General features: G+C 41.9%; 2 protein-coding genes and 1 long non-coding RNA gene across 7 annotated transcripts; all 3 read right to left on the reverse strand.

Moving 5' to 3' along the window:
* Window positions 1–270: 270 nt before the first annotated feature.
* Window positions 271–62,263, reverse strand: il16 (interleukin 16). 2 transcript variants are annotated; one of them, XM_074624525.1, is made up of 26 exons: window positions 62,070–62,263; window positions 52,787–53,033; window positions 50,613–50,892; window positions 44,090–44,229; window positions 42,347–42,464; window positions 35,421–35,564; window positions 35,227–35,332; window positions 32,678–32,826; window positions 30,231–30,341; window positions 28,323–28,437; window positions 27,962–28,035; window positions 24,985–25,234; window positions 23,740–23,857; window positions 21,669–21,801; window positions 17,548–17,635; window positions 15,450–15,679; window positions 15,190–15,327; window positions 13,861–14,013; window positions 10,373–10,457; window positions 7,160–8,304; window positions 4,848–4,996; window positions 4,386–4,551; window positions 3,288–3,389; window positions 2,927–3,158; window positions 2,579–2,707; window positions 271–778 (listed from the first exon to the last, which is right to left on the reverse strand). In XM_074624525.1, exons 1-26 carry the CDS (start codon window positions 62,080–62,082, stop codon window positions 612–614), a joined length of 4,782 nt encoding a protein of 1,593 aa, XP_074480626.1. In that variant the 5' UTR covers window positions 62,083–62,263; the 3' UTR covers window positions 271–611. The 2 variants fall into 2 exon arrangements, with proteins under 2 accessions (XP_074480626.1, XP_074480620.1); XM_074624519.1 differs by having other exon boundaries at window positions 10,373–10,460.
* LOC141761502 (uncharacterized) lies at window positions 18,213–19,202 on the reverse strand. The gene is made up of 2 exons (XR_012592586.1): window positions 18,781–19,202; window positions 18,213–18,676 (listed from the first exon to the last, which is right to left on the reverse strand). It is a non-coding gene; the product is annotated as an uncharacterized LOC141761502 (long non-coding RNA).
* A 12,864-nt stretch (window positions 62,264–75,127) lies between the features above and the next one.
* On the reverse strand, window positions 75,128–83,615 carry LOC141760767 (uncharacterized). Of its 4 annotated transcripts, XM_074623848.1 has the most exons (15): window positions 83,478–83,615; window positions 83,118–83,344; window positions 82,382–82,480; window positions 82,016–82,249; window positions 80,897–81,052; window positions 80,538–80,771; window positions 78,948–79,094; window positions 78,150–78,244; window positions 78,005–78,052; window positions 77,669–77,887; window positions 77,258–77,438; window positions 76,968–77,141; window positions 76,641–76,856; window positions 75,614–75,746; window positions 75,128–75,577 (listed from the first exon to the last, which is right to left on the reverse strand). In XM_074623848.1, the coding sequence occupies exons 2-13, from the start codon at window positions 83,329–83,331 to the stop codon at window positions 76,765–76,767; spliced, it is 1,893 nt and encodes a 630-aa protein (XP_074479949.1). In that variant the 5' UTR covers window positions 83,332–83,344; window positions 83,478–83,615; the 3' UTR covers window positions 75,128–75,577; window positions 75,614–75,746; window positions 76,641–76,764. The 4 variants fall into 4 exon arrangements, with proteins under 4 accessions (XP_074479949.1, XP_074479933.1, XP_074479941.1 ...); XM_074623832.1 differs by having other exon boundaries at window positions 75,128–75,746; XM_074623840.1 differs by lacking the exon at window positions 75,614–75,746 and having other exon boundaries at window positions 76,262–76,856.
* Between the last annotated feature and the right edge of the window lie 25,203 nt (window positions 83,616–108,818).

Raw genomic sequence — 108,818 nt, forward strand, 5'->3', positions numbered from 1 at the left:
AATGATGAAACAAGTTTGTGATTTGTCTCACTGCTTCTTTATACAGACTTAAACCAGTTGAAGTGACTTTGCCCTGCCTTGTGAAGACCAAAACCCAATCACTGCTGCTTGCGGCTTTGATTCTTGCGATTCAGCTGCTTCCTTCTGTTGAGCAAAAAAACCTTGCCCGTTGAACACCATTGTGTTATCTTTCAAATGTTTTAATCCGAAATCACAAATTCAGTAATTCGAGGACAACAATTAGTACTTTGTGCACCATTTCCCCCCCCCCCCCCACCAATGACACTAACTGGACTCTGTATTCAACAACTCAGATCCCATTTCACTGTAAACAAGAGATCAGTATGCAGGATAATCCTGGACAGACCTGGAGCTAACAATGAGACTAATCTGGACTCTGGTATGAGTAAGTATGTTTTGGGGGGATTTGGGTGAACTGACCCTTTAATAAAATTTCATATCTGATCAGAAATGTGCTATAAAAATAATAGTAATGTATTCATTCAGACTGTTAATAAATGGCCAACATCTGCGTGCCTCCAGTGCTATTGTTTCTTTTCTTTTTTCTTTGGCCTCTTCATTTGTAAGCCGCTCCCAGCAGCTGTGTCTCGTCATTCGACCCCCCCCTGCCTCCTCCTGAAGACCACTGTGATGGGCCCTTCAGGTAAAGCCTTGATCATGTTCCAGGCCTCAAAGCGAGTCATGTCCTGCAGACTGATTCCCTGGACCTGCAGCAGTTCATCGCCATGCTGCAGACCGTTCTGCTCTGCTACTCCACCTGCAACACACAAAGACAGCGGACACTGTTCACAATATTATGATAACTGGTGACATGGGTTTAAGTACAGATAACAAAGAACTGACTGACTTTATTACAGTATTTTTCTTTCCAGAAGTAAAATGTATGGAAGCCCTGAGAGGCAAGTGAGTTATTTTCTCTCCTGTGTTTATTAACAGGTTAAAAAAAAGGTTTTGCCAGGATAATCTTTCTAAATTGCTTCATTTTTTTCCATCTGTGAAAACAGGTGGGAAAAAAAAAGTTTTCCCAGGTGAATATTTTTTTTTTGTTGCCAGGATAATTTTTTTTAAGCCAGGTACATTTATTTTGTGTAAGCAAGTTATGTAACATTGCTGTCGTATCTTTCTTTTGGCTAGAAATGTATTTTAATCAGCACTAATCTGCCGTTAGGGGAAACAATGGGGTAATATCTCACCGACAGACAACAATATGTACAACTGAGCAACCACAGGTCAGCAAGGTGTTCTACTGTTTCACGGGGTGTCCCCCAGGGGTCAGTATTGGGTCCACTTCTATTTATCGTTTACATCCTTCCCCTAGGCACTATCCTCCGTCATCACGATGTCCTCTTTCACTGCTATGCCGACGACACACAGGTCTACATCTCAACAAAACCCACCGCTGCCCTGCCACCCACCTCCCTCGCCACCTGCCTTCAAGAACCGCCCCAAAGCTCTTCATTGATGGCTTCTCCATCCCATTCTCCACCCATATCAAGAGCCTTGGGGTCAACCTAGCCAGCACCCTCTCCTTTGCACCCCACATAAAAAACGTCAACCAGACTGCTTTCTTCCACCTCCGCAACATCTCCAGACTCCGCCCGTTCCCGTCTCATGCCAGCACAGAAATCTTGGTCCACACATTTGTTACATCCCGAATCGACTACTGCAACGCTGTTCTCTCAGGCCTTCCCACCAAACTGCTGAACAGACTTCAGAACTCTGCCGCCCGGATCATCACCCGCACCAGATCCTCCGACCACATCACCCCCATTCTCATCCAACTACACTGGCTCCCTGTTCAATACCGGATTGACTTCAAAAACCTTCTGCTAACGTACAGAGCCCTTCAAAACCGTGCCCCCACCTACCTCACTGACCTCCTTCAGGAGTACACACCCTCCCGTTCCCTCCGCTCATCTTCAGCTGGTCTTCTGACCACCCCCACCTCACGCCTCAGCACCATGGGTGCTAGGGCGTTCAGCTGCACTGCTTCAAGGCTCTGGAACTCCCTCTCTCCTCACATTCGGCAGTCTGACACTGTTACTACATTCAAATCCCACCTCAAAACCCACTTGTTCAAACTGGCATATTCTCTGTAGTTTCCATCTGTTTGAGTTTAATTATATCTTTGTAAGGTGTCCTTGGGTGTCTTGAAAGGTGCCACCAACTAAAATGTATTATTGTTATTATCATTATTATTAGTGGTGCTTCAGCCTCTTGTGGCTGAAATGAGTATTACAACAACGAATGCTCAGAAAAATGATCTGACAAATCCTAGCAAAACTTTATATATATATATATATATATAAATATAAGACTGTGACCAAACATTTATTTCAATAGTTTAGAGTTGTACATAGTTGCTGCTACAGACATGAGTACTACAGTACTACAGTACTACTCATGTCACAGTACTCAGAAATCAACTTTCTGTCCATTTCAATAAATAAACAGAAGCACTTTTCACGTTGATTAGTGCTGGTTACTTTTGAATTCATTAGGAATGGTTTCATTGTAAATATAATGAAATCATATGATATCAGCATCATGAGCGTACCTGTAAAGACCCTGTTGATGACTAAAGGTTTATCTCCATGGATTGAGCCTTTTCCTCCCTCGAGAGTAATCCCAACTCCTCCGGCTCCTATCTCCAGCTCCACAGTCACCGGAGCTCCCTGCTCCGCCACTGCAACGCAAAACACAACTCACATAACGGAGCAAATGTAGCCTGCATACTTTTAATTTAAGGAAAAATCCAATGTGAAGGTATTAATAGGTTTAATTTATCTCCGTACATAATGTGAAACCTTTCCAGGCCTACGTGAACCACAGGGCTTATTTTCTGCATACATTAAAAAGCATGTCATTGGGACTCCACCCTTGTGTCTGTTGTTGTATGACTCACCTGCAGGGTTGGGCTCTTCGCTCCTGCAGCCGCCTCCCTCTCTTCCTTCCTCCTCTGCTCTCTTGCAGATGACCACCACAGCCTGCTTCAGATTGCGGGCCTGACGCACAGTGGCGGTGGCGTCGGCATGCGTGAGGCCGCGCAGCGTCTGTCCGTTTATTGACAACACCTCATCTCCTTTCTGAATGGTGCCCTCCTGAGCCGCCAGGCCGCTGGGGAACACCCTGTGGACCTGGACAGAAGACAGTCAGTGTGTCTCTCTCACACACACACACACACACACACACACACACACACACACACACACACACACACACACACACACTTGTTCTAATGGGATCAGTCTGTAGTGGCTGCTTACTGTAGGAGCCTTGCTCTCCAGGTCAGACCCTCCAGCGATGCTGAAGCCCAGCCCAGCTCCCTCCTCTTTATGCAGAATCACAACGTGGATGTCCACCAGTTGCTGTGGAAAAAGAGGCACAATTATTACTGCAGTTAATTTGTTCTTTATGTGATGTCTTATTACCCCCATCACTGTTCACATCCACATGGCCAAGGCCATATTGGGTTTGAATATTTTTACTCCATCTAAATGTTAAAGGTAAAGGGTGATGGTTAAGAGTTTATTATGTGAGATCATGAAGGGTTGCTGCTCTACATAGAACACAGTGCACTGATCTTTAAACTTTAAAAATATATTATTTTTAGGCCATATCGCCCAGCTTACTTACAGCCTAATAACATCGGAGGGTGTACTATGTAGGCTAAACGCATCCCAATACATTAGACCTCACTGCGTCGTACACATTACATTCCCTCTAGATGTTCTTTTGTGAACCCCCAACCTTAAAGTTTAAACTGCGCCTATGCCAACACCTCTAAAGCTCTCCCACTAACACCATGTAACCTGTTTCTTTACTTTATACACAGAGATGTAAAAAACAACAATTTGTGATTTTACGGAGTGTTACGTGACGGAACAATTTTTTTTTGACAAACAACAGTGTATCCATCCGCCCTGTACTTTTGTGCCGTGTCCTTAGCCACGCTGTGGGTTGCCAGGTAGAGGTTGAGGTTTTGGTATTTGTACAGACTCAAAGGTACCAAACCTGGCAATCTCGCTGTGATGACAAAACTATGGGAAGCTGCTCACAGTCACATCACATACTTTTAGTTTTTAACAGAGCCAGTATATTTAGCAACGTGGGCGAGTTACATTCTACAATTAATTAACACATTTTATATTTTATAAGTCAATTTTAGTATATTTTGGGCTTAATATATTTAATGTGATGGATGTTGGTGGTATTGTATGTTCAAAAGTTTTTTCTATGCATGTAAGGGATTTGTAATTTGTTTGCAATAAATATTTTTTTTATAGTTTTTACAGTTTTATAACCTGGTGAATCTGGGTTATACCAAGTGAAAGTCGGGAAAGTTTTTTTTTTTTTTTCTTTACCTTCAGCGTCTCTTCGTCCAAATCTTTGACTTCCTGGATCATCTTCTGTATTTCCTGTGAGGGGATGGCTGAGATGACAGAGTGAGCGCAAGCAGAAGTGACTGCTGCCTCGTCGTGAGGTCCCCCCTCCCCTCGCTCAATGGTACACTCCCTCAGCGTGGCCAAGCTGTGTTTGAAATGACGGAAACACATCAAACATGAGGATGTAATGTCAGTTACACACTGCTGGTATGCACAATGCTCAGCAGTGTGCAACTGTGCTCTATTTTAACATCTGTTCTGACAATTAAAGTTCGTCACTGCTTCTCTGCTAAAACAGGAAGTGATTTTTTTTTTTAACCTGAACCACTTCCTTTTGAATATAAAACAGGCCCAGAGTATGACTTCTGGGGGGCGAGTCCCTGTTCAAATAATAAAATACTACCGGTCATGTTGGCCCAGACCTTTCAGTGGAAGTCTTACCTGACAGAGAATCCTCTGTCGGAGCTGTCCGAGGCGTGCTCGGACTCCTGAGGGTTACTAGGATCCACTGCAGAGAGGTCCTGCAGGTTTGGAGTGTGAGGGTTACCATGGCAGGGGAAGGGCAGAGAGCGCATCAACGCTTGTGAAACCTGGAACAAAAATCAACATATTAAAATAGAATTAGAATTAAAATCTGGTTATTCTTTTGCCAAACAGTATGAAGACACTGCAAAGACAATTAGGACAGATTGAGCTTTTAAACACATAATACTTCTAATTTCTATGTTTTAAGTGTATGTCTAAGTAGAACATGTAGAAAATAAAGAAAGATAAAATAATAATATATGGACAATAACAGCAAAACATATTAGGAGAAAGACAAATTGTATAATAATGGTATACTATAATATGAAGGAAAATTCAATTTAAATCATTCATGCCTACAAGCATAATGTGACAAATATGTGTTGTATTGACGTTACTTGCTACATGGGAGAAAGCATCAAGGCAGATAGAGCGTGTGTTGAGAAAATGATTCACCATAATTCTGGTTTATTATAACTTTGAGTCTTATTTTAGTAGTTTTGGTTATTGTGTTGACCAAGTTAATTGAAATGAAGGTAATTGTTAAACTATTACCCAAACTGTCCGCTGTAAACAGTTTACAGACCGACCTGCTGTACTTAAAGGTCCCATATTGTAAAAAGTACGATTTTCATGTCTTTTATATTATAAAATGGGTTTAAGTGCTTTATAAATACCGTGAAAGTATCGGAGCGCTCAATATACAGAGAAATACACACAGCCCGTATTCAGAAATTGTGTGTTCGAAACAAGCCGTTAGGATTTCTGTCCATTTGTGATGTCACAATTATACAATATTTAGACCATTACACGGTTTTAAACTTAAACATTCTAAATATGTCCCAGTTTATTTCCTGTTGCAGTGTATGTGAATGACATCAGCTGACAGGAAGTAAACATGGACCCAAACTGTTGCCTACCAACGCAATTCTGTTGCAATTTCGCTGCAATTCTGTTGAAATGTACTAAAACGGAGCGTTTCAGACAGAGGGTAAATACAGGTATATTCAAGCAGACAGTGTGAGGAAAATAAAGTTTTTTTTAACGTTACAGCATGTAAACATGATCTAGTAGAAACACAAAACACAAGTATGAACCTGAAAATGAGCATGATATGGGACCTTTAAAGGCCCCTCTACACTGTGTGATAACAGTGATCTTGCAGGTTCATTGCAGGTCAAACTGTGTGAGATGGGTCTATTAAAGTTCAGATCAAAATCTGTCAGAGACAATATCAACATTGAGACGTGTCAAATAGTGAATCAAATCGCTATGAGGGAAATAGAAAAAAAATGACATGTCATCCATCAGCTTGCATCTTTCTGCTGCTCTCATATTCAAAATATCGGCGCTCGTATCATCACGTTGGCCAGTGTATTCTGCGTCACCTCATGTCATATGGCAATTGGTTGGTTTGTACATGTGGGTCTTAACAGCAGTCACATTGTTAGAAATTGGTCCTAGATTTGTGTCAGAATTTTGACGCAGCCCGATTACTGTAAAACGGCCGTCAGTGAATATGTCTCACGGCCAGATCTAGGACAACCAAACATCTCTCACAATTTTCGTCTGGGACAGCTCAAAATGACATTGCGCATAAGGACTGTTGTGGTGCGCGCACAGTTTCCCTGTAGCCTATACTGTCAATAAGAAGTGGACTGCCGTTTTGAAGCCTCGAGTTCTGCAGTTTGGCCGTCGCCATCTTGGTTTTTTAGAACCAAAAGTGACGTGAAACCAAAAGTAAACGTTGACTTTACACTTTTCATGTAGTGTTGTTATGATTGTTTCATGACGTTACCTAATGTTATGTAAGAAAGTCCATTAAGGGCGGTTGTTATTTTTTTGCGCTAGCTGCGCTGTTACGTCACGCTGTTACGTCACGCTAATACGTTATTATTTTAACACAAACCATGATCGTTTTTCTAACCTTTACCAAGTAGTTTTATTGCCTAAACCTAACCAATCGTTTTACAACGTTAACCGCATGGTATTTCGCATTTCTCTAAGCGTAATACGAGGCTGATATGAAACACATTTATTAAGCATATTTTTGATTCAGATATGTCGACAACGTATCCTGTGGTTTGCAAGGAACGTACAATGCCGACATTTCATCTGATTACTGGGTTGGAATAAGACCACTAAAAAAAACATTAAAATAAGTCAAATAAATAAATAAATTGTCCTTTCAATAATGTTCACATGACACATAAAGAACGACAGATTACCTGGTTACTGAAGGCGAGGATTTTCCCCAAACTCTCGCCCTCCAGGCCTCTCGGGGGGTTAATGTCTGTGGGTGGAGTAGCACTCAGCTTTCCTTGGCTCTGTGCTCCATCTTCCTCCGTCCCTTCTGGAGGACTTTCCTCTTCGGCTTGATTGGAGCTCATAGATGTCTCGGTTGGCAGGGATTTGTACTCTGTGGACCCGGTAAGATCCACTCTTTCCAGCTCAGACTCCCTGTGTGATGAAAAGTCATTCCTGTCATCGTGGACTGGAGCAGAATGAGAATCCTCCATCCCTGAGTCCAGATCAGTGTTGACGGTGTCAGGAAGTGGGAGATCTGTGGGGGATTGGATAGAGGATGGTTCATCTTCTGTTGCTGTTGTTGGACTACAAGCTTCAGAAGCGAAGGAGGTGACAGCAGAGACGCTTCTGTTGTCCGTCTCCCTAATAGATGAAGACGGGTTGGCCGGGATCTCTTCTGGGATTTCATGTGTGCCCTTCCCATAATCTCCATGTGAGGCAGGTTGACTCCTGGACTCCTTCTCCAGAGGGAGAGAGGTGGAAGGGGCCACAGGCTTCATGTTGCCCCCCTTCTCTGGACCCTCTGCACTGGAAAAAGTCTCAAATGAGTGGATCTTTTGTCTGATTGACAGGTTGGCTCCAGATGAGGCCGATCTTATTCCGAAGTTTCTGTTGAAGCCCACGGCAGGCCTCTGCTCTGCGGGTTTGGCCGGCTTCTTCTGGTCCTGCTCATCCCGAATTTTCCTCAGACTTTTGCGAAACCAGACAGGCTTGGGTGCCACCGGGGGCGCCGTCTTTGCTTCCAGAGGAGATTCAGATGTGTTTTCGGGAGTCAAGTCGGACGGAGGATCTGACGTCACGTCTGTGGCCGTGCCGTTGAGCTCGGACACGTTCTCTTCGTCACTCATGGCGGCGGGCTTGCTGTGGACGTTGACTGGCTGAGTTCTGTCTGCGGCGTGGTGGTGGTGGCGGTGGCGGTGATGGATCTCGGGCAGCTGTTCAGGGGAGCTGTCTGAAAGGCGAACCCAGGGGTCCTGGAGCTGTACTTGGGTATGTTGGTCGATACGAGCCTGTCTCCTCAGAGCTCCTCTCTTTGGCTGTGAGCAGAGCCCAGCTGATGAATCCCCTGTCCACACAACACAGTTGAAAGTAGAAAAGTCTGAGAGGTGTGTTTCAAACATGTTCATGTCACAAACTCTTGAATAGATATTATTGTGTATTCACACTGTCAACCACAGGATGGTTGCAATAGTGATCAACCAGACCTCTGCCAGTATTAATAGTCTAGTAATAGTAATCATGAAGGACTTATGAGGTTCTTCAATCCCCCTAAAAGTGTTATTCCATGCATTCAAAGGGCTGTCAAAGTTAATGCGATAATAACATCCTTCCATTATCCGTAACGGCTTATCCCATTCAGGGTTGCGGGGGGGGCTGGAGCTGATCCCAGCTGACATTGGGTGAAGGCGGGGTTCACCCTGGACAGGTCTCCAGACTATCACAGGGCTGACACATAGAGACAGACAACCATTCAAACACTCACATTCACACCTACGGGACATTTAGAGTCAACAATGAACCTAACCTGCATGTCTTTGGACTGTGGGAGGAAACCTGAGCACCCGGAGACAACCCACGCTAACACGGGGGAGAACATGTAAACTCCACACAGAAAGGCCCCAAGTCGGGTTTGAACCTGTGACCCTCTTGCTGGGTGACAGGGCTAACCACTGCACCATCGTGCCGCCCGCGATGATAACAGGTTAATGCAAATTTGTTTTAATGCCACTAATTTCTTTAACCCATTAATGCAACTTGCGATTTTTAGGTTGTAGCGTGCTCAGTTTTAAAGCATGAAGATATTGGCATCATAGGAAACTAAAAAAAGTAAGGAATCCATTGATACAAACCATGTAAATTGTACATTTTTATTCTTATTTTATCTAACGTTTTATCTATTCTTTTGTTATTATACTGTTTGTCTTGCACCAACAAAGCCAAAGAAAATTCCTAGTGTATACCTCTTACACCTGGCAATAAACACCTTTCTGATTCTGATTCTGATTCTGATGTTGGTACTTAAGATATCTTTAAAGATATTGGTAGGCTATCATGAGGAACTTAAGGAATCCATCGGTACCAACCACGTCATGCTAGCTAATCGGGAAGGAGGCTAAATAACGCTCCAAAGTTAGGCTACATTTAGGAAAAATTGTCATTGCCATTTTCAAAACGGTCCCTTGACCTCTGACCCCAAGATATGTGAATGAAAACGGGTTCTATGGGTACCAACGAGTCTCCCCTTTACAGACATGCCCACTTTATGATAATACTGACACACTGACACAATGACAGCTGTTGTTGCCTGTTGGGCTGCAGTTTGCCATTTTATGATTGGAGCATATTGTTTTATGCTGAATGCAGTACCTGTGAGGGTTTCTGGACAATATCTGTCATTGTTTTATGTTGTTAATTGATTTCCAATAATAAATATACTGTATACATACATTTGCATGAAGCAGCATATTTGACCACTCCCATGTTGATAAGAGTATTAAATACTTGACAAATCTCCCTTTAAGGTACATTTTTAACAGTGTGATTAATTTGCAATTAATCATGATTAATTATGAGCAATCATTTGATTAATTGCGACTCACAAGACAAAACAAGACTAGGAGTCTACTGCTATGCTAGCGGCTCTGTTAGGCTGTACTTAGGCTGTGCTTTGAGCTGAATAGCCCTAGAATGCATGCTCATTGTTGATCTCTTGTTGGGTGTACTGTCTAGACCTGCTCTATATGAAAAGTGTCTTGAAATAACTTCTGTTATGATTTGACGCCATGTAAAAATGAATTGAATATAATTAAATATTGATATCAGCATGCATATGTTCACAATGACAGCACTAATGCTGCTGTTTAGCAGGTATAATGTTTAATCCCTGACTACCTTGGTGTAACTATAGCAGGTGATCATCAACATTGCTGCAGCCCCATCTGAGTGATTTCTATTAACTGACACATAAAAACCCTGACTTAAAACAGGAAATGGAACCTCAGTTACTTTCCACTGTATTACTGATGAACCACAGCGCCAGGATCAGCTCGCTGTCACGTTTTATCTAATTAATCAGAAAGTTCAGAAGTTGCATTCGGGTGCTTAAATGTCAGACAATAGTACTTGTCCCCTACCTGTGTGCAGTCTGTCGGTGGTGCAGGCTGAAGTGTCTGGATGAGTGAAGTCTTCTTTGGACTCTTCTCTTATTCGTTCTCCTTCCTGCTACACAAACAGGAAGTATTGTGTCACGCCAGCTTCTCTCGTATCGACCACAGAGAGAGGTGCAATAATGCACCCTGCTTCCGCTCAGGCGTTCATCCACATCATCGCTACTGCTTTCACACCATTTGACTGTCTGAGTCAGTAACAGGCCCATAACCTCAGCAACAAGCATGATGCATGCAGGCAGCGGTTAAACTGGGTTTTGTGAGGAGCGGGAGCCCTTGTCCAGTGAGACTGGGGGCTTCAGTAGAAAGTGAAAACTGTAGCCACTGTGTTCTGCGGGTGTGGATCGTCCAGCACTGTTTCTGGAAAGAGATGTTGCTGGTGTTTTTTTTTTTAATGCTGTACCACAAACTGAATTCCATTCACCTCCATTGTATCAGCGACATTTAGGAGACAGCTATCTCAAATTGAATCTAACTATCTAAATGGGCAGATACAACTAGGGTGAAGCAAGAACGTTTTCATTTTTAATTGCGATAACGCAAATTCGTTTTAATGCCATTAATTTCTTTAAAGGTCCCATATTATAAAAAAGTGAGATTTTCATGTTTTTTTATTATAAAGCAGGTTTAAGTGCTTTATAAATACTGTGAAAGCATCAAAACACTCAATCCACAGGGAAATACACACAGCCCGTATTCAGAAACTCTGCATTTGAAACAGGAAGTGACAGGAAGTACACATGGATCCGAGCTGTTGCCTAGCAACGCAATTCTGTCGTAATTTCGTCGTAATGCGCTAAAACAGAGTTTGAGCATATTTTTTATGCTAAATGCAGTACCTGTGAGGGTTTCTGGACAATATTTGTCATTGTTTTGTGTTGTTAAATGATTTCCATTAATAAATATATACATGTGTTTGCATAAAGCAGCATATTTACCCACTCCCATGTTGATAAGTGTATTAAATTCTTGACAAATCTCCCTTTAAGGTACATTTCGAACAGATAAAAAATGCGCAATTAATCGCAAATAACTATGGACAATCATGCGATTAATCGCGATTAAATATTTTAATTGAATGACAGCCCTATTTAAGCAGTAAAACTGAAATCTCCCTGTAATAATCTACTCGAAGCGGCAGAAAAAATCCCAAGGTGTGAGAGTTGGCAACGCCGTGACGCTGAAGGAAAGGAAGCTGAGCTCCTATTGGCTGTGATTTGGATGTCAGGAGGCAGAGCTCTGCTCCAGAGACTCCGACCCAATTTAGCCCCTGCATACGGGCACATGACATGCACTGCTTTCATGCTGACATGCACACAAACGCACACAGATATATCTAAAAGCATGCATAGTAAGCAGGATTGGAACATAAGATGGGTATTGTAAGCACCATATTATATTCTAACATCGAAGTTTTCAAAGCCATTTACACACACAGAGAAGCACAAAAACACTTACAGTACACTACATGGCCAAAAGTATGTGTACACCAGAACATTACACTCCAGCCCAGCATCCCCCCAAAATTACATTCATATTGAACGATTTGGCAGTGCATAATATACGCCCAGTGCCAATGCAGGAAGTAGTTTGCCTCTAAGAAGACCTGAGTTTGGGTTCTGTCACCAACCCAGTCGCCAGAAATTGTTTTTGGCATTGCACGTTTCTGCAAACCACGGATATGTTGAATGTGGATGTTTCTGAACCAAAAATATGGTTAATAAATACGTTTCATATCAGCCTCGTATCACGCTTGCAGAAACGCACAATGACACGTGGTTAACGTTGTAAAACGACTGGTTAGGTTTAGACAGCAAAACTACTGTTAGAAAAAAGGTCACGGTTTGTGTTAAAAATAATAATGTAACAACGCAACGTAACAACCGTGACCACGTAATTAGTGTGAATAAATAACAACCTCTCTTAGCGGACTTTCTTACGTAACATTACGTAAGATGTAGGGATGTTAATAATTAACAAAAAAAAATTCCTGGCAACTGGACTGCTGTCACAGATCTACAATTAATGTTTGCCTTTTTTTTTAAATAGTCTTTCCTTAACGGTATTGATACCGTAGTTGTCAAGCACAGATTGTAGAAAGAAGGAATTGTAAAAACCTTTGTACTGAATATTAAAAAACACCACTGAGCATAATCCAGCGTTTTGCAGAATAGTCCAATTGTCCAGTCGACAATGTTCTTGTCCGGTGACAGGGTGGTACACAACCATGTATAACTGTTGAACATTTCATACCTAAACCATGGGCATTAATCTGCTGCAATAACAGCTTCCACAAGATAGTAAGTAATTCATAATAAATTGTCCAAATGGCTTATAACTGATTTATGAAGCATTAACCCTTAATAAAGCCATTAGTTACAATTGATAAACCATTAAAAGGCCAATTAAACAATTGCCCTGTTCTCTGTAATGTCTGTAATATGACTAGGCTGACAGCTTTATGTTTCAATACATTATAAAAAGCCAAAGGTGATGCTGTTGCATGCTTTCACACTGGAAGCCACATCACGTCACATACATTCCTTAAGAGTAACCTCAGGATCTTTCGCAAGGCCTTGTACATACTGCTGAAGAACTGCCGGCAGTGGAGGGAGAGGAGCATGTTAAATGTTACTCTTTTCAGAAGAAGAAGCAGGATTAGTACACAGAGGGAGACATGAAAAAACACTGTTGTGATGCAGATGGTCTCAGACTTACTCTAACATCCTTATATGGGCACTGAACTGTTTGATAAGCCAAGTTAGCTATCTGAGCAGCATCTCTCAGATGAGTGCAAAGTTGTTACGGCTGCAGCCTGCGTCTCAGGCTCTGTTTCGGTTATTTTTAGGGGCTGTCAAAGTTACCGCTATAATAAAGCATCAAAGCAAATTCATTTTAAAACCAGGCTCTTAATTTCTTGATAAGAGCATTAAATACTTGACAAATCTCCCTTTACTGTACATTTTGAACAGATATTTAATGTGCGATTAATTTGCGATTACATATTTTAATCAATTGACAGCCCTAGTTATTTTCAAATCCAATATTTAACTTCTCTTTTTCTGTCCATAACTTGTCTGGTGTCTGATGTGTTGCAATGCCCACTGATCAACAGTCTGTGGCAGAAACGCACCAAGAAGACATGTAGCAATACACCAGCAAACGGCTAGTTGCTAGTTAGCAAACACGGATGAAAACAAGGCAGATGAAGATGTTTTGTCAAATTACCACCCTCAAAGTCAATGCCTGTGTAGTCAAAGGACAATTAAAAAAATGCCCTCCTGTCTTGTGTGACATAGTAGATTAAGTGTATAATTATAGTAAAATGAAAGCTTTTTTAAAAAATATGTTCATCAAGAGCAAATACTAGCGAATGTGCAAAGAGTGCACCAAGTCCACAGAAGTGGACTCCTTTAAATACAGCCATTCCATTGGCTGTCTTCAGAGCGGTGTACCTGGCAGCTGGTGTGTGAAGAGGACTCCAGTCCTCCATCTCTAACTGGGGATCCTCTACTGGAGCCGCTGGAGTCTCCGTTATAACCCTCCTCACTGGTCACATCCTGAGGCCAGCAGTACCGACGTGGAGTAGCACGCACCCTGCAGGTGGACTACACGCACACACACGCACGCACGCACGCGCGCGCACACACACACACACACACACACACACACACACACACACACACACACACAGCTGTATTACAGGCATTAACAGTGTTGAGCAAGAAGACAGTGTCTCAAACTGGATTCACTGTTTGACCAATTAATAGTAGACAAACTGAAGTGACTCTGAACACGGTGTGATTGTTTCCCGCCAGATGCTGACCGATTCACCCGTCATGTCAAGTTTTATCACTACAGTTTACAGAGAATGCTAAACAGGGCTGCTGCAAGCCATTTGGGTGCCCTAGGTATGATTGCTCAGTGAACAGAGGATGTGTAGTCAGAGACAGGACCAGTGGATGATGATTTACTGCACGTAACTAATGAAACTTTCATCTGCAAATAACATTCTACAACAACTCTTGGTACTGACCTTATTTGATTAAAAACCTTTCGTATTAAATTATTCTGCTGTTGCTATGTATAACTTTCTTTTACTCTTATCCTCCCAGGACCCAGTATTTCCTTCCTGTAGGAGACCTGTGATAGACTGGCAACTGGTCCCTGCTGCACCCTGTCTCTTGTCCAATGGACAATGTGATAGGGTCCAGCCCCACAGGACTCTGAACAGGATACATGGCTGTGGAGAATAGATGGATGGACTAACTTTACTTCATCTCAAAGACTTTGAATATGTCAGAAAAAAAATAATAATTAAAGTACAGAGCCTGGAAATGGCAAAAAAAAAACTAAAATAACACATTCAATTCAAAATGGCCGATTTCCTGTTGGGTTTACGGTATACCTCCAAGAGGCTTTTTTGTATGTCTCAACATGTTACGTATACCTGCCAAATTTCATACTTCTAGGTGAAACCACAATGAAGGGCTTAATTTTAGCAATTCTTTAGGGGGCGCTATCGAGCCATTTTGTCACACCCGAGCAAGAGCAGTTTCCGAGCACCCTTAGCCCCTCAAAAATGCGATTCATTTGCGTAAATTATAATAATAAGAATAAATGGACCAATTACAATAGGGCCTTCGCCGACCTCCAGTCAGTGCTCAGGCCCTAATTAAAAAAAATAATTGTACATGTCCAACCACACTACCAACACCAGGTTTACAGAGGAAAGAAGGAAGGAAGGAAGGATGGATGGATGGATGAATGGATAGATGTGGTACCTTGTTGCCCCTGAAGGCCAGATCCAGGGCCTGCTGACTGGACAGGTTGGCAGCAGCAGAGTTGTACGGGACGTTATAGTCTTCATCAGGATACACGGGCACTGACAGCCTGTTGTCAGACCATGTCTCTCTCAAAGACTACAGGATGGGACAACATAACATAAGATGGGACACACTACTACTACACGTCAAAAGAGGAGATCCCTTGGACTCCCGTCTGATCGCAGAAACTTTATTCGACCTGCTGCACGTTTGGTTACCTTGGGTGCGTCTAGGCTGTGGACGCGGGCCGACGGGTTATGGTGTGCGTTGTTGTGGAGGTTGTGTATGGCGAGGCAGTGGTTGTGGTGGTGGTGGCCGTTGGTGTTGTCGCTGCAGGAGCGGCTCATGGTCTTCTGTGCTCGTCGAACCGTCAGCTGACTGAAACTCCTCTCCAGACAATGTTCACATCTCTGCCGGCTGTGGGAGCAGGACTCCAGTCTACGCAGCCCTGAGACCGAAAAGAAAAGAAAAAATATATATAATAATAAATAAATACAATAACATCATAATATAATGAATAATGATAAACACTAGAGACACATTCCCTCAGGAAAATGTGTGTGATTGCTGTACGCATTGATGCTGATTAACGTGATTTTTTTGATGACTTTATAATCACATGAAAACTCACTGACCATAATACTGCAGGAGGCAGAATGTTTTTGGCATCATTGGCCAAAAATTCCATAATAACCTTTCAGCATATTGTAATTCAAGTGTTGAGAGAAAACTAGACTTCTGCACCTCCTCATGGCTCTGTTTTCAGCCCGTGACTTTGGCCAATCACAGGTAATTTCAGAGAGAGCGTTCCTATTGGCTGTTCATTCAACGGAGTCAGCTGTCAATCACTCGTGAATACCATTTAAGCAGTCAAACTAGGCAGCGCTGATCAAATATGAATCAATATTCTGTTACTGTAATGCCTATTTCTCTCCTCAAATGTTCTTAGAATCATCTTGTAGTGTTCTGTTTAGCTGTAGAATGAGAAAGTTTGTGACCCGGCAGCCATGTTGAGATCAGTTGAGGAAATACCAAGCACCGCCCACTAGCCAGAGCAAACTTTATCAAGATGTTTCTGAAAACATTTGAGGAGAGAAATAGGCATTACAGTAACAGAATATCGATTCATATTTGATCAGCGCTGCCTAGTTTGACCGTTTGATTGGAGTTCGCGAGTGATTGACAGCTGCTCATAGACGGCAGACTCCAGATCAGCTCTGACTGCTTGTTTTCCTCCGGTCTGTGAAATCTTGCAGATGCCGTTAGGAGCACCGGAGGACACAGAGGAACATGATTTTTTTTCAGATTACCTGTCTCATGTACTACTGTCAGGATATAGTGACGTTTTATAAAAATAACTTTTTTAATTCATATTTGCTCCATTTCTACCCACCGCTGCTTTAATGCATAGGCTGAATTAGAGATGTAATGGGAGTGAATGCAACACTTCTGCATGATGTATCTCATACACTGTACATGTCATAATAAGCTTATTCACACTTAATCAATGTGCAACAGTGAGCATTTGAAATGTGAATGTTTTTTCTACTGAATACTGATGCCTATAAATACATACAGTTATTAATACATCAGACTCCATAGACTCATAATAACTTAAAATAAAAATAAAATAAAATTGTTTTTACCATTCATTTTGTAATACAAATGTAATGGATGCTTCGGGAACAAAAGTGTAACATGCGAACAGACGGACGGAAGGGGGGTATAACAAGGAATGATCTGATATGAAAGACACAACTGAGTTGCATTATGGGAAGTGTAGGATCCAGTGTTTTTGGAGCGTAAAACCCCACAAGGAACTCAAATTCACCTCCTCGGTTGCTGGATCATTTTTGACCATTCTTTATTTATTTTTCATTCTATTGTTACTGCCCCAACTTTACAAAAGTGCGCCTTTCATAACTCAAAAAGCATGAGTTATTGCTAAGAAAAGCACCCATCTACAAAGAAGTGCGCAATTTGACATATGAATCATCTTGGTAACATTTGAGCTGTCCGAGATACATTATCAAAACTGTCTTCAAAAAGAGTGATTTTTGTGAGTCTCTTAAAATATGCAAATGTATGCACATTTTATGAAAATGCCAAAAAAAAATCATAAAATTCAGCAAACATTGGTATAAGAACGGTAAATGTAGTGTAAATATTTTTTTAAATTACAACTGAGCAAAAAAGGACAAGAAGTGTGCAAGACAACTGGAGTCAAGACAAACAACTGAAGTCCCAGCCCAATCATGATCCTGAACAGGAATATGTGACTGTGGAAAATGAATAATGAAGAAATAAATATTTCACCATCAATGCTCCACTGGCTCTTATCCTTTCTCAGTTTGCTGTTTTCCACTGCCTGAGCGATAGCATCATTCAGCTGCTGCTCTGATACCTGTGACACACAGAAGATGGGAAAGTATAAGTCAGGATGATGAAAACTACTGGTGATCAAGGCAACTAACAAACATCTTAAAGGTCACCTATTATGCAAAATGCACTTTTCCATGTCTTTTAAACATCAATATCTGTCCCCAGTGTGTCTACAGGCCACCATAGTATCATAAAAGACCATCCTCTCTCTTTTTCTCCTCCTCCGTTTGTCCGGAAATGGGTGCAGAAAAAAAATTCGCTTTTTTCCTTGTATTCTGACGTCATTAGAGAATGCAAGCCACGTGAGGGTTTCCTGGTCGAACCAGAGCAGAACCTTCAGTAGCTGACCCCGCCCCACAGCGCGTCACTGTCTCTCCTCCTCAACCGAACTTGAGCAAAGTAGCTCCTACAGTTAGTCTGCAAGAACCAGCAGAACAGGCTTCATGTACTCCCATCATCTAAATATAACATGTTCTTTCACAAAGGCTTTATGTAATTACACTGTTTAAACAGATGATATTTATATATTATATATATTTGATGTCATGCATGTAGCAGATTACAGGTAGTAAATAGTGACTTGTAAGCAACACAACACATTTCTGTTTCACAGTCAAACTTTATTTGAGTAGACAGATGACAATATTAATTATTCACAGCATTTGTAATCATCTCACCTGTTAGTTAGTTATGTTGACATGGTACAGGAGAAAGTCTTCAGCTCTGGTAAACTACAGTAAGCTAAGCTCCGGTGGTCTGTAGTCATGGTAACACAGAGACAGCTCCTACTGTAAATAATATACCATTACTCTGATCTTCCATACATTTATCTTTTAGCAGAAATAATGAACTGACTACTGTTTCACATCTTCTATTTTCCACCCTGATGGTCGCTGTGTTTACACACCGTGTCATAGCGGTAGCATGTAGCTAACCCGTTAGCATGTAGATACATGCTAACGGGTTAGCTACATGCTAACGGGTTAGCTCTGTATCTCCCATCTGCTCTCAGCTGTCTGCTCTCCTCTGGGATGATTCTGTCGGTCATTTCTCACAGATGGATCTGTAAAGACAGACGTAAAACAGAGTGTATGTTTACGGTTTACAGAGTTGATGCATGAGGTAAACACTGAGCTAACTAACAGAGATATAAACAGCATTATTTACCTGAGAGAAACCGTCAGGAAAACCTGGAATCTGGACCGCAGATGTTCATCATGTGTCGCCGATTTCTGATCAGATTCCTCCGGTAACGTGCGCTGGGTGAAGTTTCTGGTTTATAAACTTTAAAGTGGTTTATAAACTCTATTCTAGCTCCTCTCTCTCCCTGCTCTCAGGCCGCGAGGGGGGCGGGGAGGGTGACGCTGTGTTGTTGAGGACGTTTGATTGACAGAAAACGCTGACCAATCAGAGCAGAGTGGGAGGAGACAGAGGCTACAGACACAGAAATCAGCACTTTTGGAAATGGGCTGAAACAGAGGTTATAGAGACATGCTGGAATGCATGATCTGATTGTTTTTTTGAAAAAAAAACTTCAGAGACATGGTTTGGAGGTGTCTGAGACCTATAATAACTAGTTTAAATGGAGTATAATATGTGTCCTTTAAAGAGGGTTTTTAAGGTTAAGAAAGGATGAAGGATTAAGCGCGCAATAACAACGCCTTTCTTGCTTTTGGCGTGTCATTTGACGTCATGTAGGACTGACTGCTACGTAAACACATCTGTGTAAATATGCTGTGCTCAGAGTTGGTGACGTAGAATAAAAAGCGAGAAAGAAGGGTTATAGGACGGGTGAGGAGGTGGATGGGTCCAACAAAAACACAACGTTTAACCAGGAGACCGGTGTTCGTGACCAATGTTGATTTGTAAGTTATGTTAGTGACGCTGGTCACGTGTTTCTTAGTGTTGTTAGTGACATGTTTTCCGTACGTTGTTTCTGTACAGATTTTACATACTTATTTTAAGCCCAACCATGATATTTTTTATAAACCTAACTAAGTGGTTTTGTTGCCTAAACATAACTTCTGACATTACAGTAGTTTTGTTGTGTGGCGTACAAATGAGATGCGAAAAGCTGAAAAATGTGTCCCCATGACACGATGAATGTCCTTGCTAATGCTATTTATGCGCCTTCCTGTGAGACCGGGTTGGACTAATACATTGTTGGTTTTGGTCTTTTCATGGGATTTTACAATGTTGCTTTAAAAAATATGGCTGAGTAGCATATGAACAGAATAAATTAGGGCCTAAAATGTAACCATGTGGTACTTCAAATGCAACCCTATCTCCTACAAAAGTATACTCCCATATAACTAAACTGCATTCTCAATTACGTTTCAAGGAGAACATATTTTCTCCGGGATTGCGGTAAAAGTTTTAAACCGTTTTAAACAGTTTTAAACACCTGGTTAACGTTTTAAATTGAAACAAAACAACACAAAAATGCAACAAAAGTACTTGGTTAGGTTTAGACGACAAAACTACTTAGCTAGGTTTAACCAACAAAACAACTTGGGTTAGGTTTAGGCAACAAACCTACTTGGTTAGGTTCAAGAAACAAAACTACTTGCTTAGGTTTAGGCAACAAACCTACTTGGGTTGGGTTTAACCAAGAAAACTACTTGGTCAGGTTTAAGCAACAAAACCACTTGTTAGGTTCAAGCAACCAAATTAGTTGGTTAGGTTTAGGCAACAAAACTACTTGGTTAGGTTCAAGAAACAAAACTACTTGCTTAGGTTTAGGCAACAAACCTACTTGGTTAGGTTTAAGCAACAAAACTACTTGGTTAGGTTCAAGCAACAAAACAACTTGTTTATGTTTAGGCAACAAAACTACTTGGTTAGGTTCAGGCAGGAAAACTAGTTGGTTAGGTTTAGTAAAAAACATTATGGTTTGGCTTAAAATGACTATGTTTGTCACATTATTAAGCTATGGACATACATTAAAAAAAGTAAACATTGAATTTTAGTGTCAGTATGGGACACAAACAGCGGTCTCCTGAGTGAGACCACCCACCACCACGTCCTCCTCCCTACGTTGACTTCCGCGGACTATCATGACAAACATTGTGATACATCAAAAACAAACATAATCTGTGACAAAATCCGTTTCCCTCGAAATATAATTCACAATGTAGTTTTGTTGTTTGGTAAAGGCAAACCACCACAAAACAACAACGTGCTAGAGAGGCACTTTTAGGAACTAGAAAGTAGAAACAGTGTTAAAGGCACCAGAGAGCTAATATGGAACTTCCTCTCCCCTGAGCATTTCTTCTCAGGCAAAAGATAGCACATGAACTTTTACCATTTCATTTACCAAAATAAATCTATTTGTATTACACTTTTTAAAGATGACTGCTACTATTATAGGAAACACCTCAGGGTCATAGGTACCATTGAAGACACAGAGGTCATGTTGTTAGTATTGTTTCAGGGGATTCTTGATCTAATTTCAGACAACCCACAATTTGGCATGCTAACACGCTAAACTAAGGATTGAACAAGGTAAACATTATACCTGCTAAACAACAGCACAGTCATTGTGAGCATATGAGTGTGCTAATGTTAGCAATAAGCTTAAATCACCGCTGTGCCTCAGTACAGCTTCACAGCAGGACTTGTTAGCGGTGAAGCTAGTTTGACCTTTAGCCTGGAAAATAGTTCAAATCATAAACCTCCATGTATGGCCACTGTACAGCTCCACAAGTATGAACGGGTGTTACATAACTTGCTCAAGGGCCTCATCAGCCAATGACTGGCCAATGTTGGGATTCATTCATCATTAATTTTTCATCCTGCTTATTCCCTCTCAGCTTCACAAGGAGCATATACTGGGAGGAAGTCCCAGAAACATTTTGAGGAAAACAAGTCACCAGTTTGGACTGAGGGAGGGAGCCAGAACACCACGTAGAAAGCCAGGGGGAGTCCATTGCTAACAACACAAAGGCACACAGTTGAACTCATGAGGCAACAGTAACACTGAGCCAGCAGGCTTTGCCCTTGTAAGCCCATAAATCTGCACTGGTTAATGTAAATGAGGGGGAGGCGTTGCATACTTTGGGGTCGGGGTGTCGACTGATGATGATGTGGACCGGACCTGGCGAGCACTGACTCAGTACCGTGTAGACGTCATTCAGCGCCATGTTGTAAACCACAGTGTCGTTGATCTCCATGATCTCATCCCCGCAGCTGAAGGTAGGGAGGGAAAGTTCAGGAAAAGGTGTTGGAAAAAGAAAAAAAAGAACACTGAGGAGAGAGACATAAGTACACGGTATGCACAGTATTAGCCCAAGCACCAAGGATCCATTAGACCAGGGGTTCTCAAACTTTTTGGGGCCAGGGAACCCCTTATAGGGGAGGCAATTTTCCAAGGACCCCCTCATAATCGTAACACAGATTAAGTTTAGGTACTACCATTTGCACTCCTATAGCCATTGGAACTATTTGTAACGTAAAACTTCTTAACATAAATACTTCTGACCTGTTTCATGTTAATACTATATGCTTTTAAACAGAGGATTTTATGACCTCCTTCCAAGGCCAACGGTTATGTTTTCACCGGCGGTGGTTTGTTTGTTTGTTTGTTTGTTTGTCTGTGACCAGGATTACTCCAAAAGTTCGCAATGTATTTGAATGAAATTTTTTGGAGGGGTGGGGTGTGGCACAATGAACATTAGATTTTGGTGGCGATCTGGATCATGATCCGGATTCAGGAATTTTTTTAAGGATTCCGATCAGCCTGAGCATTAAGACCACAGGGTATAACACATGCACAGTGTAACTGACGGCGTGTTGATTACGTGTGGATGTGTGGCGAGACATCGAGATGTGGGAGCCGCTGGCTGTCCGCGGTGAGAAAGAACAAAGCGGTAGATGACGGGATGAGAGACAACGTAGTGTAACGTTATACAGACATAACAAGGCTGCTGAATGAGAGAGGCATCCGTCGATATGTTACACGGAAACACACCGTGTTAACAATAAGCCGACCACCTCACGGTACCGCCAGCTGTGAGCTGTGAGCTGTTTTTAAAGTCACGCACCTTGGTGGAGGTCTGCGCTCTCCGAGTGCCATTCTAGTTTTAAATTGCTTTAAAGCTTTCAGGAAATGAACAGTAGCAAGACTGGCATGGTCCCAATAAATCCAGACATTTAAAATAACCAGACCAGAGCTGACTTTCAGTAAGCACTTCAACCTGAAAATGATAAATGTATTGCTCTATATTCAAATCCCCGGACTCCACTTTGAGAATCACAGTGCTAGACAAATTATATATACAGTACATTATATACAATGTACTCAGAATTATATCAAATCAATAGTGCAACTCAGCCGTCTGTTCTCATACACAGTTCGTAGCTATACATACGAAAAGTACTACACTATAATTTGTATATAACCCACATAATCAATTGGTATGTAATCCACGTAAACGTGAACCAGGAAGTATAAGAAGCGACAAGGACGCTTGGCGAGCCGGTTGGGGTGGGCAGGTGGGTCTAAAAACACCAGACTCTAACCTGTTTGTGTCCCGTGTGGAACCAGAAGTTAGTGGTGATTTATTTCTCACGCAAGTTCCGTACTTAAGTAACGCCACTCCTGCAGTTATTATAACCCAAACCACGATCTTTTCTTAAACCTAACCATGTAGTTTTGTTGCCTAAACTTAACCAAGGTGTTCAAACATAGTTATTTTCACCCAAACCTTAACCGAACCAAGTAGTTTTGTTGCCTAAACACTGCAGAGGGTTGCACAGGCGCACTGATCGTTGGTATTGCTGGACATTTGTAGGACAACGCACGGAAAAACCCAAATAACTTTTCACAAGATAAACAAACCATTCTATGAGGATATGTTGAAGTCAGTGAATTCAAGCAAAATCAAAAAGTTGACAATGCCATTAAGATGGATGTCAGTTTTCAAAATCACTCTTATAAATAAGAAGACAGGCTGTGTGTGGGAAATACTTTGATTACTGAACTTAACATTGATCGTCACATATGGTTATCATGTTACACGATGTACCTAACAGCATCTGTTTTTTTAAGTAGTAACTGACTATTACAGTAGGCATTTTAATACCCTTTCCAACCCCGTATAGACCCCTGTAGTAATGTATCCTTACCGCAGTCTACCATCCATGTGTGCTACCGATCCAGGAGAGAGGGTGTGGATGTAGATCCCAGGGCACCCGTCACCAGATGGAACACAGCACAGTCCAATACCCAGACCGACACCGGCCTCTGGGAACATGCATAAACGTATATTTATTATGATACTGGTTGTCTTTACAGGTTTAATTTCAAAAGAGATTTAGCATTTACAAACCACAGCAGAGCCACATAAATCAGTCTTTTAGAGCTGCAACGAACACATGCTTTCATTATTGATTGATCAATCAATCATTTAGTCTATAAAGTGTAAAAATAATGACAAATGGCCATCATAAGTTACTTTACTTTACTTGAAGTGATGTCTTAAAAGGGAACACAATCGATTTTACATATACATGTCAGTTTACTAGTGGTGGGGAGTGCGAGGCCCCATGACTACCTTTGTGAAGACTGACTTATTATGGCTCGGAAACTAAAGAGATAGGCTGCATTACAAACTGTCAGTGTGGAGTTCGAAAGATACGAGTGTTTACCTGGCCGGGAGGGTATAACCAAAAGACGCTATTGGTTGCATTATGGGAAATGTAGGATCCTTCTTTTGACCATTTTTTTTAAATCTCTTTTGTATAAATTGCTTATTTTGTAAAAATAAAAATAAAAACCTTTGATAAACCTACTGAATATTCTATTTATAATCAAATGCATCTTCCCATCAGATAAACTGTTCCAAAAGTGGAAACTTCTGATATTTAAAGGGGACATATATATTGAACTTTTTCAGTGCTTGTGCACATCTATCTGGGTATCTGGAGTTCCTACCAACCCACAAACTGTGACATAAGACAACCCAGTCAGTTTTTTGTGGGCTGTCTAGATCAGAAAACATGTGATTCAACAAGCCAGTCAGATCTGGCTCCCCTTCCTATGTAACATGCAGGCTCATTAGAATATACAGCACACAGCCTGAGTCTTTGCAAAGATGCACCATATTTTTCTCACAAGCCAATCAGAGCAGACTGGGATTTTTCAAGAGGGGGGGGGGGCTTGTTTAAAGAGACAGGCGCTAGCTAAAACGGAGCGTTTCAGACAGAGGGTGAATACAGGTATATTCAGACAGACAACAAATAATGTTTTTGGAGAATTACATGTTCTAGTAGAAACCCAAAAATACTAGTAGGAACCTGAACATGAGCATGATATGTCCCCTTTAAATGATAAAACACCAAAAAGATTTAAATGATTAATCAACAACTGACCTTTGTGCAGGATGATGTCCATCATGATGCGGTCTCTGGGCTTAGCAGGCTGACCCGAGACACTCAGTGTGTTGCTGCAGGCGTTGTTCAGGTAGTTGTAGTCTCCCATGTCGGCACTGACCCTGGCCATGCCTGTGGTGGAGCTGAGGGAGCGTGACCTGCACAGCTGGGCCACCTGCGCCTGACCACACAGGGCCCCCACACGCAGGCTGGTCCTCACCACCAGAGTCAGCAGGCCCTTTTTGATTTGCTGCACAAAGAAATTTCATATTTCATATCAATGCTGAATGCTTGTGGAAATGTTGGTTGGCTGGTGTTTTTTGTTGTAAATTGGTTTGTTTGTTGAAGATGGGATGCAAAATGAGCTCTGGGCCCCTGTTAACTCCCACCCCCAGTTGCAATCTGTGAGAATATGTTTTACCAATAAACAGTTATATTAGTATTTAAGCTGAAATACATGTTAAACTAAAGTCATGTTTACAGTTATAGTTCAGTTATCCAACACTTTTCCTGGAAGGTACTAAAATCAATATCCAGAGCATTGATATAGCAGCAGACAACTTTAGCGATATAGAGGAGTAAAGTCTACCTGAGCAGAGAATGAAGTCTCTCTCTCTCTGCGTGTTGTAATCAGAGCTTCTCCTCACTTTGCTGATATACATCAGACCGGCACATACGGGTACTTCACAAAATATCAAGGCCGTGCCCCCTTTTGGGGGAAAGAAAACCGAAGATCCCATAGACGGCAATGCAATTTGACGTATGTATGGATTGCAATTTTGACTAGTTTGTATGCATTCATCTCTTGTTAAACAAATGTTTGTTTTATACACAAGGCTAATAATTATTTTGCGATCTTGCCTGAACCTGAGCGTTAATGATGCCTTAATAAATTCAGGTTGATCGCCACCATGTCCCTTCAGTCTTCCCCCGTCCAACACAGTGGCCGGTTATTACTTATCCAGACATCTCTACTTATCTGATTGAATCCCGTTAGGCGAAGTGTTGTCTGTAAATAACCAACGTGTTAATAACCAACTGTTTGATCTATAGGCAGAGATTTAGTTGGAGACGATAGTCTGATGCTGCTATAACGTTAATGTATAACTGTATTACTGCAGCAGCCTCACACTCAAGCTAACGTTAGCTAGCCATGCTAGTCACTGTCACCAGCATCATTTAGCCATTTAGCACACTGACAGTGAATATTCACGTATCGTATGTGCCTCAAATGTCAGTGTGAAAGCCTCGTTAACCCGCTACACAACAGCTTTTCATCATTTTCTCTCCTGTGACAGCGAGTTTCTTTCCCCCAAAAGGGAGCGCAGCCTTGGTAATGACACCATGCTGGTCTGGTCTATAGCTTGGAGTCATAAAGACCCTCTATTAGATCTCTTTTAGGACATGGCAGGGGAACAAATCGGAGATCAGCGTTTTTTGATTTATTGTTGGTGCAACCAACTACACAGCAACTCTTCAGCATAGCATTATCACTATTAGCGTTTTGTTTGAAGTGGAAGTTTGGAAACATGTTTCAACGTCTTCTCTTTACTCTGTTACCATCTATGAGCGACACGGGATTGGTTCCCCTTAAAAGAGGGCGTGGTCATGCGAGCCTACTCTGGATGACGTATTGCCGGTCTTATGTATATAGCCATAGCTGGGCCGGGCATGTGGCTTTTAGTGCATGTGAGCGTGCCCCACTGGCTAGCTCACGGCCACGGCTGCACTGCTGCTCATACGGCAGTTACAGCTAATAACGCCGACCCGACCTACGGCGTCGTTGCGGAAGCGCAGGACCCACCCTCCGGTTCCCCCTCAGGTAACCACCGTTAGCTCTGCCAGCACTTTTGCCATTGTTTCCACTGTTAGCGCTGTTAGCGCTGTTAGCACCGTTAGCTGTGAGTCGCTGTCCCATGGATGTATAAAGAGAACTGGATACAGCGTTGGAGGCTCCCATTCATTCCCATGAGAGTTGCTCAGTGGTGCATGAAGCTAAAATGGCTCGACTTCCGGCGCACTAGCATTTCCTTTAACTCTGTCTCATTCAAATGTACGGAGGAAGGTAAATAATTCTCGATTCAGCTATTAGTGGATTTTACAACTTTTAGGACCTAATGATTTAAATAAGGACTATTAGAGTGTTCGTACTGGGAAGTTGATTTACCGCTGAAAAAATTATCCGCTGATTGACGGACGTGTCTTTCCCAGTGTAAGTCTATGGGAAAAAGCCTTTTTGGGCCCAATGGCATCACCTGACGGACACGGAAGTTTTAGTACCACCATTTGGCCACCACGAAAATTTGCTTCAAAGCCCGGTGCCCTTCCTATGGCTTGCGCCGGCTCAGCCGTCTCCATGTTGAGAGCCATGCGAAGGCAATAGAAATGCTCCCAATCTCGCATATAGCACCTTTAAAGGTCCCATGTTGTGCTAATTTTCAGGTTCATATTTGTATTTTGTGTTTCTACTAGAACATGTTTACATGCTGCAATGTTAACAAAAAAACGTTGTTTTCCTCATACTGTCTGCTTAAATATACCTGTATTTACCCTCTATCTGAAATGCTCCGTTTTAGTGCATTTCAACGGAATTGCAACAGAATTGCGTTGCCTATATTGAGCGCTTCGATACTTCCGCAGTATTTATATAGCACTTAAACCTGCTTTATAATATAAAAGACATGAAAATCTTACCTTTTACAATATGGGACCTTTACGTAAAAGTAGTAATACCTCAGTGCAAAAATACAATGTTACAAGTAAAAGTCCTGCGTTCAAAATACTACTTAAGTAAAAGTACGTAAGCATAATCAGAAAAAATGTGCTTAAATTAGGTTAAATTATTCATTAGGCAGGGAGGACCTCATCAGTGTTATTATATGACATATTACTGATTTATTACTGCTCGTGCATTTATTTATAAGAAGCATTTTAATGTTGTAGCTGGTCGAGTTAGATCATAATGTAGCTGCCTTACTTTGAACTTGTGCAGGGCTTCATCATGAGTCAGACCATGTAGTGACTCTCCATTCAGCTCCAGGATCTCATCACCTTTTACAGACACAGAAACAAGATCTGAGTCTACTCTGTATTATTATAATATGGATATGGATAAGACTGATGAAAAAGAGTTCCCATCATTTCTAACACATTAACACTCTGTAAGACTTCATTACAACATCATTTTTACTATTTATAAAAAAACAAAATTTCAACTTCTTTCATTTCTCACCTACAGCAGGATGACAACTATGGGAAAATACTGTCTCAAATGACTCAAACATTTGTCCTGAAGTGTGTGTATCAGCTTCATACATGGACAGAATGTTGTCCCTCACCCTCCTGCAGCCTCCCATCAGCAGCTGCTGCCCCTCCAGGGAATATAGTCTTGACGTAGATCCCCATTGGTCCGTACATGCTGTCCCTTCCGCCCACTATACTGAAGCCCAGACCCTGGAAAAAAGCAGCAGAATCGTTATTAATAGCATTAGCACTTAATAACATCAACAACAGTATAATCACAATCATAATTATAATCATAATTAAAGGAACAGTTTCACATTTTGGATAATACTGGTATGTAATTTATAAAGATAAGAGAGGTGAATTAAGACTATAGAACATTAGTTGAGTGTCAAAGTTCATTCTCGACCTGGAAATGAATAGTTTATGTAAAGAGTAGAAGCTGATGGAGATTGATCAAACTCACGCTAAGCTATGTGAAGATATCTAAGTTGTGCAGACTGACTCCGAGCAAACTCCATTTGCTGATGAACTTGCAGCACGTTCTCATTCCCAGGTTGTTAAATACTAACGCTTGGTCACGCCCCTCAGCATCTGATAACGTACAAGGCACCTTTAGCGTCTGTAGGAGACGCACTGGGCTTTCAACTAACTCCAATGTAAACTCATCCGCGGTAATATTAGACGGTCAGAGCAACTGCTCCGGCCGTCCACTCACTCCGTCCACGTAGGGAGGAGGTCGGGCTGGATGGATGGGTCCAACAAACCCAGGACCTTCACCAAGGTGACCACCATTCATGTCCTTACTAACTTATTCTAAGTCCCGAAACACACGTTAACTTACGTAATGTATTTAACTTACATCAAGTATGTAGAAACTTAAATTACATCACGTACGTAACTTACGTTACATAACAAACATGCTTATTCAACACGTTCTCATCCCAACTCGTCACATACCGCCACTTTGTCATTTTCAGCATCAAAACCACTCTAGTTACCCTTTGCATCACTTTAGGATTAGGCAACAAAACCCTCTATTGTTAGGTTTAGGAAAGAACTATATGGTTGGACTTAAAACTACAACATTTGTACAGTGAAAATGACGCTGAACGTTGTGAACACGGGAAACAAACGAACAGCTGATTGTAACGTGACTCCCGGGACACAAAAAGCGGCCTCCTGGATGAAAGCCCTGTGTTTGTTGGACCCCATCCACCTCCCGTCCCGCCTGCTCGGTGTGTCTCTTTTGCTCTTTAAACTACATCACCACACTCCCCCGGCGCACTTTTCTCGAAGCGTTGGCAAGGATGTGTTTAGATTATAGTTAATGGAACGCCCGGTGCATTTCATACCGGCGCTAAAGGGTGCGTTGTGCGGTGGTACCGAACGTCAACGGCTGTGACAAAGCCTCAGTATTTACCGCTCTGGGAATGAGAATGGGTTGACTTATTTTAACCCAAACCACTTTTACGAAACCTTACCAAGACGTTTTGTTGCCTGAACATAAACGACACCGAGGGGTACCCACTGTGCTAAAAAGTTATGCCAAGGGGTCCTGACCAAGCGTTCGTATGTGACGAGTTTGGAATGAGAACTGGTTGGAACTGGTTGGAACTTGCGATGCAGTTGAAAGCTCTTGAACAAGCTGGCAAGGTGACCTTGCTAGATTATTTTTCAAATTAGAATGTTATGTGTTATGAGCACGTACTATATGAACTATAAAACACGAAAATAGACTAGAGACACTATTTACACCCCATTTAAAATAATTACAAATGGAAGTGACCCAGTTGATGAACCAAGTGAAATGAATAAGTTTCAATCAATAAATGAATGTAAAATTGCACTGAGTGGGATGGTGTGGTGGGTGAAGGGTCTGCAGATATTACACTTGAAGAGCAGCAGGGATAGAAGACATGGTGTCATTTGCTCACAATGTGATACGAGAGAAAATTCAAAGACTTAAAGAAATAGTTTTGGTGGCGGTGTATGGCTCCTACCTTGCCGTGGCCCTTCATCAGCACAACATTACAGATTATGAAGGCTTGCACGTTGCTGCAGGAGTGTACCAGCTGGGCGGAGCTGAGAGAACGGGATGGACGGTGAACAGGCTGGAGAGGAGCAGCACGTAACACACACACACACACACACACACACACACACACACACACACAGGGCAAGGAATTATGTCATGATTTAATTGTTTCCTTTGCTACCAGTAAGTAGACTTTTGTTTTACCACCTAAACCAGGGGTCAGCAACCTTTACTATCAAAAGAGCCATTTTCTGCAAAAAAAAAAAAATGTCTGGAGCCGCAAAACATTTGATCATTGTGATGAAGGTAACATAGTTTATAGTCTAAGTATATAGTATATAAGTCTAATGCAGTGAGGGCCAAAGTGCAAATGTATTACGGAGTATTAGGGCCACGTTGAGGGAAAAAACATCTGAGATTTCCAGAATAAAGTCATAATATTACGAGAAAAAAAGTCGTAATCTTACGAGAATAAAGTCATAACTTTACGTGAAAAAAATCGTAATATTACGAGAATAAAGTCATAACTTTACGAGAAAAAAAGCATGTCAAATTAATACTTTATAATATTATGACTTTATTATTATAATACTACAACTTTTTTTTCTTAAATTTATCACTTTATTCTCATAATATTGCGACTTTCTTTTCTCGTAAACTTCTGACTTTATTCTCGCAATATTATGACTTTATTCTCGAAATCTCTAAAGATTTATTTTTTTTCCTCGATGTGGCCCTAATACTCCGTCGTACCATAGACCTACAACAATGATAAATAAAAATGAAAATGTAAACAAAAAACAGTTATTCATTTTCACAGTGGACAGTTTGTCTGTGCTGAAATAATTACTGGGTTAAATTTGATTAAATACCAATTTATTTAAGAACATGCAACAAGTAAGCAAAAAACAAACAAAGAGTGAAATCACAGAAAGTCTTAAAACTTTGATGAACCCTCTTCAAAAGAGTCAGGATTCAGACTCATATCAAGGACCTGATCATGTCATTTATTGTGCTCAAGTCATGTGCATTTCAAAATAGCACAAGCCAATGGACACACATTAAACCTGGGGCTTTTGGGTCTTTGGAGGCCCAGAGCAGTTGCTCACTTTTTGCCAAATTGGTAGTCCTGTGAAGTATCAACTTTACTGAAGTGTGTCAAGATCAAGTCTGTTGCACTTTTCAGACCACATCAAACATCACAGTTGGGTAACCAGGTGTGACAGAAAATTCTGCTGGAGACAAGGTGTTAAGGCCTTGAGACGCATCAAGCCGACGGACAGTTTAGGGCCGTCTGTGAGTGTCTGTTGGCCTAGTTTTTTGCGGCATGTCCCGTCTAGTCTGCCCGTGTCGGAGGTTTTTCGGAGCTCGTCGGTGAGAGAAATCACTCTGATTGGCTGATCAGCTTAAACGAATAAGTGCACGAGAAGAGAAACGGAAGTGAGGAAAGCAAGCCGACGAGTAAAGTCAAGAGGAGAAACACAGAAGGCTCTTCTCATTTTTCATCTTTATCTCATCTGATCATTCCAATACCTGGATGTTTTCACAACGACATGAACATCTAGAATCAAGCTAAGCGGTGAGTGAGAGTGGTGTGAAAATGGTCGGCAAACGTCGCTTCGTTTCTTGTACGTATCATAAAAACGGCTTGTATATTCGCCGTCCTCGGTCTTCTGGTTTCTCTTTTTGGATGACTAATACAGACTACCGTTGCCTGCTGGTGTGGAGAGTTATTTCCTCTCACGCAGGCGCAGAACGTACGTGATAACTGGCCGTCGGCTGTAGTCTTTGCGGTGTGTTCAAGTGCAACTTGTCAGCCAGGACAACGGTTGACGTGAGGCGACTCAACAGTCGGCCTTCGTCGCTGCTCGTTCTCTGATGTCGGGTTGGTGTGTCTGGGCCTTTAGGCTGCGTTCAAACCAAATCAGGCGTTGCGGCAAAAAAACACCAGTCCTGCAGCATCAACTTTTGGAGAAACCCAACCTGACATCACGCTGCAGTGACCAATCACGTAACCAGAAATCCAGAGCTGTACAACCATCAGCCATGAGGGAACAAAGACGTTAATCGTCATGCAGTCGCCTGGTGTTAATGGGCCATTAAGTGACACTCCCACACCGCTGCACAACCCTATGCTAATGGCCACTAAATCATCTCTTGCTTGTCAAGTGTAGCTATTTCACCACACTATAATGGACGTACATATATAACTTGATTTTGCATCAGTGTATGCATTGATTTACAGTATCTGCCTTCACTTTAGCCTTACTGTCTTTGTCTTCTTTACAGGAGGAGCACCAGTGAAATAATATTTTTTTGTGTGATTCTCACAATTACATTAATGAACATGTGTGGTTATCAGGTGAGATTTTTTAATGCATTCTGTTTATAATATAAAAAAAAATCAAATACTTGTGTAGTGGTGTGAGGAAACTCCAGCTGCTGGGACAGAGACTTCCTGTTTCCATATAAACCACCATTCCCATGAGGATGACTAGTATACAGCTCTGGGGTCTTCATGATGATGCTGTCCAGATCCCCGATCCAGTATGGATGAACACCTGGTTATACACACAGTGTCAGAATGAACATCAGGTTTACATTAATTTCCCTCTGAATTATTATGTAGAAGAAGAGCCAGAACCAGCATTTAGACCACCAGGGGATAGCAAAATCCAGGAAACCAAGTTTAATGAACCTCTCTGTCTCTATTTGATCATACAGAGTGACCAGCCAAATAGCTATATACTGTATGTACTACAATATAATAGAGCAGCAGTGAAATATGTACTACTTTAATGTTCAGTTTATGTGTAGACAACTACATGTGTTGTGTGTTGACTCAGTTCTTTGGAGTTTTAGTTGCCAGTCACAAAACTGCACAGGTGTGTAGTTGAGTTCAAAATGAAGGTTCAGAAGATGGGCGTGGTCCACGCAAGGGCACAGGAAGTTGTGGGGGTAAGGAGAGGGGAAGGTGCCATTGCCTCCCCACTTTACGTCCCTGGACGGATTTGGCGTCGCGGCTAATGTGATCCCCTCACAAGATGGTCTCTAGTTAAATTTCTAATATATTAATATATTTCATGTCTGATACAGCAGTTTGAATACTAAGGAGCCGATTACATTGAGACGCGTCGCTACAGGCGCGGCCGCTTCAAAAACGCCGATGCACTGATGTGGCTAGCTACATCATGAAAACCAGAAGGAAGTTGTAAAGTAGTCCACCTCTTGCTTGATTTGATCGGCTGACTGGGTCAGTTGTGACATTGACGAGTGGTACGACTGGCGCTGAAAAGTTGCGAATATTTTAACTTTTAAAATAGGGCTAGAAGTACGCGACGCTTGGCGCACGACAGGCGCGCCTACCATAGGAAAACAATGGTTTCATGGACGACGCTAATCCGTGCAAAATACTGCAGCACATCGTCAACAGATCCTCCAAAATCCATTAATTGAATAAATGTACAACTAGAGATGTGATGGGATCATAAACAACAAAATCGGGCCAGGGGGGTAAAGTGGGAGGGACAATGTCACCTTCCCCTCTCCCTATCCCCCTACTTCCGGCGCCATTGCTTGGAATACGCCCATCTTTTGACTACACACCTGTAAAGTTTTGTGACTACATCTTGCGCGGTTGTGACGTTATCGTGGTGACAAAATCTGTCCACAGTCAGATTGACAGAAATATAAATACCAGCGTCTCCTTCCCAACTCGTCACATACGGACGCTTGATCAGACATGGCTTGGCATCACTTAGGTTTAGGCAAGAAAACTACTCAGTTAGGTTTAGTAAATGTTACATAGCTCAAGTCATGTACATGCCATTAGTTAAGTATGTTACTTTCGTAACTTAAAATAAGTCAAAGTCGACTTTTGGTTTCACACGGGACATAAACAGCGGTCTCCTGGGTGAAAGTTCTATTTGTTTGACCCATCCATCCACCTCCATGACCTCCTCCCTACGCTGACTTTGTTGCTCTTTATACTACGTCACCTGATGGCCGGGGCAGTTGCTCTGGGTTTACATTGGAGTTAATTGTCTCTAGGGATGCACTGATACCGATACCAGTATCGGGTATCGGGTCCGATACTGTGCTCATGTACTCTTACTTGAACTCGTACTCGCAAAACGGCTACGATACCACTTTACGGTGGTGCGCCCGACCCTGCTGCGCCGGGATCCCACCTCAGCCGACGCTTAATTGTCTCACACAGATGCTAAAGGGTGTCGTGCGTTGATATCAGACACCGAGGGGTACACAAAACGTCGGTATTTGATGCCCTGGGAATGGGACCAGGCTGGTTATGTCTGCCTATATGTTGTGCTGCTGACATTGTGTACTGAATACTTTTGTCCATGCTGGTAAAACAGATTCTACCGACTGCAGTTGTGTGGCCTTTAAAAATTAAGCAATGCAATGGATGTAATGAACATAAGCAATGGAGTTGGATTACAATGTACAGGGGTTTCTATTTCCCTAATCACTGTGAGTATACTGTATGTCTCAGTCAAACTAGCTGTTATACTTTGTATAATTATAAATATACAATACCATTTACAATCTGTCCACTTCAATCTCACAACGTTGGACCTGTAGCACATGCATTTCTCACAATTAAGACCCCATTTCCCATAAGCGGTGTGGCTTCCCGGTGCTAAAAGGATGCTACTCCCTGGCCTCACACCCTCCCTGAAGACAATAAACATATTAGAACCAATTTTCCCATCAGCGTCTTTCTCTCCTTTCATTGTCTGTCGTTACCATACACTCTAAAAGCTTTAGCCCGTCCGTCTGAACAGAGCAGCAGCCTCCTGTTTGTACAGCTTTCTACACACAGATCTGACCCACTTCCATGCAAAAGTGAAACACAGTAGAGGTTAATGGTTCTCACTCCTCTTGGTGGAGGACAGATGATTGGTAATTTTATTATTGAGTGAAAACTGTATGATACACACTGGTTGAATTGGAGCGTGTCCTATTGCTGGCCGTCTGTCCTGGTGGGCTCTGCTCAGTCTTATCCGTGTCCCAGCACTTCTCCTCATTCACCTCTGGGATGGGTAACTACACACACACACACAAAATTGAACAATGACATCATTATACGTATAATAGTGTGTCAGACTACACTTTTGGTGAAAGATTAATTTACCTTGAGGTGGTTGTTGTTGGCCAGAAGTTCTTCGTCTGCGTATCCAGGCAATGACAGAGGATCAGACGGGGATATGAGAGCTGGATGCTGTGGGTTTGTAGACAGACTACCTGAATGGAGAGTGTCTTCACATGTGGACATGTCCTAAAGCACACAGAACACCAGTGAAGAGAATGATTTCAACTGTGGCCCAACGAGGCACGCCAACGGTGGAATGCACCTTTAAAGTTCATTTCAGCCATGCAGAGTATAACAGAGTATAATATAAAGTAGTATAGTATAGTACAATAGAGTACAGTATGATATAGAGTAGTGTAGTATAGCATAGTACAATAGCGTAAAGTATAATATAGAATGGAGTAGTGTAGTATAGTACAGTAGTAGCAGTTTGTAGTTTGAGTATTGTATAATATATAGTAGTACAGTATAGGTAAGTCAAGTATATGGTAGTAGAGTGTAACAGAGTATAATATAAAGAAGTATAGTATAGTATATTATAGCATAGTACAATAGAGTATAGTATGATATAGAGTAATGTAGTGTAGTATTGTACAATAGAGTATATTATAATATTTAGTAGAATAGTATAGTATAGTAAATTTTAGTATAGGGTAGTAGAGTATAACATAGTATAATATAAAGTAGTATAGTATAGTATATTATTGTATAGTACAATGGTATATAGTATAATATAGAGTAGTGTAATATAGCATGTACAAGACAGTATAGTATAATATATAGTAGTATAGTATAGTAAAGTATAGTATGGTGTAGTAGAGTGTAACAGGGTATAATATAAAGAAGTATGGTATAGTATAGTACAATAGAGTATAGTGTAATATAGAGTAGTGTAGTAAAGCATAGTACAATAGAGTATAGTACAGATACAGATACAGATAAAGAGAGCTTTATTTATCCCCGAAGGGCAATTCAGTTTCTGCAGTCCACCGAAACATATACACACATTCATACTGCACAATCATCATTGACAGAGGGAACACAGTAGGTGGCATATGGGTAGGTGCAGAACAATAAAAGTACAAGATTAAAAATTAAAAATCTTCGCAATAAAAACAATGAATACAAGAATAAAAACGAGACGAGATAAAAGAATAACGGAATAAATAAATAATTAGAATAGAATAAAGTGCCAAGAGTATTTGCACATTGCAAATTGTATTCCAAGAATGTACCTAATGCAAACACAGACAACCGTTATGTGGTTAGTGCAAAATAATTGTACATTCAAAGTAAATAAAACATTTTTTTGTTGTCGTTCAGTATGAAATAGAGTACTGTAGTGTAGTATTGTACAAGAGAGTATAGTACAATATAGAATAGGGTAGTGTAGTATAGTACAATAGAGTATTGTATAATATATAGTAGTATAGTTTAGTATGTATAGTAAAGTCTAGTATTAGGTAGTAGAGTATAACAGTATAATATAAAGTATTATAATATAAAGTAGCGTAGTGGAGTATAGTACAATAGAGTATTGTATAATATATAGTAGTATAGTACAGTAAAATCTAGTATTAGGTAGTAGAGTATAACAGAGTATAATATAAAGTAGTATAGTATAGTATAGTACAATAGAGTATAGTATAATATAGAATAGTGTAGTGTAGTAAAGTACAAAAGGGTATTGTATAATATATAGCAGTATAGTATAGTAAAGTCTAGTATTAGGTAGTAGAGTATAACAGAGTATAATATAAAGTAGTGTAGTGTAGTACAGTACAATAGAGTATTGTATAATTGATAGTAGTAAAGTCTAGTATTAGGTAGCAGAGTATAACAGTATAATATAGAGTAGTGTAGTGTAGTATAGTACAATAGAGCATTGTATAATATGCAGTAGTATAGAATAGCATAGTGCAATAGAATATAGTATAATATAGAATAGCATAGTACAATAAAGTACTATGACCAATAGTAGTATAGTATAGTTTCCAGTGGAGACCAGTGTCCCCTGTGAAACCAAAAGTTTTAAGTTACGTGGCGTACGTACTGTAGCCTAACTACATATCAAACTTAGCCTACTTATTAGAACCCAAACCTCAATCTGTGGCTAACCCTAACCAAGTTGTTTCCTGTGAACGCAAACGTTTATTTTGAAAAGACTGCGTATGCATGTAAAGAGCGGAAATTGACACGTGTGAAACTGAGACTAGAAGGGTACCTAGAGGGTCACAGTGTGAAGTGTAGGGCCAGTGAGTGAGAACATGTTGCAGCATAGTATAGTACCGTATGTAGAAGAGCAGAGTAGCCTACAAGTAGTTAAGCCAAGGCAGTAAAGTATAGAATATTATAGAATAGTATATACCCTATGTACCACATATGTATCACAAATGAAAAGTTCAATTCATAAGCAGTAAACAGTTCGATGCAATGAGGGGCTTTGCTGCTCGGCTCCATACTAACTGGGCCTGGTATAACCAGCAGCTTACTGTATGGTGGGTTAATGTTAGCCAACTTTACATAGATCTCGCTGTAACTGACATCATTAAGTAAATCCCCTGACTTTAAAGCTCCATGTACCCATGGCAACACGGTCTATATATCCTCTGAATTATTATGAACTAGTCTTTGGAACCACGTGAAAGGGGGCATGTCATCACTGAAGGGAGCCATTATGAAAAAATTAAGAAAAAAAAATCAAACAGATGGTTATTGAAAACAGAATCAGCTGAGCCCAGTCGTCACATATTAGACATTCTTTCCTACTGCTCCATTTCTCCTTCATTCTGCCGTTCAGGTTTCCACAGCCTCTTAAAAGTGACTCAAATAGACGTGGCAGCATAACAATGTGTGAGCAGAAAGCTCCCACAGCGACAAAAAAATTCTAAAACCTGTAAAAAAAACAACCTCATACACTGCCTCTATGGCTGCTCAGAGCAATGAAAACACAGCATGCTGGGCTCAGTTCACACCATGACACATCCATACATGAGCATGGACTGCTCATTATGTTGATGCAGTTCCTCGCTTAAAGGTAATACTCACTATAAATGATGTCGGTATTAACAAGCACATCCACTTTAACGTGTCGCTTTAAGGGCCATCTGGTTGTACCATTTTATTTATAGTGCAGTTACTGTACAGTAATTGTGTCTGTGTGTTTTTGTTGTGTGTGCTATGTGATTCCAAATCAACTGCGGTTGATATGGCAATAGATTATTGAATAAAATAATCATTGAATAGAATTAAAGCTGTTAATTAAAGTGGCAGTAGGCAGTATATTTTTGGCATCATTGGGCAAAAAGTTCCATAATAACCTTTCAGCATATTGTAATTCATGTGTTCTGAGAGATAACTAGACTTCTGCTCCTCCTCATGGCTCTGTTTTCAGGCTTTAGAACATCTAGCCCGTGACGGGAGACTTTGACCAATCACAGGTCATTTCATTGAGAGAGTGTTGCTATTGGCTGTGCTCCAGTCATGTGACCGGAATAGGCATTAACGTAACATAATATTGATTCATATTTGATCAGGGCTGACTAGTTTGACCGTTTGGTTGGAGTTCGCGAGTGATTGACAGCCGGCTCTCATAGACGGCAGATGGACAGCAGACCTCAGATCAGCTCTTACTGCTTGTTTTCCTCCAGTCTGTGAAATCATGCAGATGCCGTTAGGAGCACCGGAGGACTCAGAGGAACATGATTTTTTTCAGGTTACCTGTTTCATGTACTACTGTCACGATATAGGGACCGTTTTATAAAAATAACTTTTTTTATATATCTTATATCATATTTGCTCTAATCTCGCCTACTGATGCTTTAATGAAATTTGTTTTCTTACAACAACATTTTACATTTTTATGATCTTACAGAACACCTGATGTGAAATTACACAACATTTCCCTGACTTTCCATGACTAGCTGGAGAGAATCCTAAACTGATGTCAGAATGTATCAAATTCCTTGGCTGAGTCTGTATGGAATATAATGTACATTGTCTAGACTCTAAAGTATGTTATTCCAGAAATTCCACAAGCACTGTGAAGCCTACAAATGATATAAATATTATTGAATTTTCTTCCTCTCACATTACTCTTTTTGTTGACCAAATTCTTTAAATTCCTTTCTGTGTGTTACCATTTCTGACTGAACTCCATAGAGCATTGTGTCTGAGTGTGTGTGGGAAGACTTGAAGACTGCAGCGTGACAAACACGCCATGCCCACACAAATAGTTTGTTGTTAGTCACAACCCATCGACAGTCCCAGGGTTCTGTGTCTAGCCCATAGACTGTATAGAAGAAGTGGACGTAGAAACCGTGAAAAAATTTAAAAAGTCAAAAAATGACGTCCTATTGTCTTTTCCTAACCACTTTTCCTCGATGGAAAACGATATGAGGTCAAGGAAACATCAGAAGGAGAATTCAGAAGGACTTAGGAAAAGCTGCAGATGTTAGTGACGCGGGTCTGCTGTGGTGAAACTACAATGTTCTGAAGACGGACTACAAAAGGTGCTACATCCCCCGTGCGTAGGTCTTTCAATGACAGGCTGCTTCACCCGCGGTGTGTGAAAGAGAAATCCAGCAGGTCCTCCTGCTGCTGGAACACTCTATCAACATATAATAAAGGATCATCTGACCTAACGTGGACAACTTCTTTTTGGGACATGTAATATTTATTAATGTTGATTATTTGTTAATTGATTGTTTACTCATTTTCTTCATTTTATTAGTTATTCTTGTTTTGTTTTTTTCTGAGGTATTTGTTACATGTTCGGAATAAATAATTAATTAAAAATAAAGTGAAATGAAATGGTTGTCACTGTCCACTGATATTAAACATGAATCCCAATTAGTGTATGAGCGTTTGAAAATATTATGCAAGATAAGCATATAGTTTGTTATCATGAACGGCCGAATGGTGCGTCGCTTTAAATTATGCGGCCGCAAGGAATTGTGGGATGTTCTTCTCTCTTTTCCTTTGGCAAAGGATGCTCCAGTGTATCCTATGCTAAAGGAGATAATAAAGGAAGCACTGAAGCTCCCTTCCTCAGCATTCAGAGGATTCGACCAGCTATTATCACGGCTGCTACTCAGATACTTCCGGGTCATTTCACTCCGTTAGGAACCCTCCTAACCAAAAAAGGACTATTCGACCACAGCCCAGAAGTGGGTGGAGCTAAGTACAACCGAACGCTGAATACATGAGACCGGCACATACAAGTATACTTTGCAAAAAGTCAAGGCCGTGCCGCCTTTTGGGGGAAAGAAAACCGAAGATCCCATAGACTTCAATGCAATTTGACAGTGTTTGGATTGTAATTTTGACAAGCTCGTATGCATTCATCTCTCAAACATTAAGATAATTCTTTGGCCATTTTGCCTTTATTAGATAGTGAGAGTTGTGAAAGGAGGAGAGAGAGAGGGTATGACATGCAGCACAGGGGCGCAGGTCGGATTCGAACCCTGGGCCGCTGCGGTAAGGACTGAGCCTTGGTACATGGGGCGCCCAATTTACCAGGTGACCTTACAAACGTTTGTTTTATACACATGTCTAATAATTATTTTGCGATCTTGCCTGAACCCGAGCGCTCTCGATACCTTAATAAATTCAGGTTGATCACCATCATGTCTCTTCAGTCTTCCCCCGTCCAACAAAGTGGTTGGATATTGCTTATCCAGACATCTCTACATATTTGACTGAATCCCGTTATGCTAAGTATTGTCTGTAAATAACCAGCCTGTTAATAACCAACTGTTTGATCTGTAGGATGAGATTTAGTTTAGCTATGCTAGTCACTTTCACCAGCATCATTTAGCCATTTACCACACTGACAGTGAATATTCACGTATCGTATGAGCCTCAAATGTCAGTGTGAAAGCCTCGGTTAACCCGCTACACAAGGAGCACAGAGTGGGATCAGAAAGGAGGCATTATTATAGCGGGGTGCATTAGAGGCTGTGAGAATCATGACTCATCACATTCACTACCTTCTCCCCCTTTAATCACAGGACTATCCCCATCATGACGCACTGACAGTTTGGGAGTCCTGTAGAGAGTTACCCTCAGAGGAAACGTATTGTTGTCTGGGACTACGTACATTCTTTTTCAACTTGTTTCGTCTCAGGCTATTAGAATTAAAATTGTGGAGCTCAGATGAAATTTTGGCCAAGATGGAGACACCGTCCGGGTGAAAGATGGAACGGCCGGTCCTGAGGGAGTTATAAGCGGAGTGAAAAGCCTGTTGATGAGCAGAAGGAACTGTAGAATAATGAATCAAAACGACACGTTTGATGTGCACATAAGCACGAAGGGTTCTGTGGTTCAAAACTACACTAAATGTAACCAGCAGATATCTGTTGCATCCGTGCGTAATTGTGGCTTGACAAGTGGGAAGCGATGTGTATGTGTGTATATATGTATGTACATATTAAATGTTAAATGTAAGATATAATTTTTTTTGTATTCTGGCACTGGTGTTATGTTTTGTTATGTTTGTTATGCTATGTTTGGAAAAAAGGAATACAATTTTCCAAAATAGAATACTGTGATTATGTGTATAAATTTGAGATTTTTAAATTATCTTTACCGTACTAAAAATGTAGCAGACACGCTTTTAACCTGTGCATAACTCTGGTTACAGCCTTTACACCTTGCTCATAATACACAATATTGCTAAGAGTAGAGCAAATGAAAGGTATTGAACATCATGCCCCCCCAAATTTCAGCAAAATGAAGTGGAGGATATGAGCTTGTAGAGGTTGCACTATGATATAGTGAACATACAACATATTTGCATCAAGCGGTCAATGCCACATGATCACAAATCACTGTATCTACTGATGAACTGTCGTTGTAGTATTTTACTTTATCGGACTGAAGACAGTCAGATAGTGTTTTCTTAAAGAATCAGGAAAAGAGGAGCATATGTCTCACTGGAGCCCATTGCATGTGTCAGCTGCTGTTACCTCACTGTAGGCTTTAATGTGACTGCTCCTCATCTCCTCCCCTGCCATCCAAGCACTGCCGTTTAGAAACTGTCCGTTAAAGGGTGCCAGCTTGTCTGGGCTCGGGAAGCTGCAGCCTCTGAAGAGAAAACATACAGAGACAGCTGAAAACCAAGCAAAACCTCACTGCATGACTCATTCAAATAAACATTACGCTATTAGAGTTAGACTGATATGGGATTTAGAAGTCCCTCTTCATGCCAAAACTATCTAAAAGTCATATTATATTTTGTGTTTCACATTTAAAACCCATGTACTGAATGTCTTTTCACTGAGTTATCGGATTAAAGGTATCCCGCTACGGCGCAACATTTTTACAAGTAGGTGCGCGCACGCAGGCAAAGCAACACACATTCCTAACACCAACTCCTTGTTATTCCACAGATCAACAGTTGGTGGCGGTTGATGTGCAAAGAAATGTAGCAATGTGCCAACAAAGGCAGTTTAAAGGGACTATTTGTAACTTCTCACTCGTATAAATCATTACGGGTCGGTGTCATTTGCGCGCTCGTGTGTGGCTACGCTGTTCAGACTCAGACTCCAACACAAACTACACGGAAGCACCAAAACCTCTTGGTTGTATCTAGTGAAGCCCGTCTGTTAAACAGTGTTGGCCGCGGTCAGAGGACACGGGGGAGAGCGTAGCTTTGGTCTCCAGGACCGGAGTCTCTGCTGTACTCTGCTCCTCTGCCTGCCTGCCTTCACTCACACACCGCGCTCGTTCTCTCTCTCTCTCTCTCTCCACCTCTCACATGCATTCGCGCACACTCCACACTGCAGAAGAGTTAGTTTAGCTCTGAGAATATCTAGTGAATGTACAGTGGACGTTTGTGCAGAAATAACTGCTGCAGCTCCTCCAGACCAACAGAGGTTCCCCGTGTCTTGTGAAGTGACGGGGCTCCGCAGAGAGAAACGTTATCGTCTCTGACCAAAACTCCGGTGTCTCCGTTCCCTCCGGCCGCGGTCGGGAGGCTGAGGCAGGAAAAGCCAACACTAGGATCAGCATTGATTCATGGAGAGACCTTCGTCTGGTCAGCTAACATTACTGCCAAGAAGCTGAAATATAGAGTGATATCTCCTATCTGTGTAGCTCTTCTTAGGACGCTGATTGGTCAGGTCACTGACAAACGCATTACTTGAAGCCTGACCAGATGGACGGTTGTGTGATATGTGATTCTGCGATTCGCACATGATCTTGTGACATTGCGAGAATCCAGCTGCCGTGCAATGTAATTTTCCACCCGGTATTAACCTGCATCTTTATGCTATCTGGATAATGACATCCGATCACAGGCTTTTGCTTTATACCCGATATTAATGTTCTTGTTATCTTGATTCTGCCTGCATTGTGATCAGATGTCTATATGCAAATTATGTAGGTGGAGCTGGCGGTGTGTCTGAGGCTTAAGGAAGCCATGCAGGATACTCTCGGATAGTCGAAAGCATCAGTAGGCTACCGTTGTTCGGTAGCCTTGCTAACTAGGCTAATGCTACTTATACTGTAAGGCCGTGTTCAGACAGACAGCACTATGGCTTTGTTCAGACCTGGTATTAACATGCATTTCTTTCTTTTGCTTCTACACTTTCTCATTTAGCCTGATAAGATGCATGTATTTTTGCATATCTAAGCGCAGCTTTCACCATTTTCTTCTGCACATTCCTGAGAAATAAAGTGCTTCAACTTTTAGTACTGTGTTTTATTACCTGTGTAGGTCCCCTCCATTCCTCCCTGGCTCCACATTAGTGTCTTTGTCCTCCGTCTGGACGCTGTTATCAGCCATTTGTGGTCCACACACCTCCTCAGCGGGCCCTGTGGCTACACACATCCTCCAGATACTACTCTCCTACAGCGACACACGCACGCACGCACGCACGCACGCACGCACACACACACACACACACACACACACACACACACACACACACACACACACACACACACACACACACAGTACAGTGAAGAAGTATAAGGGAAGCTCTATACTGGGAGGTAGAAAGCAAGCTTTATGAGCATATCAACCATCTGGCTGAGTGGGGTGACAGCCAAAGAAAAAGAAAACAGCAGTATGGTTTTATAGGTGCATGAACTGGGCCATAGTGTTTGGAGTTTAAGCTTACAGGAGGTAAAGCCATGTATGTTTCAATGGCTGTTAAAGGTGACAGTACAGTATGTGACCAGATTATTAAATGACATGATACAAACAAAATGGTTGTGTTCTTTAAATGGGTATTTATTATGTGTCAATTACTTTCAATATAGAGCAATCACAAAGTTGAACATCATGTGAAACAAGCATGAATTACTTGAATGAATTCTTGAAATGACTCTCTTTATGACAACACGGCTCTATTCACAAAGACTCCATTCATAAACTTCTGTTTGACTGTAAAGAATTTAATCTCAACATAAAAGCCAAATGGACACGGCTCTGATATCGTTTGGTGATTAAGAGTGATTGATGTTCAACCTGGCATGAATCAGCCCCAGAGGGGAATCGCTGCTCCATTAAATCACTGTTGAGCTCAGCTCGGGGTCAGGGTTGTATAGCAAGCCTGGGCTTCAGTCCATGAAGTGGTACAATGACAGCTGGCTGTAAAGTCTTCACTATAATTGGCGTGCAATCTGTTGTTGATGGATAATATATCCATCAACTATAGAAAGAGTAGCTTTTCTCAGTAACTTCTGACTTAGCACATTTATTTATTGATACATTATTATTATTGGATACCTTTAAGCCAATAACACATACAAGTTTCAGTATATCAATCTTTGGTCCAGATTGAAATATCTCAACAACTATTTGATGGCTTGTTGGGAAATTTACATCAGACCAGGTGGCAACCTCTAGGTCTAAAAAGTGAAGCCAATGCTGAAGTGCCTTAAACCTGCATTCTTTCTAACAGCCAGAAGGGGCCGACTCCTCTGGTTGCTAAAAGAAGTCCGTTTGTATAGAAGTCTATGAGAAAATGCCCCTACTTCTTGATTAACTTGATTTATTACCTCAGTAAACATTGTAAACATGAGTTTATGGTCTCAAGAGCATAAAGCAGGGGATGTTTTAGGGCGTTTAGGGCACTGTATTATTGCTCTACTGTTTATACTGAAAATGAGGACAGAAGCAGCAGGTTACACCACTGTTCATTTTACTTGAATAGAAGTTGGTTTACTATATTTTGTGTTAAATATTAAACTGCCTTGTATCTTGAGAACTGAAGTAGCAGGTCCTGAAGTTGCACTTTTTACTATTTTCTAATAAAAGCTGTATGTATTTGCCATTAATGGTTGTGTTTACTTGTTTATATCCATAATTAATTTATCCCTGATTCCCTTACAAGAAAAACTTTGAGGAATCCTGACCCACACTGTCCAGTATCAGCTATTTATTTCACAGTCACACTGATTGAATTTTTTGCAAAAAGAGTTACTGTATCGTTTTCCAGTCATTGAATTGTATCGTATTGTATCGTATCGCTCTAGATGAGCCAAATATGTAGCTTGCTGTTGATGGAAATAAGGTCCACGAGGGATTTTGAAGGCTCATAATCATTTAAACTGCATCATACTGATTTTATCAAAAGTGAATATGTATATTTTATTGGAATACAAATGCTAGAAATAAAAAAAGTTAGCATTTAAAAAAGATGTAAGGCTGACGGAACAGATTTTTCTAATAGACCTATGGTACCTGCTTCAGCCTTCTCGACTGTAGACAAAGCCTTCATAACCTGCTGCCGCTCACTGTTATAGGCCTCTACTCAACCAGAAAGACATAAAAAAGAAGAAGAAAATGATCATAGGTATCAGGGGCATATATAACCACAACGCCCATGTTGCATGTTACCCCTCTATATCACCATAGTGACTGGTAAATCCAACCATGTGTACCCTACATGGATCAGAAGAGACCAATTCACTCACTAAAAAACCCTAATGCAATCTTAGGTGGGAAACAGCAACAACATGCCCTGATGTATCAGATTTACTGGTGTTAATAAATGATGCCATTTTAAAAATATCCCCTTAAATACATGGAGTAATAAAGACGATATCTCTGATTCTCCTGCAACGACTTTGATACTTAAAACATTTTTTTAATGTCCGATGTGAGTCCAACAATGTTATAGAAGTGCTGAATCAGTGGAGTACTCTTATAAGTACACCGCCAATGGAAATGAGTGCATTAGATGTATACACCGATCAGCCATAACATTAGGACAGCATGGTCACCCTGACCGGTCTGCGGCTACGCAGCCCCATACGCAACAAACTGCGATACACTGTGTGTTCTGACACCTTTCTATCTGAGGGTGTCGCCCCCTTCCTTGGATCACTTTTGGTAGGTCCTGACCATTGCAGACCGGGAACATCCCACAGGAGCTGCAGTTCTGGAGATGCTCTGACCCAGTCGTCTAGCCAGCACTATTTGACCCTTTTCAAAGTCGCTCACATCCTTACGCTAGCCCATTTTCTCTGTTTCCAACACAAAGTTTCATCTCATCTCTCATCTCATCTTCAACCGCTTATCCGGGATCGGATTGCGGGGGCAACAGCTCCCTTTCCGGGGCCACATTAACCAGCTCTGACTGGGGGATCCCGAGGCGTTCCCAGGCCAGTGTGGAGATATAATCTCTCCACCTAGTCCTGGGTCTTCCCCGTGTCCTCCTCCCAGCTGGTCGTGCCTGGAACACCTCCCTAGGGAGGCGCCATGGGGGAGGGCATCCTTACTAGATGCCCGAACCACCTCAGCTGGCTCCTTTCAACGTAAAGGAGTAGCGGCTCTACTCCGAGTCCCTCACGGATGACTGAGCTTCTCACCCTAGCTCTAAGGGAGACGCCAGCCACCCTCCTGAGGAAACCCATTTCGGCCGCTTGTACCCGCGTCTAGTTCTTTGGGTCATGAGCCAGCACTCATGACCATAGGTGAGAGTAGGAACAAAGATTGACCAGTAGATCGAGAGCTTTGCCTTCCGGCTCAGCTCTCTTTTCGTCACAACAGTGAGGTAAAGCGAATGCAATACCGCCCCCGCTGCTCCGATTCTCCGGCCAATCTCACGTTCCATTGTCCCCTCAACACAAAGTTCAAAATGTTCACTTGCTGCCTAATGTATCCCACCCGCTGCCAGGTGCCATTGTAACGAGATAATGAATGTTATTCACTTCACCTTTCAGTGGTCTTAATGTTATGGCTGATCTGTGTATGTTGCAGAAAGAAGGGTATGCCATGTGAGTGTAGGGGTGGACTGCCTGAATGAGCACATTTTGGAATTTTGCTTAAAAATTGTGTAACAATTTATTGGAAACATAATTAAATTGAATGAAATAACAAAATGTGTGAAAACAAAATCTCAGTATTGATATACAGTATATATTGCAGAAACAGCGCAGCACAACAAACCCCGTCTTTGTCTGAATGTTTGACATTCAGGTCAGCCACAGCTCTCAGTCTACCAACACACCAACACAGGGCATGTGATTATCATCACATTTAGACAAGAAACTCTCCCCACAGTGCACATAGCACAGCGTTAGCACGTTGATACCATGTTAAGGCTTGGGCTATACAAACACTTATTTGTACATAGCCTACTATTCTGCCAAGAATAAAAATTGGTAAATGTATTGCTAATGGTATATTAAATAATGGATGTTTTAGTTCAGTCGTTTGACAGGAATGAAACACCCTTTACTGTCTGGAGTCACGTGTGCTGAAACATGTGCTGAACATCTTATTACTGGAAAATGAATATGACAATTCATCCTCATGTCAGCCTCAGAGTCAGTAAACTGACTATGGCCAATGGCTTGGACACACGCTGAAAGGGAATGCCTCGTGACTACGATGTACTAAACCTGATCCTGACTTGTTAGTTCAAAGAAATATGAATTAAATCAAAGTCAGCATGGCTGTTCAAGACAAGACAATGTAACTTTTGCTGAACAGTGGCCTCTCTGGCCATAAGTGGTAAATAAAGAAAAATGGAATTTCTCAAGTCGATTACTTCAATGACAACATGAGTAATGGCATGTTAACGCGAATGGGATGGATGGTTGTATGACTGCAAAGTTGGTCGAGTGAGGGTTCAAAAATACTGTGCAATGACAAAGTAACACTATATCCATTAAATTCAGGATTAATCTCCTTGAACGATGGACTTTGGCTTGATGTGAGGTGTTCATGTTTGATTGGTTTTCAGGCTCCACCATATTCTGAAGCTCCAAGTCAGATATATTGGAGCTTTCAGAAAGATCTTCCCTTCAATTTTCCAAGGACCCCCTCATAATCGCAACACCGATTAAGCAGATGCTTACTACCATTTGTACTCTTAGATGCCATAGGAGCTATTTGTATTCTCTATGAAACTAAATACCAGTTTCATAGTGATAAACAGAAACACATTTCAATTTGAATCATATTAATACCACTTATTTACTTTTAAACAGAGGGTCATTTTATTCAAATTGCATTTTGACTCAAAACGCATTTGTACTGTTCAAGTAATTGATCTTAAATCTTTCGGAAAATCAACAGTAGCAAGAGTGACAGAGTCCTAATAAATTGTGACGTTTAAAGGGACTGTTTGTAACTTCTTACACGTAAAAATCACCCGGGTCGGTGTCCCATGCGCGCTCGAGTGTGGCTACGCTGTTCAGACTCCAACACAAACTACACGGAAGCACCAAAACCTCTTGGTTGTATCTAGTGAAGCCCGTCTGTTAAACAGTGTTGGCCGCGGTCGGAGGACGCGGAGGAGACCGTAGCTTTGGTCTCCAGGACTGGAGTCTCTGCTGTACTCTGCTCCTCTGCTCCTCTGCCTGCCTTCACTCACACACCGCGCTCGTTCTCTCTCTCTCTCTCCACCTCTCACATGCATTCGCGCACACTCCACACTGCAGAAGAGTTAGTTTAGCTCTGAGAATATCTAGTTCTCTCTATCTAGTGGATAGAGAGAACGTGTCTAGTGGACGTTTGTTCAGAAATAACTGCTGCAGCTCCTCCAGACCAACAGAGGTTTCCCGTGTCTTGTGAAGTGACGGGGCTCCGCAGAGAGAAACGTTATCGTCTCCGACCAAAACTCCGGTGTCTCCCCTGTTCCCTCCGGCCGCGGTCGGGAGGCTGAGGCAGGAAAAGCCAAAACTAGGATCAGCATTGATTCATGGAGAGACCTTCGTCTGGTCAGCTAACATTACTGCCAAGCAGCTGAAATATAGAGTGATATTGTGCTTTTAGCTGACGTGTGTCGCCTCACTGTTTTGAGCGATGCTCGTTCATGTCTATGTAGAGCGAGCACAAGCGCGAGCAACAGGACGCTGACTTTCGTTGACTTAACGGACACAGGTGTTGGTGTTAACAAGACATTTCTGATTCTTACAAACAGTCCCTTTAAGCCTCCTAGTCTAAAGCGGACTTTAAGTAATTGCTTCAACTTCAAAATGATCAACTTATTGCTGTGTGGTCACAATCATATGAGAGTTTCTATCGGCCCAAAGCTAACATGGTTGGGATTAATGGACACAATATGCTTGTTTTATTGGCACAAATGGTCCCCATCTGTAGATATGTTCTTTTTAAGGATACAGCACAATGTTATAGCAAATTATACCGACAGAGTGCCACAGACCCCTGTATTTTGAGCAATGCAAAATTTGTAAAAATGATTATGAGAGAAACAAACCTAGCTAGCAAGCCAACCTCTCCTCTATTTAATCTGATTTAATGATCCCTTCAACAGAGACTACTTTACAATATCTGCATAACAGTTCTATAATCACACTTCTTCTCTCAAATTCTTTAATGCGTGGGTCTGTCGCCCAGCGAAAGACTTCCAGCAGCTCTGTTCACAATGTCTAAGATCATGACAAGGGCAGAGCTCAATGCCACTGTAGGAAAAATACATCAACGTACACAGAAAGTCACCCTGCTGGTGGAGCTAGAGGAAAAGTCACTGAAGTCAGTAGAATTCCTCCTCTGGGGACCATGAATCGCTGTACAAAACTTTGAACCCAGTCAATAGTTATTTCAGTCAGGACCAAAGAGGTGGACTGACCAACCGACTAACCGCCATTGTCATCCCTAGAGTCATGCTGCTAGCATGGCCAAATAATTACTACAACAAGGACCTTATCTCTTGCTCTGTTTAAAGTAGAGTAACGGTGAGAAAGTTTACAATTAGTCCAAGAATATGCTCAGATTATTATGGGAAAAGGATCACTAGTGCAAAGTCATACCTTGATGCTGAAGGACCTCCGTATGCTCCTTTTATTCTCCCTGAGTGTGGTGGTGTGATGCAGCTGGTTATCTGCCTCGGTGCCTCCTCTTTTCTCCTGGGCCGATTGCTGGGTTGCCCTCCAGTGTCTGTTTTCTGTATCTCGGTACCGCGTTTGATCCCCAGCAGTCCCGTCTGCCCGGCAGCCTGGGCCCCATGTTCTGCACCCATCTGCCACCTCCCCAGCATGCCTCTCTTCTGGACAGTCATCATTAGTCTTAGAGTGACAGAGGATCAGGGACCTGGACAGAGTCAGAGAAAGTCAGAGGGTCAGTTTTAGGCAATAAATAGCAAGACTGAAAAACTGGAGTAATTCAGCTGTAAAGTGATGCAAGTACATGCTGTATATCAGAACTGATAACAGTACTCCAACCATTATGTTTGGTCATCATAAGGCAAAACTTAATCAATATGTAGCATATTCTAGACTATGAAATTACATTACAGTGACCAGCCATCACTCACATGGCAATTACCATAGCACATGACCCTGACCTCCCCCTTAACCCATTTCTCACTCTACTCCCATCTGGTCTCAGATACATAACAGATGGAAAAAGGCCAGCCCGTTCTCACTCCCAACTCGTCAAATACCGACGCACGGAGGCACCCTTCAGCGTCTCTATGAGACACACCGGGCTTTCAACTAGGCTGCGCTCACACCAGATCAGACGTTGCGGCTATTCGCTGCAGGGTTGAGCGGCGGCGTGGGAGAATCATTTTGATGGAGCATTAACTGTGACGGTTAACGTCTTTTGTTCCCTCATGGTTGCACAGCTCTGGAATTGTTTGTTTGTCCGTTAGCAGGATTACTCCAAAAGTCCGCAATGGATTTGAATGCAGTTTTTTGAATGGAGTGTGGCACAATGAACAATCCATTAGATTTTGGTGGCGTTCGATTCAGGAATAATTTTAAGAATTCCGATCAGCCTGAGCATTAAGACGACGACTGTAGGTTCTGCGTTTTTTTCACATTAAACTGTGAAATTACAGTTGAGTTGGACCAAAGCACACTTGGTGATTGTTGGAAAGAGTAACGACGATGGTTTAGGTGAGTTTTATTTTGTTTCTGTCCAGTTTGAATGAAGTGTTTTACGATGCTCCGCTACGTACAGCTGATCTCAACATAAACAAAATACAAGTGGATGATGGTGCAAGCTGAGCGGAGAGGGAGGCGGAGGTCTGCGCTCTCCGAGTGCCATTCTAGTTTTACTGTAGTTTTGTTACGTAACTTACGTACTTAACTTACGCAGCATAGCCTACCTATGTTACGTAACAAACATACTTATTTAGATTTTTGATCTTTTCCTACACCTACCCAAGTGAACCTAAAAAACTAAGTAAACCTACATCGGAAGTTTATTTTGAAAAGACATATGCATTTAACGAGCGGAAATTGTACCTTTCCTGGGAACAAGTTTGAAGCGTATAGTGCCGGTGACGAAGCATCGGTATTTGACGAGTTGGGAGTGAGTATGTGTTGAAAAGGCACAGCGTTTTAGCGGTGATGAATTCCATAGCTCGCTAATCACAATAACGCACAGGTTTTCCGTATTTATGTTGTTTGTTGTTGTATGTAAATGTACTTTTGCTCTGGAGGCACACACAAATTTCTCCTTTGGGGATAATAAAGTCGAGATGAAATGAAAAAATGCTTTTTTTAACCCTTTCAGATCACCTCTCCGGTCATATTGTTTACCTATTTAACAATATACAAAAAATCAATTCCTTTGTATTTTGATATCAAAATCCAATCATCTTTTATTCCTGTAAAACAAAATATGACATGGGCTTACTTAAGCTAGTATCAACCAATTTCAACCAATAACATCATGACATCCATCCATCAATCATTCTACAACTTTTAGCGACATTGGAGGTGTGTGTGGAGCCACAACAAGTCCTCTGTAGCTCCGTATTGCGCTACATTCTAAGCCCACCCACTTTTTAGCGGTCCAATCAAATGCGAAGGATTTGATTTAACTCCCTCTTGGACCCTCAAATATTCCGTTTCACTGGGGGAATACTCACGGTACAGAAGCTATAAAGACGCTCTAACTTCCATCTCACTGGGACTTTAGTGTCTTGGGCTTTCCTGTACAGCCCTAGTTGTAAGCCTTTGAGTGGTTCTGGTACCTGGAGAGCATGGCCAGCTTCTTGGAGCGGTGGCTGTGGTTGCTGGTTGGGTTGTTGTTGCTGCTGCTTTTCCCCTGGTCCCTGCGTCTCCGTTCCATCCTCCTAGCAGCCGCTGTGCTGGCTTTCCTCCTCTGGTGGGAGTATCTCTGAGGCATGGCCGTCAGTGTGTGTGTATGTGTGTGCGCAGGGAGCTCGGGAACCATCACACTCCTCCCAGCCGGCCCGAAGCCTAATGGAGAGGGACGCTCTGGAGGGCAATTAGAAAACTCAGTTAGGACAGCCTGACTGCATCCGTGTGTGTAAGTGTTCTGAGGAACTGCTGAGGCAAGTTGTGGAGGCTGGTGGAGATAAAAACACTTTTCTTTCCCTGCTTTGAAAAAAAAGTTTTCCTCATGACTGCAGCTTATAATCAGACAATCAGATGTGTGTCGAGAGACACAAAAACAGCAACTAGTGAGGTAGTAGTGGCTCATTCTTAGCTCAATTCATGTTTTAAAGGTCCCATAGCGTGCTCATTTTCAGGTTCATACTTGTATTTTGGGTTTCTACTAGAACATGTTTACATACTTTAATGTTTAAAAAAACTTTATTTTCCTCATACTGTCGGCCTGAATATACCTGTATTTACACTCAGTCTGAAACGCTCCGTTTTAGTGCAGTTTGGTCCATGTTTACTTCCTGTCAGCTGATGTCATTTATATACACTGCAACAGGATATAAACTGGGACACATTTAGAATGTTTACGTTTAAAACCGTGTAATGGTCTAAATATTGTATATTTGTGACATCACAAATGGACAGAAATCCTAATGGCTTGTTTCAAACACACAATTCTGAATACGGGCTATGTGTATTTCTCTGTATATATTGAGCGCTTCAATACTTTCACAGTATTTATATATCACTTAAACCTGCTTTATCATATAAAAGACATGGAAATTTTACTTTTTACAATATGGGACCTTTAATGTGCAAACAATCTATACTAGAAGAGAACACAACAATGCCGTTAGCCATAGTGTACTGGCCCATTAATGACCATGGAGTGGTCTGTACACTTCTATGCTTCACGCTCCAGGGAGAGCTCTATAGGATGACCCTCACATGCATTATACATGCTAGTGTAGATGGCCTCTCACATCTGCCATGAACACATAGTAAACAATGTGCAGAGGCTCTTTAACTGAAACCCATAAGGCCTTTTGTCTGGCATCATTATCTTTTGCTACCTTCTCTCTCAACCCCCTCACAGTCGGGGCCTGACCGGCTCAGAGGGTTCGAGCAGTTCATCAGCTGAATGCGATGTCGATGCTTCGGTTGCCCTATAGACATCTTGATTGGGATCATTTCACATTGACTGAATACTAATTAGCTCAACCTTTGTGACCGCTGTAGCTTTCTCACTTCCAACCCGTCGGATACCACTGCTTGGTCAGTGCCCCTCGGCATCGGAGACCGGTGCTGCACAGGTTACCCCTCCTTTGTTACTTTTGGCCAGACCAGGGACGGCGTGTCGATGTACGCTCCTTTCAAAATAAACCTCCATTTTCACAGGAAGTGAGGTTTAGGCAACACAACCACTTAGGTAGGGTTAGAAAATGGTTGATGTTAACTTCACTGACTAGCGACCCATGTGACTGATGACCAGGGAATGAAATTGGCACCTTCCACCTGCCAAATACAGGCTAAATGTTGGCTGTGGCAGGTAAACATTTCAGGTCACCTGCCACCATGGGAAATAGGTTTCCCTTATATTAAAGATAGGGTCGACGATGTTGGAAAGCTAGCATAATTTGAATGTAGCATCGCCTCAGGAAGCACCGTCTAAACCCACGGGTTCGAACCCATGACCCTCTTGCTGTGAGGCAATGGTGCTAACCACTGCACCAACGTGCCACCCTCCATGTATACACTATATATGCCATTCAGAACATTAAAATAGCAGCAAACAACTATTGCTATGTAAAGATAAAGTGGAGCAATGTCTACCTGAGCAGAGAATGAAGTCATGCTACTGCAAGATCCCAGTCTTTGCAAAATATTATATTCTGGGACTAAAAACTCTGTGACATAAAGATGTTGGAAAGCTAGCATAATTTGAAAGTAGCATCTCCTCCGTCTAAATCCACCCCCTCCCCTCGGGGCTCCTTCCAAGGCAACGCCCCCCACACACACATGCATGAGCACCGCCGCATCATAACTACTTCACAGACACAGAGCGGAGAGAGGACCTCAACTCAACAACGCTACCTCATGACAAGTAACAGCGGCAGTGCTACTGCAGGGCTGACTTTTCTCTTACGGTGCTGGTGCACGCCAAGGGTAGAGTACGAGCGGGGAGGCATCTGATTGGTTCTTTCCAAGCGGACTGCGAGGCAGTGATTGGTAGACGCTTTTACAGGATTACAGCAGCTACAGATGACGGCTCTTTTCCAGTCCTTTTACAGAGCGGAACGGACTCTCACGCTATAAATACTGCGTCAATTGCTCCGACCGTCAAATAACGACGTGGGTTTACATTGAAGTTAGTTGAAAGCCCAGTTCATCACATACTGTTGCCAGAGGGTACTTCAGTGCATCGGTTTCCGAGGGGCGCTGCCAGGCCGCGGCGTTTGACGAGTTGGGAGTGAGAACGGGTTGTTTTTGGTGATTATGTGTTAAAAAAAAAAAAAAGCGTGAACCATCAAAGGTTGACAGACAGTCTGTCCTAAACTAAACTAGTCTAATTACAGGATCAGACGACATGATATTTTTGTCTTTTGAGATGTCTCACTGTGTCAGATTAAGTGATCATGGAGTCAGAAACTTTTGCCATGACTTGGCAGAGAAACACCAGACTACGGGGAAGGAAATGCCAGAAACCGACTTCATGGTTTTGCCTGACACAACCAACAACATCACTTATCTTTTGCTCCACCATAGTTACAGTTGTGCATGGGAAGTGTTCTGCGCTCCTAGTGATGAACGTCAAGGAACATGTTGTAGAAATTGGTGAACTGCTGTAGGCAAGGGAAGGTAAACAAATCCTGACCTGCCAGACTTTTTGTCGGGACATTGTGAAGCGTCAATGACTGTCAGGTCTGGCCGTTATCTAGGGATGCACCGATACCGATACCAGTATCGGGTCCGACGTTAACCTCTTGTCAGCATCTTTCGGGTCCTCACGCTCCACCTCCCCGGCGCGGAGAGAGGGCGCAGCGAGCCCTTTGTCCACGGTGCGGGGAGGTTCGGGCAGGGAGCGCTGTAAAGCCGGTAGAGCCGGTCGCGGCGCACCACCTCGTATGCGGGACTCCCCAGCATGCCGTGTGTCACTCACACCCTCCAGCTGGCTGTTAAAGAGGGGCTTTTGGCACAGAGAAGTACTCGTATCGGTACTCGGTATCGGCGAGTACCCAAATGTAAGTACTTTTCTATTTGTACTTGGTCTGAAAAAAAGTGGTATCAGTGCCTCCCTGCTCCCAACACAACCTAACGTTGGCCTGGTAGCATATCTACAAGCGTGTGTGCATTTTATTTTCTGTCTACCACAGAAATTGCTCAAGACACAATGCAGTGAACTGCAATCTGTCTCAACTGGTTCACTAAAGTAACAGGACATACAGTATGTGGAATCTAAACAGTTCCTATGAGACCATGTTAGGGGATCACTGGTCCTTCTGCCTAATAAGCTTCATCCACATCCTCATTTCAACTGGCCAGAGTACGTTCAGAGTCAGCTACTGCAGTACCCAAATGTAAGTACTTATACTTGTACTTGGTCGGAAAAAAAGGGGTATCGGTGCATCCCTACCGTTATCTGTCTTATATTGTGCGGTCTGATCTCGGCGTAAGACCTAAAGATGTACACTTGACATTTGGACTTGGATTCCAGTCAGACTAAAGTCACAAAAATTAGGACTTGACTTGGACTGCTGTGAGATCTGACGTCCTAGAAAATGTTCACTTTGAGAACCACCGCTATAGACAATGTGTTATATTAGCTTGATGAGATCTATAATAGCCAGTAACAGATGAAATAAATCAAATGGAAATCAAAAATAGCCTTGGGTCTCAGCTTTGGTTCAGATGTTAATTTGGCAGTACCAATCAGGGCTCAGTCAGGTTGGGTCGGCACTGGTTTCAGGCCTGGTTCTGGTCTCAGAATTGAGGTCTGTACAGGAGTCTACATTAGAGGAGTTAGGGGAGAAGAAAGGCCTATAACGTGTGTGTTATTGTATCCTTTATTATCCTAAATAAGCCAAACTTCATTTTAAAAGTACATATTTTTGTTTCTAAATCTCACCCAGTTTAGTAGCGGAAGAGACTCGTATCTTTGAGCTTGTGTAGGATGAATGTTTGTATGCATGTAGCTCAAAGCTGAAAGAACTCAGTGCAGCTGAGCTCTGTTACAGTGATGTGGCAGCCCATAATGCTGACAAATGCCTCCGTGTGCTGTGAATATTACAGCATGCAGGTGGAATATAACAGACTTCTTCAAACAGTAAATACTGTATATAACCTCTCAGGTTTATCTCCAACTCAGCCACTTAAAGAATAGTAAAGTATTATTATAATACATAACAGATATTTGATTTAAAAAAAAAGAAGTTAATTAAGGACTTTACTAAATTTGATTAGTTTACCTATTAAAATAGATAATCAGATAAATCAATCAATCAGTAATAACCCCCAGGTTCCAGTTAGCGAGTATGGAAGAAAGGCTTTCTTTTTCTGGGGAATCAGTGGCTCTGATCCTGGAAGTGTGTTAGCAATTAAGGAGCATTAGTCTGCTTGTTGTGTTGGCCAGATAGACAGGAAACAGAGACATGGATCTCCAGCTCTCCCTTTCTCTGCTCTTTTCATAGGTTTATACACACTCCTGGGCGTATGCCAGCACAGTGGGAACACTTACCAAGTCAATCTCTAAACCAACTATTCAAACATCATATTCATTTTGATCACTAGTTGAACATGAATGCAAATGTGCGTTTAGATAAAGCCGTGTCAGATCTGCAGCACTATAGCAACCAATCTCTGTTCTCAGTTCTGGTCCTTGAATTTGGAGAAAAACTGGAACCGGAACTGAGTAACCTACCAAATGTCTAGCACACATTTTATGTCTATATTCGAGCAGCCAACTAGAATAACATGAACACTGCTAAAAATGCATCGCAGTTTGGGTACATAATTTACTGAGACATTATTTAAAGTTCGACTCCATCTGTGTTCTTTTCCGTTTTTTGTTTTTTTCAAATGGAAACACCCACTCAAAAAGCTGTAAAAAGCAGTGACATGGGTTACCACAGTAAGCTAATCAATAAGGTTATGAATAATGTGAACGCTAGCTAATGCTAGGTTTGGATTTTCTGAAGTGGGGTAGTATGTATTCTCCCGTGTTAATTCTGCAAGGTAAAACTACTGTTTTTTTCAATTGAGTCTGGTGGCTTTGAAAAGAGCGACATAACGACTTCAATCCCTGTTGGAAAGGGCTGCCTGACGGCGAAGTAAAGCGTCTGTGGACCAGAGCAGCAGAAAAACATAATTTAGAGACAAAAACAAAAAAATATATATTTTCACTGCTTTACCTTGCCGTTGGGGAACTGGAGCCGTTATATCTTTGCAGAACATAGGTGTTGCTGGTGTACCGCTACATTGATTGGTTAGTTGGTTTGTGTTATTGTGTGACTTTCGGATCTGAGCTACAGTAACGTGGCGTCCACAGCAGTACATTGTTTAGCTGTTACTCCTGTCTGCTTCTCAAAACTGGGAGCATGCCGACTGCCATCAAAGTTAATGTATATAATAGACTAAAACACAGGACTTTCACCAAGGAGACCGCTGCTGGTGTCCCATGTGAAATCAAAAGACAAAGTTGATTTATTTGTCACATAACTTCCATACTTAAGTTACAGCAGTTATTTTAACCCAAACCACAATCTTTTCCTAAACCTGACAAAGTAGTTTTGTTGCCTAAGCCTAACCAAGTTGATCTTTTCCTAAGCCTAACTAAGTAGTTTTGTTGCCTAAGCCTAACCAAGTTGATCTTTTCCTAAACCTAACCAAGTAGTTTTGTTGCCTAAGCCTAACCAAGTCGATCTTTTCCTAAACCTAACTAAGTAGTTTTGTTGCCTAAACCCAACCAAGTCGATCTTTTCCTAAGCCTAACTACGTAGTTTTGTTGCCTAAGCCTAACCAAGTCGATCTTTTCCTACACCTAAGTAGTTTTGTTGCCTAAGCCTAACCAAGTCGATTTTTTCCTAAACCTAACTAAGTAGTTTTGTTGCCTAAGCCTAACCAAGTTGATCTTTTCCTAAGACTAAGTAGTTTTGTTGCCTAAACCTAATCAAGTCGATCTTTTCCTAAGCCTAACTAAGTAGTTTTGTTGCCTAAGCCTAACCAAGTTGATCTTTTCCTAAGCCTAACTAAGTAGTTTTGTTGCCTAAGCCTAACCAAGTTGATCTTTTCCTGAGCCTGACTACGTAGTTTTGTTGCCTAAGCCTAACCAAGTCGATCTTTTCCTAAGCCTAACTAAGTAGTTTTGTTGCCTAAGCCTAACCAAGTCGATCTTTTCCTACACCTAAGTTTTGTTGCCTAAGCTTAACCAAGTCGATTTTTTCCTAAACCTAACTAAGTAGTTTTGTTGCCTAAGCCTAACCAAGTTGATCTTTTCCTGAGCCTGACTACGTAGTTTTGTTGCCTAAGCCTAACCAAGTCGATCTTTTCCTAAGCCTAACTAAGTAGTTTTGTTGCCTAAGCCTAACCAAGTCGATCTTTTCCTACACTTAAGTAGTTTTGTTGCCTAAGCCTAACCAAGTCAATTTTTTCCTAAACCTAACTAAGTAGTTTTGTTGCCTAAGCCTAACCAAGTTGATCTTTCCCTGAGCCTGACTACGTAGTTTTGTTGCCTAAGCCTAACCAAGTCGATCTTTTCCTAAGCCTAACTAAGTAGTTTTGTTGCCTAAGCCTAACCAAGTCGATCTTTTCCTACACTTAAGTAGTTTTGTTGCCTAAGCCTAACCAAGTCAATTTTTTCCTAAACCTAACTAAGTAGTTTTGTTGCCTAAGCCTAACCAAGTCGATCTTTTCCTAAGACGAAGTAGTTTTGTTGCCTAAACCTAATCAAGTCGATCTTTTCCTAAGCCTAACTAAGTAGTTTTGTTGCCTAAGCCTAACCAAGTTGATCTTTTCCTAAACCTAACTAAGCAGTTTTGTTGCCTAAGCCTAACAAAGTCGATCTTTTCCTAAGCCTAACTAAGTAGTTTAATTTGAAAAGACTGGAACAAACTTGACACGTGCGTCACGTGTTGCTGGACATTCGTAGGAAAACGCACAGAAAATACATTGTTGAAAGTCATCCTGAGCGTCACGAAAAATACGCTAATTCGTGTCTATGACTCAAACACAAATCAAATATATTAAATTTCGTCACAATTTCACGAACTGCAGTGAGACTGTGTTGTTAGGACAAAAGAAAGTCCGCTAAGGACGGTTGTTGTTTATTTATGGTAGCTACGTTACGTTGTTACATTATTATTTGAACACCAACCATGATCTTTTTTCTAACCTTTACCAAGTACTTTTGTTGCCTAAACCAGGAATCCCTAACCTTTGAATTTATTACCATAATATTCCGACTTTTTCTTGTAAACCTTTGACTTTGTTTTCATAATATTATGACTTTTTTCTCGTAAACCTATGACTTTATTCTCAAAATCTCAGATTTATTTATTTTTCCTCAACGTTGCCCGTACCGTCGTACCATAGACCTACAACAATGATAAATAAAAATGAAAATGTAAACAAAAGACAGTTATTAATTTCCATTTTTAAAAATCCGCATGGAGCCACCGGAGAGGGGCTAAAGAGCCACCGCATGTGGCTCCAGAGCCGCAGGTTGCAGATCCCTGGCCTAAACCTAACCGCTTCATTTCTGCAGGCGTGATATGAGGCTGATATGAAAACAATTTATGAATGGTATTTTTGATTCAGAAACGTCGACATCCACATATCCCGTGGTTTGCAGAAATGTACAGTCCTAACATTTTTTCTGGAGACTTTGTTGCCTGGAGGGCCTACAGTGTTCCATCCAGTCCAACAGCTGCTGTTTTCCAGAAATGAACAGTTTCCATTTCTCGCGGTCTTTAAAGCCCTTCCATGTAGCCTTTGTGTTGGTAAGTACGTATATTTAAAGCTTCATCAAAAGCATTTGTTTCAGAGCCCTGAAGATGTTCACTGCCTCCTGTGATGTCAGCAGAAGTACACGGAGAGTCCAAGTTTCCTCTGACACACACTCAGTATTCTATCGATGTAATGGCACACAGCAGTAACACTGTTTAATATGAAAACTTGGACGAAGAGGAAAAATGGGGGGAGGAGGAGGAGAGTGAGCGTGGGTCACGTTGAAAGGTGTGTTTAGAATAGAGGCTGAATAAACAGTGTGTATACATGTGTTTGCATATTCATGTGTGTGTGTGTTAACCCATACTTTTTGCCTGTAGCATTAGCAGGGCAGGGACTCCAGCCTAGCAGAACAGAACCTGATTGAGAGAAAGCAGAGGGCGGGGGTGGCTGTGCAGCTGAACAACGTGTGTGTTGTTTGGGAGTTTTCACTGGGGATTTTTTTCCAGTCTGTGAGACGGAGCAGGGCCTACAGCCAAGAGAGCCACCTGAAGGGAGTCACGCTATGAATAACCCACCACTTCTACAAAGTGTACAATCACTGAGATCATTGATGGGCTTAGTCCTTTAGGGGGGGGATACGACTGATCTTGAATTCTTTATACGCAGATGATCTCACACTCTCCGGGGAGGCTCGGCTCTCCGCTGGTCTCTGTTTCAGTGTCAGTGTGGAATGACAACTGCATGCTGTGTAAAGCCATGTGGTCGTATCTAAGCCTAATGCCGTGGCTGTGGGGAGAGCAGAGAGGAAGCCCTGCCCATCCACTGCTGGCCTCGCTGAGCTATTTGTGCTCTAAAGGTCGCCTCGGAATGGACATACACAATGTTATGTAATTTTGTGTTTTCATAAAGGACCTCTGTGTGCAAAGTGGCTCCATAAATCCACACACACACACATTTCATCCAGCCCTCAGGCCAACAAATGCATCATTTAACTTGCCTGCTCTGCAACTAATTTTGATAGTTACACAATACTGAGAAAAACAACATTTTCTCTCTTACTTTCCTGTCCTATAATCTTTATTTTAGTCATTAATGTCAACTTGGTTCCAATAATTTTGGACTTTCGCTGATAAACATCCCTGTTAAAAAGCCTTCAGCGTTTGGAGTGGAAGTCCTACTCACCGTAGTCGATCATGTTGTCTGTCAGCCGGTGTCTACCAGCTTCTAGCGAAGATGCAAACAGGAGATTCAAAGGATGGATTCACTCCACGCAGACAGAAGGCAGAAGTCCACACAGAACATCAGGTCAAAAACTGACACATCACCCAGAGCATGGCTTCCTCTCTGTGATTCATCTGGGGGCAATGTGCCTGTACCTCTTCTCCTCCTCCTCCTCCTCCTCCTCCTCCATGCTTTTCCTCCCCCTCTGTCTGGAGAACACACAGTGTGTCTCAGTCAGGCACGGCTCCCCAAAATCACTGCCCCTTTCCTGTGAGCCAGCTCCAGAAGGGAAAACACACCGTACTTAGCTGGGCCTGACCTCACACCTACAAGGTCTTTTACGAGGTTCTGTGAGTGTGTGTGGGTACATACTAAGATGAATACATTCTCTGTGGCCCACATAAACACACACTCCTCATTTGGGTGTGTATGAATCTAGTTTTCAGTCTGGACGGGTGCTGCAGCAGTGGCCAGTAAATATACAGATCTGAGTTGATTTTGGTGGAGGCTGTGGATGGACAGAACCACTCTGGGCTCTGATGGGAGGAGAGGCCTTTACTGGGTTTGGTAGCTTAGGATATGGAGGATGATTAAATGTGGGCAATTTTCAAACTATTTTGTGTCACATCCACCACAAACACACTACATGTGTGGGGAAGATAGTGGTGAGACTGAAACGTTGTCATCACTGTTTATTATTTAGTGATGGAAACATGACACCCAGGTGGACACGATCATTTTCGCCCCCTTTTCCACTGCAATGCTATGTTACGCACGTTGAAATTAATATATAATGAAATCAACAGGGATTTGAGCAATTATTATAATGTATTAATGTACAAACATACAATTAAAATGCTCTCCTCAAAGCCACCAGACTCCAGTCACGAAGAGTTGTATGAATGCCATGATAATGCGCAAGGCATTTAGCGTGCAATAAGAACGCTTTTCCACATGTCATTTGCACGCCATGTATCCTGTACTGATTGCAATGTAAAAGCATCCGCATCTAAATGCTACGGTAAGAGTTAGTGACATAGTGTAGTGCAAATCATCAACACACTTCATTCAAACTCAACAGAAACAAAATAAAACTCACCAAAACCATCTTTGTTAGTCTTTCTACCGTTCCAACAATCACCAACTCGTTTGAGAGTTTGAAAGAGAGATTGAATAAGTAACGGATATTAAAAAAGAAGTAACCACCGTAACGTTTTCGCAGTTTACTAACCCTGTTTTCCGGCGTGTCATGTGACACACCAGCAAAAAAAACAGAATGACATACTTGTCTATCACTTATTTTTAGCGGGTTTTCCAAGATTAAAAACTGCATATACTGTACGTGCTAATTTTGGGGGGAAAAGGATATTAAGGTGTAAATGTGTTACAGTGAACTGTGCGCACAAATGTGGGGGACTTGTGAGAGATAGATGAATGAAAAGTATGGTCAAAATCAAAGTAGTAGAGCATAAGCCAAGATTAACTTGTCAAAACTGGTTAGTACAACAACTGAGTAGTACTAACCATGACTGGTTTATTGACACTGACCTCCAGAGGTAATAGGAGGTGACATAGTTCAATGCCACTGTTGCTTCAACTTTACAAAGATAAATCATTCACCATATACGACTTGTTTTAATATTTTGCGGCTGGGAGTGTCTCCTCCGGATTTTTGTTACATGGTAATGCAACATTCGACAGCATATTCATAATTAAATTGGTACAAACGCTTTAGATTTCTAAATATGTCAAGTGTATCTGAGAAAGTGCAAGTGAAGCCCCCAGTATTTTCAATGAGCCATACATTGCCTGGCAGCCTCACTGACCTTGTAACGTGTTGGTGTATACTGGAGGTGGAGAGAGCTAGCAGCGTGGGGCTAGTTAGCAGGAGCTCCGGGATAGCCGATTAGCTCAGAGAGTCCACAGACAACGAAACGGAGATCTCCACACTGTTACTTTATTCTACAGTACTTAACATTGACTGTACAATGCCAGGTCTCTACGGAAGCATATTCACTAATCATACATGAGCAGTAGAACGTAGACAGCATAACCTGTACCAACTCAGGTATCTCTTGTGGACGTCGGTCGGAGTAGTTGCGATAGAACTGTGTGTGTGTGCGTGAGTGTGTGTGTGTGTGTGTGTGAGTGCGTGAGTGCACAACTCTCCACTCAACTTTCAACTCAACTCTCAGTACATCCCAATAAAAGGAGGCACCACCTTGTGGCACTATTTGGCATTAGCCTACAGTAATACAGCAGTTTTACTAACAACAGGTACACAGGTTGTGTCTCATGTCACATTCAGAAGGCAAATAGAGAGCCGATGTCTGAGTGAAGGGATTGATCCCATTTTTGGTGACTTCCTAGAACCCGTGCATCTACCATTCAGAACACTTGTGATGCACTGGGAGATAAGGACCACAAGGTCTAAATTAAATACTTAAAAATGAGAGGGTTGTGTGTTGACGTTATGGTTCCTTATAACTATAGGCTACAAGACTTAAAGGGATAGTTTGGGCTGTTTTTGAAGTGGGGTTATATGAGGTCCTTCTCCATAGTCAGTGTATTACCTAGAGTAGATGACGGTCGGCGCGCCCCCAGTTTGGAGAAGCAGACAGGAGTACCAGCACGGGAGAAAATCAATGTACTGCAAAGCTTATTTTAGCCACCTAAGGCTCACCCAAAAAAAATAATATCAGTTTAATTGTTCGCTATATTCAGAATATTTTCCGATGGCGAACCGAGCTGAAAGTGAAATGTATCTCTAATGTTTTTGTCAACAGAGACTGGAGGCTTTGGAGAGAGCAATGATAAGTTTCACTTTCAGTTCCCCATCGGAAAGGGCTGTCTGATGGCAAGATAAAGCGCTGAACATATTGTAAATACAGCGTACACTTAAATGGCCGTTGTTTTTTTTAGGTGGGCCTTTGTTTTAGGTGTCTAAAGTACGTTTCTCCCAACTGGGGGCGTGTCAACCACCATCTACTGAAGGTAATACACTGACTATGGATAAGTAGCTCATACAACCCCACTTCAAAACACCTGAACTATCCCTTTAGGAGATGCCCTTTTTCTGGATCAAAACCTTCTCTTAAGTGGATCTGCTATCCAAAGTGATCTCTTGGGCGCTGGGGTCCTGGTCCAGCGTTCTAAGGCAGACATCCATTTTCATATCTAAATTTCTTCATAGCTCTGCTACACTCTCATTCACTCCCTACACCACTGTCTCCACTCAGACTCCTTTATTCACACAAACAGATTAACCACTTAAATAAGTCTTGGCCCATTGATCCAATAGAATATCAAAGTATTTTTTATAATCAGGATTCACGCTGTGTATTTGCCATGATTAGAAACAGCAAACGAGACGTGGCTTTAAGAGCAACATTGGAGCAGTTTCTTGAGCAACAATAGTTTACATAGTGACAGCAAGCATGTCTATCTCTGCAGTCCTGTGCAGAACTAAACCACTCTTTGAAGGTTTTCTGACTAGCTTACCTGGAAATAAGATGCAACGTACTGTATATATTATACAGCTTTCCCTAAGCCTAACTGTAGCCACTGAGAGTCTGCAGGTAGACCTACTTGGGGCAGCTCACTGAGCTGTGATAACACTGGTGAGCAACCTCAGTAGTCCCTCAGTGGTCTCCCAGGCTGGTCTTCAGACGCTGTGCGAGGCTTCCACCCCCACAGACACATGTAACTTAACTGTTCATACCAAGATGTTTGTATCCTTTTGATAAATGAGTCAGATCTCCTCTGTGTGAGGAACTCGCCATGCATTTTGTTGTGCCTCCCTCTAGTGGCTCACTCGTGTCATTGTGGCCGGGGGGGCTTCTGATAGAGGTCTCCTTCAGTTTGTTAAACCAGCAGTGAGGAGTTGGATTTTGGAAGTGAGACTTACAGGTGTTCATGTACAGAATGTTGCTATTTTTGTCAACTAAGTATGAAATATTAGCAACATGGATAATAGTGTGTGGCATATGAAATCAGTATGAAAAACAAATTGAACTCATTTAAATCTATTCAGTCTAACTACATATCTACTGATACCATTCATTTAGCTGTGTGTTACACTCATCACACTCACTCATCTTCAACCTCTTATCCGGGGTCGGGTCGCGGGGGCAACAGCTCCAGCAGGGGAGCCAAACTTCCCTTTCCCGGGCCACATTAACCAGCTCTGACTGGGGGATCCCGAGGCGTTCCCAGGCCAGTGTGGAGATATAATCTCTCCACCTAGTCCTGGGTCTTCCCCGTGGTCTCCTCCCAGCAGGTCGTGCCTGGAACACCTCCCTAAGGGGGGCATCCTAACTAGATGTCTGAACCACCTCAGCTGGCTCCTTTCAACATAAAGGACCAGCGTCTCTACTCCGAGTCCCTCACAGATGACTGAGCCCTATCTCTAAGGGAGAGAAAACCCACGATCTAGTTCTTTGGGTCCTGACCCAGCCCTCATGACCATAGGTGAGAGTAGGAACGGAGATTGACCGGTAGATCGAGAGCTTTGCCTTCTGGCTCAGCTCTCTTTTTGTCACAACGGTGCGGTAAAGCGAATGCAATACCGCCCCCACACTGCTCCGATTCTCCGGCCAATCTCACATTCCATAGTCCCCTCACTCGCCAACAAGACCCCGAGAACCCTTGAACTCCTTCACTTGGGGTAAGGACTCATTTCGTACCCGGAGTGTGTTACAGTGTTTTACTATTGGTTACATCCATTTCTCAATACTGAGTACAATTTTTGTTTAAACCAACACACAAAATGGTGGTAAATTATAGTTAGGCTGCTGATTCCCACTGTAGCTGAATTTCAGGTAATTATGCTTTTTTATTTCACAACATCTACAGTTTATGTAAAAATAACATATATTTGGAATTAATGTTTCTCAGTATACACAGAGACCTCTGATAGATGGGCATCAACCCCATGGAGGAATTATTAGTTATTTAGACAAAGTTATATTTGCTGCATCAATCTGTCTTAGTGTTAATGGATGGATTGCTGCCCTAAAATATGGAAACGCCTCTGCCATCTACTGGAAATATTAGAGAACAAACTGTAAAACAATCTGTGTCAAAAATGAATATGAATTTAATCAAAGAGATCACGATCATAACAATATGAGACTCCAAGAAAAGTCGTACTTCCTGAAGTCTTCCTCATGAAATTAGATTTTTGAGGCAAATTTGGTGATTTTGGCCTCTCCAGTGGCTCCCTGTGGATTTTTAAAAATGGAAATGAATAACTGTTTTTTATTTACAATTTAAATTGTATTTATCATTGTTGTAGGTCTATGGTACGACAGTAGAAAAAAAAAAATAAACCGGAGATCACGAGACAGAAGTCATAATATTACGAAAATAAATTCATAATATTATGAAAATAAATTCAAAGATTTACTAGAAAAAAGTCGTAGTATTATGAGAATAAAGTCATAATATTATAAACTAGTAATTTTACGTGATTTTCTTTTTTCTCGTGAAGTTATGACTTTATTCTTGTAATATTACGACTTTTTTATCTTGTAAAGTTATGACTTTATTCTTGTATTATTACTTTATTCAGGAAATCTCTGATGTTTTTTCCTTCAATGTGGCCCTAATACTCCGTAGTACATTTGCTCTTTAGCCCTCACTGCATTAGACTTATATACTATATACTTAGACTGTTACCTTCATCACAATGCTCAAATGTTTTGCGGCTCCACAGATTATTATTATTTTTTTGCCTAAAATGGCTCTTTTGATAGTAAAGGTTGCTGACCCCTGGTCTATATAAATAAAATCTGACATCTAAATGATTCAAATATTATGTATATATCACTTCACATGCCCTGGCTGTAATACTGGTTACAGGCCAAACTGAACACTGATTAATATCCAGATTAATTCAGCACTAAGAGTATTGTGTATGAACATTCAAACATGTAACTGATTTTATGACACATCCTGTTGAAATGGACTCGAATTCTGGCACAAAGTTGGAAACACTGAAGAGACATCGATCCATGGACGACATACAAAATGCAAACGTAACAGATCAAACACAGTTTTGTGATCAACAGATCCGGTTTTAACTGTTCTTCTCCCAATCTGGAATGCCCAGTTCCAGTTTCAGGTGTAACGCAAGGCTACTGTATCGGTATCTGTTCATGTCACAAAGATATCTGTATTTGGATTATAGCCAAACCGTATATCAGACATTAGAAATTGTCTTGTCTGCTTCATTTTCGGCATTTAATTGTTTTGTATATATATATATATATATATATATATATACTGTATATATAATCTGATTACTTAATTACATTTCTTTACATATATTGTGTTTATATTGTAGCATGTGCACATACTGTAATTGACATGTTACGTACTCCTTTATTTCTATTTTCTTTGATTCTTTATGTTTATATAAGAGCAACTGTAACGCCCCAATTTCCCCCCGCAGATGAATAAAGTATTTCTAATTCTGATAATATTTTAATCATGTCCTTAAAATAATCCAACGATAAAGTATGATTTGTGTTTGAAAAAAAAAAAAAAAGTCTAAACTGAGATGAAATAAAAGCTGAGGCTGTAAATGGTCCAGGTAGAAATCACTGGTGAAAACAGGGAGGTTGGTGTAAAAGACAGAGTCAGAATGTATTTATCGCCTTAATGTGGCTTCTGGATCCAAGCTGCCCTCAGCCTTTCTTCCATCGGCATCTGACTGACCATTAGGTTTGTGTCTGTCTCCCCGTGATACTGGTAGGAATCATCGACCACTTTGTTTATTGCCAATGGCAGCCAGGAGTGAATGAGACAGAGGCCCTGTTCACACCTGGAATTAACATGAGTCCTCAGTGATCCGATCACAAGTGACAAGACACATTAAGATCGGATCTTTCAGACCACATTCAGACGTGGTCTGGGCCACATATGACCACATTCTTTTAGCAGTGTGTACGCGAATGCATCCTGGCCACATTAATGACCGCCTAATCACCTGATGTCCAGCTGGGCTCCGCGGGATCACCGCGCCCCTCAGGTGAATAAACGGGCAGACACGGGCGCTTGTCAGCATGGAAACGGCCTCTGTGCTCTACTGTATTCTGTCGGTACAAATGTATTTTATTAAAATATATCTTGTTTATAGGCTACATATCTACAGACTATCAGACTAGGCACGTAAAGTGCATAATTATCATACTGTCGGTGATGTGTCGGTGTTTTTGTTCCGCTGATTTGTGCGGCGCTGACACCCGACCACCCGACTGCCCTCTGTCCTCCCCGGCTCTCTGGAGCGCGGTACTGCGCTGTAGTACCGCGCTGTTGTACTGTGTTGTACCATGCTGTTGTACCGCAGGTCCACAGGGACCGCCGGTACAATAACCTTTTATTTTGATGTTAATACAATGTACCAGAATTCAGGAATATGTAGGATATTATTACTGACATTCATGTAATATTACGTCACAACGGCTGCTGTATTAGCCGTGTGTTTACTACGTGTTTATTTGCATATAGAGCGGGGAAGTAAGATCGGATCACAAGTGGTCACTGAAGACGCATGTGGAGACACATTATAATGCCAGGTGTGAACAGACGTACTTAGAGCTGTCCACTTGGGATCCGATCACTGAGGACGCATATTAATACCAGGACTGAACAGGGCCAGAGTGTAAATCATGGGTGTAAGCTACAACGTGATATCTATTCATAGTTTTCAGTCACGTGACTCGCGCATAGCCTGGAGGTCAAAACCAAGCCCCCAGGAAGAGCACAAGGCTGTCAAATCTTTATCTTTTACAATCAGCAAGTGTTTAGATCACCTCTCAAACAAGGAAAAACAAAGATATATATACAAACTGCAAGTCTTAGGCACCTGTGACCCATATACAGTACCTGCTGCGGTATTTCAATCATTTAAGTGGAAATAGACAACTTTTCAGCTATCTAGTACGCTAGCTTATCAACTCCCTGGTCATAACAGCATCTAATAACTTTAACCACTGCTCATTTTAGAAACGTCACCGCAACAAAACCTCTTCTTTGTTTATGTAATGTGTGCTTAGATTGGTTTCCCATAAGCCTCGCTTTCACTGTATAATTCTGTCTGATACTGGGAAAATGTAGGCTTGTTAGCTCGCTATTATGCTAGCTACACCAGCTAAAGCTGACAGCAAGTAACAAACATCTATGATCCATTGTCTGTTTGATAATCTAAACAAAGAACATGTTTTCTTGCGGTGGCCTTCCTAAAAATGAGCAGTGATGAAAGTTACTATATTCTGTTCTGATCAAGGAGTTGATAACCAGACAGCGTTAGCTAGCATAGCTTGCTAGTTGAAAAGTTGTCTCAGCTACGTCCCCGGAGCTGTACTTTGGTGATGTTTAGCTACATAACGTTATATCTTGTGGAGACTCCATCCCTTATACTGTCGCCAAGATGAAAGTGGAACGTCACAGTTATCTGTACTTTCAATCTGGATGGGTCACTATTCCTTTTGTTTGCGAGGTGAAGGACAAGAAATTAACGTTGGTTACTGCGGTCGAGCTAGCTGTCACTCGCAAAATGATTTAAATGGTTGAATGGTTAAATGAACTGGTTTGACCATGGAGACGGGAGAGACGGCTAGCTCGGTCGTAGTCGTTGGTTGCATGGGTGTTCAGTTGTAGTCAGTGTCAGTGTTGTCCGCTCTCGTCAGGGATGGCGGCACGTCTAATTTAATTGCATAAATCCACAATCCTCTGCTCTGGGTTTTGGTTCTGAGACGGTGCTGTAGAAACACAGTCCAGGCTCGTCTTCTCTTCGGTTTGTGCATCAAATTGAACAACAACTAACAGTGTTGTAAAAGCTGAGCTGTCGCTGGCGGACAGTGGATGGCAGCTTTGTTTTGCCCTCCAGGTGGGTGTTCCCATAGGGCCGTGACGTCACGTGAAAACTATGAATAACTGGGATGTGCAGGTAGCCTACAAGTCGTGCATGTGACTAAATATAAGATCTCGACCTGGGCGGACACATATCCCCTTTGTTTATCCAGGAATTCACAGAACCATAGTTACCATAGTTAAGTGCGAAGAAGGACAAGAGAAATTACATCGACAGCCTGGCTAAAGAAGCAGAAGAGGCGGCAGCAAAGGGAAACATGAAAGAGCTGTACGACACCACCAAGAAGCTGTCCAGCAAGACCAGACAGACAGATCGACCAGTGAAAGACAAGGAAGGGAAGACGATCACAGAACTAGAGCAACAACAGGAGAGATGGGCAGAACACTTTGAAGAACTTCTGAACAGACCTACACCACCTAACCCTCCAGACATTCAACCTGCGGAGACGGATTTGCCCATCAACTGCGGAAAACCCACCAAGCTGGAAATTAAAAAGGCCATCACACAATTGAGGAACAACAAGGCAGCAGGACCAGACAACATTCCGGCAGAGGCGCTGAAGGCAGACATGGACACCTCCGTAGAGATGCTGCACCCACTGTTTCAGAAGATCTGGGAGAAGGAGGAAGTACCAACAGACTGGCAAGAGGGCTATCTGGTCAAGCTCCCCAAGAAAGGAGACCTGAGCAAATGCTCTAACTACAGAGGAATCATGCTTCTCTCAGTGCCAGGAAAGATATTCAACAGAATTCTCCTGGAACGAATAAAGAAAGCTGTGGACCCACTGCTAAGAGACCAGCAAGCAGGCTTTCGGCAGAATAGATCATGCGTGGACCAGATCGCAACTCTCCGCATCATAGTTGAACGTCATTGGAATGGAATTCTCCGCTATACATCAACTTCATAGACTATGAGAAGGCATTTGACAGCATTGACAGAAGCATCCTCTGGAAACTACTTCGATACCATGGCATTCCAGAAAAAATGGTCAACATAATCAGGAACTCTTACGCAGGGATGACCTGCAGAGTTATCCATGGAGGACAGCTCACCAGAAGCTTCCAAGTGAAGACCGGCGTCAGGCAAGGCTGTCTACTGTCCCCTTTCCTCTTCCTCACGGTTATCGATTGGATAATGAATACCACAACAGCACAGAGGAGAAACGGGATCCAGTGGACACTCACAACACAGCTAGACGACTTAGACTTTGCTGATGACCTGGCTTTGCTGTCTCACAGCCGACAACAGATGCAAGAAAAGACAACAATACTGGCAGACACATCATCACAAATAGGCCTCAACATCCATAAAGGAAAAAGTAAAGTCCTCAAGGTCAACACAACCAGTGAAGACTCAGTGACCTTGGAGGGAACAGCACTGGAAGAAGTAGAAGCCTTTACATACCTCGGTAGTGTCATCAATAAACAGGGCGGAACGGATGCAGATGTCAGAGCCAGAATCGGCAAGGCAAGGGCTTCATTCATACAACTAAAGAACATCTGGAGCTCCAAAGAAATCAGCCGGCGGACAAAGCTCAGACTCTTCAACTCCAACATTAAACCAATACTCCTCTATGGTTCAGAGACGTGGAGGACAACAAAGACCACAACAACAAAAGTACAAACATTCATAAACAACTGCCTGAGGCGCATCTTAAACATCCACTGGCCGGATACCATCAGTAACAATGATCTTTGGCAAAGAACAGGTCAAAAACCTGTTGAAGAAGAGATCAGGAGAAGGAGATGGGGATGGATTGGCCATACACTCCGGAAACCCGGTACCAGCATCACCAGGCAGGCCCTTAGATGGAACCCACAAGGCAAAAGAAGGAGAGGCCGGCCCAAGAACACCTGGCGCAGGGACCTTGACACGGACATCACACAGAGCGGGCTGACATGGAAACAACTGGAGAGGAAAGCCCAGGACAAAAGACTCTGGCAGACTGTGGTCAACGGCCTATGCTCCACAAAGGAGCGAAAGGCTTTGAATGAATAGTTACCTTCCTAACTTATGTTGGCCCAGATCAGAACACACAAATATGGGTTGTTTTTAAACGCAATGATAAACAAGATATTTAGTCGTATGTTGGAGGAGTTTTTGCGTTCAAGTGTTGCAAGTAATCCAACTGTGATTGTCTATAAGCAGAAAAAGACTGGAGCCCCGAGCCCTCTCTCCATGTATTCATTTGAATACATGACCAAGCCAGAGCTACTCTGCGCACGTCTGTGGTATGAGCAAGAATTTTGCTCATTACCTCCAACCCAGACTGGTGCACATCTGCTGTATTATCATACAATGATGTCATTTTCACAAAATAAATACTAATAAAAGATTAAAAAACTAATTGGCATGGCATTCACTGTAATGGATTACTTATGACGAGCAGATCTCTACAGCCTGATTTTCACCCCAAGTATACCTGATTGATTTGTAGAGAATGGGCTGCAACCATTGACTCTACTGTATATAAGAAGTGGATGTAGTCACCATGATGTCACCCATTGGTTTGTGGACTTCGGTTTTGAAGCCTTGACTTTGGCCATCGCCATCTTGACAGTCCATCCCGAATGCCGAACAAGACATTTTTAGGCGACTAAAATGTTGCAATTAGCTTTCATGAACTGAGAACACACCGTGAAAGGGTTAAAGTTCTAAGAAGACAGCGCTGCGTTACCCAACATATCCGCATATAACGTTTCCTATGATATGTTATTTTTCATGCGTTCTCCTACACTGTAAACCCCAATCCATCCATGAAACAAAATGTTATTGTTAAGTCTACACAAATGTTCAGGGCGACCGGGTCGCCAGGCAATCACAGGCTATCAACCGGGCCGCCAGGCCATCACAGGCTGGTGACCGGGTCGCCAGTGACATCAAAATTTTATGTTCACTTGACACAAACACTCATCCCTTGTGAGCTTAACATCATTTTTTAGCCAATATAACCTAATTAGTTAGAGGTCAATTAACAACACATACATTGTACACTTAGCATATAATTGGATAGTTGAATGAACTAAAAAAGATGTTGCAAATATGTAGTTATTTTCTTGTTCAATAACGTGAAAAATTTGTGTTCACTTGACATAACAAACACATAACAAGAGTTGCAGAGTTATGCTGGAAACAATTTTTTTGCTGTCTTAACATAAAACTACCACAATTTTTTTGTGTTTTTACCAACTTATTATTTTCTATTAGTCAAAGCAACATTATATTTAAAGGCTGAGTACAACTCCATCTCTTTGTTTATGTAACTTAAAATCTTTGAGTAGAAATAAAAACATATTTGTGTTATAATGTTTATGTCAATAAAACTTAAGTATTTAATGTTAAATGGCATATATTGTTAAGCTCAATGGACAGCATAGAACTTGTACACTATGTATACATTTTAGTAGTTGTTTTAACTTAAAAATTGGTGTAGCCCTTTGGGTGCCCCAGACAAAATTGAGATTTGGAAACCGCATCACACATCACAATGGCTTTAAGACAAAAATAAAGATTTTTTCTTTTTCATAAATAACTGCATTTATTATAATCTAAATAAACAATTGGTCCCTGGTATTGTTGGTTTAAAAATGTCAAGTCAGTTCACTCTAACGATAGTTACAGGGGTAAAAAGTGTATTTCTTTCTTTCTTTATTTATTTGTTAATTTGTTACCTCAATTCAGAAAATGAGGAAGGGCATCTGACATTTTTTTCATTTAATTTTGTTTTCTAGAGGGTGCCGCTGAATTCCTAAACATTACTGATTCTTTCAACCTGGTGCAGCACATCTCTGGTTCAACTCATAACCGAGAACACGCCCTTGACCTCGTCTTTACTCTGGGCCTGAATATAAACTCCCTCTCATTGATAGACCTCGTCTCTGACCATAAAGGTAATCTATTGGACTCCTGTATCCAGGCATAAGCAGTCTGTCCATGACCTTTTATGGTATACTATACTATGACTTTTTCATGACATTTGTTATGACATACTATGCTACTACATACTATGACTTTTTTATAAGTTTTTCATGACATAATACACTTTGACTTTTTTAACATATATTTATTTAACTCAAAATGCAGTTAGAAAAAAACAGTATGTTGATTCTCTGTGGTCTAAAGAAAAGATGAATTAATTGGGTTTAATTTAATTAAAGTTTATTTTCATGGCTGAGTATTAAAAATCACATTAAATAATGGCTAATTGGAATATGAGCAGAACCTGCCCAGCCCAAGCTCTCTAAGAAGACGAGGAAAAACTCCTCCAAAGTCCTGAGGCCAGATGGAAAATGGGAAGAAACCTCGGGAAAGGCAATTCAAAGAGAGATCCCCTCTCCTCGAACGGCTGAGGGTGTTACAGGATCTGCAAAAAAAGGGCAAACGATGAATAATAACCATCCATCATCTGTAACCGCTTATCCTATCACAGGGTCGCGGGGGGGCTGGAGCCGATCCCAGCTGACATTGGGCAAAAGTCGCCAGGCCATCACAGGCTAGTGATCGGGTCGCCAGGCCATCACAGGCTGGTGATCGGGTCGCCAGGCCATCACAGGCTAGTGACCGGGTTGCCAGGCCATCACAGTCTGGCGACCTGTCCAGGGTCGCCAGGCCATCACAGGCTGGCAACCGGGTCGCCAGGCCAACGTCGTTCAAACAGGACCACATTGGGCCGGCTCTGTAGTGCCAGCCCATCACAGGCCGATGACCTCGCCAGCCTATCACAGGCCAGCGACCTCGCCAGCCTATCACAGGCCGACGACCTCGCCAGCCTATCACAGGCTGGCCGCCCCGGTTACTCACGTTCTTCCTGTCAAAGATAGAGCAGCATTAATACTTGAAGTATTGTATGGCGAGGACGTGTGTGTTCCGGATTGAGCTGCTCCAGGGTCAGGCGCTTTTCAGGGTCTTCAGTCAGACACATTTGCAAGAAATCCTTGCAATCTGGTAAAAAAGAAGGAGAAGAAAGATGAAGGTGACGGCTACAGAGATCAATCAGAATGTGAACTAAAATGAACAGATTAGTGTCTGTTGACATGTTTGTGTATGTTTTTGTTACCTTTGGACATCCTCTTGTTGAACGTCACGCCGTATTCGAGGAACGCGATGGTCTAAAAAAATGTGTCCCTTGGAGCATTTGTAACAGGACCACTCCCATCTGGCGAGGCAAACACACTGGTGACCTGTCCAGGGTCTCCAGGCCATCACGGGCTGGCGACCAGTCTCCAGGCCATCACAGGTTGGCGACCGGGTCGCAAGGCCATCACAGGCTGGTGACCGGGTCGCCAGGCCATCACAGGCTAGTGACCGGGTCGCCAGGCCATCACAGGCTGGTGACCGGGTCGCCAGGCCATCACAGGCTGGCTACCGGGTCGCCAGGCCATCACAGGCTGGTGACCGGGTCGCCAGGCCATCACAGGCTGGCTACCGGGTCGCCAGGCCATCACAGGCTAGTGACCGGGTCACCAGGCCATCACAGGCTGGCGACCGGGTCGCCAGGCCATCACAGGCTAGCGACCGGGTCGCCAGGCCATCCCAGGCTGGCTACCGGGTCGCCAGGCCATCACAGTCTGGTGACCGGGTTGCCAGGCCATCGTCGTTCAAACAGAACCACATGGGGCCGGCTCTGTAGTGCCAGCCTATCACAGGCCGGTGACCTCGCCAGCCTATCACAGGCTGGCCGCCCCGGTTCCTCACGTTCTTCCTGTCAAAGAGAACACAGCATTAATACTTGGAAGACTTGAGTATCGTATGGCGAGGACGTGTGTATTCCGGGTTGGTTTATCTGAGCCATGGGTGATGCTTGAGCTGCTCCAGGGTCAGGCGCTGTTCGGGGTCTTCAGTCAGACACATTTGCAAGAAATCCCTGCAATCTGGAGAGAAAGAAGGAGAAGAAAGATGAAGGTGACGGCTACAGAGATCCATCAGTGAACTAAAATGAACAGATTAGTTTCTGTTGACATGTTTGTGTATGTTTTTGTTACCTTTGGACATCCTCTCATTGAACGTCACGCCATTTTCGAGGAACGCGAGGGTCTCAAAAAATGCGTTCCTGTGGAGCGTATGAAACAGGACCACTCCAACCTGCCACGCTGTGGTCGGGCCGGCACTGTAGCCTTGACCATTGTACCACTCCGGAGGGATGTAATTAAAGGTACCTAGAGTACACAGACATAATGATAAGACGTTGAGGAGGAGGAGGAGCTTTCTTTAAACGTAAAAGTCACGGATGGGTAAGTTAGTGAAGAGCAGGAGTAGAAGCTAGACATCTTACCGTAGTAGTCGCGGTAATTGGCTCCTCTCTTCACGAAGCAGCTCAGTCCAAAGTCAATGAGGCGAACTCGCGGGACGTCCGAGCCGGTCTCGATCAAGATATTTTCCACCTTGATGTCCCGGTGAAAGATGCTCTTATCCTCAAGATCAATTAATGCATCAACCAGCTGTTTCAGGATGATCTGAGAAACAAAAAGAGAGAGATGAAGGATTGTAGAGGAGGGTGCTTTGACATTTCTTCATGGCTGTTACTCAGCGGGCTACCTCCGGGTCTGAGAAGTGACGCCAACGTGGAAGTGTGATTACTTTGGTGAGGACAATGTACAATAATGACTAGAAATGATGGTCAAAATAATCCCCTCAAGTTCCTATACAACGTTTAAAACACACACAAGATCCTCCAGCAGCTTACCTTGGCCTCTTCCTCTTTTAAGGAGCCTCCCTTTGACCAGATGTACGTGAACAAGTCCATGCAGGGGACTGGTCTCTCCAGCACCAGGATCAGCTCCTGTTCCAGATCGTACCAGTCCAGTAGGGACACAGGTGCCGAGGAGGCCGCTGAGCCACTTGTATTGGCCGCCAGTTTCAACAAGATGGCGACCTCCACAGAGAGCGTATTCCCATGCTCGTCCTGAAACATCACAACAAAGAGGAGGATGAGTGAGAGAAGCTCCACAGAGAAGCAGGATTCATCCAGAATACATCCAATAAGAGAGTGCCGTGTTGAATACAGCACATCTTAACTCACCACGTGTTTGATGCACTGATTGTCGCTCGGGATGTATTTGATGGCAACCTACGAGACACAAACTTTGTCAGCACTTCCTGTCCATACTGTGTGTGTGTGTGTGTGTGTGTGCGTGTGTGTGCAAACGTGTGTGTGTAATACTTACAGGCAAATGATCTGCTTTGCGATATCCAGCAAACACAGATCCACACCCTCCTTCGCCGAGCTTCTCTTGCTGTTGATATTTGTCCTCGAATGCAGCTAAAAAGACAAACAAGGTTTAGTTTTAATAGAGTTGTGAGGAACACTGACTACATGTTACTGAAGCTCTGGGGTGGATTCATACACAGAATGGCCTACGCTGCTATTTACAGGGACCCCATATTGACCAGATTATTTTAATTATTTAAAAAAAACAAAAAACTTTTCCCTTATTGGCCCACAAGAAACATTCAAAAAATGAAGAGGGACACATGTACCCAATCAGCTGACCTTATGAGCCTGGTCCGATGATGTGACCAGGTTCATGAGGTCAATTTGGTTTTCAAATAATACGTCACTACTGGACAGAATAGTGGCAAAATGTCAAAAAGAAAATATGATCACGGAGCACAAAAACAAACAGCACAAGTTCTGAAAGAACACCGTGACCAGAATCTACTAAAGAAAACCCCTAAATTGACGAGTTATGACGAGGTTTAGATTAAAGGCTGTCTCAATGAGGTTGTATACGCCAGTGTTCCCCCACTGTGTACGTGTGGGCCGTGAAATATAACTAGCACGCTTTTATACATGACACTAAATGACTTTTTTCTGGTAACATTAAAGCATGATGAGTAAGGTTGGGGGGGGGGGCATACAAAGAGTAGCCCAGGGGCCCCTGAACACTTTAATCCGCCTCTGCTTAAGCTCTAATATGAATTTTACACTTAACATAAAGCCAAACCTGACATGTATCACTCACCTCTTTGCACACGTACGGGCAAATTGTGTGCGGTGTTCAGTTTGCCGTCCTCGGACTCTGTCAGGTCTGGTCTCTGCTTCTTCTTTCTCTTACCGCCTCTCTTACCGCCTCTCTTGCTCTCATCTTCCGCAGATGAGATACGGTTTTCTACAGATGAGAAAAGAAAAACAGAGGGACATCAGCTTGTTGACAGTCACAGGACCTAACGTGGACAATAAGTCCTCCAAACTAAATGACAACACAGACCGTCATTCAGTGACTTCCAATATGACACATTGGAGTCTTTTCTGCCCTGCTGCCTCTTAGTTAAAGGAATAGCTCGTCATTTCTTTTCACACTTTGCTATTGTATATAGTATGATATTATTATTCTATGTTCATATTTTATATTTTCTAAACTAGTTGTAGTAGTCTGTCATATTTATAGTGTATTCTATCTATCTATCTATCTATCTATCTATCTATCTATCCATCTCATTTTCTATTCTTAATCTTAGTACTTATATTTCTTTACATATACTGTATATTGTGTTTATATTATATATTATATTGTAGCATTATGTACATAATTTACAAGTTACATACTCCTTTATTTCTATTTTCTCACATTCCTTATGTTCATACAAGAGCAACTGTAACGCCCCAACGTCCCCCCGGGGATCAATAAACTATTTCTGATTCTGATTCTGAAGCTGGAGTTGAGCTGTGGCTACTCTAACTTAGCCTAACTTAGCCTAACTTAGCCTAACTTAGTCTAATTTAGCCTAATTTAGCCTAATTTAGCCTAATTTAGCCTAACGTAGCATAATTTAGCCTAACTTAGCCTAATTTAGCCTAACGTAGCCTAATGTATCCTAACTTAGCCTAACTTAGCCTAACTTAGCATAAAGACTCGTGAGGCTGGGGGAAACAGTTAGCCTGGCTCTGTCCAAAGTAAAATAAAATACACCCTCCAATTCAAACTACTATTTCTCTCTGTCCTCTGGTGGTATCTATCCATGCAGATATACTCTATCTGTCTTCATCCTAATACAATGGAGTGGAATGCAGTTTAGTTTGTGGTGCTCACAGCATTGAAGCAGTTAACGGCAACATCTATTTCCAAACACAGGGTCCTTGTTACTCTGGACAATCCACGAGCCTCACTGTGAACACGTTCTATTGGAACAACCTTCTACCAAAGAAATAGAAACTATGGTGTGTTCAGTGGATCATCTATTCCATCCAGGACAATATGGTTGGAAAGAGATGTTGCTTTTAAATTTTCACGTCATTTGTCGATGCTGTGAGCACCAAAATGGAATACCGTTTACCTCTGTTGCACTGGGGTGAATGCAAAAATCTCATAGACAGATATTTAAAAACCTGGAGGGTTAAAGTCCCAAACTATCTGCATAAATAGATACCACTAGAGGGAAGTGAGGATTTGTTTTTCTTTGTAATTTAGGTGAACTGATGTCTATTTAGATCAAGATACCAAAAACCCTGTTGATGGGTATTTCTGTGAAAGATCTGAGTACAACTTCCACCTGGTGTTCAGTAGATGATGATGGTATACACTCCCAACAGCAGTTTCACATGATCAGCTTACCTCTGTGAACGTCCACTGAAGAGGACGGTCCTGCTTCGTCTTCTCTGGCTGTCCTCTTCAATAGTCTCACACAGACATCGTCCTTAGAGCTGTCTGGGTGTTCACCTTCAGAGACCTTTGTCCTGTGCTGCCAGACGGTCTTTATGTCAGGACATGCCTTCCTTTTAGGCCTCCTAGTCGTCCTAGTCCTATCCATTGCTGGCGCTGAACTTGGTTCTGACGTGCTAGGGAGCTCTACGAATTAGAAAAACACAGTGGAACAAATTGTAATTTTTTAAATGTATTTCCTGGTATTAACTCTGAATTAGTGCTTACACTTAACATAAAGCCAAACCCGACATGTATCACTATCTACTGACCAAATCGCACGTGTGCGGGCACATTTTGTGGGGTGCTCAGTTTGTCGTCTCTGGTCTCTGTCAGGTCCAGGTCTGGCTTCCTCTTCTCTTCATCGTCGGTAAGCTTTCTCTTACCGACTCTCTTGCTCTCATTCTCCACAGATGAGATGAGGTTTTCTACAGATGAGAAAAAAACAGAGGGACATCAGCTTGTTGACAGTCACAGGATCTAACGTGGACAATAAGTCCTCCAAACTAAATGACAACACTGACCGTCATTCTGTGACTTCCAAAATGACAAATTTGAGTTGTTTCTGCTCTGCTTTCTCTTAGTTAAAGGTCCCATATCATGCTAATTTTCAGGTTCATACTTGTATTTTGTGTTTCTAATAGAACATGTCTACATGCTGTAATGTTCAAGAAACACATTATTTTCCTCGTACTGTCAGACTGAATATACCTGTAATTACTTTCTGTCTGAAACGCTCCGTTTTAGTACATTTCAATGGAATTGCAACGGAATTGCGTTGCTAAGCAACAGTTTTGGTCCATGTTTACTTCCTGTCAGCTGATGTCATTCACATACACTGCAACAGGAAATAAACTGGGATACATTTATAATGTTTACGTTTAAATCTTTGAAATGGTCTAAATATTGTAGATTTGTGACATCACAAATGGACAGAAATCCTGACGGTTTGTTTCAAACGCACAATTTCTGAATACGGGCTGTGTGTATTTCTCCCTATATTGAGCGTTTTGATAAGAGTATTTATATATCACTTAAACCTGCTTTATAATGTAAAAGACCTGAAAATCTCACTTTCTACAATATGGGACCTTTAAAGGAATAGCTCATCATTTCTTTTCCCACTTTGCTTTTGTATATAGCATGATATTGTTATTCTATGTTCATATTTTATATTTTCTAAGCTAGTTGTAGTAGTCTGGCATATTTATAGTGTATTCTAACATATTCATTATATCTATCTATCTATCTATCTGTCTGTCTGTCTGTCTGTCTGTCTGTCTATCTGTCCATCTATCTATCTATCTATCTATATATCAACTTCCACCTCTGTGTGAACCTGGTGTTCAGTAGATAATGATCCCAACAGAAGTTTCACATGATCAGCTTACCTCTGTGAACGTCCACTGAAGAGGACGGTCCTGCTTCGTCTTCTCTGGCTGTCCTCTTCAATAGTCTCACAAGCTCATCTTGCAGAGAGGTGTCTGGGTGTTCACCTTCAGAGACCCTTGTCCTGTGCTGCCAGTCAGTCTTTGTGTAAGGACAGGTCCTTCTTTTAAGCCTCCTAATCGTCCTAGTCCTATCCATTGCAGGCGTTGAACTTGGTTCTGACGTGCTAGGGAGCTCTACGAATTAGACAAACACAGTGGAACAAATTGAAATTGTAATTTTTAAAAATGTATTTCAAGGTATTAACTCTGAATTAGTGCTTACACTTAACATAAAGCCAAACTTGACATGTATCACTATCTACTGACCTCTTTGCACATGTGCGGGCACATTTTGTGCGGTGTTCAGTTTGTTGTCCTTCGTCTCTGTCAGTAGTCTGTCGTCCTCTGCAGATGAGATGAGGTTTTCTACAGATGAGAAAAAAAACAGAGGAACATCAGCTTGTTGACAATCACAGGACCTAACGTGGACAATAAGTCCTCCAAACTAAATGACAACACAGACCGTCATTCTGTGACTTCCAATATGACAAATATGAGTCTTTTCTGCTCTGCTGCATCTTAGTTAAAGGTCCCATATAGTAAAAAAGTGAGATTTTTAGGTCTTTTATATTATAAAGCAGGTTTAAGTGCTATATAAATACTGTTAAACTATCAAAACGCTCAATATACAGGCATATTCAGGCAGACAGTATGAGAAAAATAAAGTTTTTTTTAACATTACAGCATGTAAACATGGTCTATTAGAAACACAAAATACAAGTATGAACCTGAAAATGAGCCGTTATGGGACCTTTAAAGGAATAGCTCGTCATTTCTTTTCACACGTTGCTATTGTATATAGTATGATATTGTTATTCTATGTTCATATTTAATATTTTCTAAGCTAGTTGTAGTAGTCTGGCATATTTATAGTGTATTCTATCTATCTATCTATCTATCTATCTATCTATCTATCTATCAACTTCCACCTCTGTGTGAACCTGGTGTTCAGTAGATGGTGATGGTATACACTCCCAACAGCAGTTTCACATGATCAGCTTACCTCTGTGAACGTCCACTGAAGAGGACGGTCTTGCTTCGTCTTCTCTGGCTGTCCTCTTCAATAGTCTCACAAGGACATCGTGCAGAGAGGTGTCTGGGTATTCATCTTCTGAGACCTTTGTCCTGTGCTGCCAGTCAGTCTTTGTGTAAGGACAGGTCCTTCTTTGAAGCCTCCTAGTCTTCCTAGTCCTATTCATTGCAGGCGCTGAACTCATTTCTGACGGAGCTCTACGAATCAGAAAAACACAGCGGAACAAATGGAAATTATATATTTTTTTAAGTATTTCCAGGTATTAAGTCTGAATTAGTGCTTACTCCTAAATAAGTCATATTAACGTGAGTGACTGGATTTTTCACTTACCTCAACTTGTTCCAAGAGCTGGAGAAGAGAGAGAGTTAGTGTCCTCTGCCGAGGCTGTCAATGATAAAGTTTCTAAGACGTTTCTAACAGCACAACTCTCAGAGCAACGAGATGTGTCTGAGTGTGTCTAAATGTGTCACTGTGTCTGTGTCCTGAACTTCTAAGGAGTGTTGGAATGTTGTCATTATGATGTCATAAGGGCATCACAGCCAAGTTCTTTCTGGAATATGCAAATGAGTGTGTTTAGAATAAGTTGTGTATGTGTATATATCTGAATTACGTTGCTAGGCAACAGTTTGGGTCCATGTTTACTTGTCAGCTGATGTTATTAACATCCACTGAAACAGGAAATAAGGATTTTTAATACTCAGCCGTGAAAATAAACTTTAATTAAATTTAAACCCAATTAATTCATCTGTTCTTTAGACCACAGAGAATCAACATACTGTTTTTTTAACTGCATTTTGAGTTAAAAAAAATATATGACAAAAAAGTCAAAGTGTATTATGTCATGAAAAACTCAAAAAAAAGTCATAGTATGTAGTATCATGGTATGTCATAACAAATGTCATGAAAAAGTCATAGTATAGTATACCATAAAAGGTCATGGACAGACTGCTTATGCCTGGATACAGGAGTACAATAGATTACCTTTATGGTCAGAGACAAGCTCTATCAATGAGAGGGAGTTTATATTCAGACCCAGAGTAAAGACGAGGTCAAGGGCGTGTTCTCGGTTATGAGTTGAACCAGAGACGTGCTGCACCAGGTTGAAAGAATCAGTAATGTTTAGGAATTCAGTGGCATAATGGTTTGATGGGTCATCAACATGGATATTAAAATCCCCTACAATAAAAATGATATCATGATTGAGGACAATGGAAGAAAGGAATTCAGAAAATTCATCTAAAAAGCTGTTATTTGGTTTTGATCTCAAAACACTGAAAGTTGTCAGTAGTGATTTGTTTACAGTTAAATGGTTGCTGTAGGCAACAGCAAGGCCTCCAACTTGGTCCGTGCACCTCGGGGCACGGCTGGTTTAAGGCATAGGCCTTATAGGCGGTTGCCTATGGTACCACCTTCTGGGGGGTGCTGGTCACACTCTAAAAAATAAAATAAAGAAAGAAAGAAATACACTTTTTACCCCTGTGACTCTCGTTAGAGGGAAACTGACTTTTAAACCACTTTTAAACCAACAATTCCAGGGACCAATTGTTTTATTTATATTGTAGTAAATACAGCTATTTATGACAAAGCCATTGTGATGTGTGTTGCGGTTTCCAAATCTGCAGGCACAGCGGAACATTTTACAAAGGAAGAGTAAACTATATTAGACAAATACGAAGAAGTTATTGTAGCGGTGCACAGAATGATGTCCCACAGGCTCAGTCTGGTGCTACACATTTATTTAGGATGTTCTGCAAAATGTAAAATAATGCTTTAGGTTGACATCGCTACACAGTGCATTCTACTTCTAACTAGTACACAGAGATTCTCATTATCTCACGTATTCACAAGAACAGTAACAAAATGCCAGAAATGCACAAAATCAAAGATTACACCATCTCTAACTCTTTAGAGTGTCATATATCAAAATAATTCCTGTTTAAATAACCTTAGCTCAGCAGCATAACACCATATTTCTTATATTTCTTAATAAACAGTAAACAACAACATAAACAGTAATCATAGCAACGGGAGGGCTCCCTCACATGAGGGCTCATTGTCAAAGCTCCCAGCGCCCCGCGCTACTACTAATGTTACCATGGCGACTGTAACCCTCTATTAGCTGCTAGCTAACTGGCTAAATTGAAGCAGCTAAACATTCACTGAACTGAACACAGTGTCACCGAAGTACAGTGTAAACATTACCCTAACACAGAATTGCTAACTAACATCACCAGCTTACCTGCAAAATGTAAAATAATGCTTTAGGTTGACATCGCTACACAGTTTATTTTACTTCTAACTAGTACACAGAGATTCTCATTATCTCACGTATTCACGCGAGACTTCCCTGTGACGCTCCCTTCACATACACGGCTTCTGTAGCGACACTGCCACCTACTGGTGATCTACTGGCACAACACCCTAATAATGACACTGGCAATAAATAACACTGTACCCTAAATTATAACCACATTGAACTCTTTCTTCTTATAAACACATATGAAACATTACAAACTCTCTTCACTTGCATTACACCCAAGAAATGGTTCTCTTTTATAACCTACACATGACTGATTATGCCACATTATACACATAATCCAGACTAACAGTAACACAATTGAAGCTGCCACAAGCAGGAAAAACAGCTGGCAGAAGAAAAAGATGCCGATGTGTGGATGCGAAAAATTAACAGACTTATTCATTTAACGGAATACTCAAAAGTCAGATATTATCGTCTAAATATTTAGTTTTTGGAAGAGTAATGGATGAAAGGATTATAGTTAATTATGCCTTATATCACCGAGTTTGCTGTATGACTATTTCAACCTCGTTTCAGCTGCGTCCCCGTCTCCAGCGGTGCGAAACGAACTCAAGAGCAAGTAAAAAAATATATATATAAAAACATCATTCAAAGTGGTAATCCAGCTGTCCTTCCTGCATCTGTCAGTTTAAACTGTGTTGTTTTTAGTCTGGATTATGACTTAAAGGTCACCTATTATGCTAAATGCACTTTTCCATGTCTTTTAAACATCAATATCTATCCCCAGTGTGTCTACAGGCCACCATAGTATCATAAAAGACCATCCTCTCTCTTTTTCTCCTGCTCCGTTTGTCCGAAAATGGGTGTAGAAAATCACTTCGCAGATTTTCCTTCTCTTCTGACGTCATTAGAGAAATGCAAGCCATGTAAGGGTTTCCTGGTCGAACCAGAGCAGAACCTTCAGTAGCTGACCCCGCCCCCCACACTCTCAACCGAACTATGAGCAAAGTAGCTCCTGTAACGCTGGGGCCACACAGCGCGCATCATGCTCGCGTGACGGCAGCGTCACGTCGTGGCCGCGTCATGCCCACCTAGGGTGTTCACACTAGACGCGAGTTACCCACGTCTCGGGAGCGTCCCGGAGCTACCTGTCAGCTGTGTTTTTGCTGTTGCTGACAGCCCTTTCTTTCTACATAGAGTTTGCCTTTTAATGGCCATTTAACTTCATAATAAATGTGATTTATATTTATTTAAGACAAAAAAGGGTAAGAACTGTGTGGTAATTTGTAAATATTATTAAAAACAAGCAAATAAATTCATACATAAATATTAATATATAGCCCATATAAATCCCTCTTTTCTGTCAGTGAAGAGGGATTTATATATATATAAATCCCTCTTCACTGACAATGAGGAGGGATTTCTATGGGCTATATATATATATATATATATATATATAAATCCCTCTTCATTGACAGTGAAGAGGGATTTCTGTGGGCTATATATTAATACAAAAAAATAAATAAATACATTAGTAGTAAGAGAGAGCCTACAGCAATCCCTCTTCACTTTGACTGGCACAGTTTTAAACAACATTTCCAGGGGGTTTCGGGTTCCTGTTCTACAGCATTCCAGGTTGCGGCTTTTATCGAAAACGACTTAATTTACATCTGGGGCGGGACAGCAATTTACATTATAAATGCTGATGTTCCGACATCTCAGGCAACTTGGAGCTTTTCACCACCGTGTTGCTGAACTGCGCCTTGATGGAGAAAAACACCTGAAGTATTTCAGAATGATAAATATAAGTAAAGTGTTTTTTTTTTTATTATTATAAAACAAAGCAAAATAAACAGTTTCGTTATTTGTTAACCTTTAGAAAACGAAAATTATTATTAAATATCTTTAAAAAAATTAAATAACACCTCTAAAAGAAAGAACAATAAAGTTACGTGGTGTTTGTTGAGAGAGAGAGAGAGAGAGAGAGAGAGAGAGCGCATCGGAAAAATACTGCCAACTATCACCTGATGTTCTTATAACCTATTAACCCAGTCTATTATATGTATAGCATATGTAGGGTTTCTGCTATGACTACTACAGTGTTTACATAATTAAAAGCCTGTACTATTTTAACTTGATGGAAACCTGCAAGTAGACAACTGCTTTATTTAGAGTATTTCAGAATAAAAGCATTGTGTTAATGAATGAATGATTCTGTGCACTAAAAACGCTAGAGGACTTTTATTTTGAAATCTAGATAGGAAGTGTAAAATATTGATGGTCAGTGACATATTCTACAGATGTCTAGACATGGAAACTGTAGTAATCTTGCTCATATACTGTCAATAGATCACCTTCACTGTCTGTTGCTGCTGGGAGACGCAGCCGAGAGGTAAGCGGCAAGCGTGAAAAATAGGCGAGCCTTCTATTCTATAAAATAGACGCACGTCTGACGTGCGTCTGACGCACGTCTGACGTGCGTCTCATGCGGGCAGTGTGTCCACTCTAACCTGTTAACATGGACGCCGAAATAAAAAACAACACGCGACGTTGCCGTCACGCGAGCATGATGCGCGCTGTGTGGCCCGGGCTTTAGTCTGCAAGAACCAGCAGAACAGGCTTCATGTACTCCCATCATCTAAATATAACATGTTCTTTCACAAAGGCTTCATGTAATTACACTGTTTAAACAGCTGACATTTATATATTATATATATTTGATGTCATGCATGTAGAAGAGTACAGGTAGTAAATAGTGACTTGTAAGCAACACAACACATTTCTGTTTCACAGTCAAACTTTATTTGAGTAGACAGATGACAATATTAATTATTCACAGCATTTGTAATCATCCCACCTGTTAGTTAGTTATGTTGACATGGTACAGGAGAAAGTCTTTCAGCTCCAGTACACTACGGTAACACACGGTCACTTTATTGCTGACTGCACATATGTACATATTACATTTATTTATTTATTTATTGCACATTCTACATTTATTTATTGACGGACTGTACACACTATGTTCACCCATTCACTCTGTATCTTTTATATCTCTATTATTGTCTTTATCATTTTTGTATACCTTTACCTCTCCTGTGATTCACTCTGTTTGCTGATGTTGCTGCTTTGACACCTGAATTTCCCTCCGGGGATTAATAAAGGTTCATCTTATCTTATCTTATCTTATCTTAAACTAAGCTCCGGTGGTCTGTAGTCATGGTAACACAGAGACAGCTCCTACAGTAAATAATATACCATTACTCTGATCTTCCATACATTTATCAGGTGTCTTTTACCAGAAATAATGAACTGACTAGTTTCACATCTTCTATTTTCCAACCTGATGGTCGCTGTGTTTACACACCGTGTCATAGCGGTAGCATGTAGCTAACCCGTTAGCATGTAGATACATGCTAACGGGTTAGCTCTGTATCTCCATGTAAACAACTATTTGCTCACTGATAATGTTTTCTTCTCCTCTGGGATGATTCTGTCGGTCATTTCTCACAGATGGACCTGTAAAGACAGACGTAAAACAGAGTGTGTGTTTACGGTTTACAGAGTTGATGCATGAGGTAAACACTGAGCTAACTAACAGAGATATAAATAGTATTATTTACCTGAGAGAAACCGTCAGGAAAACTGGAATCTGAACCGCAGATGTTGTTCATTTGTCGCCGATTTCTGATCAGATTCCTCCGGTAACGTGCGCTGGGTGAAGTTTCTGGTTTATAAACTTTAAAGTGGTTTATAAACTCTATTCTAGCTGCCTCTCCCTCTCCTTACTGTCAGAGCTACAGGCAGCTCTCTCTCTCTGTCCGTGACGTTGTGTTGTTGAGGACATTTGATTGACAGAAACGCTGACCAATCAGAGCAGAGTGGGAGGAGACAGGCTGTAAATCAGGATCTCTCAGACAGAGGCTAAATGCAGGCTGAGTGAGAGAGACACTATGAGAAGAATAAAGTTTTTTTTGAACATTGCAGCATGTAAACATGTTCTAGTGCAACATCAAAATACATCTATGAACCTGGAAATGAGCATAATATGAGACCTTTAAATTTCTTCATATGTGTGTAATATTACCATACGATCCCCGCACCGAGCTCTGATTGGTCAGTAGGCCGTGCTTTTATACGAGTTGATCTCTTATCTGGAACATAACCTGCTCCGGAGCAGGTTAGCTGTTCAGCATCAGTTATCATGGTGATCTACCCCGGTAAGAAGTGATCCACCTTCGTAGGACGGAAAACCCTGAAGGGGGTAACCCTGAAGTTACCTCGCTATAACGCCAAATCCTGCTTCTAGTACAGGTCTCTGGTGTTAGTTAAGTATGTAACAAAAGTAAGGTAAACTAGGTCAGCGTTGACTTTTGGTTTCACATGGTACATGAACGGCGCTCTCCTGGGTGAAAGTCCTGTGTTTGTTTGACCCATTCATCCACCCTGACCTCCTCCCTACACAGACTTTGTTGCTCTTACGTCACCTGTCTTCCTTAGAGGCAGCCCTGCATGTCCTGGCTCGTGATTACGTGGGTTAATATATGAATTATAGTGCATTACTTTTCTTAGGTATAAGTGTGAACCATGAATGAGAACAGCCTGAACTACCAGGAATTATGTCACTCTGTTTTCCATTGGCGGGAATCACTTTAATGCCTTTTTGCTTGAAATTTTAGTCGGACATATAATCTTCAGTGGTTAACTTTAGTTTAAAGTTTGAAGTTTGAAGAACATGTGGCTAGTAAATGTCGTGCTATATTATGTATTAATGGTGTAAGAGTAGATGTGTGTTGTTTCTTTCTATGCTGGATGTCTCAGTGGAGAAATTAACTCAACCACACTGATCTAACAGCACACAGTAGACAGGCTCTGCTTCTGTACTGTACTGTGTGAAGGAAGTGGACCACACCTCAGAGGGAAAGAGGGTAGAAAACATCCTCAGTAAACAGCCTGAGAGCAGGAAACCCTCTCTCTGTTCTCTCTGGCCCTGACCTGACACTGTTTCACTTCCATCTGTGTGCTGAGCCGGCACACACTAAAGGCCTGGGCAGAGTTGGGTCTATATTTAAACAATAGCACACTTGTACATCTGTCCAAGGCTCAGAAAGGAATTTTCTTTGTCATGACTGCTTCCTCAGTTGTGTTTTTTCGCCCATTCTGCTTCTCTGTCCTTCCTTCCAGCCACATTCTTATATAGTATTGCCATTCTCCCTTCATCCACCAGATGCCCTCAGACTTTCCTCAACCTGGTCACCTGACTCCCACATCCTCCTCCTCACCTGTCCCTCACCATTTCCCAAAAATACAGAGTAGAGATATTGACTTTGATGATGGTGATAGTGCCAACAGTTGACCCCATATGACATGACCCCACACTGGCCTCCCACTTGTAACCTTTGCCAGACGTGTTCACTGGGACCAAGCCGGATGCCGGTGACTGAACCTGGGTGGTTTGCCCCTGTGCCGATACTGGCACCCTTACATCCACTACTACTTTAGCAAGACTCGGTCCAAACCGAGTATCTGTCTGGACCGTATATGGTCAGTATGTGAATTTGTGGGTAAATTGTTACACAAGTAGTCAGAGGTCATGTCTATAATGTTTTGTGAACAGTTTTTTTTTCCACTTATATCTTAATGTTTGATTGAAAGACAACTTATAATGAAGCAAATGATATTAAGTAATAGTGAATGGTAACATTAGTATTACTAGATAATATAAGATATGATAGATAGAATGACTAGAGTAATTATTTGTCATTATATTATACATTCTATACAAGGTGAAAGGTATCAGCATGACATACAGTATGCAAGGTTAAAAGTATTTCAGTTTTATATTAAAGCATGTGTATCAAAAGCATTCATCATATAAGTGGTGTGCAACAATATATACATACTTCGCGAAGGTTCATGTCATCACTGACGTTGTTGCTGCCGTATTTATTCCTAGATGGAGTGTTAATGGAGCAGCTACAATGTTAGCATAGCCTGGCACTGATCGATCCAAACTCCATTCAGAATACAAGCATTTTAAAAGTTGTTTTCTTGTTGTGTTGCGGACAGACCCGACAAAGCATGAATTCAGACTTTTTACTAATCAGCATCATAATGCCGTTATTTCGGCATCATTTTGATCTGTTTATTGCAATTCAATCCCAGCACAGTCTGTTTATTTTGGGTTCATACCGCAGTAGCGATGTGTGGCTTGCTAGATACAGATACAGTATGTGAATACAGCTCGCCGCCAGGTGACGTTATGAACCCAGACACAAAGGCGTTTGGTTTTCTGACATATCTGGGACTTCCACAACATGTACAAAGCAGCAGCAGTGGTTATTTCTGGAGGAAAACGAGGCGAAAATTTGCTTCGAGCTTGGAGCGAATGCACGGTAACACAATACGAAGCACAACGTAACGTAACTTAAAAGAACATAAACAACAGCACATGCACAACAACAGCTCTATGTAATGATTCATTGAACCACTGACACGCTCCCCAGAAAACATAAGCACAGAACTGTTCTCCGCCTTTTCATTTTGAATGAGCAACGGCTAATGAGGAAACTCCAACAGTCGGCCGACCAATCCTGTAACTTCATCACTCAGTCAGTCACTCAGTGACAGACTTTTGCATTTGTAGGGCTGGCCCTCTGAGGTCCAGCCAAAAATACCTGTCCAAGGGGCTGATCACACCGAGACGCATTGCTAGAAACGCTGCGCCAGCAAAACCATTGTTTTCCTATATATGGTATGGCGCGCCAACCATGCACTCCTCTCTTGCGGCACGTTTCTCTAGCGGCTTTTAGACGTGCATTAAAAACTTAAATATTCTCAACTTTTCAGTGCTTGGCCCTGGCAGCCAATCAAATCAAGCAAGAGGCGGGCTTTACTACTTTACCACTTCCTTCGTGTTTTGGTGATTTGGCTAGCTAGCTGTTGGGCTGTGAGAGGGAAGGGGGGATCCATACCTCATGTCATGTCATGGTTTCATGTAGGCTACTGTCTGAGAGAGAGAGAGAGATGCACAACAACCAGCACAGCAGCTATAAGTAGTACTCTAATACAAATAGGACCAATAACAATAATCAATAGCAGCAACAGCAGGTTGCGCGCGCAGCCCCGCTCCACAGGCGCATCATGCTGTTTTTGCCTCACGCCCTTTGCCATGGTGTTTTTGAAGCCTGTAGCGACCGTGGCTGTATAAACAGAACAGGATACAGCGCTGGAGGCTCCCATTCATTCCTATGAGAGTTGCTCAGTAGCGCATGAGGCCAAAATGGCTCGACTGCCAAGTGATAAAGAACCCGGATCTTCCGGCGAACTTCCTCATCCATTGGACCCACAGAGCAGGCGCAGTAGTGTTTTCCTTGAACCCCGCCTCCCAGCCCTCGCTCCAGCCTCGGTCTGGGCCTCATTCACATAAATGGAGGAAGGGAAATAACTCTGGATTCAGCTATTAGTGCGTTTTACAACTTTTAGGACCTAATGATTTGAATAAGGGTTATTCAAGTGTTTGTACAGGGAAGTTGGTTTTCTTAAAAAAAAATGTCTTAATATATTACAGACGTCTCTTTCCCAATGTACATCTATGGGGGAAAGTCTTTTTGGGCCCAATGGAATCACTTGACAGACACGGAAGTTGTAATTACATCGTTTGGCCACTACAAAAATTTGCTTCAAAGCCTGGCGCTCTTCCCGGGAGCTTGGTAGCGACACGTCTCGGTGTTATCAGCCCCTAAGGGATTGTATGAGGTTTTTACTGTATACCTCAACTGCTTATTAACACACAAAACACAAAGAAATACCAGAAGAAAAGAAGAAGAAGAAGCCTAGCACCTTGTTCACAGGTCTCTCACAAACCTGAAGCTTTTGGGCAAGTCTGCGTTGAACCTGTATTTTACATACTCATCTCTGATTATTATTATTTTTATCATTTTCTTGTACTTACCTACTACCAATTTCTGTATTACAGTTTTGCCAACACAGAATATTCCTCCATATTTTTTATTACACAGCTGTTTAATACTCGATTCTGATTGGTCAATCACGGCGTTCTGCGGTCTGTAATTTCTTTATAACAGACCGTTGCTATGTATAGCAGACCGTTGCTATGTATAGCAGACCGTTGCTATGGACGCAGTTCAGATGTAGGACTCTGGAGGATCGTTTTTGCGTCAAAATATTGATTTCTTCAGCAAGTAGCCGTGTAATAAACGGGATAACGTAAAGCTAGAGCAGGGGTCAGCAACCTTTACTTTCAAAAGAGCCATTTTAGGCAAAAAAACAAAAACAAAAAAAAATTGCTGGCGCCGCAAAACATTTGAGCATTGCGATGAAGGTAACACAGTTTATAGTCTAAGTATATAGTATATAAGTCTAATGCAGTGAGGGCAAATGTACTACGGAGTATTAGGGCCACATTGAGGGGAAAAAATCTGAGATTTCCAGAATAAAGACATAATATTACGCAAATAAAGTCATAACTTTATAAGAAAAAAGAAAATAACACGGAAAATTACTACTTTATAATATTATGACTATTCTCATAATATTATGACTTTTTTCTTGTAAACATTTTACTTTATTTTCATAATATTACAACTTTTTTCTCATAAACCTATGAATTTATTCTCGAAATCTCAGATTTATTTTTTTCCCTTAAAGGTCACCTATTATGCAAAATGCACTTTTCCATGTCTTTTAAACATCAATATCTGTCCCCAGTGTGTCTACAGGCCACCATAGTATCATAAAAGACCATCCTCTCTCTTTTTCTCCTCCTCCGTTTGTCCGGAAATGGGTGCAGAAAAAAAATTCGCTTTTTTCCTTGTATTTTGACGTCATTAGACAATGCAAGTCACGTGAGGGTTTCCTGGTCGAACCAGAGAGAACCTTCAGTAGCTGACCCAGTGTAATTACACTGTTTAAACAGATGATATTTATATATTATATATATTTGATGTCATGCATGTAGCAGATTACAGGTAGTAAATAGTGACTTGTAAGCAACACAACACATTTCTGTTTCACAGTCAAACTTTATTTGAGTAGACAGATGACAATATTAATTATTCACAGCATTTGTAATCATCTCACCTGTTAGTTAGTTATGTTGACATGGTACAGGAGAAAGTCTTCAGCTCTGGTAAACTATGGTAAGCTAAGCTCCGGTGGTCTGTAGTCATGGTAACACAGAGACAGCTACTACTGTAAATAATATACCATTACTCTGATCTTCCATACATTTATCTTTTAGCAGAAATAATGAACTGACTACTGTTTCACATCTTCTATTTTCCACCCTGATGGTCGCTGTGTTTACACACCGTGTCATAGCGGTAGCATGTAGCTAACCCGTTAGCATGTAGCTACATGCTAATGGGTTAGCTACATGCTACCGGGTTAGCTTTGTATCTCCATGTAAACAGAGCCATCTGCCCACAGCTGTCTGCTCTCCTCTGGGATGATTCTGTCGGTCATTTCTCACAGATGGATCTGTAAAGACAGACGTAAAACAGAGTGTATGTTTACGGTTTACAGAGTTGATGCATGAGGTAAACACTGAGCTAACTAACAGAGATATAAATAGTATTATTTACCTGAGAGAAACCGTCAGGAAAACCTGGAATCTGGACCGCAGATGTTCATCATGTGTCGCCGATTTCTGATCAGATTCCTCCGGTAACGTGCGCTGGGTGAAGTTTCTGGTTTATAAACTTTAAAGTGGTTTATAAACTTTATTCTAGCTGCTATCTCTCCACTCGTCTCTGTCTCTCTCTCTCTCTCTCTCTCTCTCAGAGAGCGCTTCTCCGGGAGGGAGGGGGAGGGTGACGCTGTTGTTGAGGACGTTTGATTGACAGAAAACGCTGACCAATCAGAGCAGAGTGGGAGGAGACAGAGGCTACAGACACAGAAATCAGCACTTTTGGAAATGGGCTGAAACAGAGGTTATAGAGACATGCTGGAATGCATGATCTGATTGTTTTTTTGAAAAAAAAACTTCAGAGACATGGTTTGGAGGTGTCTGAGACCTATAATAACTAGTTTAAATGGAGTATAATATGTGACCTTTAATGTGGCCTTAATTCTCCGTCGTACCATAGACCTACAACAATGATAAATAAAAATGAAAATGTAAACAAAAAAACATTTATTCATTTCCATTTTTAATAATCCACAGGGAGCCACTGGAGAGGAGCTAAAGAGATGCATGTGGCTCCGGAGCTGCAGGTTGCAGACCCCTGCACTACACCTATACTGTATATGTTTGTTATATAAACACTGTTTAAAGCAGAGAAATAACTTGGATCATAATTGATGACTTTGTGTAAATCTCTTGTCGACCACAGTTGATTTTGTACCTGTCTGCTGTCAAAATTAGAGCTTACACACTAGGCGTACTTATAGGAGCTCGTCAGTGTATTCCTTGGACTCACGCCTTGCAGAGCAGAACCTGAACTGTCAAAACAATGCGCCGCCATTTGTACAATAGAGGCTTTGAATTCACAATCAGAGCGTTACTGTGTAGATCCCGGCCAGCAATTTTCTGTCAGTCTTGCGAAACAGGACGGTGAGTCTGACCGGAGAGTACAGTACAGACAGTACAGAGGTAACATAAAGCAGCAGGGAAGCATGACGTCACACACTTTGAATGTTACTGCTGGTTCACATTAGCTTGTACACACACACACACACACACACACACACACACACACACATACTGTATATACATATATCATATTGTGTTTTAATGCTTGCAATCAATATATGTTTGGCCATATGGGCTACAGGGTCCAGTGGGGAGGAATAGCTTACAGTTCAAAAGCAGAGGCTAGATTGGGATTTGGGGCCACAGTTAAAGGGGCTCTATATAAGAATCAGAAATGTCTTGTTAACAGCGACACCTGTGTCCGTTAAGTCAAACGAAAGTCAGCATTCTGCTGCTCGCGCTCTTGCTCGCTCTACATAGACATGAACGAGCATCGCTCAACACAGTGAGTCGACACACGTCAGCTAAAAGCACAATATCACTCTATATTTCAGCTGCTTGGCAGTAATGTTAGCTGACCAGACGAAGGTCTCTCCATGAATCAATGCTGATCCTAGTGTTGGCTTTTCCTGCCTCAGCCTCCCGACCGCGGCCGGAGGGAACGGGGGAGACGCCGGAGTTTTGGTCGGAGACGATAACGTTTCTCTCTGCGGAGCCCCGTCACTTCACAAGACACGGGAAACCTCTGTTGGTCTGGAGGAGCTGCAGCAGTTATTTCTGCACAAACGTCCACTGTGCATTCACTAGATATTCTCAGAGCTAAACTAACTCTGCTGCAGTGTGGAGTGTGCACACATGCACGTGAGAGGTGGAGCGAGAGAGCGAGAACGAGCGCGGTGTGTGAGTGAAGACAGGCAGAGGAGCAGAGTACAGCAGAGACTCCGGCCCTGGAGACCAAAGCTACGGTCTCCCCCGCAACCTCTGACCGCGGTCAGGGGGCCGCAGCAGGAAGAGTTAACACTGTTTTGCAAGACGGGCTTCACTAGATAGAACTTTGTGGTTTTGGTGCTTCCGTGTAGTTTGTGTTGGAGTCTTGTCTGAACAGCGTAGCCACACTCGCATGGGACACCGACCCACAATGATTTAGAAGAGTGTAAGTGTAAGAAGTTACAAACAGTACCTCTAAAAAAAAACTGAAAAGAAAAAACAAACAAACTGATGTTTTGAATAACGTTTCATATGTTATCATGGTATAAGGCCTTACAATGTTTGGATTCAATCAGCAGGAGTAGATGTCAATTAGAAGTGGTGTACATCATCTGAGAGCTGGGAACTTAAGATTCATTTGAGATGCTGCGCAGCACAGTGTGTCAAGATGTTCTAGTCATAAATATGTAATCAAAACAATGCCATAATCATGTCATTATAGCAAGACATTCTGATGTTATGACCAGAAAACATTTACCGTTACAACACTAATTCTGTAGTCGGCTTTCACATACAAGGAATGCCCTTTGGTGTACTGGCGCATAACAGACACATAATAAGAGAAAATGAAATGAAAAATAACAGCAAAAGGATTGCAAAAATCAAGAAGCATAAATATAGAATAGAAGAAAATTACAATTAAAAAATAAATGAAAAAATATTATACAAAATATGAACATTATATCTGAATTAAAATGAAAGTTTTTAGAAGTGGTAGAAATGTGCAAATTTGTTCAAGGAATGAGCAGAGGTTCACATTACTGAAAGAATATGCAATGCACAGAGATATAGTCCCAAAGATGACCCATGGTGGGTCTTGCTTTATTACCTGATCTTGACACTGACTTGTAGTGGGGCTCTGTGTCGAAATCTACTTTGAATGCCGTCATTATTTCAATTTTGTGCTCGTATGTTACATATTCCAAAACTGATGTGGCTATTCAAATTACCATAGCGCAGATCTGGTGCACATAGCGCTATGTGCGTTCACACCTGTACCTAGAGCTGTCAACTTGTGATCTGATCACTCAGGACGCATGTTAATACCAGGTGTGAACAGGACCTAAGAGTGGGAGGAAGGGGGCCCGGCAACTCATTTCTGCCCCGCGCCCCCTAGGAGGCTTTTGGTATCCTGGGAGATCCAAAACAGACATCTGGAAGGGTATAGGGATGAGGGGAGCTGGGTTCAAGTATTCTTTATTAAGTACTCTGGTCATGTGACTTAACATCCACCTAGGAACAGCTGCTGATATATTTTTTTAATTATATAAAGAGATCATGGATGTATTACTGAATGGGCCTGCTTGGCCCAGGCCCAGGAGCCCAAAGTGTGAGGGGTCCCCCCTGGCCTTCACCTACAAAATGTTACTCAAAGAGACACGCACCAACCAGGAAGAGACTCAAAATGACCACAAGGAAACATAAAGTGACTACAAAGAGACACAAAAAGATTACAGAGACCAAAACAACTACAAAGAGACAAAGACAACTACAGAGAGACACAAAGAGAAGCAAAACAACTACAAAGAGACACAAAGAGACTAAAAAGAGATGCAAAACAGCTGCAAAGAGAAGCAAAACAACTACAGAGAGACAAAAGGAGACTACAAAGAGATGCAAAACAACTACTAAGAGACAAAAGGAGACTACAAAGAGATGCAAAACAACTACAAAGAGACAAAAGGAGACTACAAAGAGATGCAAAACAACTACAGAGAGACAAAAGGAGACTACAAAGAGATGCAAAACAACTACAGAGAGACAAAAGGAGACTACAAAGAGATGCAAACCAACTACAGAGAGACAAAAGGAGACTACAAAGAGATGCAAAACAACTACTAAGAGACAAAAGGAGACTACAAAAGGAATGCAAAACAACTACAAAGAGACAAAAGGAGACTACAAAGAGATGCAAAACAACTACAGAGACAAAAGAAATACAAAGAGATGCAAACCAACTACAGAGAGACAAAAGGAGACTACAAAGAGATGCAAAACAACTACAAAGAGACAAAAGGAGACTACAAAGAGATGCAAAACAACTACAGAGAGACAAAAGGAGACTACAAAGAGATGCAAACCAACTACAGAGAGACAAAAGGAGACTACAAAGAGATGCAAAACAACTACAAAGAGACAAAAGGAGACTACAAAGAGATGCAAAACAACTACAGAGAGACAAAAGGAGACTACAAAGAGATGCAAACCAACTACAGAGAGACAAAAGGAGACTACAAAGAGATGCAAACCAACTACAGAGAGACAGAAGGAGACTACAAAGAGACCAAAACAACTGCAAAGAGATGCAAAACAGCTGCAAAGAGACACAAAGAGACTCACAACGACTATGAAAAGGGCAAAACAACCACAAAGAGACACAAAACAACAACAAAAAGAGGCTAAACAACTACAGAGTATGTCTTTGTCCTATGTGGGAGAGGTGGTGGGGCCTAGCATGTCTGTGCCCAGAGGACCCACTGTCTCATAATCCGCCCATGAAAGTGAAAACATAAGTGACTCTGAGGATACTTTGCCCTAAAAGTTAAAAAGGATTATCACTATTGCAGATGCAATGTTCTGAGAACATGCAAACTCCACACAGAAGGGCCCTAAGGCCAGATCCAAACCGGCAACCCTCTTGTTGTGAGGTGACAGTGCTAACCACTGCACCACCTTGCAGCCCCAATATATAATATTCATAACTATATTTTCATTAGTGTATAATCACCTGAAACTAAGAATGGTTGTGTTTTCGTTAGCTTAGAATGAGTCCTTCATATCTACATAGGGAGCAGGTCCTCTCCACAGAGTCCGCCATGTTGGACCACCATGTTTCTACCGTAGCCCAGAATGGACAAACCAAACACTGGTTACCTGAAGGCCACCATAGTTCACCCACACACTTGTGAAACTGCGGTAACGTTAGCCGTGGAGTGCAAAACCGACAACTGACTTCCGTTGCTCCTAAAGTAGTGTTATTATGGTATGAGTGGCCTCTGAGCGAGGCGAACGCCGTGAACACGGTTTTGCACTCGGCGGCTAATAAGTATTTTGGTATTTTACAGGAGAACGACGAGGAGGAATCGCCCCGAGTGCCCGCTGTAAAATACCCTGCACGCCAGCCTCACCCAACTGAAATACATCGACAATAAATGAATTGATCAATAAATACAACTGTGTGTTTATTTACCCTGTTAACAATATGTACCAATAAGTGCGTTCAATAACCATTAATGCATTGTAATCATAGTTATAGTTATAGTTATCAACATCCAGTAACGGCGAGCCGTCATTACACTTGGAAAGGAAGGAGTACTCAGATGGTTGCAATCTGCAACCACACCACTAGATGCCGCCAAATCCTACACACGTACCTTTAAGCACCACTGTGTACTTTACAGCCTCACATAACCGCTAGCTGTAGCTCTTTGGACTTTCATTAAAGTTGTTTGAGCAGCAAGCAGGAAAAGCAGTAACAGCTGCTATCTTGTTTCCACACCCTTATGGCAATAGTATCCCCCACCCTCCACCTGGCTTTAAGACAAGAGGAAGTTAGGATACAAAAAAATAACCCACTGCCTCCCCTCAGGATGTGTGAGCAGTGCTTACATCACAGGGAAATCACACCCACTTTCCCACAGTATGGAGAGATGAGGTGATCCCTGATAAAGTCCAAACAGTGACTGCAGCAGACTGCGGTGACTGAGGCACAGGCCAGTGTAAATATTTGTGTTTGTGTGTGAGGACAATAGTGAGCCGGGTGGGGTGGGGACAGGATGTGTGTCTGTGTGTATTGTGAGTGGGTTGGGGTTTAACAATGTGTGCACCTTCTACTCATCTTGAGGAAGTTCTCCAACTACTCTGAATCCAAAAAAAGATCCTGAAAGCATTGTGGCTCAAAGGTCAGTGTGTGTGTGTGTGTGTGGGTGTGAACGTGACCAGCTGACCATGTTTCCCCTGCAGGCATTCAGGACCAAAAGAAAAAGAGGGTCCCAACAAGGCTAAGGTAAAGTCAGTCCTGCACTGAGAGGGGAGCCAAAGAAGGGCTGTGCCTGGAATTAAAAATTGACTTGACAGAGAGCCAAGTTTCCACATTCTGTGGCTGAATGTGAATGGAGGGTGTTTTCTGTAAAATAGAGCAGATGTCAAGGCTGGGGGAACAACTGTTTAGTTCCATCACCTGCAATAACAGCAGAGGATCACCTCCCATCATGTTCACAAGCAGATCTGCTGGGAGGTGCCATCTGAATGCCTCTTACTGGTTGTGATGTCACCAAATAATCTTGTATGTCTTCCTCTGTATAGTCCCAGTGGCAAAACAAAATAAAAGCACCGCACGAGGATCAGGTAAGAAAAATTAAAAAAAAAAAAAAAAACGAAAAAAAAAAAAAACGAAACAAAGGTCACTAAGGAGCTTAATTATTTATGCAATCTGTTCATGATGTAGATGGAAACATGCATTGATTCACATTTACTGTCTGCCGACTAGGGATGTCAATAATTAACCGTTTACCCGTTAACCGACATCAAGCATTTTAACCGATTAATGCTATCTGTTAAAACGGTTAAAAGAAATGTTAATAATTAATTAAAAAGCTGAGCGGCTCAGATGAGCAGCTCGTTTCTTTAAGGAGAAAAGCTGGTCCACCTTAAAAACCCACCTTAAGAGGCGGAGCCGGAGTTGCAGGATACAGGAAGTCGTCTCCGGTCTCTGGCTTGCTTGAGTGGAGTGGAGGAGTTGTAGTTTCATAGCATTTATTCACCGACAAATAAACTGTACACACACTGCTACACCTACGTTCACAGCTAGAACGCCACCAACAACCTCACACTCACCGCCAACACACACACACACACACACACGGTCTGTTGGAAACTCGCTAAAGTTACGCAGACTACGTTTGCGGCGGCGAGCACGAAGCCTCCGGCAATGCTAGAGCTGCTAACGTAGCACAAATACACACACTGTTTGTTGGACACTCGCTAAAGTAACGCCGGGCAGAAACACAGCTGACAACCTGCTAAACTAAACTAAATGTGCGGTGGAGACTTTTACTGGGAAAGTGGCTGCATGTCCGCGACACTACATGCAGCATCGTAGCTGCTAAGTTAACGCTCCCGGACGGTGAACTGGAGACTCCCGTCAACCAATATCTGTTGTGCTCCTGCAGCTGGCGCACAGCTGCATGCGAGGCACAAATCTTGTCGGTTAACGGTTAATAATCGGTTAACGAGGGTCGTTTATCGGTTAAGAAAATTTTCAAAATGAACATCCTTACTGCCGACATTATTTTGTAATCTAAAAAATACAACAACAACAAAATAAAGCTGTAGTACCAGAGGGCATTCTCCTTTCCAGATATTACTCAAATGCTTCTTACTTTTGCTTCCCTAATTGCTACTGAGGCGACTTCTATATGAAGTGGAAGCAGGAGGCCTCTACCACCCGTGTCCAGAGGTTGAGAGGTTTATATACATGGAGAAAATAAAGTGGCTTTACACATACAGACCAATGTGTTAGTGTTAATATGAAGGAATTTTCTGTATTGACTTTTTTACAAGAGTTTTACCGGTATTATTTAAATATGCTTTGCATTGTGGGAACAAGAACCTCCACTAGCACCAAAGTTGGTAGGGGCAGAAACCATCACACAAGGCAAAGTTTAGTTCAAATTTGGAGAAACCTTTCTCACACTTCTGTGGTAAAAAATCAACAATTAATGTCTAACCAAGATGATTTATGTGAAGGACTTAACGTTAGCTCAGTATCGTTTTAGTTGGAAAGCTGTTTTGTTGTTTAGTTCGGCTGTTGTCGACCATTAACGTTACCAGATACGCCAGGAATATTTTGCTGACTCATTTTGAGACTAAGTTTGGTTATATTTTAGACTTCAGTGGACGTCAGGTAGAGTTAGCCCCAGTTTTAGCCTCAGGCAGACCGATAGGTAACGTATAAATGCTAGCGTTATCGTCTGTTTTCCCTCCAGAATGTAAAGGTTGGGCCTGCTATTTGGCTCGATACGGAGGATATACTGTAAATCTGCAGAATTTTCAGTTTTAGGATTAACAGAAGTGTCCGTGAATGGTACAGTGGACATCCTGTGAATCAACAGAAATTTCCGTTTTAGGGTTGAAGAAAACATCGAAACAGAAAATGCACTGGTAATTTTCTGCCAGGACATCATCTGTTTTTCTACGGATTTTTTTTTTAGAGTGTATAGACATATTTTATAAGACATGGCAGCCATTTCTGATATATCTGACACGGCCAATATACAAATGGACGAGATGCACACTTCTGTATTTGGTATTTCACACTGAATGGATTGCAAAGTTATTTTGTTGATTTAAAGGGATAATAAAATAAAAATTATAATAAAAAAATAAAGCTAGGCTGACATGGTTCAGTGTGCTCTGGGTCCAGATTGTGTGGAGTGTAGTGACTATAAATCATCATAAACATTGCTTATTTATGGAAACACCTACTGTACACACACAAAAGCCCTAACAATTAACATTATATCATCAGTTACTGTATCTCACTGTACTCGCACGTGCGTCGATTAAAGCCATGGAAACAGAACGTTGAGGTTTTACCGAGGTGATGTAAGAGCTGCAGGCCTTTACAACATTCATATTCAGCACTTGGACTTGGACTGAAGTTGACCTGTGAAAACCTGGAGAGTTGAAATCTTTGAAATCGGATCTCCTGGAAAACAACTTGTGGACAAACCGTTGGATTACTGAGCTGAAGAAACATCTGCAGCTAAAAGCTAGCTGCTGGAAGAGACGGCATCTCACGGACCCCCTGTGGAGGAGCACGGCCTGCTGACCAGAATCAGGAGCTGGATCGCTTCTTTTGTAGGTAAGACATCTTTTAATGTCATGCCAAATGTATTTATTAATGTTCCTTAAAAGCTTCAGTAGGCAGTATATTTTTGGCCTCATTGGGCAAAAATCACATAATAACCTTTCAGCATATTGTAATTCAAGTGTTCTGAGAGATAACAAGACTTCTGCTCCTCCTTATGGCTCTGTTTTCAGGCTTTAGAACATCTAGCCCGTGACGGGAGACTTTGACCAATCACAGGCCATTTTCATTGAGAGAGCGTTCCTATTGGCTGTGCTCGGGTCATGTGAATGGAACTTTGCGTTCCTTCACCAGATTTCACAATGGCGGCGGTGTCACAAACGTTAATCATATTTGCTCCGATCTCGCCTACTTCAGCTTAAGGAACTGTAGTGATTTGATTTGTTTGAGGTCAACACATTTTCCAATTTTGTCGTTGAAAAATCTAGGAAACAAAATGCCAATTGCCAAAAATAAGTTTTCTTGTGCACCACGGAGACGATCAAACTTTTATGGCAAACGTCTCGACGTCAGAATTGTAAACACACAAGGCACGTTCCTCTGTGTGGACAGGTGAGACTGCAGCTGAAAATGTATCCAGATATGTTGTGGGGTCCTTTTTATGTTCAAATTTATGAACACATTTTTAGATATTCCTCAAATTGCACCAACAGATCGATATTGTTATGAGCCTGAATGACGGCGATAAAGTGGACATAAGTGTCTGACAGTTATTGGACCTAAAACCAAAGCTGTCCAGTGATCACTCAGAGCTTCTACTTGACATGATAGTATTGTCCTAACATTGTAATATATGCTTTGCTTGTTCACGTGGTATTTTCTCATGAAGGATGAGAGTGGTTTGTCATGCGATGACTGTGCGCGTCCTGCGTCCAAACATGTCACCGTCTCGTCCACGCCGTGTGATTTGCAACTTGAGGTGAGTAACTAAATATGTAAGCGATTAGTTTGCCGGGCCAAGACGCACATATATTTTGGTGTGGTTATTTTTGGAGGCCCTGTGCACGTGAATTAATGAAGGTACCCACGTTTAAGCGTGCGTAATTGCACACGCAGGTCTGTGCGCGTCAAACTTTTTGGCTGTCTCACTGTTTTTCACAGCTTATTGCGAACTAATAGATAAATAAAATACATAACTAATAATCTTGGAGGCAAAAAACACACATCATGAACACTCATCTCTTCTCGCTACTTCACTGAATAGAGTCAGAATCACCTTTTCCCACTACTTCTTAATATCATTGAAATGTAATGCCTGCTGACCCAAATATTGGCCTTGAAGCTGCTGAGTAATTGAATCACAGGTACGGGGAACCTGCAGAGGACGAGGACCATCTTGGGGACGAGGACGAGGAGCTTATGATTGAGACCCCCGTTGAGGACATAGGGCCAATCTGCCTAGGCGACTCTTCTGAGGAGCTCAGCGAGGTAGACTCTGGCCCCGGCCCCTCCACAAGGAGACGCAGGGAAGACAGCGACGGGGAGGAGGAGGCTGCTGTGAAGAGGCCAAGGTGGTCCGATGAGAGCGACTCGGATTGACTCTGGATGGACGGACAATCCTCCTGGAAACATCAGAGCAATCCCCGAGTCCACATCTCCCCTTCATCACTTCCACGTCACAGCAGGACAAATCATTCCAATGAAAGCCTTTGCGGGGTGACACCCCCGGTAGCGCCTTGCGCCGGGACTGTTGGGTTGAGGGAAGGCCTTTGCGTCTGACAGGGCTGCCAACACCCCACGCAGTATCTTGCACTGGGGCTTTTTTCTTTAGTTATTCCTCATTTTTGCACGGTGGATCGATCGACATTTCTTTATTTCTTTCATCCTGAGGGCCGGCCTTTGAGCCTGGCAAGGCCGTCAATGCCCCAGGTAGCAGGTAGGTCTGGCAGGGCTGTTGACAACCCGTGCATGTAGCCTTTGCGTCTGGCAGGGCGAGGAACCTTCAGCTTGGTCGGTGTTCAAATGAACACAATATTCCTTCCCACAGGGAGTTAGCTTAAAGTCTGCCCAACGTTAGGTGTCCGATCAGGATGCGTCTTGAACGTCTTCCTCCGGAGGTTAAAAATACCGTAGAGGGATAGTTTGAGTGTTAAGAAGTGGGGTTATATGAGGTATTTATCCACAGTCAGTGTATTACCTACAGAAGATGGCGGTCGGCACGCCCCCAGTTCGGAGAAACAGACAGGAGTACCAGCACAGGAGCAAAGCGATGTGGATGGGCCGGCAGCAAAACATGTTTTAGCCAGTATTTTTTTTTTATTTGTAGTATTTTTATATTTCTCTTTCGCTCTTTAAACTACGTCACCACCACAGCACTTCCCCTGAGTGCTTACTGTCGCTGTGGATGTGTTTATATTGTAGTTAATGGAATGTCCGCTGCATCTCATACCGGCGCTAAAGGGTGCCTTCTGCGGCGGTATCGAACGGCGACAGCCATGACAAAACGTCGGTGTTAGGCGCTCTGGGTTAGAGAACGGGCTGATATAGCGCACACTTAAAAGGATATTGATTTTTTTAGATGGGCCTTTCTTTTAGGTGTCTAAAATCCGTTTTGCTGCTGCCCCCCGTCCACAGCAGTACGTTGCTTTGCTCCGGTGTTGGTGCTCCTGTCTGCTTCTCCAAACTGGGGGTGTGCCAACTGTCATCTACTGTAGGTAATACACTGACTATGGAGAAGTACCTCATACAACCCCACTTCAAAAACACCCCAAACTATCTCTTTAATACGGCCAAAAAAGGTATTGTAACTATATAAAATACATACTATATTCATAATATTAAATAATGCAAAGATTATTTGTCTTACTAACCACGTTTGTCTTACTTTACTCTAATCTTACTCCACCACCTGAGCTGCTGTTGTTGTTCTCTGAGGATGTAAAAAGTAAGTATGAGCTTCTGTTTTGTAGAGAAAGTGACTTGGAATAGTCTATAATGTAAAGACAAAGTAAGAAATGTGTGGTTCTGTGTTGTAAATCATTTTATTCCTACTTGGTGGTGATGTCAGCGGGGAACCTTAGCTGCTTGTCAAGGTCATTTCTTGGGGCCTGTCTGAAGACTGATGGTCTGTTGGGACGCTTCTGTTACAAACTGGACAAGCTGCATATTTGGGGGATTTACCAATAGTGTTGATCATCTCTGTCCGATGTTACTGATCACCGAGAGTTTCAACTTCATTGTCTGTTGCTTGTTCTCATCTGTGGAAGAAGCAATAAATCAGGAAATGCCAAAGGCAGCGTTGAAACTAAATCAAATGTTCTGTTTCCTTTGGGATATATGTGTCTTGGCACAAACAGCTATGGTCTACTCCACTACCTAATCTTGAGTAGTTCAAGGGGGCTTTTCTGTAGAAATCTGCATGGAATTACATAAATGCATTTATATAGCGCCTTTCTATTCCTCCGACCACGCAAAGCACTACATGTCATACATTACACTACATGTCAGCATTCACCCATTCACACACACTTTAATACACTGATGCCAGAGGCTGTCATGCAAGGTGCCAACCTGTCCATCAGGATCTAATACAAACACTCTCATTCACACACCGATGGCTCAGCCTTCAGGAGCAATTCAACTGAGATTTAAGGTGTACATATAGAGAAATGTTCCTTCTCCAGCAGATGAATGTGAAAATAGCCTCTATAATGTCAAACTGTACATTCTCTCTCCCAATGTGTCAAGTACTGCAGCTTGGTCCATTGCCCTCGGCGTCTGACACCGGTGCACCGAAGGGTGCTGCGGTACTCAACGTGTTGGGAGTGTGAATGTGTTGAAGCATAAAGACTTGTTTCATTTAGTCACATTCAGATCTGAGAATTGAAGTCAAATTAAATTGGATTGGTTAAATCCCAAAAAACAAAACTGCATTGTGAATTACATTTCGAGGGAAAACTATTTTGTTGTGGATTACGCTTGATTTAGACATATCACAAATACATGTGTAATGATAGTCTGCGGATGTCCACGTAGGGAGGTCAGGGTGGTGGATAGGTCAAACAAACACAGGACTTCCACCCAGGAGACCACTGTTCGTGTCCCGTGTGAAACTAAAAGTCAACGTTGACTCATTTACGTCCACAGCTTAATAACGTAACAAACGTTTCAAATGTTTTATACTAAACCTAACAAAGTAGTTTTGTTTTGTTTTTTGTTGTGTTTTGTTGTAATTTACAATGATAACCACGCATTTAAAAAATGTTAAAACTGCGACTATAATCTGGGAGAATATATATGTTTCCCTGGAAATGTAATTGAGAATGGAGTTAGTTGTATGGGAATGTAATTTTGTAGGAGACAGGGTTGTTCCTATCAGGTTGCATTCTGTCAGTCATATGATCCAAGCATCTACTCTGCCTAAAACACAAGAGGACATATCCTTCCTTGGGAGTTTGTCATCTTGAATTGTGTTGTCTGAGTTTAACCAATCCAATTTGACCTGACTTGAATTAATAGATCAGACTATTAGACAAAATGTACAAGTAGGTGTTCTCTTACTAATTATTTCTTTGTATGGATGTCATTGACTTACATTTAGACGGCTTTGAACCAACATTTAGACCTGTGCAGACCTGACAATATTAGGCAGATCTCGAACATATTAGGCTGAAGGTTTGTTAGTGAACAGCGACATACATGAAACCTGCCTTGGTGGAGGTCTGCGCTCTCCGAATGCACTTCTAGTTAAGTGTGGATTTGGTCAGATTAGATCAGTGATTATTAACAACCGGGTTGCGTTGCCATATTGAATTGTGCAGTGATGGTCTACTTAAAGGTCGGGTTGGTAATACTGAAAAACGAGCAAGAGTACACTAGATTTTAGAAATGATTCAACTGAAAAACTGAGCCCATAGTTTCCAACTCTTCTCAAATGAAAATATCTAGCAAGAAAAGCTAGCAAGAAAGTCTGCAACACTGACAGTCTGTCCCTTCAGGCCTTCCTCTAAAGACACTCCCCCAAAAGTATCATTATGAACATAAACAACAAACATTTCTACTGTTAATACTCACAGCTGTCAAGCTACCAAGCCCCCAGGAAGTGCGCCGGTCCGCGAT

This window comes from Sebastes fasciatus, chromosome 2, assembly GCF_043250625.1.
Source record: "Sebastes fasciatus isolate fSebFas1 chromosome 2, fSebFas1.pri, whole genome shotgun sequence".
NCBI lineage: Eukaryota > Metazoa > Chordata > Actinopteri > Perciformes > Sebastidae > Sebastes > Sebastes fasciatus.

Coding starts and splice junctions, on each gene's coding strand:
- il16 (XM_074624519.1), bottom strand. Junction 42,465..44,089: donor AATGGAGGGGACCTACACAG/GTAATAAAACAC, acceptor TTTTCTCTTCAG/AGGCTGCAGCTTCCCGAGCC. Junction 10,461..13,860: donor CTTCACACACCAGCTGCCAG/GTACACCGCTCT, acceptor CTGTTTGTGTAG/CAGGAAGGAGAACGAATAAG.
- LOC141760767 (XM_074623848.1), bottom strand. CDS start 83,331: ATGAGTTCAGCGCCTGCAATGAATAGGACTAGGAAGACTAGGAGGCTT. Junction 78,053..78,149: donor GCAAAGCAGATCATTTGCCT/GTAAGTATTACA, acceptor TGTGTCTCGTAG/GTTGCCATCAAATACATCCC. Junction 76,857..76,967: donor CAATGAGAGGATGTCCAAAG/GTAACAAAAACA, acceptor CTTTCTCTCCAG/ATTGCAGGGATTTCTTGCAA.